This window comes from Canis aureus, chromosome 17 (genome assembly GCF_053574225.1).
Source record: "Canis aureus isolate CA01 chromosome 17, VMU_Caureus_v.1.0, whole genome shotgun sequence".
Taxonomy (NCBI): domain Eukaryota; kingdom Metazoa; phylum Chordata; class Mammalia; order Carnivora; family Canidae; genus Canis; species Canis aureus.
Window position 1 is genome coordinate 33,991,054 of NC_135627.1, and position 144,179 is coordinate 34,135,232.

The 144,179-nt window shown below is 38.1% G+C and overlaps 2 long non-coding RNA genes across 3 annotated transcripts; one reads left to right on the forward strand and one right to left on the reverse strand.

Moving 5' to 3' along the window:
* Window positions 1–20,895: 20,895 nt before the first annotated feature.
* LOC144287907 (uncharacterized) lies at window positions 20,896–48,888 on the reverse strand. Its single transcript, XR_013355733.1, has 6 exons — window positions 47,992–48,888; window positions 44,509–44,604; window positions 44,134–44,300; window positions 38,182–41,217; window positions 26,967–27,042; window positions 20,896–26,319 (listed from the first exon to the last, which is right to left on the reverse strand). It is a non-coding gene; the product is annotated as an uncharacterized LOC144287907 (long non-coding RNA).
* Window positions 48,889–52,650: 3,762 nt separating this feature from the next.
* LOC144287908 (uncharacterized) lies at window positions 52,651–94,045 on the forward strand. 2 transcript variants are annotated; one of them, XR_013355735.1, is made up of 4 exons: window positions 52,651–52,781; window positions 78,272–78,382; window positions 90,174–90,392; window positions 92,196–94,045. It is a non-coding gene; the product is annotated as an uncharacterized LOC144287908 (long non-coding RNA). The 2 variants fall into 2 exon arrangements; XR_013355734.1 differs by lacking the exon at window positions 92,196–94,045 and having other exon boundaries at window positions 90,174–91,147.
* Window positions 94,046–144,179: the final 50,134 nt, after the last annotated feature.

Consider the following 144,179-nt stretch of genomic DNA (forward strand, 5'->3'; position numbering starts at 1 on the left):
AGAAGACCCTAATGAAGCTGGAGACATTGAGTCCTCAAATTCTGTTGAGTTTTCTTTGAGGGGATTAACCCTGTATTGTCTGAGAGAACTGTAATGATCTCCCCCGAGGCAGGTGCTATAAAAGACAATCCTGTCTCTCCTCAGAACCCACCCTTACCACTCCTTGTTGTTTCTAGACTTATAACCAGACTCAACTCTCAGCAGGCCCCTGGATGTTAGATAAAAAGTGTGACCCATGAGGAGGTATGCTATACTCCAAAAGAAGTACTTGAGTATTCTCATTTATACAGATAGAAGGCTGAGGGACATATGTGGGAATAGATGCTGATGATATGGAATAATCGTGGAGACTGAGCCAAATTTAGTGATACAGACTCCCTAAGCTAAGATTCTGCAATTAATGTTGCAGCTCACGGAGTCAGGAAGGGTTCTGACAACTTGGTTGGTTGGCTGAAACATGGACCAAGAAGTGGCCCACAGTGAATGATTTAGAAATGCCAGATCTCCCCTGGCTTAATGTAGAGGAAGGGCTTCAAAGACATGGGGAGGTTGGAACATTAGAGTGGATTGATCATTTAAGGCCTACTCTCCCAGACTGGAGAGCCTGGAAAGCATATCTTTTTATCACAACTATGAAAAATACATATGTGAGGCGAGACCCAGCATTCTTGATCACCCTTTTGTAGGCCAGATCTTAATAGGAACTAAGTCACTGAATTGGGAAACCTAAATGCAATGGAAGTAATTGGATCCCAGACTGGCAGGGCCAAATGGCAGCATTCAACCTCTAGAGGCAAGGTGAGTGTGGTAACCATAATGGTCAGCAGAAGAAAAGCAGCAATCAGGATAGTCTGACCTGTGCGTAACTATGGTATTGACTATTTGATCATTGCATTTCTGGAAGTGAAATAGATTGGAAACCTACCAAATTCTTCCTTGATCTGTATAAGCAGAAATGTTCCCAGATCACGTGAACAAAAGTCTAACCTAAATCATAAAAACAGAGTCATGGCCTTTCAATCAATTCCCAGATTGAGCCAGTTTACAGATCCAAACACATACTGTTAATCTTTCTTCCAGGCTTCCCTAAAGGAAAGAATAGATTTGATTTGCTAAAATTTTATTTAGAATTTTTGTATCTATCTTCATGAGAGATTGTGGTCTGTAGTTTTCTTTTTATAAAATGTGTGGTTTTTAGAATCAGAATAGCTTGGCCTTATGAAATGGATTGGAAAATATTCACTCCTCTGCAATTCTCTGAAAAATTTGTGTTGAATTGGCATTCTTTCATAAATATTTGGTGGGATACACTAAATGAAGCTGTTCAGATCTGTAGTTTTCTTTGCAGGGAGGTTTTTAACTACTAAATCAGTGTTTAAATTGATTTTTAAGTTATTCAGTTTAACTATTTGAGTATTGTTTCTGTCTTTATTTTTTTGTTGTTGTTTCTGTCTTTAAAAAAATTAGTATATTTGATCAAATTGTCAAATTTATTGGCATAAAGTGATTGTATTGTTACTAATATCTGTGAAGGGGCAGCCCCGGTGGCTCAGCGGTTTAGCGTCTGCCTTTGGCCCAGGGCCTGATCCTGGAGACCCAAGATCGAGTCCCACGTCAGGCTTCCTGCATGGAGCCTTCTTCTCCTTCTGCTTGTGTCTCTGCCTCTCTCACTGTGTCTCTCATGAATAAATAAATAAAATATTAAAAAAAAAAACTAAAAACTAATATCTATGAAGTCTGTATTGATGTTACCTTTCTCATTCTTTTTTTTTTTAATTTTTATTTATTTATGATAGTCACACAGAGAGAGAGAGAGAGAGAGAGAGGCAGAGACATAGGCAGAGGGAGAAGCAGGCTCCATGCACCGGGAGCCCGACGTGGGATTTGATCCTGGGTCTCCAGGATTGCACCCTGGGCCAAAGGCAGGCGCCAAATCGCTGGGCCACCCAGGGATCCCCCTTTCTCATTCTTGATATTGGTGATGTGTGCCATCTATGACCAGCATAGTTAAAAATTTATAAATTATTTTATTTATTTTTATTTTTATTTTTTTGTAAATTTTTTTAATCTCAAAAAAACCTCTTGGTTTAATTGACTCTCTCTGTTGTTTTTCTGTTTTCTAGATCATTTATTTCCACTCTGATCTTTAGTATGTTCTCTCTTCTCCTTATTTTAGGTATAATTCGCTCTTGTTTGTCTAGGCTCTTAAGGTGGAAGCTGAGGTCACTGACTTAAGATCAATCTTTTTATCTCAAATAGGCATTTAGCACTATAATTTCCCTCTAAATTCTGTTTTAATGTCATCCCCTGAATTTCGATATGCTGGGTTTGCATTTTCACTCAGCTCAAAACACTTTGTAATTTCCTCTTTGATTTCTTCTTAGACCCATATTTACAAGCATGTTATTTAGTTTCTGAATATTTGAGTGTTTTCTGGATAGCTTTCTAATTGTTGTTGGCAGATATTGTTAGTTATACCGGGCTTGACATTTTCGTTTTTCCATAAATATTCCTGATTTTTTTCTGGGACAGTTTGCTCCTATCAGATTTTCTTTTAAGATTTGGTATGTAGGCTTGAAGCAATGCTCAGGCTAGGGCTAATTACTCCTCAATATTATTCCCATGTACTCTACTTAATCTTGCATGAATCATGAGGTTTTTCCAGTCTGGCTAGTGGGAATAGTCTCTATTCTCAGTCTCATGGAAGCTCCATACACTGTCACCTCTAATCCTTTCAGGTGGTTCTTTCCCCAGCTTCAAGTCATTTCCTGGTCAGTACACAGTTGCATTCTTAAGTTTGATTTAATGCACTTATAAAGGTCTTTGTGTCCATTAAGTTGATAATACATTACCTTCAAACACATATGGAATATTTCCAAAAACTGACCATAAAGTAAATCTCATTGAATTTCAAAGAACTAGTAAAACAAAAGAAAAAAAATATTTAAGAATTTAAAACCAATTTTTCAAATAAGTCATGCAATTCCTTTGAAAATATCAACAACATTTTGCTTAGGACTAGAACAAATAATAGTAAAATTTGTATGGAACCCCAAAAGACTAACACAATCTTGAGAAAAAAAAACAAAGCTTGAGTTATCATACTTCCAAATTTCAAGATATGCTACAAAACTGTAGTAATCAAGAGTATGGTGCTGGCACAAAAATAGACACATAGATAAAATAGAACAGATAGAGAGCCCAGAAATGAACCCATGCTTGTAACGTCAATTAATCTATAACAAAGGCAAGAATATGCAATGAGGAAAAGACAGTCTCTTCTACAAATGGTGCTGGGAAAGCTGGACAGCTATATACAAAAGAATGAAACTGGGCCACTTTCTTACAGCCTACATAAAAACAAACTCAACGTGGATTAAAGGTCTAAATGTGAAACCTGAAACCATAAAACTCCTAGAAGAAAACATAGGCAGACATTTCTTTGATATCAGCCATAGAAACATTTTTCTAGATATATCTCTTTAGATAAGAGAAACAAAAGCCAAATTAAATTATTAGGATTATACCAAAATAAAAAGCTTTTGCATAGTGTAGGCAGCAATCAACAAAATAGGAAGCCAGCCTACTAACTGGGAAAAGATATTTGCAAATGATATATCCAAAGGAGTTACTATCCAAAATACATAAAGAATTTATACAATTGACACCAAAAAACCCCCATAAATAATCCAATTAAAAAGATGAGCAGAAGGCATGAATAGACATTTCTCCAAAGAAGTCATACAGGTGGCCAACAAACACATGAAAAGATGTTCAACATCACTTACCATCAGGGAAATGCAAGTCAAAAACACAATGAAATCTCACCCCACACCTGTCAGAATGACTAAAATCAAAAACAAAAAACAACGAGCATTGGCAAGGATGTGGAGAAAAAGGAACCCTCATGCACTGTCTGTGAAAATGCAAACTGGTGCTGCCACTGTGGAGAACAGTATGAAGATCCCATTAAAAATTAAAAGAGAATTACCAGATGATCCAGTAATCCCACTACTGCATATTTACCCAAAGAATATGAAAACACTAATTCAAAGAGATATATGCACCCCCATGTTTATTGCAGCATTATTTACAACAGCCAAATTATAGAACCCCCAAGTGCTCACTGATAGATGAATGGATAAATATGAGGTAGCATATATTATATATATATATCTGATGGAATATTATGTATATAATATATATTATGCATATAATATATATGTGATGGAACATTATTTATAATATAATAATTATATATAACATTTTATAATAAATAAAATAATTAATAATAAAATTATTTTATTATAGAATATATAATATAAAATGAATAATAAAATAATATATTATTAATGTATTAATTAATATAGGCATTCTATAAAACTATTATTAATATATGATTATATAATTACTATATTTATGTTATATAAATGATATATTATAATAAAATAATATATTAATTATTGATGTATTTTATTAGTATATTTATTTTGTATGATTATATAATTAATATATAGTGTAAGATTGTATATCATACAATTGTATGATTAATATATTTATGATAAATAAAATAATAGTAAATGATAAAATAATATATTATGTTATATAATATGTTAATTATATAATATACAATATATTAATAATATAATGTATCATATTATATATTATAATATATGAAATATTATATCATATATGTGGAATATTAACATATTCAATATATTATATATAATGGAATATTATTCAACTATAAAAAAATGAAATTTTGCCACTTGTAACAACATGGATTAAGCTAGAGAATATAATGCTAAATTCAGGAAGTCAGTCAGAGAAAGACAAATACCATATGGTTTCATATGTGGAATTTAAGAAACAAATACATGAAGGAGAAAAAGAAATAAAGAAAAAACCAGACTCTTACCTATAGAGAACAAATTGATGGCTACTAGAGGAGGTAGGTGTATAGATGGGTGACATAGATGATGGAGATTAAGGAGTACACTTGTCCTGATGAGCACTGAGTAATGTATAGAATTGTTGAATCAGGGACGGCTGGGCGGCTCAGTGATTTAGCGCCTGCCATCAGCCCAGGGTGTGATCCTGGGGAGCTGGGATGGAGTCCCATGTCGGGCTCCCTGCATGGAGCCTGCTTCTCCCTCTGCTTGTGACTCTGTGTCTCTCATTAATAAATAAATAAAATCTTAAAAAAAAAAAAAAAAGAATTGCTGAGTCAGTACATTGTAGCCCTGAAACTAAAGTAATATACTGTATGTTAACTATACTTCAATTTTTTAAAATGGCATGGGATCGCTTCTCAGCCTTTTGGCTAAGATCAAGTTTTAAAATGGCATGGGTTTAAAAACAATATGGGAATTAGAAAACATTTAGAACTGAATGATCTAAAAACACTTTCTATGAAATCCTATTCGATATAGCTAAAATAATACTCTAACCTTAAATGCTTATATTAGAAAACATGAGCTAAATGTTTTCTTTCTTATATTAAATGTTTATATGAATTAACATGAGTTAAAAATTAAAGGGCTAAGTATACAACAAAAGAAATGATAAAAATAGCAATAAAATAAACCTAAAGGAAGTAAAATTTAGGAAGTAAGAAATTAATGATAATAATAAAGTAGTAGGTTTAAAATAATTTAAAAGTTAATAGGAAGGATCAACAAATCCAAAATTCTTCGAACAAAATAAGTAAAATTAACAATCTCAGATTGAGCTTGAAAAATGAAAGTATAAATAAACAATATGAGAAATGGAGGAGGAATATTATTAAAGATGAAGTAGAAAGTTTTAATATAGAATATGAGACAATTTTATGATCATTTTAACCCTAAAGGATCCCAAAAGCAACTGGGAAGCAAAAGAGTTTGAGATACTACATCTCCGTTCAAATGCCCATGACAAGATGACGTAGCTTATTTTCATAGCTTATTTAACCAGAGAACCAAAAGCCAGATCATCAGATTTCTCTGCAAGCAAATTTGAGCAGAATTCCTATAGATCACAGCAATGGTCAGTGGGCACCCTCCAACAGCTAGTACTTTTTTCTCAAGAGCAAACTCAACCTTTTCCTATTCTTATTGATGGCATAACTGCCAAAAAGAAAACCAAGGGGAAAAAATGCCCTTCTCTTAAGAGTTAGCAGATTGTGTGAGGTGGCAACATTATATGATGGCCATTATTCTACTTACAGACATACAAGATAGAAATAGAGCTGGAGATTGGTAATGAGTGGGATTTATTTTGTTCACTATGTCCATTTTTTATGTCTTTTTTTTTCCTCATTTGACAACTATACTTTTAAGCCAAAATGAATTTATAATTAACATGATTCTTTTCTAATGGAAATGGTTAACATTACAGCTCAGTTTACATCTACTCTTGGCTGGAAAAATAGGTCACTATTTAAACTGTACTTCCTTCCAAACAAAGTATTGTGAGGCTGCTTGGTTAACTTTTTATTAGGTTAAAAACACATTATTCATTTGAAAAAAAATACATGATTAAGTCTTTTGTAAAAACTCTAATAAGCCTTAAATATTGAAAATTGAAGAAGAAAAAAAAAGACAGTGAGTTTACACAGAGCCTTTCACTTAATGAACTTATTTTACAAGTTTATACACATTCATTTTGGCAAACATTTAATCTTCCTTTCAGATGAAATGCTGCCACTTGTAACCATGGGGGCTTTGTGGGCGGTTTCTGGGGTGTTTGATATAAACAAGACCACATTTGGGTCGGTTCATAGATTAAGGTGAACACAGCATGGAGGCAAGTGGGGTTAAAGAGGTCACAGCACAGCTGTGCCTGGAGACACAGAGTCCTATAAGAACATGTCCTGGACTCAGTGTTCAATGACCAGCTCTGCTTCTTATTAGATGCTTAACCATGGACAAACTCCTTAACCTTACTTTGCCTCAGTTTCCACATCTATAAAATGAGAACAAAACAGTACCTATTGCACAAATTTGGAGGACCCAACTGAGGTGGACGTGTAAATCTTTTAGCATAATGTGTAATATGGTGAACACAATAAATATCTGCCATTATTATTATTAATTTTATCAGAACCACCTTGTAAAGCAGTCTGAACCTGGCAGATGGTCACATGGTGAATACTACAGAAATGGGTCATATCTGATTAGCTGTGTCTCTCATATTCTATACAACACATGCCCAGTATCACTGGCTATATTTGATTAAAATGGCCACATAGATGTACCTTAAGCACTATGTGTCCAAACAGTGTATTTTTCATGACATTCTTTCTGTAAAAACTTTTCATTGTGAAGAGTTACAATTTCTTTTAGTATAAGCTGGTCTAGAAGATGGTTTTCTGAGGGAAAGCCTGTTATTTGACACCTGCTGTGCCCAAAACAGTATCCTTCTGCTGAGGGCACCCCCTGGTTCACAACTGCGAGGGTCAGCTGGGACTTTTACATGGGCACCCAAGTATAAACAGTAAAGTGCATCTTGCCTGATAGCCTTGACTAGATACAGTACAGAACTGCAAAGAATTCCAAAATAAAGTTTCAGCAAGAGCAAAATCTGTATGAGGAAATGCAGATGATAAAGCTAATCAACTATAGAGGCAACAGTAATCCACGATGGAAAAGTCCTTCCTCCCTACAATAGAGAAAGCACCTCTTCCCCCCACCCCCACCACCACAATACACACTTCTCCATAAGAACAGCTAACCCCTGCAGGCGGAGGGGGCAGAGGGGGTGGAGGGGGCTGGAACACCCTGGCAGAGAACTCTTCCTAAACACAGGACTTCGATCTGCAAGTACGTGATGGAGCTAGAGTGTATTATGCTAAGCAAAATAAATCAGTCAGAGGAAGACAAATACCATATAATTTCACTCACATGTGGAATTTAAGAAACAAAAACAGATGAATGGGGGGGAGAGAAAGAGGCAAGCCATAAAACAGACTCTTAACTATAGACAAACAGGGTTGCTGGAGGAGGAGTGAGTGGGAGGGATGGGATAATTGGGTGATGGGCATTAAGGAGGGCACTTGTTACGATGAGCACTGGGTGTTGTATGTAAGTGATGAATCACTAGGTTCTACTCCTGAAGCTAATATTATACTATATGTTCATGAACTGGAATTTAAATAAAAAATTGAAATAAAAAATAAATAAGCATGTGAATTCAGTCTGGTCCTGACCCCACTGGGAGTAAGAAGTCAAGAGAGTTGAGGAAAGGAGACAGATTATGAATATAAATGTAAATATAAATCTATATATGAATATATACACACATATGTAATATATATACACAGAGAGAAGACACCCAAAATGTCTGAAGTTTTCAAAGATTTTTCAAGAATCAAACTTTTACCTATCGATAGACCCTCTTCCTGATATAAATACTAAACTGTAATTTGAAACATATGCGTTCTAACACATGACTTCCTGATTTTCTATCTGTGCATTCCCATCACTTGAGAGATGTGTTGTGCTTTTTAAAAATATTCCACACCAACCAAAGGCAATGGGTTCAGTGTCTGTGATGAAATGCTTATGGCTAGCCACAATCTTCAATATGGCGGGTCCATAATGACCAATCTATCCTTATATGTCTTTAACATATACACCTACCTCAAAATCAATCAGTCTAGCCACCGAGCAGAGATTACTGAGAAGGGGTGTCTTAGAATGCTCTGGAGGAGAGACATCATGACTTCAAGAGGTTATCTTTGCTCTGCCAGGTCTTTCATCCAGAGGACAGTAGGCTGAGTGTTGTGACAGGGAACATACAGGTATGACAGACGAGCAAGGGGTGGAGCACATATATCAGGCTAGAAGAAATTTGGGTAGTGGGATGGGTCCTAAGAAAATTTATGAGGAAAAAAAAAATCCATGCTAAGTTACCAACTCTAATCCTGACCCACAGATTGCTTCACTTAATACCCTCCCTTCTGCCTAGACTCTGGGGATTTCTCCATTCCCAGAACCCCCCAGATGCTGCCCTCTAACTATCATGACAGCCTGGAAAATATTGTTTCCCCTCCTAAACTTCTAGGCCTGAATTAAGAAGTTTCTCTGTACCATGTGCACGATGATCACATGCCAGGCTCTGGGTTAGCGGGGATTATGATAAAATCCTAGCAAGGACTTACCTGATGTCGATGTACAATGACCAGAAAAATCAATATTTAAATTTCAATTATTGGAGAAAGCAAATACATATCTTACAATTTAAAGTTCTGTCTCTATTGCAGATTTCTTGCTAAGGTGGCAAAAGCAGTACTTCAGAAAATTCAAAATCATCATAAATCATAAAAGATTAGAAATTTCCTAAAAGAAAACAACCTTGGCCCAACATCTATTAACATGTGGCCATCCACTTAAGAATCCAAGCAAACTCCAAGTCTTAGCTTTAGTATCTTCTTACAAGTAAGTCAAACAAGAACTTATTTTCACTCCAACTTTTGATGCTTTTAAAGAAGTGTTTTTCAATTCAATTTAGATGAATAAGATAAAAGGCCAGAAACATCTTTTGCAGAAAACTCCATTTTCTCATAACTATGATGAAAACAATGTCATTGTAGTTAGGCCTCAGAACATTTTTCTCAGCAACTTTTTTTCTTTTCCTAAAACCCAGGTATAATGAGAAAGAAGTATTATTCATTAGATTTTCTTTGGACATTTTACCAAAAGCCTTGTTTTCTTTTCCCCATTCACAGTTTACATGGGAGGCAGGGCAGCGGGTGAGGGGGAGTAGAGTAACAATTCCTTAAGCACTTATCTGATTTCATGCCTGCCACTGGGTGAGGATGGATGACAATCTTCACATTTGTGCATAATTATAAAGGCTGTTGCTAATTTTTCTTATGATCTCACATATCTACTTGGTTTTTTTAGCACAAGGACAGGAAGATTTGGTTCACCTGGAAGAATCAAGAGTGTACATGTCTTTGATGTACCCCAGAATTTTACACTGCAAAAGCTACTGCTGTTTTGAGTCCCAGAATGTGTTCTAATAGCGTGCATAGTTTATGCCTAATACCCAGACAAAGATTACATTGTCATAAGCTGCATATATTAATTTCAGGAGGTTCAGGGTTGTATTTGATTAAGAGTCCTATTGGATAGGCTTGGCACTTCAAAACATGGACACCCTTCCCACTGAAAATCCTCCCAACAATAAGCCCTTACCATATACTCAGAAATAAAAGATGCAAATAGAGAGAGTGCATTATTTAAAATAAATAAGTCTGAAAATCTATGGGCATATTCAATTATAATTCATGGAAAATCTTTTATTAAAAAATTTAAAGATACACTCATTAGAAAGGCTATTATTTTTTAAAGGAAGAAAGAAAGAAAAGAAGTATTGGCGAGGATGTGGAGAAATTAGAACACTTGTCCATTGTTGGCAGGAATGTAAAATGGTGCAGCTGCTATGGAAAACAGTTTGGAGACTCCTCAGAAAGTTAAATATAGAATTACCATATGATCCAGCAATTCCACTTCTGGGTATATACTCAAAAGAATTGAAAGCAGGAACTCAGATGAACACTACTGTTCATAGCAGCATTATTCATGAACCATAATCAGAAGGTGGAAACAACCCAAAAGTTCATCAATAAATGAACGAATAAACAAATTATGGCATCTATACACAGTGAAATATTATTCAGCCTGAAAAAGTAATAGAATTCTGGTATATTCCTCCCATGGAGATAAATCCTAAAAACATTAAGAGAAGTGAAACAAATCAGCCACGAAAAGGCAATTATTATATGATTCTGTTTATGTGAGATATCCATAAGTTAAATTCATAGAGTCATAAAATAGATTGCAGGTTACCAGAAGCTAGGGCCAGGGAGGAATGAGGAGTTACTCTTTAATGAATACAGAGTTTCTGAGAGGAGAAAAGGTTCTGGAACTGAATAGTGGCAAGAGAGTTGCACAGCATTGAGAACATATTTAATGCCATCGGATTGCACACTTAAAGGTGGTTCCGGTGGTAAATTTTAAGTCATGTATATTTTACACAATCAAAAAAATTAAATGTCTTTTATTCAAAATTAAGTAAAATGCCACACACATAGCTAATCTCTTCCTCTGCTGCATAGAAAAAGGACACAAAGAAGGCTGGAGAATCCCACCGTTTGAGACAGGCAAGCCTATGCCATGGGCTCCATAAGGCCAATACACTTCCTCAGGTCAGTCAAAACCACAGCAAGGTCATGTAGGAAAAACATTTTTTGATTAACCAATATTTCACTTTCCAGGCAATTGTTGCATCATCCTGAATATACAACCCAAGAATTAAGAAACGTATGCTGTTGCTCTAGGACATAAATTATTTCACCTTATCTTTTTCTCTCACAGTGATTCAGTTAGGGAACATTATAATCCATTTACTAAACTCTTTTCTTTTCATCCCATAAACATGCAACCATCCACACTGATAAACAAATGCATTTTGCAGAAAATTAACAGATCATAGAGCCATATGTACTAGCTACATAGTCTTGGATAAATCCACCTCCCTAAAACCTTGGTATCTAATCTGTACGATGGAAATAAGTACGTTGACACCACAGAATCAGCCTAAGGATGAAATGAGAAAATGTGAAAACGTCACCTTTGGCACATTAAAAGGATCTCAATGACTTTTGATTCCGTGAATGAGTGAATATAAGTGAAGCAACTGGAAAAAAAATAGGGAAAGAGGAACATTAGGACTTTCTTCAAGTAACCATATCCATGCAAGTCATCAACACATGATTTATCTGATCTGTGGGAGCTTTTATGCAAAATGGGTGTGGAGATTTACAAGATTGGGCCTGAAGTGAACTGATGCACTCAGACATACTATATGTTGTACTAATTCTAAAATAATCAAAGCAAAAATAAACAAAATGACACCCATAAAATACACAGACAAGATGATACAGGAGAAACCACATATAATTGGATAATCACCACCACAATTGCGAATAGCATGCAATTGTGAATCACAAAACATTTGTTTGCTATGGTTTCTTTTTTCTTTCTTTTTTCTTTTCTTTCTTTCTTTTTTTTCCCTTTGCCTGGACAAAAAAAAAAAAAAAAGGTTGGTTTTTCTTCAAAATACAAACACTGGTCTGTGGTTTTGCAGTGATTTTTTTTTTCCACTCTTTGTGTAAAAAGGTCAGAGTAACTATCAACTCCAAGTATGAAAGGGTAATAGTTTTCCGGCTCTGGAAGTTTGATTGTTAAACAAAAGAGAAAAAGAGACCACCTTGTTTCACTGAAGACAAAATAAAGAAAACATTACATGTTTCCAACTTGTATTGTCATAAGGAATTTTGATCACTTTGGCACTAGTGTTGGATAAAACGTTGTTAATGGTTTTTTGTTTTCCTGGTACTTTAAAAGTTAGTTCTTATATCCAAATAAGACCAGAGCAATTCTCTCCTGAAAAGAATTATTAAATCAAAGATAAACAATCTGTTGGATTGTTTTACAGTGACTCGACTAAACTCTGATGGCTCTATAACTTAAGCTATATGAAAATGAAGGTTGCATAATGGCAACAGCAATCTGAGCAGTACTGAGGAAACAATATTTTTCTAGGATCCATGGCAATGTCACAGTCGTCACACGTATGGAACTAGCCTCTGGAACATTAGGTCATATTTACCTCATCAGGTAAAAGTCAGAGAGGATAAGTGCAGGTCATTACAGCATGGGAGTAAATGAATTTATTTTTAACTCATTTGTCACTCCTCTAAATATTTCATGTAGTTCTGACTACTAAATTACATTTTCTCAATAATCTGTGTGTGGGTGTTTTTTTTTTTTTTTCAAATATATTTGCAGGATAGATCATGTCAGTTCATTCTGAAGTAATGAAATGGCTTCATTTTCTCTGTGGAAATGTTATCTACCTTAGATTAGACTGTGGAGGAAATACATATTTCTTGCCTGATTTCTACAAGATTTTTTCACAAAACCAATTCACCCATAGCTGCTCAAGATAAATACTAAAAAGTAATATCTACTTTGATCAGAAAGTACACATACCATCAGGTTCAACAATATTGTTTAAATGGCTAAAATTATAACCCTGCTTACCTATCAAAAACTAAAGACAAAGACTTGTTTTTTAGATGGCAGCTTTTAAAAGAAAATTCTTAAAGAAAAGTAGTCTCTGCTACACAACTCTTTTATTTTAACAAAAAGATGGAAGAAACATTCAGGATTTTATATATATGTGTAGACTTTGTTATTAAGTGAAGATAAGATGTGAAAAGAAAAATACTTGTAATATAGTTATATTCTTAAGACAATACATAAAGAAGAGTAGAATCCGTTAACTGAAGCGTTTAGAAAGGGAAGCAGATTCACACTCTCAGAATGTGATGCTCTGATTGGGATACTCATTATAAATCTTTCTCATTCCCTAAATTTCTTTTTTTTTAAGATCTTATTTATTTATTCATGATAGACAGAGAGAGAGAGAGAGAGAGAGAGAGAGAGAGAGACAGGCAGAGGGAGAAGCAGGCTCCATGCCGGGAGCCTGACTCGATTCCGGGTCCCCAGGATCACACGCTGGGCCAAAGGTGGTGCTAAACCGCTGAGCCACCCAGGCTGCCCTCATTCCCTAAATTTCTTAATGGAGATAGTTCTACACACTGACCTCAAGCTACATATCAGAGAAGAAACTAATAATAAAATTAGTCATAGTGATAATATCTTGCATTTACATAACTACTATTTTCCTATAGTAGAAAATAAAAATTCTTTCATTTATTTGGACTTGATGTGACTGTAGCACCTAATAATAATACTAATGAGGACACAGTATATAGAGTTGTCAAATTACTGTGTCATACACCTGACACTGATGTAATATTGTATGTCAACTATACTTCAAAGAAAGGAAGAAGGAAGGAAGGAAGGAAGGAAGGAAGGAAGGAAGGAAGGAAGGAAGGAAGGAAGGAAGGAAGGAAGGAAGGACCAATAATAATAATAATGAGGGAAGTGGTGACTTCTTAACAAGTGCAATATTTTTTAAGGTATTTTCAGTTAAGAGGCAGAGATTACTAGTATTCTACTTCTTTTAAAGACTCAAAGGGTGTGTGGCTCAGTCAGTTGTGTCCAATTCTTGATTTCAGCTCAGGTCATGATCTCAGGGTCTTAAGATTGAGCTCTGCATTGGGAGGGAGCAGAGAGTCTGCTTGATATTCTCTCCCTCTGCGCCTCTCCCCACCCGTGTGTGCACTCTCTAAACAAATTAATTAATTAAATCTTTTAAAAAAATATGAAAAGAGAGACAAACAGATACAAGAGCAGAATAGATCTCTTCTTGAAAAGGATGCTCTAGTGGAAAACTTCATAATGGAAGAGATCCTTAAGTCACAGAGACGGAATGGACTCTCTCCTGTAGCCAAGAAGAGAGAATCTATCTAGCCAGAATACTGGTTCTCAATCAGGACATTTGGAAATATCTGGAGGCCTTTGTGACTGTCACCACAGGGACAGGGTGGTCTGGGTCTCCTTGTCTCTATCTAGTGGGGAGAAGACAGTGATGCTGCTAAACACCCTACAATGCACAAGAAAGGGTATCCAGTCTCAAATATCAAAGCACTGAGGTTGAGAGGCTTTTCCTTAGGCTGTTATAGGAATAGGACAGGAGTGAGGGAACTTTTCTGTAAAGGACCAGATAATACAGATTTCAGGTTTTGCTGCCTTCATAGTCTCTGTCACATCTATCCAACTGCTCCTACAGCACAAAAGCAGCTACAGGCAAGAACAAATGGGTGCTAATAAAATTTTATTTATAAAAACAAGGTGGTAGGATAGATCCATTTTACCCTCCTATCTTAGTTTGCTGACTCCTGCTATAAATCCTTTCTCCCTCATAGAATCCTCTAAATTTTATTTCTGGAATTGGAAAGAATTCCAATCATCAGGATGAGTTTTCGATAGCAGGAGTTTAGGAATCACTTTCAATATGAGATGAAATCTCTAATTCTAGCAGCAAAATTAAATCTGCACCCTGGCAGTTACAATTTTTTAAAAATTGGCTCTCTACTTTGAAAGAAAATAACTTTTCCACTGATTTCATAAAACAGATTTAAAGATTAGATGACCTGGGCCCCACTCCCACCACCCTTCCCCCATTCCCTAAAATTGGCAAATGAACACACAAGAGTAGATCTGTGCACTGGTTCTCTAAATCAGAGATTCTTATTCTGTAGGTCATGGTGCCGTGGAAAGTTCCTCAAATAGATTCAGGGTCTAAGTTGGCTGAAACTCTGTGTAAATTATTGTGAGTATGGATATATGTGCATTCTCATGACGTCCTAGACCTTTTGAAAATTTAAGATCCACAGCTAAATCATGCAAGGTAATGCAGAAAGAATGTTTTCAAGAATGGACTACTTCTCTGAGGCTGCCAGCGTAATTGCAAATCACTGCACAATAGCAGAATGGGTTGTGCGTCTTTGACAGACTGAACTGGTTGCTACAGATCACCACATAGTTTCTGATCAACTATGTGAAACTGGGCCTCTGATTTGTGTCACACTCAATTTGGTCAGATGGCAAAGGCACATTTCTGAATCTACGGTCTTGATACCTGTTTAGTACTTCTTTTTTACTGCCTTGTTCCAAAAAACTGCCTCAGAAGACTTTCAAAGGTAAGTTTGTACAGTGACATAATGTAAATTTTTAAGAGATGAGAAAGATAGGGGCAAAGGGAAAACATGCCAGGACATAAAATGCAGCCAATAATAGAAATGTTTCTATGACAAACTCCTTCACATATCATGTCAGACATGTCATTTGATTTCTTGGTGCTCCTATTTCCTGATCTTTTGAACTGAAATCGATGATTTCTCCACGACGTTTCCTTTACAGTCAGGATTTATCAGTGGTATAACAATCAGTCAACAAACATTTACTAAATCTCCATTGTGAATATAGCATCTTATTAGGTGGCACGATGAGTCAGAAATAAGAGTTTCACCCACTGAATCATTAACCTCACTTCCTGTATTAAGTGTGCTCTTTTGGGAGGTTCTTCTGTCATTTGGTTCCACAGTATTTGGCTTATGAAATCAGACTTAAATTAGACCCTAACTAAAGATAGTTCATACAAGGCTCCTCAGGATGAGAAGGCAAAAAAAAAAAACAAAACAAAACAAAACAAAAAAACGAGGAAATAGTGATAAATGGGAGAAAGAATGGAAGAAACAGTGAACACTCTGATTTAAAAAAAAAGAAAAAGAAAACAATGACTTGCAAACCCTGTTTCTTTTGGATATCACAGAACATTAGATTTGAAAAATAACATGAGAAATAGGTCTAAAGTGGGAATGTCATTCTACAAACTTTCAACACAGGTTATTGGAGTCATCAACATGAGGGGAAAATAAACAATATCCTTCTCCTAGGGGAAAGAGTTTAAGGGAAATCAGGCGTCAGGCGAGAAGAAAGAGTGAAGAATTTCCCTTTTAAGGTTTGCACTGTTGAGAGAATATAGTACCTAATCGTGCCGAAACACATATTTCCGATATCATGCAGTTCTTTCTTAAGGTATCCTATTGAGTTTAAAGCTTGAGCTTGCTTCGCTGGGGAGTCCTCCAACCACACCGTATTAAGTCAGAATCTGAATATTCTACTTTTCTGCTTTTTGCTTTCGTTGCATAAAGTTGAATTGCTGAATCATCGTGATGTTCATGGTGTATACAGGCAATCTTTAAATCATGGAACAGAGCTACATCTTACTGCAGCACAACAGAAAAGTAGAACTGCTCCAAGCAATGAACACTTAGTCTCTATTTTTATGGTTGTTACCATGTAGTCACAAACAAAAATTGATGATGAAAGAATTAAGTTAATCTATCTCATGCAAGATCATTAGTCACTTCCTAGGTTCAGGAGCTCCCCAAAGCAAAGACAGAATAAAATTTCAAAATATTACATTGCTAGTCGGTTTTATAGATATCAAGTTGGTACAGGCACATAAATCAGAATCTATTCAAAGTAAGGAGCAGATGTTTGAATTATTCCAACAAAGTAAAATCATCTTCTCTCTTACATGCTACAAATCGACAGCCTTTTCATAAGTAAGAAAGCTGTCGAAAGGATTAGGACTCTTCATTTAGGTGATTTATATTCCCTTTGAGTTTTTCACCCAAAAGTGGTAGGATCTGAGGACACCATGTTATTTCTATAACCATGCCTGTTTGTGGCAAGCAACACTGCTGCATACTGAGGCAGAAGTAGGCAAAAACCAACCCCACTGAATTTTTTAAACTATGATCATCTTCCTTCTTAGCGTTTTATTCGAAGTTATGCTTCCAACCAAAATTATGAACATGGGAGAGAGAGAAAAAATTAATAACATGAAGGAATTCAAGGAGGCCCCAGAAGAGGCCTTCATCTGAGATTATTTCCCAGCAGACCTTTTTTTTTTTTTTTTTTAGTTTTGTATTCAGCTTCCTTACAAGAGCTGACTCGTAGACATTCACACAGTTCAAGCACATGAAGACAAATGGCTGTTAAGATTAAACTGAGTCTGTCAGAAAGATACACGGTGAATAAGTAATGTTATTGCTAAAGAGTTGTTTCCCAATACTTCTCAGGGCTGGAATGTGTATCTATTTCATATATACCTTGAACAAGAGATCAGAGAGAGCAGAGCTTGTTTCTGATGGACCACAACTCCCAACAGCAGAGCTTCAACAATTAGTAATACACCTGGACTCTCCTACCATGTAGTCTACAGGTACATGTCATAGGAGCAGCACATCAATCAATAAGGCTCTCTTATTTTGAGTTACTTTCAAACATAAGGAAATGACCACCTTTTGATAGAACACAAGATGAATCCTTAACTGAATCACTATGAAAACGACCTTGACCAAAAAATCTCCAACATCAAAAAAACAATAACATAAGCTGTCTCAACTTTTGTGTTCTAATGAAATGTTAGAATTACACTCCAGTTGAATCTCCAATCTCTAAATGCATATATAGTAATGCAGATTCAACATTCAACAAGGATCTTGTGGAAGCGAACTTGCATAATTATTTCAGATATTACCAAAATAATAGAGCAACAAATGTTTGAGCAGCAAAATAGATATTTCATAAATTATTATTTCAGAAAAACTTAAAATTATGGAGGAGAGGGTAACATTAACATTATTCTATCTAAAATGTCAAGAATAGGATTCTGAACTACGTTTTAGAAATATAAGAAAATGACCATGTATCAAAGTACAGTAGTCCCCTCTTCTCCATGGTTTCGGTTACCTGTGGGAAACCACAGCCTGGAAACAGATGATCTTTCTTCTGACATATATTCAGAATGTCAGTAGTAGCCTAATGCTATGTCACAGTGCCTACGTGATTCCCCTCACCTCGTCTCATCACGCAGGCATCTTATCATCTCACATTACCATCATCATCAGAATGAATATAGTAGAAGATATTTTGACAGACAGACCACATGCACATAACTTTTACTACAGTGTATTATTATCATTGTTTATTACTAGTTATTGTTGTTAACCTCTCATGTGCCTAATTTATAAATTACACTTTATCATAGAAGTGTACATACAGGAAAAAAAATAGGTATATAGGGCTCGGGACTATTCACAGTTTCAGGCAATGTATCCCTGGGGGTATTGGAATGTATCCCCCATACGTATGGGGTGACTACAGTACTTATCAACTGGAATAGCTCATAGATAAACATGATCTTTCCCACTAGCTGTATGCACCATAAAAGTTGGAATTCTCTTTTTAAATCTTTGTATCCCTAGTGCCAGCTCATCTCAGACACATATTAGCTCTTCAGAAATTATTTAATAATGAAGTATTAAATGAATAAATGATTTAGGGGGCAACTAAAATAATATCCTTCATTTATGAAAATGCTGCAGTAGCATATAAACTATACACTCTGATGTTCTCTTTCAACCTCAGGTATAGTAGCTGATTTAGCCAGTTCCAGCTATACTCTTCTACCAAGGCTGTGCTTGTCAAGTTGACCAGATAAGACTGGGCTGCAATTTGTGGCCAATGCTAACCAGGCTAGACCTTACAAACTTTGTCTCCTCTGGAAATTTTGGGGTATTGGCTTTGTTAGGGCAGATCTAGAGTTGGTCTTCATCTGGGTGCTGCCTTCTCTGGCTTCCAGGGTTGGTGTTGTGATCTCTCTTTTCTGACAGGGCTGGAACTCCAAGCTCTTCCCTGCACACCTTCCCTCAGCCTGCTTCATCCTAGTCCAGTCTGCTCCTAATCCTTTAGCAGCTGCACTCAAGCGTCAGGTGATACTACATGCTGAACAGCTCATCGTGATGAATAGCTCAGCCCTCAGCCATGGACTCCTGGGTGATGCCACCATGGACTCCTGGGATCCCCTTGCTCTCTCATCTCTGTTAGCCTGACATGGATTCCAGCCATTTCAGGTTTTCTAAACTCTGATCTCTGTGTCTTTAGCTCAATGGAATCACCATGCTCAGCTCAGACACCAACTCTCTGCAACACAGAAAGGAAATTATCCCCAGCAGAATGGGTGACTGTGAGGTCTATCTCTTAAGTTTTCTTCCCTATGAGTTGACTGCCTAAAATAAATCATCTCATATGTTTAACCCAATTTTCCAGTTGTTTCTAGCGGGAAGGCTAGTTCAGTACCAGGTACTCTGTCTTGACTAGAAATAGCACTGATTTTAATGGAATGGAATGAAAGGAAATGGAATATTACAGAATGGAATGGACTGAAAGTAAGAGAATACAATACAATAGAAGATGATACAGCAGCATGTCTCTAGTAAAGGCAAATAATGTTTTGTGAAACTGTTTTCAGTTAAATATATATCTATGTCTATAAACATATAGGTATACTTTAACATTCAGTCAAAAATTTTTTTAAAAAGTATTTCTTATTGTGGTTCATAGTCAAAAAAATTTTGAAAGTCGTTGAACTGGATCGAAGTCCACGACCTTGATGTCTTTCATGTCGAGTTGAATTCATTTCAGACACACTGTCAATTCAGGAAAATGAAATATTTATCCATACTCTCAACAGAAATATTACAAAATACTTAGATAAATTGACTTATTTAAAAGAAAGGACTTTTACGTGGGAGAATAAACCTACCACTCTCTTTTTTAAAAAATATATTTTAAAGATTATCATTCTACACTTGTGCCTCTTACATTTTAACAAGCATATGAATCTCTTGGGAATCCTGTTGAAATGAAGATTCTGATTCAATAAGTCCACAGTAAAGCTTGAGGTTCTGCATTTCTGACAAGCTCCTGGGTGATGCTAATGCTTCTGTTCCACAGAAAATCAAGTGGCAAGAATCTGGAGCAGAAGCCAGTAAACTCTTTTTGTAGAGAGCCAAATTGCAAATACTTGAGGCCTTTACGACACATGCAGTTTTTGTCTCTCTTCCTCTTTTTCCTCTTCCTTCTTCTAAAGTAATTTCTTTTAAATGTAGCTCCTTGGGGGCACTTGGGTGGCTCAGTCAGTTAAGCGACTGCCTTCCTACCTTCGGCTTAGGTCATGATCCCAGGGCCCTGTGATCTAGCCCCACACCTGGCTCCCTGCTCAGTGGGAAGTCTACTTCTCTCTCTGCCCCTCGCCCCGCTTGTGCATGTTCTCTCTCTCTCTCTCTGAAATAAATAAAATCCTTTAAAAATAAATAAATGTAAAAATCTTTCTTACCTCATTGGCCCTGCAAAACTGGATAGTGACCTACAGGTTATAGTTTGATGATGCTGATCTAGAGCAGCCCTGGCCAATAGGAATATGATGCAAGCCACTTACATAATTTTAAATTTTCAAGTACCCACATTTTTTTAAAAAAAGGAAAAAGTGAAAAAAGTAAAAAGGAACAGGTGAAACTAATTTTAATGGTGTTTTATTTAATCCAAAATACCAAAAATTATATTTTTCAACATGCAATGAATATAAACATTATTTATTCAGTGTTTTACTTTTTTTCAGACTAAGTCTTTGAAAATCAATATGTATTTTACATTTAGAACATAGTTTGACTGGGACTAACCACATTTCCAACACTTAATAGCCACATATGGCTACTCACTACGGTACAGGACAGTGCAGATCTAGAAGAAAAAGTTCAAAATTATTTCTTCAGCATATGATGTGATGTATGATCTTCCCCTGCTAACCTTCCCTCCTACCTATTAACTATGTACACTTGATGCTCTTGTCACACTACACTAGTGTCGTTTCTTGAATATATTGTCCTCTCTAATTAGAATGTCCTCATCTTATCTGTCTCCATCCTCAACACTTGATTCACCCTTTCTTTAAATTGGCTCAATTACAATAGCATTACATGCATTAAGAAGACACTAGAAACTTATGAAAAAAACACATAATGCCACCTGAGTGCCAATGTTATTTCAGATTCCTAATTTTAAATATTGAAGAATTCATCAGTTAATGATTACAATTTTTTATCCTGAATGGGCAAGAAAATTAAAAATAACCCAGACCCCAATTTCCTCATCTGTAAGAAAGATCATAACAATAATATTGACCTTTCAAGATCATAGTAGTAACCAAATAACGTAAATCACGTTATCCAAAATTTTCCTCTTAGGGCAGCCCGGGTGGCTCAGTGGTTTAGCGCCACCTTCGGCCTAGGGCGTGATCCTGGAGACCCAGGATCAAGTCCCACATCCGGCTCCCTGCATGGAGCCTGCTTCTCCCTCTGCCTGTGTCTCTGCCCCTCTCTCTCTCTGTCTCTCATAAATAAATAAATAAAATATTTTTAAAAATTCCCCCTTAAATTTTGTTTCTATGACCTGAGGACATTTTTAATGAAGTCAGATTTTCATTCAACAATCTTACCTTGGAGGTTTGGGCTGGAGTGATGAATTGGTCGAAGGAGGCTCGGAATAGGTCGAAGGAGGTCCATTGTGAGTGCTCCTTTAGGAATCATTTTAATACTATTAACCTGGGCTAACATCAGTGATGCTGACCCCTTGTTGCATATCAACATTTCCATGGCATTTATAAAGGTATCAGTGCCTGACCAATGACACTGGAAATTTTGGGGGTGTGGGCCAGGCACAGATAATTTTTCAAAGTTCCCTCCTCTCCCCCCAGGTGATTCTAATATGCTGTCAGGTTGAGAATTACTGGGTCTATCAGTCTAGGGTTCTTTATTTGTGAAATAGGACTAATTCTTTGCTATAAATTGTTGTAAGGATTAAAAGAAAAAATGTATATAAAGTACCTGGCACATTTTAGAAATTTGATAAGAATTCTTTCTTATCATTATACTTCTTTAATTCCCTTACTTTCTACTAATCGCTTGGATGCTAGAACTGTTTTCTTCTCAAACAGTGTTTTTTTCAGTAGGTTTCTTATTTGTTGCTTTTAGTTGAATGGAACCATTAGCCTCTGGAAATGATTCAACCTCAACCCACATGAGGAATACTATACATTCCCCTAGCTCCAACACTAGTACCCAAGTTTTCCTAAGCAGAGGTAGACGACTACAACATACCCCTTGCTCCCACTAGCTGGATAACTCCCAACATCTCCCAGGAAAACATCCCCTCTCTCTTGAGGATACTGTAACTTTTAGTGATTACTGGATTAGAATGTCCTGGAATGTCTTTAAAATGCGGATTCATGGGCTTTTCCCTCGATCTACTGAACCAATTTCTCGAGATACAACTATGTTTTTAACAGCTTCTCTGGTGATTTTTTTTATAAATATTTTATTTATTTGGGGTACCTGGGAAGCTCAATGGTTGAGCATCTGCCTTTGGCTAAGGTCATGATCTGAGGTCTTGGGATTGAGTCCCACATCAGGTTCCCCATGGGGACTCTGCTTCTCTCTCTGCCTATGTCTGCCTCTCTCTGTGTGTCTCTCATAAGAGAGAGAGAGAGAGAGAGAGCGCACAAGGTGTGGGTAGAGGCAGAGGGAGAGCGAGAAGCAGAGTCTCCACCAAACAGGGAGCTTGACATGGGGCTCTCAGGATCCTGAGATCATGACCAGAACAGAAGGCAGATGCTTAGGCTTAGTCCACTGAGCCACCCAGGGGCCCCATCTCAGGTGATTCTTATGCTAATACTTGAGAAACATTGGTCTAGAGAAAGCAACAACCATAGATACAGCATCAAGTAACTCAGATTAATTTACCTACTACAATCCACTCAGACGTAGAACAGGGAGGAAAGTAAAGCTGCTCAAGCCTATTGTTGTTTTTTTAACATCTAAGGAGCTTTCTACTTTTCTCTAAAAGATTTTCTTGACCTCAAAAATGTTATTTTGCTCCCACTGCGTCTTAGGGCTGGAAATGCTCTTAAAGATCATCTAATTCAATCCTTTGTCTTACAAGAAAGACTGGGACTTTCCCAAACCCGCTAACCTAGTGGTACCATGTACTTAAGGTAAAGAGCTGCCAACTTTCCTTTCAAAAGGCAAAAATGGCTCCGTGAATATCTGGCTCTGCACTGGCCAGAATTTGTGCATTCACAGCTTTGACTCCTCCCCTTCATCCACCCCTTTATAAAAACAGTTTCTTTTTCTCTTTAAGGTTTGGAAGCATATCCCACTTCACAAATTAAGGGAATGGTAGGTAGTAAAGGACAGCTTCACATGGACAGCAGATTTTAAGTACATAACTGAGCAAAAAGCAATTTCTACACAGGCTGTAACAGACTTGGAAATGATTTACTTTGAAAAACCTGAGCCTGTTAGAGTTTGGGGACTCATGTACAGGTAAATGATTGTCAGTGCCGTGGGCTGCTACATCACAGTCCTAAGTGAGTGACACATCGTCCCAGCTAACTGATTCCCAGGAAGGTGAAGAAATTCAACACAGAACATTATCTGTTCACAAATTCAAAAGAACCAATTCAACAATGGAAGTAGACAGTGCCAGTGTCATGAGATTAATCCTTTCCACAGTCATCACTTTGGAATTTGTAAATGTACATCTACAAATACAAGGAGCGTTGTACTTGTTTACTTCACTTGGTTTCCTACTATTACTGCTTTCATTTTTATTATGAAGCATTTTTACATTGCTGAAGCTTGATTCATTAAGTAATTACCATCCTCCTATCTGGGTCATTGGTCATATTTATTGCAAAAGAAAAATACAAATCACTATTCAAGAGCAAATTCCACATATTTTCCACGTCCTAAACTTTTCAACCTCTCTTATTTTGTGCAGGGCTGACTCGTTCCAAGGAACAGCACATTCCCCAGAGGTAATCAGACTGAAGCAGGAGAGAAACAGGGTTGGTCTTCAACAGAGAGGTCTGCAGAGTTTTTGCCATTTGCTGTCCTCAGTATTAGGCTCCATTTCTAAACATTATTAAGAGGTTTTAAAAAATAAACCTGTGGTAGAATTGGTTTAAATCATCCTGAGTCCTAAATCACGGGGAGAAACACAGACACACACACACACACACACACACACACACATACATGCATACACACACACACACACACACACTTCCCTTTCCTCTTCTTGTTCACAGAATAAGCAGGGCATTGTTTCTGACTATTCATTTCACTGTTGAAGAAAACATAAATAAAACATGGCAGGATGAATGGATCACATCATTAACTTAAACTGCCCCATACTTGAGAAGAATATATAGTTTACAAAATAATGAGGAGCCTGGAATTTGTGCGTAGAAAGTGTTCCTGTTTGTAAATAATGTATACGCCACTCTCCTTGTTTCTTTCTCTTTTGTTTTTCATTTCATTCTTTTTTCCACTACAATCATTGTTGAGTCTAGATTATCCTTTTGTAATTGTGTTTCCTGAATTGCTAACTAAGCTATTTTTAAAAGCTCATACAAAATAAACAATTCAAGATTCTTAAAAGACAAAGGCTATTTGATGCCTCTAAATGAATGGGAAGAAAGGGTCCTTTCACCTTCTAAAACAACCTTTGCCTAGAGAAGCCAGTAGACCCAGGAGGGAGGGGGAGAAAGAGAAGCCAGGGATGTCTACCAAGGGTTCACTGCCATACCTTGAGTTAGGTGCATGTCTGCACAGATTTCCTTTTTCCTCATAACAACCTTATAAGGTCAAAATTATTATCCCCTCTTAACAAATAAAGAACAAAGACTCAAAGAGGTTAAGTGACTTACCCAAGGTTATAAAACAATAAAGGGAAAATACAGATTCAAACATAGGCTGGCCATGTGTTCTCTCTGTACTGTTCAAAAATAAATACTTTTTTTTTTTTTTTTTGCAATATCATGGGTTGTTTCCATGGTCAATGGGTTCTTTTGTTTGTGCATTTGTTGACTGGGTTTATTTGTTTGCATCCTGCATTATCTGTTTGCCAACACAAAGGAGAGAGAATTAGAACCGTGGAACTGTGGCACCCTCAAGTCCAGTATTCTTGCCAGCGAAAAGTTGGGTTATGATAATCAGTCATCTACTGAGGCCAATCACTCCCATTCATGAGGCAGAAAACAGAGCAATCCCAACTAACACACATGCAGGATTGATGAGGCATTTGGACATATATAGACAAAGAAGGCATGGGTCAAGCTCATTAGAGAAGTACAAGATGGTGCTGCCTGGATTAGTGTCTGAAGGTATATGGTCCCTTCATATTCCACAGAATCCCACTTACCCACAGACATTTCAATGCACTTTGACTATTTCCTGACTCTGGTTGCTGCTCAGAAAGCCAGTGACACTAGAAACTGAGATATCACCGTCGGAACATATGGGAGCCTCGTTAGATCATAGGCCACGAGAGGACACGTAGGAACAGCTTCCAGGTGAGGAGAGAGGAAGTCCTTAGACACAGGCTGGTCTTGCTTTTTGTTTTAACCATGTGATAAACTATGTCATCAAAGAGGATAACACAGTAATGGAAAGATATATCCCTCCACACCACTGTGCTTTCCCAGAATCTTTCCAGCACCCAGGGCAAGTTCAATGAAAAGAGTATAAATGCTGGAATGAGACTGACCTAGTTCTGCATTTCAGATAAACAACTCACCAGTTAAATGAACCTCTCTGAGTGTCCATGACCTCATTTGTAACACAGGGATAATAACACCAACCTTACCACATTGTTTAGAGGATTAGAGATAAAAGAAGTGAAATACCTGGAAGATACTCAGGCAAGAGTCTTGGTTGGTTATTTTAGCCCTAAACAGTACCCAGGACTAAAATCTTAGAATCTGATGGTTCTTGGAAGTCTACTGCAACAGCTTTCCCCAGGTAGAAATATCTTAACATACTTGATAGAATCAGTTTGACTACTTTCTGCTTTGAGAGGGCATCTCGGCCCAGTAATGGATCTGTAAAGAAAAAATAATGAATTAATTAAAATTTATCTATTTGGAGAATTTAAAAAACTATCAACTGAGGTTATTCAAATAGATTCGTATGGTAAGAAATGTAGTACAGCTGAGTTTTGAGCAAGGTAGAACAAATGAGTTAGTAAAGGGTTAAGGGTGACCACTTTGGGCCTGAAGTGCATTAAATTTCTTGAAAGAAAAATCCTTTTCCACTCATAAAGTTGTACATTAATGCCACAATTCAATTCACATGTGTTTAGCTGTCCTGCAAATATTTTGTTCACAATTTGAGGTGATAAACTTATAGGTTTTCTTTTTATACTTACTGGATAAATGAGTCCTAAATATGGGGGGAAATGGTTAAATATTTAAAGATTGTTTTTGTTACTTAATTTTTAAGAAATTAGGGGCAGCTTGGGTGGCTCAGTGGTTTAGTGCCACCTTCAGCCCAGGGCCTGATCCTGGAGATCCCGGGATAGAGTCTCACGTCGGGCTCCCTGCGTGGAGCCTGCTTCTCCCTCTGCCTGTGTCTCTGCCTCTTTCTCTCTCTCATGAATAAATAATAAAATCTTAAAAAAGAAATTATTTCGTGCTATTCCTGTCCTCCTGCTCTACCCAACATACCATTCAAAGGTTAGAAAATTTACCTTTCAGTGGGATCACATCCATAGTTAAAAAACAATCTCAGCAGACGTTCTGTGCTGGTACAACTCAATCAGGCCCCTGTATTCAAATGAAAACACCATACCAAAAGGCTGAGTCAAGGCCACAGACAGTTACACACATCTCCCACTCAAAATGCTTGTCAATTTCTAAGACTTGATAAATGTGACCTTTGAAACCCAACTTGACTATGGGAAAAATGCTTCTGAGATTACACGAATGTCAACAAATGGTAACTGGACCTCACTTGCTAGAAATAGGTGAAAAATCTGAGCCATCTGAAATTGTGAATTTGTTACATCATTTTCAGAATATGGATTTCTTTTCTTTCTTTTTTTTTTTAAGTAAGCTCCATGCCTGACATGGGGCTCGCACGCACCACCCCTCAATCGAGAGACATGCTCCACCGACTGAGCCAGCCAGGGGCCCCAGAGAAAATGAACTTAAGTTTAGGTGTACACTCAATTGAGAAAGGGACTAAAGTGGCCATCTCTAGAGAAAAACTTATCACCCTGTTCAAATCACTTGAACAGCCTTCATTTGTGCTCTTTATACTTTACTCACGGCTGTGACTCAAGAAGATAGCTAGCATTAAGCAAATTATAAAAGTTTAAATAAAACAAAGTGTCTAGAAAATTGATTAGATAAGTCTTCCATTTTCAACACATATCTTGATAGTATGTGTTGTATAGAAAATAATTTGTAAAGTTGAAAAAGTGAGCATGGTCTTAAATATTTACCCTGCACTTACTGTCAGAACTGCCAGCAGTAACAGTTATGTACTATTTGGAAATAGACAACTGTATTAACAAATTTCACAAAGGTACTCTGTATTCCACACCAAAACTGAATCAAATTTAAGTGGTTTGCTTAACAGGAGAAAAGAAACAAGCAGCAAGAATTGGTCAAACGTTCCAAAGAATAAGCTCTTTTAATCTGTTTGGTTTTAGTTTTGGCTTTTGAGGTATAATTTATATACAGTAAAAGGTACAAACGTTTAGTGGGCAGATCAAGAAATTTTTACTTATGTATATAATCTATAACCACCAGCCAGATAAAAATATGGAAAATTGTTATCATCTCAGAAAGATCACTCCTTCCCAAGGAACTTTTTCCTAGTTCTTTATGTAACTAGACTATTCTCCATACTTTTCATTTATTCCTTCGTTTAAGGAATAATAAATGTAGATACACTAAAGATGCTTCATTCAACAATTAATTATAGCACAGATTCAGAGTGCTAATCACCAGGAATATAAACGTAAAAACTCTTGTCTACAAGTCTTCTCAGTTTTCTTGATTTTAGAATTTCAATATTTTTTTTTTAAGATTTTATTTATTTATTCATGAGATACACAGAGAGAGAGGCAGAGACACAAGCAGAGGGAGAAGCAGGCTCCATGCAGGGAGACCAAGCAGGACTGGATCTCAGGACCCCGGGATGACGATCTGAGCCAAAGGCCGATGCTCAACTGCTGAGCCACCCAGACGTCCCAAGATACCAACTTTTAATTATAAGATAAGAAAATTCTAAGGACTGAATGTACAGCATGGTGACTTGGTGAACAATACCGTATTGTATACTTGAAATTTGCTAAGAGAGTAAATCCTAAGCATTCTTACTACAAAAAAAATAAATAAATAAGAGAGAGAAAGATAAATAACAATGTGTGGTGATGGATGTATTAACTTGATAATGATGTATATTTTTCAATGTATACATATCAAATCATCATGGTGTACACACTAAATGTATACAATTTTGTCAACTATATCTCAATAAAGCTGGGGGCAGGGGGAAGCACACCTTTCAGCAATGAACAGATTTCCTGTATCAGGTATTCTACTAGCCACCAGAAATGATATTATCTACCCCACAAATGGCTCCATCTACCTCTGAAAGGAAATTGCCTCTTTTTTTTTTCTTTTAAATGTGCAGGGTTTGTCATTTGCAAATACTTTTTTTTAAAGGTTTTATTTGTTTATTCATGAGAGACACAGAGAGAGAGAGAGTCAGAGACACAGGCAGAGGGAGAAGCAGGCTCCATGCAGGGAGGCCGACGTGGGACTCAACCCAGGTCTCCAGGATCAGGCCCTGGGCTGAAGGCGGCACTAAACCGCTGAGCCACCTGGGCTGTCCACAAATACTTTTTTTTAAGACATCAAGAAAACCTAAACAACTCTCTTATCCAGAATTGGAATTGGCCTGCCCACATTTACTACTTTGCATGTTTTCTCATTTGCCCTTTCTCCAATTGCTCTGGAACCCATCTTGTAAGTAAACACTCGTAGAGTGCACCCAACAGCATCTTATAAAATAGGAGTAGAATTAAGAGGAATAGTAAATAAAATTGCTGGTTGATCCCACTGAGTTGTAGACGTAATTATTTTTAGTAACTAGATATGTTCAGTGTCAAAATTATAATCTTCTCTAGAGTATTTAGACTTTGTTTCTTTAGTTTTAGTTCATAGTTCTTTTTCTCCTGCCTTGAGTTGAATGCTTAATATAGTTCCCTTTATTCTTGCATGTAATGTAGGACTATGGATTTGTGCCAGAGTAGGAATTTGGCACCATCCAATTTTCCCCAAAAGGTTCATATGGATTATTTTTAACTCAATAATTTGAATGAGCGGTGATTTGAGAGACATTTTTCAATATTTGGAACAGATTTGATTTTGTTTTAAACTCTTTTATTTATTTCTGGTGTTTTATCTTGCAGTCAGAGAATGTGGTTCATTTCTTAGGGCATTTTCTGTATGCATATCTGATCAAATTCTGGAAATATCCCATCAACACTTGAAAAGATTTATAGTTTAGTTTAGTTACTATTTAATTATCAATTCATCCTCATTAATTCATTATTCATATCCTGTATGCCTTACCTGAGACTAGGGGCAGGAAGAAGGTTCTGGAGAGATTGAGAGATTGTTATTGTTTCTGTCAATTTTTCCTCTTATTTGTCAAGTTTCTTTTCATATAACTTTCTCTGTTGTTATTCAGCAATATAAATTTAATCTTAAGAATGTATTTGTTATGTAAAATATTGTTATCCTTGCTTCCTTTTTTGTTATACTTGTTGATCAGCTTTTGACCGTTATTATTTTATGATTTAATTAACTGAATATCTTGGACACCTAATGGAGTCTTTATGTTGTTTTTATTTACTGTTAAAACAAGTATGTTTAATCTTTTAAAATCTTATTTGTAAAAACTTTTATGCTTCCGTGCTTCATCTTGGATGTTTTGTTTTTATTCTATAATATATGAACTGTGTTTTGTTTACTTTTATCTTCTCTAGAGTTTTTTTTAGAAGGTATATGTCCAATGTTCTAATGCTTATAATGATTACATTTTGGTTTTAAGAAATACATATATTTTATAATATATAATATGTAATATATAACATATAATATTTCCCTGGTTTTCAAAGTCAAGAATGATGTTAACTTTGAGTGTACCCATACAAGATGAGAAATTTATCCCTGAATGTCTAGTCTTGTTAATATAATTTGGAGTTTCAGAGTTACATTATTATTATGAAATTATTATTTTTTTTTTTTACATTTTATGGATTTTCTTTTCAAATTTATTTCTTTAAGTTTGTGTTGAGGAAAGGCTTTCCCCCACTCCACTCCTAATGTTTCCTTACAGGAAACTCTCCTGTCACTCACCACCCTTTTTTTTTTTTTTTTTTTTTTAGACAGGGAGAGGGGTGGGGATGGGGTAGAAGGAGAGAGAATTTTAAGCAGACTCCACAACTCTGACATCATGACCTGAGCCAAAATCAAGAGTTGGGTGCTTAGCCAACTGAATCACCCAGACACACTTGTCACTCTTCTCTCTTTACTAACATCTCCCTGGAAAGGAAGAGTGGCTTAAGCTAATCTATTACGAAAAAACTGGGCATGCTTAGCTCTGCTTTTTCTTCTTGAGAGTTAACTTACTGCAGGGAGTGAGAGCTCCTCTCTGCTCTCCATGCCATAAGTTTTACTTGAGTGGAAAGTCCCATCCTAAAATAGAGCACCATGTCTATAAAAGTGAGTCTGTTATATTTTAAGTTTCAGTAGCTGGTCCATTTGGCTCTCATCCTAACATTATTATGGATTGAATTTTGTATCCCCAAAAGATATTTTGAAGTCCTAACCCTCAGGTTCCATTAATATGACCTTATAAGAGTCATTTGCATGATACTGAACCCAGGATAACTGATGACCTTATAAGAGATGAAGAAAGACACACAGGGAGAGATGGCCATGTGACAATGCAGACAGAGAGTGGAGTAATGCATCTATAAGCCTAGGAATGCCAAAGACTATCAACAAACACCAGAAACTAGAAGAGGTGAGGAAGGATTCTTAGTGTGGCCTTGCTTAACAACTTGATTTCAGACTTCCAGCCTCTAGAACTGTGAGATCATAAATTTCTGTTATTTTAGGTCGCTCAATTTGTGATACTATGTTACATCAGCCTAGGGAAATCAATACAGTTATGTTCTTCAGGTTAGACTTTTTCAGTAATGAAGATAATTTTGCTATTCCCCCTGCCCTCTGTTGCCTTATTTCTCAGTTGGTTCATAATTCAGGCAATGCTCCTAAAAATCTTGTTATGGACCTATTTTCACCCATTGATAGAAACTCTTGATTGGGGAAACAGAATTGTAGGAAATTTTCTTGAATCATATCATTAATGATCTCATCTTTTCTGGGTTTTCTGTTTTCTATTTCTGTAACTTTTACTATTCAGATATTGGTTTTTCTGAGATGGTGCTATATCATTTTTTTCTTATTTTTGTTTCTCTGTTTTCCAAATCTTTGTCTTTTGTTCTAGACTATAAGCTCGAGTTTATTTTCCAATACTTAGAGAGATTTTCATTTCTACTAACATATTTATAATATCTAATAACCCCTTTTGTTCTCTGAATGTTCCATTTCTATGTCACGCAGTTATTGTTTCATGGATGCACACTTCCTTTATCTTCCTAAGGTTATAAATGTTATATATTTTTGAAAGTTTTCTTCTTGATGAATAATCTCATTTTCTCAAAGTTGCTTTTTTCTATTGCTCTATTTGTCTGATCTCTTTCTCTCATGTCAGGGGCGCCAGGTGACTCAGTCAGTGGAGCTACCCACTGTTGGTTCGAGTTCAGGCAGGTCATGATCTCATGGGTCATGGGCTCAAGCTTTGCATCAGGCTCCGCATTCATTAGGGAGTCTACGTAAAGATTCTATCCCTCTGTCGCTCCACCCCCTCTCTCTAAAATAGATAAATAAATAAATCTTTTTTAAAAATATGTAGTAATCCTTGATTGTCCACTTACAATTAAGAGGGACTAAAAGTTCTGAACACATGGATTAGGGTTATTGACTTTGAGCTGGCAGTACTATTTTTCAGGAAAGATAAAAGCCCATTTTATAGTAATTGGAAAAAAGAAGAAAAAGAAGGGAAAAGTTCATTAATTAGAAGATATAGAACAGTCTTTTGTATATACCATTAAATAAAAGAAAAACATAAAGGCACAGAAAAAATTATGTATAGAATGACACCATTTATATAAAAAAGACAAGAGACAGAGATGGGATACAGACTTTCCTCCATAAACAATTCTGTATATTTTGCATTTTGATTACATAATGATTTTACTTAGTTTAAAAATGATTATTTTAAATGTTACAAGAGTTTTTAGGTTATCACCTCTTTTGCATCATCTGTATAGAATGCTGTAAAAGATTTTAATTTCTATACTCATATTTATTTTTAGCTGAAAAACTTTTCTTTATTGCATCTTTAGTTACTGGTTTTTGCTCAAATTATTCCAACCCCCCCCCAAAGTAACTACGATGTAACTTAAGTATTAATCATATTTTCTGCCATCACTTCATCTGTCCTCTTCCTCTCCAAGTTTGTTCTCCCTTATCTTTACACATGATGTTTTCATTTTCACCCACAGTTTTTTGTTTGTTTGTTTGTTTGTTTGTTTCAGTCAATTCTTTGAATCTTTACACCCAACACAGAACTGTACATGGGAAGGAAAATAGCTGAGCTTATCAGCAAGAGTCAAGGCAGCTCTAACCTGTCCACCAAGAATGGGACATCACTCTGAACTTTGGACAGTATGGAGCCAGCACAGGGCAGGACAGCCAAGGCATACATGTTGATCTGACTGTCAGGACTTGGGTTCAACAGTAAAATGAGACAGCAGCCAAAACATAGCAAAGAGCCAAAACAGTGGCTCCTGTTCACTCCATCTCCTATTCCTTGACCCCCCTAGGGTAACTCTTGGGGAACTTTGACAGCTAAGGAGGGACAGGAGAGGACTCAAGAGGAAAACATAGGGCTTTCTGCCACACAGACAGGTGGGGACTCTCGCCATATTTGTCTTCCAAGCTGATACATAAATAATATACTTTGGAAGTATTTGGGAAATTTTCCCTCTCATTTCATCTAAATTCTTTCTGCTGATATATAAACATATTCAAGAGCTAATTATTTTTCTTTTATTATAGGAGTTAAGTTATGCTACACCTCCCTATAAATATGCCCCTTACATTTGTATTCACTTTTTGAGTTAGATTACAAACAGTGATACTCAAACTGCTTTGTTTGATTGATACATTTTACAAAATAAATAATTACAGTTGAATGGCTTTAGCCATGGGTCATAGTCTCCAGCCCAACCATACACCACAGAGCCCTTATTATTACATGGAGTCTGATTCACACATTTGTGTTGTCTGCTGGCTCCTGTAGACTCTTGAGTTTGCTTTCAAGTTTTCAACGTCATTTCACATACATTGTGTCCCTTGTTTTCATAACAACCCCAGAGGAGGGATATGTTAGCTACTATGTTCTCTGTTTTTTAGAACAGAAAATGTGGGCTGTAAGGGGTTAACTGGCATGCTGAAAGTTACCATGCAATTAATAAATGGTGTATCTTAAAAAAAAAAAGTGGATCTAGAGTCAATTCTTTTTTTTTATCGCAAAATACTACCTTTCTAAACAGATGCAGTGTAAATGAATTCCAGTTACCTTGTTGCTTTAAGTTTTCATACATACTTGTTAGAATATTAAAAGTTATAATAATAGATAATCAAGGAATTGTGAGAGCAAAAGAGCATTATTATGATTGTTCCCTTAATGTTTTTGATGAAGTGAAATCACATGCTGTGAATAATTTGTGGTGATGTCCTAGGTAAACACATTACGAGAACTATAAAAATGATGTATTGATATCTTAATTACTCAAGCATGTATTCTTTGTGGACAGTTTCTCAATTCTAGCCAGCTCCCCTTGCTTATCTTTAATTGCCAGGTACAGTTGCCCACATTTACAGTAAGGCAGATAGAAGAGAAGATCATGGCAGGGAATAAGAAAGACACCAAAAAAGTTCTTTTAGAATACGTAGGGCTAGATGAGGTTTTGAGAGGTCGCCCACTTGTCTACTCCCCCCACTTCCCACCCTGCCTCTAGCCAAAGAAAAACTCAATTTTTTGAGCCCAGAGTCCTAGTCAATGACTGCTTTATCATGACCAAATGAAAACAAAATTGCTCCTTGCCTGGAGATGACTGAATTCTTTGAAAATATATATTACTCAAGGGTCTGAAAAAATCTTTTTATAAAATATTAGAGTTTTGAAATAACTAAACTTTATGAAATAATGAGCAACTTAACTTGAAAAAATTGTGGTCCAAAGCATTGGCATACTGAGAGGACAAGAGAGAAAGGCTTTGAAACCGTGCAACCTGATGGAGAGGAGTCGTGATCACTGGCATTGTTTAGTAACGCAATGCGTGGTCCTAATAAGAGCATACTGACATTTAGTTGGCTTGAAGTTATTTTTCAGCTCTCCACAAACATTGCAACTGCCCATTGCCTGCATCCAAGGTGAGCCACCTGCACCTACCCACTCCCATGCACACCATTGATTAAATTCTACACTCTATGAGCAGCAGCACCTCAGGTTCTCTATAATAATGATGACACTATCAATGAAAATAGAAGTTTTATCAAATGTTGGAGAGGATGTAGAGAAAGGGGAACCCTCCTGCACTGTTGGTGGGAATGTGAACTGGTACAGCCACTCTGGAAAACTGTGTGGAGGTTCCTCAAAGAGTTAAAAATAGATCTGCCCTACGACCCAGCAATTGCACTGCTGGGGATTTACCCCAAAGATACGGATGCAGTGAAACGCTGGGACACCTGCACCCCGATGTTTATAGCAGCAATGTCCACAATAGCCACATTGCGGAAGGAGCCTCCACGTCCATCGAAAGATGAATGGATAAAGAAGATGTGGCTATGTATACAATGGAATATTCCTCAGCTATTAGAAACAACAAATACCCACCATTTGCTTCGACGTGGATGGAACTGGAGGGTATTATGTTGAGTGAAATAAGTCAGTTGGAGAAGGACAAACATTATATGGTCTCATTCATTTCGGGAATATAAAAAATAGTGAAAGGGAATAAAGGGGAAAGGAGAAAAAATGAGTGGGAAATATCAGAAAGGGAGACAGAACATGAAAGACTCCTAACTCTGGGAAATGAACTAGGGGTGGTGGAAGGGGAGGTGGGTGGGGGGATGGGGTGACTGGGTGACAGGCACTGAGGTGGGCACTTGACGGGATGAGCACTGGGTGTTATTCTATATGTCGGCAAATTGAACACTAATAGAAAATAAATTTATAAAAATAAAAAAATATAAAAATAAAAGAAAATAGAAGTGTTATGAGATTTAAGATAATAAAAGTTCAATTTTTTTATCCCAGCTTTGTGAGATAGAATGCACAACAGTTTAATTTCAAAATTAGCAAATTCCATGTCACCTATATGAGCTTCATGAGAAAAAAAAAGTGAAATAATTTAATGAAAACTATATTTATGAAAGTGTTTGAAATTTCTATATTAGAGTCTATGAAACAGATAAGTTGAAAAACATGCAGTCCCTGTCTTTAGAGGGCTTTATAATACCTTTCTGATGAAAGAGATAGTTATTATATTTAGGCTTACTATACCACAAAAGATAGATGATTTAAACATTTGAGAAAATCTGAAAGTTTTCTGAAAAGATACGAGTATGAAAATCTCTTAATACATATATAATTTACCACTTACACAGTTAGGTTTAAATCATTTCCACTCTGTAACGTGGACTAGGTATGTATATATGTGGAAGGAAATAAAAAGAGATAAAAAGGCAGTGTGTATATAAAATTTCTCTGATTAATTAGAATTTGGATATGATGAAACACAAAAGGCTTCTTGAAGAAAGTAGTAGTTGAATCTATTGAATAACACTGCAAATATATAAAAATGGACATTTTCTCCTGAATCAAATTCCTCATCACAGACATACCTGTAATCAAAACTGTACATAAAAGTTGAATTTGAAAGTAAAGCAAAATATGTTTCTATATAAACTTACCTTTGTAACTGCAAATTCTTTCCAAAAGCATTTATAAAAATGTGACTATTTAAACAGTATGGGAAATACATACATGAATACCTTAACAGAGTTTACACTTTACCCCAGGTTAGAAATTCTTGTCATACTTAGAGTTGTGGAAATACCTAGCTTTAAAAACTTGAATTTGTGCTCCATGAATGAATGAAACAATGACCAGCAAGCAAAATCAGTAGAGGATATGCAACATTTGGAGATAAACACATATACCTAAACAGGAAAACAATCTTTACCTAGATCAAAAGAGAATTTGGCCAACCCTAGGAAATCTGAGGACCTTTCTCAGCATTGCTAATCGCAGGGTTTGCTGCAGTTCAACGTAAATGTTTTTAGTTCTTTATGAGACCCATAGCTGCCTATTGCAATGACTTTTAGGGTGGGGTGGGCATAGTGTACTTTTATAGCAATAAAGGACTATCTTGTTGAAATCTGCTCATTCCTTGTTTTTTACTGCTCTCCAACACTGACTCAACTTTACAAGCATTCACTGAGACCTCTCTTAAGCCTGTTCAAGAAAAGATTAACTTCAAAAACAGACATTGTAATATATGTGTAACACACACATCCACAGAGAGTTACTTTTGTGTGTTTCTTACAGAGTTGAGAGCATCACATTTTTATCATGATGAAGAAAATACATTTAATTGTCCTAAAAATTCCTCAGGTATTTATCAAATAAACTCAGAAGAAGGCTCTAGTATATGACTTCTAAATAGTAAAGGATGGAGCACCTGGGTGACTTAGTCCGTTAAGTGTCCAACTCTTGATTTTTGGCTCAGCTCATGATCTCATGGTCATGAGTTCAAGCACTGGATCAGCCTCCACACCCAGTACAGAGCCTGCTTAAGATTCTTTCTCCCCTCTATGTCTGCCCCTCACCCACTCACCCACCTCTCTATCTCTCTCCCTTTCTAAAAAAAATAATAAAAATAAATAAATAAATAGTACTGGGACATGTGTTAGAATTATGATTATATGTTTTCCAAAAATAGCATTCACCATTTGTGAAGGAAAAAATAGAAATAAAATGTGTCACAGATCAATTCAATAATTACTTCTCTATGATCATTATATAGAAAAGCCAAAAAATATATTCTCTTAACTTCAAAAAAGATCACAAGTTAAACCTTCAAGATTTTTTTTTTAAGATTTTATTTATCTTTTGGAGACAGAGAGAGAGAGATCAAGCACAAGCAGGGGTAAGGGCAGAGGGAGAAGCAGACTCCCTGCTGAGCATCTAGTATACATAAGGCATTAGGCTAGATGCCATAAAGCAGTACATTTCAAACTGCACCTGAATTTCTAACAGTAGAAAAGTAAGAAAAATTACCCCTGTGGAGTTGGAGCAGACAGGACTTACTGCCTCAGGCAGGACAAACAGGCTATGTTGTGCGGTAGTCACAAATATCCCTAACATTCATTTAAAACAGGAAGGTTGGGATGAGCACTGGGTGTTATTCTATATGTTGGCAAATTGAACACCAATAAGAAATAAATAAATAAATAAATAAATAAACAAACAAACAAACAAACAAACAGGAAGGTTTGCTTCTTACTCCCACTTCACGTATATCACAAGCTGACTGAAGAATCTTCTTAACATCATTCTGACATCAAGATATAAGTGGATGAAGAAGCTACTATCTGAAATATTACAAATCATTTTGTCAAAAGGAAAGAGAGGTCTAGAAGGCCTCCCATCAGCAATTAAATAATCTACTCACAAATTCTTACCTAGAATTAGACATCCAACCTTGAAGGGCCAAGAAGGGTAATCCAATTGCATACCTGGAGAGGAGAGCCAGATTTCACCAGTGCTGCACATCTACCCTAAGTATTTCATCTTCAAATTATTTGAATTTTGCATTCTGCTTCATGCTAAGTCCATTATTATAAAAAGAAAGTCTTTAATGACCAGCAAGCAAAATTGACCCCCAAAATACATTTTTATTCTATGGCACTGGTATTCACAATGGTCCAATCATGACAGACCTTTTCAATCCTGCCAAGAGTTTTGTGTTTATCCTGAGGGCAATGAAAGCTATTGAAGTAATTTAAACTGGGCTCTAAAATTATCAGAATTCGACATTATAAGGTCACTCTGTGTTGCCACTGAGAAATGTGTTTAGACTGTAGAGTATTCCTTTAGAGTGAAAGCACAGAGACCAGTCAGGGAGCTTACAGAAGAAATCCAGAGATAATGGATTATAGAATCAGATTGGATAGAAGTCGACAGGTTTGAGAAATATTACCTTCAAAATGAAGAGATGCAGTGATTGGTTACAGGGCTTCAAAGAAAGGGAAAGTCTAGGATGTTTCTGAGTTTTCTGGTGTAGCCAACTTGGTAAAACACAGTGCCATCATTCTCTGAGACTAGACTAAAGATGGAGGAGCTGATTTAGGAAAAAGAGGTAAAGAATTATGTTTGGAACAGGCTGAATTATAGGTTTATAGTACACAGATACATGTTTAGATACCTAAGAATTCTTGGGAAATCACCCTGCCCCATCTTAAATCCACACAGTTTGAGTGGGAGAGGCTGTACCCCTCAGTTTCAGGAGTAGACATGGGATCCAAGCTGGCCCAATCAGCGCTCTTGTTGAGATTTTTTTTTTTTTTACCCCAAAATTCTTTGAGGAAAGAGGCTTCAGGAGCACCTGGGTGGCTCAGTGGTTGATCATCTGCCTTTGGCTCAGGTCATGATCCCAGGGTCCTGGGATTAAGTCCTGCATCAGGCTTCCTCCAGGGAGCCTGCTTCTTCTCCCTCTGCCCTATGTCTCTGCCTCTCTCTCTCTCTCTCTGTGTGTGTGTGTCTCTCATGAATAAATAAATAAAACATCTTTAAAAAAAAAAAAAAAAAAAGGAAAGGAAAGAAAGAAAGAGGCTTGGGCTTTTCACTATAATCCCTAGGTAAAAGGATAATATAAGTTGATCGCTGCTAGTAGCTATCATTGCCACAACATGAGAAGAGGATGCCTGATATTGAACCCACACAGAGAAAGGAGACAAGATCATTAATGACAGCCCACAAATTCCTGGGTTCAGCTATGTCTACCCACTTACCTAGAGCAAAAGATTCCTATTTTTGCATCAGCTACACTGAATCAGCTTTCTGTCACCTGCAACAGAGAAAACTCTGACTAATCCTTGTGAGTGGGACACACAAAGGAGTCATCTCGAAGTCATCTGAAGCACGTGAAGCCTTTGGAACTACTTGAGCAAGTCAGAGATTGGAAAACCGGAACTTTCTGCTGGAGGAATATTCAACTCAATCTCTGAGAGGCTTCCTGAGCCTAAGATTCTATGAAAATGTATTTAGCATTCCCCTAGAACGTTCTTCCCTTCTCCTTCACAGTGAAAAGACTTTAACACCATCCTTTCATTTTTTTTTTCTTCCCCTGGGTAATGGTTATTTTTAAAGAGCTACTCAGTAGTTTTATGATTGGGGTAGGGACGAACAGGAAAGGCAAAAGTTAGGAAAGTGTTGCTCAGAACAGAAAGCACATTAAGTTAGCACTAAAGCTAGAAAATAAAAGAGATTTAAATTGTTTGGAGAATGTTTCCCCCTCTTCTTCATATTTTCTATTACTTCCAGTTAACTTGGATATTATTAATCCAGCATGGGCTGATTAATGAAGTGTGATGTTTGCATGAATATTTGAAATCAAAAGATCTGAAAGGCCATTGCTAGAACCAGATGTATTAGCAGCAGTAATTCCAACTTTAAGGTCCCGGTTTGGAAACTGGAGATCTCACATCACATAGTCAACAAAAGAGGCCAATCATTTTCCCGGCTGTCCGGTGTGTATATGCGATGCCTCCTCCTCCAGATAATAAGCCCTTCTGAGGGCTGAGTCTGTTGCGGCTTTCTGGATGTCTCATTCCTCTCTCCTTCCAATAACCTCCCTCCCCAGTGTCTAGTACAGAGCTGTGCACACAATAAGCATAAATAAATATTTCCCAAGAGTATTAAAATGTGAAAAGCAGAATTTTCTGGAATACCCTCAATCAAATGTACTTATCAGAAAAAGAAATCACACAGATGTTTTTGTAACAAGCAGAGCCCAAATTAGTCATTCATGATTTCTGCTGATCATATTAGAATCACCTCGACTTAAAAAATAATGCACACACACTCAAAATATCACTGGCTTTTTTCCATATAAGCAATATTTAAACGTGAAAACAAGCTTGGAAGGGGAATAAAAGCCTTTAGCTGCAGATGATTCTTTATCACAAACCATTTCCTCTGAATAAGAAGTCCTGCTGGCATCCCTAGGAGTTAACCTTTGCTGCTGCTGGTTACCTGATGCGTTGCATGAATAAAAAGTACGTATGACAGAGCTTCATGTAGACAGTCAACCCAAAGGAAATGCGAATATACAGCACCCTCTGATTCAACAAAGAGAGATGCTGGGTCACCATTCCACTGCAGAGGGATACACTTGCTGATTCAGAAAATTCATGCTCAACACAGGAAAAAGAAGCAAGTCAGCACCAAGTAAGCAAGGCTTCCTCTAAATTAATCATTCTCTTTTTAAATTTAAATTTGAATTTGCATATATTTGAGTCACAGCCCTATGACAATAACATGAGTTTCAGAGCCTTTAGATCTTCAGAAGAAAGATGCATTGTAAATACGAATGCTAAGCAAAGCAGGAGGACAACAGGGGAACTGAGAGCATCTCTGGGTTCAGAAGTTATTCCTTTCCATGTGGTCAGGTCAATCTCTGCAACCAGGGTGATAGTCAGTCTTCATGCTTCTCTAGTCTTTTGTGGAGAAGGAGGAGGAGGAATTAGAAGAGGAGGCATAAAGAGGAGGAGGGAAATGAGAACAAGGAAGAGAAGTTAATGTCCTTTGCATTCACAAAAATAAAGGATTTTGGGGTACTGTATGTTTGTTTATATTCCATATATAGATACACACTTACGCCCATTTTTAAGATTTGTATTGGATAAAAGATGACTCCAAGTGTAGCCCGTCTGCAAACCAACTACAGAAGCTGTCCAAATGCAGAACGAATACCAAGACCATGGGAGCTGCTCAATGCGGTGGTTTAGAAGCCTGGCGTTAAAAATAGGACTCCTAAGTGGCTTCAGATAGAACCTCTACCTACTTCCTAGACATGTGAATTTAGACATGTTATTTAAAGCTTACAATTTTCTATTTCCTCATTTGTCTATCAGAAATAATAATATCTATCATTTTGGATTTCATTAAAGGTCAGATGAGATAATGTTTATGAAAAGATTAGCAGGGATCCCGACACTTGGGAAGTATCAATAAATGGTAGTCATTCTTACTGCTATTTAAACTGTAGGAGTATTGACTTGGACTTCAGATAAACAAGATTAGCAAAATTCTATATACTCAGAAACAGATTATTCTGTCTTTCTTTCCTTTTGTTTTACTAACTCATCAAAGTCAACTTCTGGAAACCTGAATGGCCTGCAAAGTACCAGTTAGTGGATGTAATTACTTTCTTTATTGTAATTATTTACAGTACTGGCAGCTTCACATTTGCATGGCTAATAGAGCTTTCAAAGTATAGTGACATTTGGATTGGTTTTGAATGCTTAAAGCCTTGCAAGTTTCTATAATGAGCCCAAGATATTCAGAAACTATAAAGCATAAAGAGTATCTGCGAGGAGGGTGAGGAGGGCGCCTGGGTGGCTCAGTGGTTGAGCATCTGCCCTTGGGTCAGCTATTGATCCTGAGGTCTGGGGATCAAGTCCCCAATCAGGCTCCCCACAGGGAGCCTGCTTCTCCCTCTGCCTGTCTCTGCCTCTCTGTGTCTCTCATGAATGAATAAATAAAATCTTTTTTTTAAAAAAAAAAGGAGTATCTGTGAGGGATGTGGCCAAGACCCCCCACCCACCACCACCACCACTGCTGTGGAGACCTTGGAGTAATACTATCTGAGTCCTAACTAACTCTACACCCTCCCTAGTCTAAGAGCTGCCATCTGTTAACTCATTTTATTCTCAAAGCCACCTCATGAGGTATTATTTTTATTCCCATTTTGTATGTAAGAAAACTAAGGTACAGAGAAACTAATTTGTTTCCTCAAGGTCACACAGTTAGCAGTGGACCAGTCAGTATTCAATTATAGATAGCATTAAACACTATGTCCCCAGATGTGCTTTTGTCTACAAGTACTGGTGAAAGTTATAAATGTTAAGCATAACTTGAATTTACTATACTGCATTGTTAAAAACCCACGGCTAGACTGTGAATTGCAGGACACCTGGGTGGCTCAGTGGTTGAGGGTCTGCCTTTGGCTCAGGTCCTAATCCCGGGGTCCTGGGATGAGTTCTGCGTCCAGCTCCCCGCAGGTAATCTACTTCTCCCTCTGCCTATGTCTCTGTCTCTCTGTGTGTATCTTTCTTGAATAAATAAATAATATCTTTAAAAAATAAATAAATAAAATAAACTGTGAATTGCTAGGCGATAATATGCTAATGTTGGGAGGGAAAACTGTTTTTCTACCAAAAGGTCTAGTGATCAGGGGCATTCAGCAGCTCCCATGGTCTTAGTGAAATAAACTTCTAAGTACATATTGTAATTTTTGGTCATCAGTTCAAAAACAGCCCCTCTTCATCTGCTCCTGTCATCCTTTCTGGTTGATAAGAACCAGACGGGGTTCCTATGGGGCCTTCCTCTATTAACATCTTTCCTTTTCCTCGAACCCGACCAATTCTACTTAATCCCTTCCCGAAACATAAACACACACCATGACACCATCTGGGATCACGTGCCCCTTTCTGATGGAAGCTTTCTTTTCTCCTTGTGTTTTGCTCTTCTGTCTCAGACAGTGTCCTGTCCACTGCAGGTAACAACATTGCCAGCCGGCAATGACCTCCATCACTGCTGCTGCTGCCTCTACCCTGCCTCTCTGAAAGTTGCCAGGTGACCTCTCAATGATCAAATCTAACGTTACTGGTCTTCTTTTGCACTTGATTCTGTGGGACATTCACTCACATTCAAAATTCTTCCTTTGGCTTTAATGACCCTGTGCTCTTCTGACTTTGACCTTTCTCTGTCTAGCTGCTTTTTCTCATCCTATCTCTTCATTTCTTAGGATTCTTTCCTTGATTCATTTCTCTATTCCTTTATATATATTCTCCTAAGAAATCTGCTTCTAGGGATCCCTGGGTGGCGCAGCGGTTTGGCGCCTGCCTTTGGCCCGGGGCGCGATCCTGGAGACCCGGGATCCAATCCCACGTCGGGCTCCCGGTGCATGGAGCCTGCTTCTCCCTCTGCCTGTGTCTCTGCCTCTCTGTCTCTCTCTGTGTGACTATCATGAATAAATAAATAAAATCTTAAAAAAAAAAAAAAGAAATTTGCTTCTATTCTTAGAGTTTCACTTTATTTAACCTGTCTTTATTATGCTGGTCCCTCCATCATGATGAGCCATCCCCAAACCTTTCTCCTCAATACTAGTCTAGTCAAAACTAGCTCAAGGATGGTCTCTTCCAGAAAAGTTCCTTTTGAAGGTTCCAGTTTACATTATAAGCCTTTTAACCCATACCCTATAACATTCAGAGCATTTCTTAGTTTCTTCTATCTTAAAAACAAGTGACAAACACATCCCTTTGACCTTATATCTCCCTCTGTCTATAGCCCCATTTCTTTGCTCCTTATAACTAAGGTGACCCATTAGTACTTGTTTCCCTAGGACATACCTTTTTTACACCTGCTGTCCTGGTGTATTGTCTGGTTACCATTTGTTCCAGATTTTTTTCATTTTTTAAAACGAGGCAATATTACTGATCTTTGCTTCAAAATAAGTTGGAAGGGGTGTGATAGAGTTCTTGCTTTGTACTTCAAGTATCTACCTCTGTTGCAGCTCCTGTATTTAAGCCACAGGCACAAACAACAATTGTACTTTAACACTTGGTTAAGTCTGAAAGGCAGCAGTGGTAACCCTTCCCTTTTGGCCTCACCTTTTTGTGATACAGTCTAACTACCACCTTGCTACAGGGTAACATGGCATTTACTGGCTGACAGGAGCAGATGGGGATAATTAATTCCTTCTGGGCCCAGGAGACCAACCTTACCAGGTCTGATGCACCAGCCAGTCGATCTATTGCCCATGCCATGAACTACAAGTAGCACAAGGTTGCCAAGTCCCCAAATGGTGTCGGTGAGAAATCCTGAGTTAGATAACAAGAAATATATAAAAGAATGTACCCTGAATAGTCCTACCTTAAAGCATATAAATCATTTTTAAATTATTTATTGTTTGTTTGATAAAGCATTTTTATTTTTCAATGACCTGGTAACAATGAACTCAAAAGTAAAAATGCACGTTCAAAATTAAGTTCAAAATTTCTCAGAAAACAGTTGGTGACATGTGTTTGTTAACATTAACACAGAATTTTAATTGCACAAAATGTTTGTTGACATTAGTATCTGCCATAAGGGCCAAAACCAGAAGACTCCTGTATGTTGAAAGCACATCAACATCTATTGAAAATTTAATAGTGAATTTAAAAGGACCACGCCCAAAGATGGTCATTTCACATGTGCAGCTACAAACGTATGTGCATTTCATTCTATGAGGCATGACTTTTCATTTAGATCAAATGGCTGTTCTTGTAAATTAATTTTCTCCATTTTTATTCTAGATTTTCTTTTACATGTACAAAAAGTGAAGTGATGACTGCTAATGTGATGATTTCATTAACAAAAGATTTTTGCAAACATTAATGCCTGTTTTTTTGTCAGTAGTATTCAATATTCCAAATAAAAAAGCAATTAAGTTAATTCCAATAATTGGTTATTTATTTCATGGAATATAATAAAGTTTTTAGTGGTTCATTCTGGAAATACTGAAATATGTCACTTCATAGTGCACACTATTGCGAATCCACCAAAATTCAACACAGAAGGTAAAATTTTTGTGTATGTGGTACTAATATGAAAACAACTGTGGTAGAACACAGTGTCATGATTCAACATAGTGTTGCTACTAAACAAAGGAACTTTGGAGCAGATATATTCTAGGGATTGATTCTGGTGTGCCCATAGTTCACAACTGCATGCAAAAGCTTGTGGTACCATACTGACCATAATAGAAATATCTTTTTATATTTACACAAAGCAACTGGACTATTAAATATTGAATATAAAAATTATTTCAGTGTAACAGTGAATTCTTTCTTACATTAATGCCTGACATCAGAGTTTAGAAGTGTCTTTTTGAGGGACATCTCGGGGGCTCAGTCAGTTGAGCACCCAACTCTTGGTTTCGACTCAGGTCATTATCTCAAGGTGATGAGATGGAGCTCAGCATCGGGTGCTCAACCGGTAGTCTGATTGAGATTCTCTCTCCCTCTCCCTCAGTCCCTTCTGCCATGTGTGCATGCTCTCTCTCTCTCTCTCTCCAAAATAAATAAATAAGTGAATCTTTTAAAAAAAAAAAATTCTCTTTTTGAACTATTACTTTGTAAATCAACCAAAGAATCCTGCAATGGTAATGTGCTTTCTGTAAACAAGTCCTCTAAATTTTGGTTGCATTTTGTTTAGAATCAGCTGTAAGTCTGTAATCAAAGCAACTGATAGATGGAGCATTAAAAAATTTTTCAAATTTTGAATTCTCACAAATTGCAATGATTAGAAATAAAGCTTACAGATATGAAGGCATTGAAATTGATCCTTACAAAAGCAAAAAGTAACTAAATATATTAAGTGATAAGAGCTCACTCTTTATCCAAGATTTGATTGTGAGATTCCATAATCATATGTATGAATGTATGGTATTTTATTAAATTTTTTTTAAGTATGCTCCGTGCTGGAGAATAGCTCCAACACAGGGCTTGAACTCATGACATGACCTGAGCTGAGATCAAGAATCAGACACTTAACCAACTGAGCTATCCAGGTGTCTCCAAAACCATATTTTAGAATCTCTTCTTCACTCATGGGAAACATATTTTGATAGAGCTTTTGTTATTGAAAAAAATCATATTTTATACAGAAATAAAAGGAAGTTGAGAAAGAGTATTATTTTATAGCATCAAAATTTGTATAATAATCAAAAGAATTATAAATGGAGATGAGTGTATTAGAGAGCTTTGTCTTACAAAAATATTTGAGAAGATAATTTGAATGAAGGAAAAAAGACAGTAAGTGTACCAAAAAATGAGCTCAAATATTTAAACAGTCTATTATCTCTTGCCAAAAAGAAAAAATGAAAATTGAGGATGTCCTCAATTAACAGGATTTGCTCTGAGCTTACCACATATCCCAGCGCTAGTTAAGATATTCTTCATTTTAAATATTGTGTTTTACAAAGAATAAATAAGGTGTCACAATTTCAGATTTTAAATCATAAAATCAACACTAAAAGATTGCAGACAGTTTTATGAAAAAATTCCTGATAATAAGACCACACTGGAAAAAGTACATTCTTTAGAAAAAAAATGGAGAAAAATATAATGAAGGACTACAAATTTGTGAACAATATGACAAGAATAATTATTGTGCTTATGTTGTTTTTATTGTTCAGAAAATCAATATAGTGAGGATACATTTTTTCCTTATTACACATAGTGAATACATTTATTTTTAGAGAGAATTTTCTTTTTGAAAATGGCTTTTGAAAAAACTTTTACAAATCCACCAGGTTTATTAAAACCAATTTGCTAACAAATAATCTTTTTCAAAGTAATGAAATTTATTCATCAAACTGTATACCTGAAAGGATAAATTATGTAGAATATAAATTATGCTCTGAAAACCTGATTTTTTAAATTATGTGGTTTTATTTATTCTTAACATGCCTCCCTCCTCACGCTTAACCCTCAAAATTGTCCTGGTTTGAATAATAAATTATTTGTCTACATATTCATAACAAAAATTTTAACAGAGATTTTACCTAAACTTACTGCCTTCATTTCCCCATGTCCCATTTTCTCTTTAATTCACTTCAATTGGACTTTCAACTCCATAACTTTACTATAGCCACTTTTTTCAAGACACTACTGATGTGTATTTTGCCAAGTTGGTGGTGTAGTCATTTTATTTAACCTTTCTCCAGTATTCAACATAGTTGACCAAATCCTCCCTCCAACCTCTGTTAGCTTCCACAATACAACAGGACTCTGGTTTACCTCTCATCTACAAACCACTCTTTCCTATTCTCTTTTGCTCAATCTTCTTCCTGGACTCTAAATATTGAGATGACCCAAACTCTGTCTTTTTTTTTTTTTTTTTTTTTTTTTTGCCATTCTTTCCTTAGGTGACCACATCCTGTCCCATTGCATAAAATACCATCTATATTTGGATGGCTAGCGAACGTGTATCTGATCTAGATCTTTCCCCTGAGCACCAGAATTGCATATCTGCCTACTGTACCTCTCCAATAAAGCCTTTCTAGTGCAATAATAATAAAACCAAGCACAAAATTATTGACGATAAGACCCTATATGATTTGGCCCCTCTCTTACCTCTCTGATCTCATCCCATATCTTTACCTGTGTTCCCTTTACCCTGACTGCTCCATCCATACTGGCCTTCCTTCCTTTACTTGAGCTTACCGTGTTCATTTCTAGCACAGGACCTTCACACATGAACTCTTCAAATGGCTTGTTCTTTCTCATGATCCAAATCTGGGCTCAGTGTCTCCTCCTTAAAAGGCCTTCTCCAATCATTCTAAAGTAGCCAGCCCACCTCTCATTCAGTAACAATCCTTCTTGTGGTGGGTTGAGTCATGACATCCTCAAAATTATGTTCAAGTCTATGAAGTTGACCTTATTTAGGAGAAAAAAAAAAAGTGCCTTGCAAATGTAATTAAGTTAAGGATCCTGAGATGAGATCACCCTAGATTTAGAATGGTCCTGAAATTCAATGGCAGGTGTACTTATAAGAAGAGAAGACACAAAGAGAAAAGGTTTTGAGAAACAGAGGCAGAGTGGTAACAATGTTCCTACAATCCATGGAATACTAAGGATTGCCAGCGACCATCAGAAGCTAGAAAAGAAGCATGAATCAAATTTCCCTTAGCAACTCCAGAATGAATCAACCCTGCCAACACCTTGATTGAGATTTCTGGCCTATAGAACTGTGAAGGAATAAATTTGTGTTGTTTTTAAGCCTCCCAGTCCATGGTAATTTGTCACAGCAGCCCTACAAAACTAAACTACCTCTCCAGCATAACCCTGCTTTTCTCCTTTCATAACACTTGGATGTCATCCATTTAATTATTTGTGCACTCGTTTTTATTCTGTCCTCCACCCCACACATGTAGGCTCCACGAGGAAGTTTATTTGTCATATCTATGCCTAGCTATGTTACCTATGCCTAACTTGGACGAGTATCTACATGTAGTAAACATTGAATTAAAACTTGTCAAATGAATGAATGTTTTTTTAACACTTACATCCTATGGAAACAATTTATAGGACTTTCTCATTGATTTCACTTAGGGTCTTTGCTAGATGGAAGCTATGTCTTTATTCATCACTTTACTTCCCACCATGACCAATTAATATAAGGCCCTGAGTGGTTTGTATGCATTGAATATGTTTGGGGCAGCTAATGTATCATAGGCAAGCTTCTAAACACAGCCATCTGATTAGAATAATATATATATATATATATATATATATATATATATATATGTATTTTGTTGTTGTTGTTATAATTGTCTCCATTCTATAAATGAGAAAAGTGAAGCTAAGAGCAATTAAGGAAATTGGTTAAATCACCTAGTTAATAAGGAATGGAGTCAGGATTCAAACCCAACATCCTCTGATTTCTAACACCAAGCCTGTTCAACTGCCCTAGCCTCCTTAAAAATAAAAAATCGCTGTGCAAGATAAAATCAAATATTAAAAATAAATTAAGATTTTAAAGACTTTAAAAACCACTTGCCTCGCTCAATTCCAAATGCACAGTATTCCACAAAGAGGTTGTTCTTTCTCTGTCCTAAAACAAAGAAAAGCATTTCCAAGATCATTGGTGAACACTCACATTAAATCATATCTGTCACTTACAGTTCAGAAGAGCAGGTTTGTCAATAAAAGAACATAAACCTCTGGCAGTCGGGAGAGGTTATTAGCTCAGTAGGTTTCAAAGCCCAGTGTGCAGAAGATCATGGGGCTGGTACTGGAGGCCTGTGGTAAAAATGCAGATTCCTGGACTCCACTTACAGGCATTCTGATTCAGTAGATCAGCTGAAGCCAGAATTCTGTTTTCTTAACGATCAAGGACAAGTGCACTATTGCAGGTGGTCATTAAACCTTTGAGGAGCCACCTTTCAGGAACTGTGGGAGCAGCACCAAAAAGAAAAGGGGGTACTGCAAGAGAAGAAGCCAAAGTCCACCTCTGCCCGACTTCCTGGCTGTACCACAGGTTGGTCCTGGCAAGGAGGCATAATTAGTGTGGGTAAAGGGATTTCATATCTTTGGGTGGAAATTCATCTGAGCCTGCCAAATATCAATATTGTGTTTCATCTAAGATTCTCTGTTCACTTTCTCCTGCCACACCTTTCAAACTGTGGTGATGGGAACAATAACAAGTCTGTGTTATTTGGTTCCATCCAAGCTACTTTTTATATATCTTCTAAAAATCTTGTATTCATTGTCATACCAATTTAAATTTATCAGCATGATGTGACTGGAAAAACAATGGTAGATATTTACTCTTTGGCCTTTTTCCATGGCTGTCCTTTTTTAAGAAATTTAAACCTAAAAAATACTCCTATAGACCTTTTGTGTCAAGTTTCTGCCAGGTGGCTTACAGTGCCTCGCATTCTGATCTAATTTTCAACAGTAAATTCCATAAGAGTTACAGGTGGAAATTGCAAACATTTTCATTATTGTGATCTCTGCATTTCATTAGTAAGCAAGGTAAATCAGAAAAGGAAAAGATTAAGAATCTGGGTCAATCCCTTTATTTATCAAAGAGAAGTAGTGAAACAAAGTGGAAGGGGAACTAGATGAAGAATCTCATCCTGGGATGCCTGGGTGGCTTAACTGGTTGAGCATCTGCCCTCAGCTCAGAGCGTGATTCTGGAGTCTGGGATCGAGTCCCGCATTCGGCTCCCTGCAGGGAGCCTGCTTCTCCCTCTGCCTATGTCTCTGCCTCTCTCTCTGTACCTCTCATGAATAAATAAAATTAAATTTAAAAAAAAATGAATCTCATACTGATCATGCCCCTGACTGCTGTTTGGCCTTATTAACCACTTGCACTCTCTGGGCCTCTCTTGAATCAAATGGCAGACTTGAATCAGATGAACAATAATGCCCTCTCCCAAACTAATACATTGATAAATCTGTGTGATCCTCATCGCTCCTTAAAGAGGGAGTTCAACAAAACAGTGAAATAGAAACGCAGCCAATTCTTGATTATCCCTTCTAAGAGAAGGAAGCTTCTCTCCAAATCATCCAACAGCTGTGTTTGTCTGCCTACAATCGGCAGATCTAATACCAAAGGTTCTGAGAACTTGCTCCATCTTTCCAGCATTCAGAGCATAAAGATGAAGTGAGCTCTATCGCCTTGGTTTACCTTTTACAGCTCATACCTAATCAGGAGGGAAGGGGTGCACTGTGAGGGCAGAGAAATAATTGGGTATTTTGCTTTGGAAATTCTTTCCTGTTAGCTGAATTGCACACAAGGAGAGAACTTCGAGCCTCTTTCTAATTTTCTACTGGATTAGAGATTGACAAACAGATAATCAACCAATAAATGGATAAGAACAGTATTTATGGATGCAGCTGCAAAGAACTGGGCTAAGCACTGTAGAGAACTCCAGTATTATACAGGGTCCCCCAGCTTCACAGAATTTATCATCTATTTGCTAAGGGAAAACACTAACACCCCTAAGACAGACTAAGAAAAATTGTGAACAAATATGCCTCAGTACAAATATTTCTAGATAGAGAAAAGGAACTAGTCCCCATAAAAAAGAATCCACCTCTACAATCTACATGGTAAACTGAGATTTTTAAAAATGGGAATAAATCCTCCAAAGGGGTACACTGTGTGGCCAGCTCCCATCTCCATGCTCACACTGCCTGAAAGCTAGATCGAGCGAACCATTGCTAGGAAGACAATATAATGCTATTCAAGATTAAATTTCAGAGGCAGCTAAGAAGAACGGTTCGAAAATCTGATTTCCAAGTTCCCAAGGGGAGTCAACTTTTTAAGAAGAGTCCTTTAACATGTTTTTGAAATCTTTTGTAATCTCTAAAGAAATATTTTTAAATCGGACTGGACAAAGAACAGAGATTCTTAATGGCAGCTTTGCATTGTGCCTGAAAATTAGTTAGGAAAATGGATAAATCCTATGGGTTTTGTCTTATTAGAGTTTTCAATTTTTTTTCATAAACAAAAGAGAAGGTCCTTATAATGGAAAACTAGTTCCAAGATATACAACTTAAGAGAAATATGGGAAAGGAATTATTTTTTTCCAAAATACTTTCCCTTCTTCTCATTCTAAATGGTTATTGCAGTGAGGTGGGTTTTTTCTTTTTCCTGATAGAACAATAGATTCTTATTTCCACAAAATAAATGGAGTAAGCAATCAAAAAATACTTCTTTAATGGAAGACAGCTAAAAACGAGAGAAAACCTGCTGCCTAACAAAAACAAAGAATATCTCCAGCATTATCATTGATATTTAAATGGAAGAAAATAAGATGAGCTTTTAACATAATGATTTTGCTGTTTAGAGAGCACCATCCCATTTTCACATGTGCCAAACAACTCAGAGGTATTGGAGGATGTGTGAGGAAAGTCAGAGTACAAGTACTTCTTGGCATCCCTCTCCAGCTGTGCCACAGGCACAGAAGATTATGAAACAAAAAATCATTCCTCAAGTGGGAAGGTGTGTCTGTTTTTCCCTTGAATACCAAGACTTCTATTTGTTTTCCACTGGGTGATTGAAATGTCTAGTACCAGATCTAGCTTTGGGTAAAATTATGAAGTAATAGGTAATAGTCATATTTAGTGAGCACCTACTGTATACCAGGGACTTTACATGAGACACTGTTGAATCTTCACAGTGGTTCTCTAAGGAGAGATACTACAATCTTACATATTTGGAAACTGAGGCTCACAATATTTTGATTAATTAATTAATTGCTCATGGTCACACAACTTCTCAACTTCTCAATGGAGCCAAGATTTGAATTTAGTTATTGCCAGCTTGTTTACCTTCATCTAAGCACCCCTTCCTTGTCATCACCATCTCTCGGTGAAGGAGTCCAGAACCTGCCTCTGGAAAATATGCCACTTTGATGTCTTGATCTTATGAGCTGAAGGCACTTGAGAAACAGCAGATATGGGAAGCACTTTCTGACCTCTCCCTTTCTACCTAAAAGCAGGTAAGGAGACTTCCCATGAGAAAGGTGCCCTTCCTGTGCCAGGAAAAGAACATTCTTATCCCTGAAGACTGGGAGTCAATGCCAACACAGCCCTGTCCAAACAGACCTACTGAAACAAGCCCCATCTTCCATTTACTTCCCTCATGTATTTCTTAGTCTCTGTCCCATAATCTACTGCCCTGAGTACAAGCCCCTTTGTCTTGTCACATCTACACAGTGTATCATTCTTGGTTTAAAAACAAACGTAAGGGGCACCTAGTTGGCTCAGTCAGTTACATGGCTGTTGGTTTTGGCTCAGGTCATGATCTCAAGGTCATGAGATTGAGCCCCATGTCCGGCTTTGTGCTCAGTGCAGAGTCTGCTTCAGAGTCTCTCTCCCCCTCCCTCTCCCTCCAGCTCACACACTCTCTCTCTCAAATAAATAAATAAAATATTTTTTTAAAAAAAGGTATTAAGCTTCAAGGCCTAATGGCTCCTTTGGGTCTTCATTTTCCTTTTAAAGACTCTTATGTGTACACAAAATACTAAATAAAAAGTGTATGTTTATCCCCTGTTAATCTGTTTTATGTCAGGTTAATTCTCAGACCACAGAACATAAAAGGTAAAAGGAAGTTTTTCCTCCCCTACACCATCTACCCAGAGTTCTCATACTTCTTCAGGGTCTTCCTGTCATGGAGGAAACAAAAACAATTCACATAACTTGTTAATGATTTAATGTGTTATCTGTCCAAGAATCATACTGGAGAGAATAATATTTAAACTTGGGTCTCTAGTGGCAACATTTCAAAGCATCTGGAACGAACAGATTTTTTAAGGCTGAGGTGAAACTTGGTCGCACCTTTCAAACCACCCCACATGGGGCCACTGTGTTGCACAACTCCAGAGTCAGGTGCATGGGCATCTAAGAGGATGGAGGCTTTTGGAGTTGCCTAGGGCACTGCTGGCATGGCCATGGGGGACCAGACCCCATGTAATTATCAACTGCTAGCAACTAAAGGTAACATCATTTTAGCCAACATCTGCTTATTTTACAGAATAGAAAACTGAACTCTAAGAGGCTAGGTAACTGCTCTATTTATATCAGGACTGGAATTATAGATATGGGGGAAGGAAGATGGCGGGCGGAGGGGCGGGGGACCAGGGCATGAAAGAGACAAGTTTGTTAGACTTTCATTTGGATCTTACAGGTCACAATGCTTGAAAAAAATTAACCCCATCTACTCCCCTACCTCCACTTTGCAACTAATTTGGCAACTCAAAAGGTTAAGGATTGACCCCTATAGGTCAAATTAAGTTTACCTTGAAGACTAGGGCAGAATGGCAATCCAGTTACAAGTTTTCTGTCTCAGAAATGGTCACGGATATTACAACTCTAAGATAATCTTCCAAGCTTCATGGGTTCAATTATTCCTTTAGATTAAAAGTAATTTGTACCTTTTAGAAGGAAAGTAAACAGTTTGGAAATTCTGCTCAGTCTTCTAATTGCAAAGTTCTGGCTAAAATTTTGCTGTAGTGGCTTTCAAACTGTGACTGCTTGGCTTGCAAGGAAGAGATTCAAGAGTTCCAAAAAACATTTGATTTGCTGATTACCAGATGACAGAGCTCAGGACAGGAGAGGCTAAATCACCAGGGGAGCCAACATGATTGAAAAGGAGTTGGAGACTAGTTATCTGACTTGCTTATTGTCAACTTCTTGGGCTCCTCCACCCAAACTATGACCCAGCTCTGAGGTTTACCTTCAAAATAGGGTTCCACTGTTTTAGAAAAGAGTCTTTTGAATATCAAGTTACATGAAGAGTTCTGTAGCTCCCAAAAGCTACAGAAATCTCCCTGAGAGATGTTTCAGCATTGGAGATTTAGCAGACTGCTCAGGATAGTAATCACTGTCATAATTGCTTTGAATACCCACCTACAAACTGCTGGCAAAACACGGACGATTGAGACACTAGAACTTCATCAAAACAATAGTATTTTGTTAAAAGAATGAAATAGATGCTGATATGAGCTCTACTAAGTGAAAAGCTTAAGAGATGAAGCTGAGGAACTTAGATTTATTAAGATTTTTTTTTTTTTTTAGATTTTATTTATTTACTCATGAGAGATACAAACAGAGGCAGAGACACAGGCAGAGGGAGAAGCAGGCCTCCTGCAGGGAGCCCAATGCAGGACACAATCCTGGGACCCTGGGATCATGACCCGAGCCAAAGGCAGATGCTCAACCACTGAGCCACCCAGGCACCCCAAGAATTTTTTTTTTAAACAGAATTTGGATTTTGCTTTTAAAGCATTATTTTTCTGGGAGGCTATTGGCTAAGATTCTGTCCTCTACAGCACAGAGTTTGGAACGTACACATTACTAATTAGAGTCTAGAATCACTTTTAATCCTCTTTGCTACGCTCCTTCTATGGGATGTCAATACCAACCTTCTTGAAAGACAAAAAGGCAAGTATGAACAAGATTTTAGAAAGATATAAAGATGTTTTATCTCCCAATCTCAAAAAGTGGCATATAGAAGCCTGTATGTTCTACTCAGGCACTTTTCAATAATGGGTCACAATTACCTAGGGGTTGGAAAAAGTTTTTGAGAGTATGTTCAAACCGAGGAGGTTTCCAGAAAGCTTCTGTCTTTGTCCTAGGTGCCAGCACTGCCTGGAGTGCCATTAAGAAGGGGGTATCTGAGGGTGCATGGGTGTTTCAGGTGGTTAAGCGTTCAACTCTTGATTTCAGTTAGGTCATGATCTCATGATCCTGAGATCCTAAGATTCTCTATCTCCCTCTTCCTCTGGTGTTTCCCCTCCTCTTCACACTGTCTCTTTCCAAAAAAAATTAAAAATGAAAATAAAAAGAGAAGGGGGCACCTGGTTGGCTCAGTCAGAGGAGCATGCAACTCTTGATCTCAGGGTCAGGAGTTCAAGTTCCGTATTGGATATACAGGTTACTAAACAACAAAAATAATTTTAAAAAGAGTGGGAAGAAGGGGTGCCAGTGGAAAGCCTATGTGTGCTCAAGCAGGAAGTGGAACTACACGATAGAGAAATGTTCCACCCTTCTACTCATCTCCACACCCCACCGCCACAAACCTTTGTGTTGAGAAAAGGCAGATGTTTGCTCACCACTGTAGCCTGACTCTAGCTTGCTGATTTCAGTCTATGTCAATGAGGTAGGCACAGCTGACAGAATCTATGAGGTCAGAAATGTTTGCCTAAACTAGGAAGAAACCTGAGAATAAATCCCATGAAGCCTCACTCCAACACACTTTCCAGCACCATAGATAATGGAGCTTTATTGGCTCCAATGGCCACTCCACCCAGATGGACACTCATACAAAATAAGACTCCATCCTAGCAGGTAGAAAATGCCAAAATCAACTGTGACATTTCTCATCTCTTAAAAAAATAAAAAATAAAAAATAAATAAAACAATTTCCAGAGACCATACAGTTAGTTGAATTATTGGAAGATTTCAAACTCTTCACAGAAGGATCACTGATAACAGCTGATGCCCAATTTGAATACAGTGCCAACTATCAGACAGTCCCTCTCTATAATTTTGAAATGGAATCTATCCTTCTTTCGATTTTTCTACAGAAAAGATTTTGCTAGTTAACTTTTTCAACTCAATAGTCAATTCAACTGACCATATTTGTCAGGTACATAGGGACATATGGTCCCTGCCACAAAAGGGAAACTAAAACTGTAAATAAATGTATTACAAACTGTGTGAAAAGTATTATGAGAGGGGCACCTGGATGGCTCAGTGGTTGAGTGTCTGCCTCTGGCTCAGGTCGTGATCCCAGGGTCCTGGGATCAAGTCCCACATCAGGCTCCACACAGGGAGCCTGCTTCTCCCTCTGCCTATGTCTCTGCTTCTCTCTCTGTCTCTCATGAATAAATAAATAAATTTTTTTAAAGTATTATGAGAAAAAGAAACATAGGATGACAGAGGTGAGTTGGGGACAGAACTATTGAGTAAACTTTTTCAACCAGTTTTCTAAGTAAAATTCCTTTCCTAAAAGAATTCTCTTTCAGCTATTTGATACCAGTTACTAGTGGAATTTCTGACTGGAATCCTAATTTCCTACATAAACCCTTCCTCTAAACATTCAGATTCAGTATATCAGTCAGTCAACAATCATTTGAGCACTATGAATGCAGTTAGTTCATCTTTTGATTTCTAGAACATGAGCCAATGATGGTTTAATGAGTCTCACACTACCCAGAAAAATCCCAGTCCTTGAGTAGAAATATCTGAGTCTTTTGCTTGTTATTCTTTGCTCAGCTCTCTGAAAAGATTTGACAAGAGTCAGGGTGAGACATCTAAAATAAAAATAAAAACCACGTTACCGATCCAGGGAAATTTTTACATCAGCATATCAAATTATATCCAAATAGCCAATATGAAAATCACTATCCAGATTTCATAGCATAATCAAACAATAACAAGAAAAAGACGTTCCTTCAAAATATGATCTAGGTAAGATAACCAACAATGTTTATCTTCCTCTGAGCTATTATGATGATTAATAAGATAATGTTCACAAAGGACTTTGAAGGAAAAATGTGATGTACTTTGAAGCATTATCATTTTTTTTATTAATGAGTTTTGATTCTGACAGCTGCCAGTTGTGGTGCAGCCACAGTAAACCTTTGCTCAACCCCACAAAGGAAAATATGGTACAAGGGAGCAGATAGTGTATGGTGGTGGATAATACCCGCTCCAGAAGAAAGCCAAATCCTGCGAGAGACAGAAGCTGTACGCAAAGGAACTAGAAAACAATCGGGAAGGACAGGTACTGTTAGAATGGGACCAGAGCTAGTATAGAAAGAAACACTCCAGGGACGCCTGGGTGGCTCAGTGGTTGAGCGTCTGCCTTTGGCTCAGGGCCTGATCCTGGAGTCCCAGGATCGAGTCTCACCTGGGGCTTCCTGCATGGGGCCTGCTTCTCCTCCCTCTTCCTGTCTCTGCCTCTCTCTGTGTCTCCCATGAATGAATAAATAAAATCCTAAAAAAAAAAAAAAAAAAAAAAAAAAAGAAAAGAAACACTCCAAATGCACTCAGAAAAAAATTTAAAGAGATAACTCAGAGGTGCCCACATCAACCTGAAATTAATCGTATTGTGTTCATTTGTTTGCTCGTATGCTTATTCCAAATATTAAGCACCTCCATATGCCAGGCAAAGTGTTTAGTGCTGGGAAATAGATGAACCTCTGTTTTCAAGAAGCTTACTCCTAACCTGGGGTAGAGAAGAGAAGGAGGTAGAAAAGCATGTACACTAATACTTAATATTATGAGTTGTAGGGAATATAAAATACATGGTAGAGAGAGGACTAAAGAGGCTAAAGGGCTCTATTTTCAGGGAAGGGGAGTACTTGGAGAAATCCAAGAAAGATGTGTCTTACAAGAAGAATAAGGCAGGGAAAGCCATTTCTGGCAGAGGGAACGTCATTGTTAACACCGACTACCCATGAATAGCATCCCCTTAGAGTTGGATCAGTGACCACTGCAGATGCAGTGACCCTGGATATGAGCAAAAGTTTAAGGCACCCATAACAAAAGGTAAATTAATGATAAGGACCAGCTCTAGGATTTAAGATTTATCCTAGAGGCATTGAGAACCCTTTAAAGTGTTGTGGTCTTTTTGTCTTTGTTTTTGTTTTTTAAGCTTGTAAGTAACATGGTCATATCTATGGTTCTGAGATGATCATGAAATCTGGATTAGAAAGAAGTCAGGGGTAGAAGGCCAGTTAGGAACCTGCCATCATTATTCTTCTGAGGGATTCCAAGGGATAGGGGAGAAAGAACATAGGAGGACACATCAGACTTAGATACTGCTAAGAGTAGAGACGGAGAAAAGGAAGTATCATGAAAGTCATTCAGGTTCATGACTTGGGGGGGGGGCAGAGTCAGTAGCCTCGAGAGAGGTGAGAGAAGAAGAAAAGCAAGCGGGGCAAATTTTCCATTTTTCTTCTCGTGGATTCCTGATCTTGGTGACTGGCCTCACCACTCACTCATCCTCTCCCCAAGATACCCGTGCATCTCAATGACATCTCTTGCAGGAAGAGAAGAAGCACCAGACATGAACAGGAGGCTCCAGAAATCATTCTGTCTCCTAATTCTCTCCTGGGTTTATTGCTTGCTAATGCTACCCTGGAATATGCATTCAAAAGGTTAAGGTCATTTCAGAGGCAAATTTCAAACAATGTTTCTGTCACTCCCCTTTTCAGATTCCTTAATGGTGCCTAAATGAAAATAAAGGTCCAAATTAAGTTCAAAAAACTTAAAAGCACTCCTTAATGGTGAAACTTTGGCACTAACGGTTTATTTCTTGTTTCATGTGTTAAATATTAACTTGAATTTTGAAAGAATTAAAAGTTTTAACAAGAAGTATTTATGATGGCCCATTAAAAATGTGTCTACAGTAACAAACATCTCAAACATCCTCAAAATGACAAATATATTTCCATGACATAGATTTTAGGACATGAAGAAATATCCCAATAGAATTAGTGTGCCGTAATTATATGGGTATTCTACTTTTAAACAAATCAAATGTCCAATTTTTTTTTAAAATGTTAAACCAGAAATTTGGGGTGCCATTATATAAGAATTCACCATGTCAAACTTCCATTGAAAAAAATTAATATTTGTCAGGGAGCTCAAAATGCAATTTGCTAAAATTTGATTTAGTATCCTCTAAAGTAAAAAAAGAAGATGTGAGGAAATCATAGTAAACTTAAAAATGCCAAGTTCTATTGTGTCAAAATATGATTTTAAATGTTTAGGAAAAAATTTAAAGTTGTGTAAGAAGTGTGAGGAAAGTTGCAAAATACTGAAAGAGGTTAGCCAAGAAACTCCAAATAAAATAGAGCATGTAGCACAGATACTCCATGAATGAAGAATACCCTAAGCCCTCTGTAAGTAATAGCTTCTTACCCACTTCTCCCTACCCAGCCAGATATGCAAATATATTTACTAGTCAGGTGAGATAGAAGAATAGCTAAAAGCCAAGCCCTGTTGCCATGGTAGCCAAGAGTCTTAGACTAAGCCCACCATACACAACTAGAATAATTGGAGCTTCTCCTTCATTTTGCCTCATATACAGTTTTGCAATAAGAGCAAAAGGATATAAGGATGTCAAGGTCTGGAAAATAAAACATTTTTTTTATTTTTGCCAAAAGAGAGAAAAAACAAGCAAGAAGGAGAAAGGTACAGAAAAAACGGAGTTAAAGATACCCTCTTTCAGATAATATTAAGAGGGAGAAGCTATTAAAGCCTTCTCTCTGATAAGCTCTGTGGTCCCAAGAAACATGCTTAAGAACCAAAGCAAAAACATCATGCATTTTCCAAGCATGAACAGATTGACAAGTTTCCGTGTTGGGAAAAAATTCAAGGCTCCTGAAGAATGTTTTTTATTTAGCCTGGGCAAGGAGGACAGCATTAAAGTTAAGTAGTCCTTGAAAATAGTATCGTGGCAAAGGTGTTGATCCACACCAAAGTGTCTTACTGGTTTCGTGAAGTCTCTTGTGAATAGGGGTCAACATATGAAACAATTTTTTCTCCTACTCTAAAGACTGTTGTCTTCGTTGCTGAGGGCTGCTATCGTATCACAAAGTATCACAAAATGGGTGGCTTAAGACAACAGACATTTGTTCTCTCACAGTTCTGGAGGATTGAAGTCCAAAATCATGGTGTCCGCAGGGCTATGTTGTCTCGAGATTGGGTAGAGACCTTCCTCGCCTCTTACTAGCTGGTGATGGTGGTTGTCAACCCTTTGGCTTTCCTTTGCTTGCAGCAGTCCCTCCAACCTCTGCTGCTGTCTTCACATGGGATTATTCCTCTGTCTCTGGGTCCTATTTTTCATCTTTATATTGAATTAGGGCCCACCTTAATTCAGTATGACTTCATTTAATTTGATTGCAAAGACCTTGTTTCCAAATAAGGTCACATTCACAGGACCTAAGGCTTACGATTTCAACAGATATTTTGGGAGGACACAATTCAATCCATATGGTTGATGTTACTGTAGTCCATCAAATTCTGCTTTCCAGGATGCCTAGGTGGCTCAGTGGTTGAGCCTCTGCCTTTGGCTCAGGTCATGATCCTGGGGGCCTGGGATCGAGTCCCACATCGGGCTCCTTGCAGGGAGCCTGCTTCTCCCTCTGCCTATGTCTCTATCTCTGTCTTTCTCTGTGTGTCTCTCATAAATAAACAAATAAAATCCTTTAAAAAAGAAAAAGAAAACAAATCCTCCTTTCCTACTGGATAGCAGCTCCCTCACAACATTTCAGTCTGATCCTGGTATTATCAAGCACTCATGTTTATCAATCCCCTTCCATTTAGGATTGGAAGATCCAGACCAGCTCATGTCGTTGTCTGTCACCTAAGGCTCACTCTCCCACCCCAAACCAGAGTCTATTCTGCAGCTTCCACCGTCTAGGGCAGAAGAGCAATCTCTTTTCTCTTACACCCTCTCCTTTCCCTAGAGCTTATCCCTCCAATGTTGGGTTAAAATGGAGGGAGAGGTAAATCTCTGTTGCCCTCTTATATGACTGCACATGATGAAATGGGGTGGTCTCCTTGAATGATCAAGCCTATGAACAGGCTTTCTCACAGGAGCCCCACATGGGCTCAAGGTAGACATGAGGTGGCCATTCTTCTAGACAGTGGTGGCCTCCATCTTCAGGGTGACCCTCTGCTGACCCACAATACACACTGTTTTGCTGCCATGTTTCAGTGCCCAGTGTTGAGGGGGTCCTCAGCAAGCCTGGAGTCCCATCTCATCCATGTTCTACAGCCTCCACCTCTGGAGCAGCAAGCAGGCAAAGGAAAGATTTATTCTGTATATATTTTGGAAATAAGGAGCTTGAAGTGGATAAACTGTCCCCCATGGCAGACAAAATGAACTGTCTGCATGTACATGAGGCCTATGTCCCACTTCTTCCATGATAACAGAACTCCAAGTTTGTGTGATGTAGCAATGTGACCAACTAATCACTCTTCTCCCCAGCCTCCTCAACAGCTTGGGGTGGCCATCTGACACAGTTTTGGCCAATGAAAAATAAGCAGAGGTGGGAATTCTGAGATAGCTTTTGATTTCTGATAAAAGGAAGCACTTTGAGCTGGTGCCTTACCCTTCCTATTTTTCCACCTCAGAAGGAGCCATTGTGTCTGAGCAATAGCAGCCATCTTGCTAGGATAAAGTGAAGGCATCTAGAATCACAGAGTGCCAGCCCTGGTATCATCCATTCATTGAATGGAAGCCAGTAACAGCTTGCCTCCAGAAGTCTTAGCAGGTGAGGAAATTAAACTCCTACTTGTTTAATCTACTATAGTCGGGCTCTCTGTGACTCGACGTTAAAGCCTTTCTGGTTTGACCCTACCATGGCTGGCTTAGCAGATGTTCTTCCCCTCACTGGGGTGGCTCTGCTAGACCAGGAAGAGATGTATCTGAGCATCTGTGCCACAAGGAAGCAAATGATCAGTCTTCCTTCTTGCAAGTTGAAAAACTGTCACATATTATAAACCAAAAACCCTTCTGATCCCTGAACTTAATGTTTGTATCCATACCCCGGTCAGTCCAACCCTCCAACCTACTTTCAATAATCTGTTACCATATTTTCCAGATGAGTTTTATGACTGTTTTGGTGGGCTGTAGCTATTTAATCATAATAATAATCCAGGTCTCCTTACATCTTTATTATAGCACAGGGTCCTGAAGAGTACTCCCCTGGCCTGTCTGAACAGGAAATAAAATTGTATATACAGTATGATGACATCCATATAAAAGCTCAAATTAAATGAGTGAACAAATGAGAAACCACGGAAGAAAAATTTACCAGAATATTAAGGTTACTTCTCTTTTGGACGATGGAAATTTTACTTCCTTTCTATTTTTCTCGAGCTATCTATATCATTCATGCTTTTTCACAAAGGACAAAAATAAAATAAAATAATTTTTTTTAAGAGGAGAGGGTAGGAGGGGCAGAGGGAGAAAGAGAATCCTAAGCAGGCTCCACATCCAGTGTGGACCCTAATGTGGGCCTTGATCTCACAACCCTGAGATTGCAATCTGAGCCAAAATCAAAAGTCCAATGCCACCCAGGCATGTCTAAAATAATCTTTTAAAGCTAAGAAAATAATAATAAATAATTAAAACAGGAATTTTCCTCCCATCTCAAGTACAAAAATGTACAAAATTTGTACACTGGTGCTACAAATCTGGGAGAAACTGTACATTTTATGTTAGAAATTTCCTGAAAGAAAGAAAGAAAGAAAGAAAGAAAGAAAGAAAGAAAGAAAGAAAGAAAGAAATTTCCTGCCTACAAAGATGGGGGTCCAAGTGTTTCTGTGAGAGCTGGTCAAAAAACTGCAAAATTCCCTGCTCCACCCATGAAAACCAAGTCTTAGCAACCATTCTAAGACAGTTAGATGTTCCATGCACCCAATTCCCAACCACCGTAAGCCCTTCTGAAATTAACTTCTTCTCTTTATTTTTCTTGATGATATCTTCTCAGAAGAAATCTTTGAATTCATTGTATGAAATTCATCTATTTCAAAATCTTTTGGTTTGGAAAGCAAGGAAACTGAAAGTGCTCTTCCTTGCCCCAAATCATTACCACTGTCTTCTAAGAGTGAAAATACTTTGAAAAATGTTTTTCAAATTTTATTTCACAAAAACTGTAGTGCTTCTGTAAATATTTTATTTTAATTTACATTTTGAAATATGTATTTGTGATTATAAAGAAAATTCATTAACTACAAGAAAAATTTTACGTGTAAGTCTGCCTTCCACCTCAGATCCACCAACCCACCTCCCAGAAGTCAATTCTGCCAATAGTTTGCTGCGACATTTTTCATACAGATGAATGCATAAAGATATATACCTTTTTTCATCTCTCACATAAAAAAAGAGGGTTTTATACATAACTATTCTCTACCTTGTCCTGTTCACTTAATGGAATATCTTAGGAATCTTTCCAATCAACACATACAGATATATTCATTCTTTTAATCGTCTACATATTAATATAAACCATATGCATATTGTAAATTATTTAAATAACCCCACCCATAGTTTTGGACACTTAAAGAGTTTCTAATTTTTGTGAGTACATGCAGTGCTATAATTAAAATCATTTTACATATGTATTTTTATGTGTATCTGGGGAAAGTCCCAACACATGTAATTGACAGATCAAAGGATATGCATATTTAAACTTTTTTATTAAAAGTGCCAGGGGATCCCTGAGTGGCTCAGCGGTTTAGTGCCTGCCTTCTGCCCAGGGCATGATCTTGGAGTCCTGGGATTGAGTCCCATATTGGGGTCCCTGCATGGAGCCTGCTTCTCCCTCTGCCTGTGTCTCTGCCTCTCTCTCTCTCTCTCTCTCCCTGTGTCTCTCATGAATAAATAAATAAAATCTTTAAAAAAAAAAGTGTCAAATTTCTCTTCAAAATTTCTACAAGAGTATGTTCTCAAAAACAATGCATGTCAGTGCCAATTTCCCACATCGTTGCCAAACCTTGAGTTATCAACTTTTATCATAATGCCAATCTCAGAAATGAGAAATGAGATTTGGTTTTAAAGTTACATTCTTTTAAATATTTTTAAATTATAGTAGAACCAATACACAGCAAAAAAAAAAAAAAAGCTAGGGATCCCTGGGTGGCGCAGCGGTTTAGCGCCGGCCTTTGGCCCAGGGCGCGATCCTGGAGACCCGGGATCGAGTCCCACATCGGGCTCCCGGTGCATGGAGCCTGCTTCTCCCTCTGCCTATGTCTCTGCCTCTCTCTCTCTCTCTCTCTGTGACTATCATAAAAAATAATAAAATAAAATAAAATAAAATCTTAAAAAAAAAAAAAGCTAAATACCAAATTTTAACACATTAGACATCTCAAATATGTTAATTTATTCTGCACAAACCTACAAATGAAGCTTTCCCTGACATTTTGTGCATGTATTTGAACTTATAAATGTATCCACAAATTGTTCATTTTTATAATCCATCCTTTCAGATACCTCTTCATGTACAAACATGGCACCATAGCTGTTGTGTTCCTGAGTCAACCATCCTTGAACAGGTGTCATGGGTGTCACCCATCAGCTTCTGTGCTGATCTTGGCACCAGTATTCAGTGATGTCCCATGTCACATAAATACTTTATGATAGAAGGTTTTTGCTCCTATGGTGGGTTTGAATGGTTTTAATTTATCTGCCTTATATCTATGATAGCCTTACACACTATCTCTATTACCTGCTTTATACATTGGGGTTGTACATGAGATTTCAGGTTTTTTTAAATAGCAGTCTTAGAGTTTGTGATAGGGAAATACGAAGACAACTTTGGTATCCATCATAGAGAACTAATTAAATTAATTCAGGCTGTCTACTAAGTCTATTATGACATTAAAAATAATGAGATCAATCCAAATATGAGATAATAAATACATCTCCAAGATCTATCGTTTAATGAAAAAAAATGAAATGCAGAATAGGTTTATAGAATTCTGCCATTCGTGTGTTTTTTTAAGTTATGCATCCCTAGAAGTTTATATGTGATTGTCAAAACAATGTTTGGTTCATATAAGTGGAATCATGCTATATTTGTCTTTTTGTGACTGGCTTATCTCACTTAACATCATATCTTCAAGGTCATGTCCTCACAAGGTCCATGTTGTATGTAGCACAGGCCAGAATTTCCCTCTTTTTTTATAGTTGAATAATATTTCATTGTGTGTGTGTGTGTGTGTTTCCATTCATCCACTGATGGACATTTAGGTCACTTCCACGTCTTGGCTACTGAGAATAATGCTGCAAAGAGCATGGCTGCAAATCTCTCTTCACGATCCTGCTTCCCTTGGTCTTGTTTGTCTTTATGCCAGGAGCACACAGTTTTGTTTACTGTAAGCTTTGTCTGTCATGTGTTTTGAAATCAAGAAACGTGAAACCTTCAGCTCAGTTCTCTCTCAAGATTATTTTGGATATTCCTAGTCTTTTGAGATTACAGATTTCAGATTATTTTCTATTTCTGCAAAAAATTTCATTGATATTTTAATAGGGATTTCTTTGGATCTGTAGATTACCTTGAGCAGTATGGACATGTCAGCGATATTAATTGTTCAAATTCATACACATGGGATGTCTTTCTACTTATTTGTGTCTTCTTTCATTTCTTTCGGTAATGTTTTGTAGTTTTCAATGTACAAATCTTTGCCTCTTGAGTAAGTTTGTCCCTAATATTTCATTCTTTTTGATACTACCATAAAAGAAATTGTTTTCCTAATTTCCTTTTTGAAGGGATTTTGAATTGTTTACTATTTGTATACAAAAACATGACTGCTTCTTGGCATTGATTTTGTATAATGCAATTTTGGTGATTCATCTTTCGTTCTAACAGTTTTCTTGTAGAACCTTTAGTTTCCTATATGTAAGAAATGTGATCTGTAAACACAGATCATTTTACTTCTTCCTTTCCAACTTGGATGCTGTTTTTATTTTTCTTTTTTCTTACCTAACTGCAATGACTAGATTTCCAAAACAATATTGAATAGAAGTGGAGAGAGTAATAATCCTTGTCTTGTTCCTCATTTTGGAAAAGCTTTCAGTTACTCACCATTGAGTATAATGTTAGCATCATATTATGCTAATCTTAACATAATATGTTGAGGTAATTTTCTCCCTTAGTTTGTTGAGCATTTTAATCTTGAAAAAGCATTGAATTTTGTCAAATTTTTTTTTCTGCATCAATTGAGATAATCATGTTATTTTTGTCCTTCATTCTGTTCATGTGGTTTATCACATTGATTAGTTTTTGCATGTTGAACCAGCCTTTCATCCCAGGGATAAATCCTAGTTGGTCATGGTATATAATCCTTTAAATGTGCTGTCAAACTTGGCTTTTAAACGTTTTGTTGAAAATTTTTGTGCTGGGGTGCCTGGATGGCACAGTTGGTTAAGCATCTGACTCTTGGTTTCTGCTTGGGTCCTGATCTCCAGGTCGTGAGATCAAGTGCCAAGTTGGGGTCCCCACTCAGCACGGAGTCTGTTTAACACCCTCCCTCTCCTCCTCCCCGTCTTACCTCCCCCACCCTCCACACTCACATGCATGTACTCTCTCTTTCTAAAAGAAATACATTTTTTTTTAATAAAGTGTTTTTAAAAAGAAAATTTTTGTACCAATAATGTTCTGTAGTTTCTTTTTTCATAGCATTTTTGTCTGGAGAACCAAATGTATTTTGTTGTAAGGGAAAACATACTTCAGCCCATGATAGTATTATGTTACTATACCAGTAATAAATGAAGTTTATAGTATTGATCCTGAATTATTAAAAGAGAGAGAGAGAGAAACCATGTTTAAGTGCCTCTTTAAGAAGGCAGAAAAATGTATTATTGCTTCTAACAATAGTGGTTAATTTTTTTTAAGGTTTATTATTAAAAGGAATATTTGTCACCTACCTGAAAAGGTCTTCTTAATGTTAGATTAATAAGCTATAACCACCTGTGCTTCTCAACCCCATAGTAGTTTTCCTCTGCAAGTCTAGAAACCAAAGAATGCCACAGAAACCAAGCGTATAGTATGTGGTTTTAAGCCTAATTCATGTAAGATTAAGAGAGCTACAAACCATAACACATCATCTTTCACTGTGGAAACATAGCTCCTAACACAGTGAAGAGCAGCGGCAAAGCTGTTCAAGGAAATCTACCTGTTTTGATCCTTGTCCCTTTGGAGCAGGGAGTGATTTTGTGCACTTGTTCAGAAAGCATTAAATAGAAATTACCCATTAGTCCTTTCATCTAAAACTGCAAAATCAATTTTGGAATACAAAGAAAAGAAATTTTTTTGGCTTTTGAAATGAATTCTTTTTTCCCTCTTCATTTAATATTTGTTTTGCTAATTCTTCTGTGTCTCTGTTGATGGTATTTACTGTTCAGTTGCTAATGTAGTTTTTGGTCTTTAAAGCTTTTAACCTTTCATCTTCGGTAATTCAAGTGGGTTTAAGAAATCTCTTTCACTTTCCCATGTCCAAAAATTGATTTTCAATCAAAATCTCTTTCAGATGATCTAAACACTTTGTTACCTGTGGTGTACTCAGAATCATAGAGGCCTTTATGAACTGTCTGCTTAGTGACCTTTTTTAAAGTGCTGGTTATTGTTATGGTTTTTCTTTTTTCTTTGTCTGGTTAGTATTTTCTGCCTTTCTTTCCTCCCTTCGTTCCTCCCTTCGTTCCTTCTTTCCTTCCTTCCTTCCTTCCTTCCTTCCTTCCTTCCTTCCTGTTCTCTTTCTTTTTGAGATGGTATTAAGGGTAAGAGGAATAGGGGCTGTTGAATTTAGATACTGTATTATAGTCACAGGAAAAAGGCAGATTTTGAGAAGTTACAGTTCTTTGGGTTTTTTCTTTAGTTGGTTGGTTTATTGTTTTTTAAAGAATTTCACCATTCAAGTCTAATTTTGAACACTTGAGATGTCTGGGTTTTTCAAATGGCTATTCACATTTCTGAATCACCAAGGTAATCTTTGCTACAAATTATAGTAAAAGTTTTAACTGTTATTTCCCATCATGGCAAACAGCTTAATTGAGAAGCTTGATTATCCCTTCAGCCTTCAGAAAATCCCAGTGTCCCAAGATTGAATCCAATTTAAATTCCTTTGCATGATAAATTCTTCAGTGATGTAATAATATTATCTTACTTCCAATGATGTAGAAGGTGTGGAAATCCTTTTTCACTACATCTCTCCTTTAAAAAAAAGAAAAGAAAAGAAAGTCTTCTTTCTAAAATTTTGCAACACATTTGTTCAAATATAGCATCCTTGGTTGTTTCTTTGGGGTTTTAATTATATCAATCTTTTTATAAAAGGATTTTGAGGTAGAGCCTAGCACATTCCATTCACGCACTGCAGTGATTAATTCCTATTGCTGCTCAGTCACTTGTTACTTTATTTTTAGGGGCAAATTTATAGCAAGTCCTGGATCACATGTACAATGGTATTTGAAGTATCTGCAGCTGCTTACATAGCAGAAGTTCCAAGCTACATTCCTGTTGTGAATCATAGGTTTGTGAGGACGGTACCACAGCGGCAAGAAAAAGAATTAGCCTCGTGGAAGTGTGCATGCACTCATGGGTACATATACAAGTCTCCAAAAGGTTTCCAAATGCAAAACTGAGAGCACCCTTTAAGTGTCTTATCAGGAAGATGGCACCTTCGAAGAATGCTATTCATGTATAGTAAAGTATATTCTTGAATCACGAGTCTTCGCCACTCCTGCATACATACATATGTACAGGTACATCTGTCTATATGACACAGAGAAATACATGTATGGCATATAGATTACCCAATCATTTTTTCCAATTTTAAAATCCTACAATATTTTCTACCATAATCATCATGGGGCTACCATTGTTTAATTAGAATTGAAGACGTCCCAGTGAAGTGCAGCTGCCTGTTGTACGGTAATTTATCAAGGCCTTTTTAGTTCAATCACTGGACCTACTTTGCTTTCATATGGACCTCACACAGAAATCATTGCAAGTCACAGTGTTCATAATGGACCCTAAGCATTCAGACCCTGCAGTTAGAGTGCCTGGGCTTGAATCTCAGTCCTATTTCTCAACTGGGTGACCTTGGGCAAGTGCCTCCATTTCTCTAGCCTCAATTTTGTCTATCTCCCAGGACTGCTTTATGCATGAAATGAGACAATGCACATAAAAATGCTTAGGACAGTGTGGGCACTTGATAAGCCCTTAGTACATACAAGCTATTTTTGTTATTCTGAAGAAGCCAGAGAGAGGACCAGTGCTTAGGTAGTGCTCTTAACTGAGTTGAGTGGAGAAGAAGGCCACCGTAGGAACAGGTGCATTGGGGAAATGAGCATGTGTCTCTTCAAGTAGTATCCAACAGAACACTTAAAATTCCTTAGTGATGGTACAATCTTTGAGGATGAAGGCCTCTTGAGCAAAAATGGGCTCTCTCTCAAGGAGAAAAGGATAATTGTCTCAAATGGAAGCTGACTAAAATAGGGAAGAAAGTACTTAACCTAGGCTTACTTGGGACTGAGTCTATGCTTCCTGTAGTCACAAGTTATGTAAGGAAATGTATACGTCCCCCAACAAAAATGACCATGTGTCTCAAAATATAAAAACACTACAGTGATAAGTTCATCCTAATAAATACTGTATCAGTCAACTATAACATTAAGACCATAAGGATAGAGAAAGTTGTCAGTTTTGTTCAGAGATATTTGTAGAGACTAGTACATAGTAGGCACTCGGTAAAGTTTTGCTGAATGAACTAATTATGTATGGGCTTAGGGAAGTATTCAGGATCTGGTAAATTCCATCATAAGAGACCTTCTGGCATATCTGATTTTGAGGATCGGGATCATGTAGATGGAGATATGGAGAGGATTGTTTTGCAGGAATAAGGAATGGCACAAGATTAAAATGAGTAACTTCCATAAGGAGGAATTTTGCAGTTGGGTTAGCATGGCCCTACTTTAATGCTGTGAGCCATTCCCCTTGCAACTTCTGCTTTGTGACTCTTCCCTCTTGCTAGATGGCATTAGGGCAGCCATAGACATTTGGAGGAATCCGTCCAGGACAGTGGGTCTCAAAGGCAAGCGGAGTGGGAGTGACTTTGTTCTCCAAGGCATGTTTGGCAATGTCTGGAGATCTTTTTGGTTGTCACCCCTGGGCATACAGTATTGGAATCTACAGAGTAAAGGCCACAGATGCTGCAAAACACCCTGCAATGCACAGGACAGGCCCCACAACACAGAATTACCCAGTCCAAAATGTCTGTATGTCACATTTGGACAGTCTGGGCTAAGGGGAGCTGGAGTAGAGAATATGTTTAGTTTGGATTTGGTGGGTACGTATCCCTTCCCTCCTTGTGTAGAAAAAATGCTCGTTACATCCACTGTACCTACCAAACCCTGTGTCGTGATACAGAGGAACAAGACCAAAGGTTGTTTTGCTCTATAAAAGTGAAAGTGCGCCCTAAGATGTTCTAAGTGTAGGAGCCAAGGGCAGGCTGCTCCAAGACGGGCCACTGTGGCATAAGATTATTTCAAGTTAAAAGTAATCAAAACACAGCAGATGCAGGAAAGCTCAGCCTCCCCCTCAACTGCCTAAATTTACATCGGAAAGGAGACCCTGTAACAGGAAGAGAGCTATTAACAGAGAACCCCCACTTAACCCTTTATGCTGTGCAAAAGCTTTAGATCCCACAAAATCACCCTGGGCTGTATAGTTTGTGTTTGAAAAGAATTTATTTTGGTGAGAAAATCCGGCCTTGGTGTCTGCAAAATGTATGTAACTAACCTCTTTTCTTTTCCTCTCCTCTCCCCTCCATTCCTTTCTTTTCTTTTTTTCTTTTCTTTTCCTTTTTCTTTTCTTTTTTCTTTTCCTTTCCTTTTCTCTTCTCTTTTTCTTTTTTCTCTTCTTTTTCCTTTCTTTTCTTTCCTTTTCCTTTTCCCTTTCCTTTTTCTTTCTTTCTTTCTTTCTTTCTTTCTTTCTTTCTTTCTTTCTTCTTTCTTTTCTTTTCTTTTCTTTTCTTTTCTTTTCTTTTCTTTTCTTTTCTTTCTTTTCTTTTCTTTTCTTTCTTTTCTTTTCTTTTCTTTTCTTTTCTTTTTTCTTTTCTTTCTTTTCCATCAAACTCACTGACCAAGTCCTTGTCACCCTCACTCTTGTAGTAGCCTCAGGCTGGCAGTCCTGACCCCAGAATCCATGCCCTCAGGCACTTCCATCCTAACAGTCCCGGTGCGCTGAACCTTCACAAAGTGCTGCTGTGAGCACACCACACCACCACGGACAGAGAAAGGGTCCTGGACAGGGTGCTCCCTTGACAGGTGCGCATCCACTCCCCCCCCCCCCCACAGCCCCCGGCCTTAGTGCTAGGCTTGGCGACTGCCCTCCCTCCCAGTCTGTGGAGTCCCGGACCCACAGGAGACCCCTGTCTTATGCACCCACCGCGGCACCTGTCTCGGAGCTCTGGCAACAGCTGGGGTGGGGGGGTGGGGGTCCTACTTCATGCATTTGGGAGACCTGGAAAATCATAAGCGCGTACTGCACGTTAGCCCTCGAATCTCGCTGTCCTGCCAGTCCTGCAGCTTCCCGGCCGCTCCCCGAAGCGGCTGCGGCGTTTTTGCAAGTCAGCCTTTTACGGGCACCGGTGGCTCAAGGCTGGTATCTGGTCAAAGAGAATGGAAACACAGGGCCTCCTACCGACTGGCTGTCGGGGGACACGGTTTCTCGGTCCCCAGCAGGACATCCCTAACGCAGCCCGGTCCTCCCTGCCAGGGAGCACCCACCGCTGCTCCTCGGGCAGCAGCTGCCGGGCGGCGGCGGGGCCCAGACTCTGCCCCGTGGGATGCGCAGGCCCCGCCGGGAGACGGGGAAACGCCCGGGCATGCAAGGTCAGGCTCCAGGGAAGGGGAGATGACCGAGAAGGAAGAAGCAAGAAGACTTTCAAGTAAGGGTGGGAAAGGACCCGTGTCCATGCGCCAATTACACATAAAATTGTTAACATAGAATTTTTTCAGAATTAAGACTGAATTCCCTGGAGGCAATATCTACAAGTGTGCCTGTGTGCACTTGCACGTCCCCCCCACACACACACGCGCGCACACACACGCAGGAGTTTCTCTTCATTGCTGGGGTCCAAATTTGAGCTAACAGCTGTAACATGAAAGAGCAATCAGTGTATTCATAGATTCTTATATTTACCTTTCAGTTCCAAAGGCTGCTTATTTGTTTTGCTAATAGATTTGGGCTTTGATGACAGCCTATTGATGGGCATCAATAGACGCCTAGATTTTACAAGTATGTTTAAATTTCACAAGTCTTGAGTATTAGTTGAGGACATTCAAGCCACCAGGGCTTTCAAATTCGAACACTTCCAATAAAGGCCTGAAGCTTTACTTAGATTAACCAATTAGCAATTATAATTCAAGGGTAAGCGGAAACTGAGTTCATTAATTTGTTAATTGTGCAGCTGAACTACAGACATTAGCCTTTCACACATACTTTTAACTACATTATTTTAAATGTTCGGAAATTGTCAAAGATCTGTGTGAAAACGCAAGCCCAGGATTTTTTTTCAGAAGGAGCCAGCTCTTGACCTTGCAGCAAAATCCTCTTTTTAGTGATACATTTATTCATAAAATTGATCGTCTTAACATCTTCTTGAGTTTCAGAAACTTACAGCAATGTGCATTTATTATCCAGGATCAATGAGACTGATAAAAAATTGCAATAACTGGAGAGAATATAGTTTACTCTCTTTGAACTTTATTGTTACTTTGCTTGACCCTCTTTCAATCTGACATTTTAACAACTTGGAGAAATATAGATTATAGAGGCTTGACCGAAACAGCAAATGTTTTCTCAACTAATCCCCTAAGAATTAAACCATTTAATTTTAGTGTACAGAAAAAGTGATAAATTACTTGGGATTATACCTCAAAGGTGTAAAACCTGTGCAGATGGGTTGCAAAACGATTGTGAGAGAGTAAATCTGAACTGCAAATATGAAAGATTATTTGGGCACTGACCTTCCTTATATGTTAGGAAAGCCACGTACGCTTAAATGCCTATTTCAAAACTTTAGTTGGAAGCAGTGAATCAATTCACGTCAAAGCAGACTGAAATCTGATTTTAAAAATCGAATTATTTCAGTTATTTGGTCAAAGGTTACAAGTTAGATACGTTGAATAGCTATGTTAAATATTATTCATCTCATGATAGGAAATAACTTTAATCTCTTTTTATTATGTATGAACTACTGTAACCAAGGACCAAAGGTATAAAAATCCCAAGGCCAAAAGCATGTCTAGTGAACTGGCAAAGTAAGCTATTTCTTCAATAGACTTGGTAGCCAAATACAATAAAACTCGAATTCCCATTTACATTCAACTTACTCCATGCAACTCTCAGGATCAGCAGGGAAATTCTGTGGATGGAACAGTGTCCAGTGTTTCGTAATCCTTGACAAAATGTACAGCATGCATTACTGCCTTTAGTAAATCCACTCCAAAGCCCAACCCTACATCATCTTATTATTGCAATATATGGATTTTTTTTTTAAAGAGATGCACCTAATTTCAGGTGCTCAGGGCTGAGTTGGGGCACAGGTTTCGAGGTTCCACTCGTGGGAAAAGTCACATCACAATCACACAAGTCCCCATGTATGTATTTTATCAGCTCTGTCATATCTAGTGCCATGCCAGACTGTAACATTTGTTGTTTCTTTAAAAGATTATTCTTATGGAATGCAAAATATAATTCACTTAAAGCTAATGATCTGCATAATCAAAGTCATTTTATAGCTCTCTCCATCTTAAAAAATGCTGAGAAGTCTGACTATAGGTTTAACAATCGCAGACTGTGACATTAAGCTACACACTCTCCTTTTTATCTCCCTCATAGTACGTAGTCTGACAAATGTTTGAATTCGTTAAGCTACCATGCTTTCATTTTCCTACAATTAAGTTGTAAAATAATTGCCATGATCATTAAGCGTCCATATAATACTTTACACATTCAAAGTGTTTTGCAATCATTTATTTTGCAAAGTACATTGTTCTGTAAATCAAATTTTATCATGTCCTATGTTAGTCTGAGAACCATGTTCTATATGATCAGATTAATAGGCGATATATCGATTTTAGAAGCAAACGTTGCTGCTCTTCATTCAATATGCATACCCGTTATTTATTTGTGTCCTTTGACCTTTCTGCAGCCTAAACATGTTGCCTTTATCTGGAGGCAAAAGGATCCTAAAGTAGATCAAGAGAGGTGCCTTTTCAAGGTACCACAGAGACAACTTTGTGGAGCCCCGTGAATAGGTATAAGACCTTTTACCATTCAGAGCACTCGAGCATCAGTATTTGCCACTCTGGCTCTTCTCTGTTAGAAACCCCCACAATTGGGCAGCCCAGGTGGCTTAGTGGTTTAGTGCCGCCTTTAGCCCAGGGTGTGATCCTGGAGACCAGGGATCAAGTCCCACGTCAGGCTCCCTGCATGGAGCCTGCTTATCTCTCTGCCTATGTCTCTGCCTCTCTCTCTCTCTCTCTCTCTCTCTCTCTCTGTGTCTCATGAATAAATAAATAAAATCCTTAAAAAAAAAAAGAAGCCCCCCAATTATCATAAAAGCATGAAATAAACCCAAGTTCAAGTCAAGTATCTACAAGGAGATCTACTGAGTTTCTGAGTGGCAGAGATTATCTGTATGGAAATGTCAGAACCTCTCTTTTATTGGTCCCAAGACATATCTCACTAATCATTTCAGCAGAAAAGGGGTGCAGATCAAGGAATTCATTCTTCTCTTATTGTCTCTCCAACCTAGGAAGTCTTCTCAGCCATCGCTGCCACATGGGTCTCTAAACTTCCTTTCTCTTATGACTGACATCCCTTCTCCATCAGATCCCCCAGATCTGGCCCAGACCCTGCCTAGTCAGGTAAGAATGGAGCTACTGTAGGATCAGGTCCACCTTAAAATCATAGAAAAGTACAGGAGGAACAAAAGCAGAATGCTACCTAATGTCATTGTTCCCTTGTACCAAAACAGAGGCTTTGCTAGACTTAGGTCTTTGCAACAAGAGTGCCCCCTGGAAATTCTCTCTTCCTCCTGAATAGTTTCTTCTGATTTCCCCCTCCCCAACTCTAGCCCATTCTTCAAGTCTATCAGCCCTATGCCCCCACCCAATCCCAATTCCTCCCGTGGAAAGAAGCAATGCTCCACCTTACATCAGAAAGAAGAGGTTCTGCCTCTAAATCCCTTTCTGCATCCAGCAAAATTGAGCAGCACCACTTACCCTGTCTAAAACCTGGGGCTCAGGTCTCTTATGTCAGATGAGGTTGGGGTGGTGTAAGATGGGCCCTCATACTATGGTCAGAAGTGAATGAGGAGCCTGAATGTCCAGTTTGGTCTCCCAACCAGAAGGAGCCACAACTGATTCCCTTACCAGAAATGTCAATGAAGAAGAGATAAGCACCTCAACAAAGGGGATAAAATTTTTCTTGGACAAAGCAGTCTAATGTTACATTGAAGTAAGGCTATCTCTTCTATTAACTTGGTTTTGGTCTTGCCCCTTTTAATAAAATGAGTCTGTATTGTTAAATTAAGAAGTGTTAGGCACTTTCTATTTCTCTCATTCCTCCCTACAGTAGTTTATTACAATTAAAAAAAGTAGGTTCGTAAGTAGGTAGACAAGCCATAGACAGACATGTTTTTTTCTGCTTCTTTGTCTGTGGGAAAATGTTCTTTTCCTGTTCTCAGCCCATGGGTTTTGTTGGGTCAACCAATTAGATTCATCTTTCTTGACACAATGATTGATCCAGTCTCTCCCTCTTTCTCTCTCTCTCCCCAACTGAAATTTCACGTACTAAAGATCATATAAGCCTGAACTGTCAGGGTCTGTCTTTCCAGGATAAGCAGAAAGTCTGCCTGAGAATGAAGAGAGAGGGATGGACAGATAGACAGTTGATAATTGCTTGACTCTCCGAATCCAGTGATTGAAAATCCATGAACTCCCTTTCTGCTATGCCTAATCTGAGTTTGAGTTCTGACACTTTACAGCCTTATTACTGGAAAGGATTATATCCAAATGGTAACAGGAGCAATCAGGAACTTTGTGTTTTTGCTTTATCTTTACTTCCTTGTTCTTTTTTCTTTCTCTCTCTCTCTTTTTTGCAATGACTATCTTTTATCTATGTGATAAAAACAAGTAATACATAAAGATGTTTGAGTAGAGCTAAGGCAATTATAGAAATAGGTGATTCGATGGAATCCCTGAGCTAGCTTCTACCACAGCACTGCTTGAATTTGATTCTAGCACGTATGTACTTTCCTATCCAATATCCAGACAGCAAGTTCTTAGGGCAGTGGCCAGCTCTTATTCAATGTTGCAATCCCAGAACCCAGCACCATACTTAACATTACGGTTTTGTTGAGTTTATGAGTTAAAGCCACCCAAGATACTTACAATCTAATTGGAAAAACAAGAAATGTGGAGAAGGGTATGTACTCCTTTTAAGATGACACAGCATCTTTGCCAAAACTGGACAATTTTAGTACTTAGAGAAAATAGAGTAAAGGAGAAAGTCTGGTGAGAAGAATTATTCCCATTGCTTTCCAATGCTACGTCTAAAGTAGCATCCAATAGAAATATAATTTGAGCCACGTATGTATTTTTTTAAAGATTTATTTTATTTTTTAAAAGATTTATTTTTAAAAAATTTTTTAAAAAAAGATTTATTTATTTGAGAGATAGAGAGAGAGAGCATGAGTGCATGAGCACAAGAGGCAGAGGGAGAGGGAGAGGAAGACAGGTTCTCAAGCAGAGTCCATGCTGAGCGCAGAGTATAACATGGGGCTCAATCTTATGACCCTGAGATCAGGGCCTAAGCCAAAACAAAGAGTCTGATCTTTAACCCACTGTGTCACCCAAGTGTCCTAAGCTGCATACATATTTTTAAATGTTCTAGTAGCCATATTAAGAAAACTAAAAAGCAACAGGCAAAATTAAGTTTAGTAGTATATTTTATTTGATCCAGTATATCCAAAGTACAATCATTTCATTGTTATAATCAATGAAGCATATCATTGAGCTTTTTTACATCCTTTATTTGTATTGAGCCTTTGGAATTGTGGTGTGTATTTTACACTCACAGGCCATCTCAGTTGAGACTATCCCCACTTCAAATGTTCAGTAGCCATATGGAGCTAGTGACACCATACTGGAGAGCAGAGGTCAATACAATTAACTTCCAGAATATGTTTATTGAATATCTCATCTTTCTATGACCCAAAATGACTACCCCAAGTAGCTTACCAAAATCTGGAGGCCCACCTCTAAAAAACCTGCTGCTTTTTCACCAGTGGAGACCTGGAGCTAACAGATAAGCAATGAGATGCAGGTGCTATTCCTAGCTTCTAATAACCCAGAGTAAGGGCTCAATACCAATGTTGAACTACTACTCTCCCCTTTCCTGAAAAACCTGGTCTCATCAAACCACCAGCAGTTCTCTACCATTTACTTTCATTTTTCAAAAGGAAATTCCAAGAAATAGAAGCAAACAAGGAATCTCTAGAGCCCAAGTGAAATGAGAAATCAAAAATAGAAAGATGCATTCTCAGTGGTCCTTGAACATCTAATTCCAAAACTGCTTGAAAATTAGACTTAGGAGGTAGAGTTCCTTTCAGGTAGAGTAACATGATTTCACTGTCAAATGGAAGAATGCAGTTCTCTTCTCAGAAATCCCTTTATTCTCACTTAGTGCCACAGGTGAGAAACAGGAGAAGGGAAAAGCTCTCCTGGCCGCCATATATGATCACTGGCATGCAGGGCTACATCCAAGGCCAATCAGAGAGATCTTAGATGCTTTCAAAAAAGTCTGCATGCCAACGTTCGAGACCCCATATGGAAGGTTTCCAGAAGACGACCTATCCAAAAAACATTCAAATTACTAACAACCTCCATTCCTTTCAGGCCAGATGAGGGAAGCAGCCCCGCCATCTGATTGCCTCTTACACGCACAGTCATTACAGTAGGCAGAAAGAGACCTGCCACGGCCTCAGATAAGAGCTGGACCTTGTTCAGGTGAGTCATCCCAAGCCCAGATCTCTCTTTTAGGTAAGAGGAAACTTCCATGAAGGGATAAGACACACAAATTCTATCAATCATTTATCACTCTCAAGTGGTTGACCAGGAAGTTGGAGAAGAGAGAATGAAGGAGAGAAAAGAAGAAGCTGTTGTTTCCCATCACAGAATCAGAGCTCTGAGCTCTGGAAGGAATCCTGAGAGCTCAGCTGCTCTCTCCCTCTGGCCATATGCAAGACCATATTTAAATCATTTCAAATGGATGAGACTATGTTGTTTTTTTTTTTTTTAAGACCTCTAGAGAAGCAGATAACATTCCCTCAGCAAAGTATTCCCTGACTCAACAGCTCTCATGAAAATGGTCCTTAAGTTGATGTGATTTAAATCCCTACCACTGCTGTTTCCAGCCCTTCTGTGCCTTTAACACACTGGATTCCTAGTAGGTGGGAGGCCCGCACCAAGGGGATCCAAAGGCAAAAGAGGCAGGCTCTGGGCTCCACACGCTTGCAGTTCAGTAGGGAAGATAAGCTTTGTACATAAATAACTGCGATCCAAGGTAGAAAGTGCTAAGTGCAATAAGATAATGCCCTGGGACAGATCAGAGGACGGAACTCTTTGTCCTTGGGAAGAATGGAGAACAGCTGGCCTCCATCCTTCTTGTTTGTCCTGGGTAATCGCTCTCTTCCTCACTTTTTATTTGCTCTTCTACATCATTTCTTAAGGCTGTCAATATTTTGAGACATATGGAAGACACTGTATGAGGTGGAACATATCCTATCTGATAGTAGAATGTTCTATGTGGGGATGAGTGCGGCTACTAGACACTGGCCAGCTGCCCAGGCGGCCACCCCACCTGTCCCAGAACTTTCCTTTCTCTCTCTTGCCAATTTTGTGCCCCACCTGCTGTATTAAAACTGAGATCAGAGATCAAAACAAGCACTAAACAGTGTATTCTTTAGTTCAGTTGATGTTAAATAACATCTCTCTCCTCTCCCACTATCTTGTGTCTCTTCTGACTTCACAGGAGTGCCATAGAGGATCATTTGTCACACAGGACACCAATGTTTTTACATTATCTTATGTTCTTGTCCTGACTCCCTAATGGGTCATGGCCCTTGAGAGCAATTTTCTTATCCTTTTCTGTTTTTCTTGCTGTCAAACTATGTGGCTCTTAATGAAAAGATCTGTTTTTGTCAGAAGAAATCAGAAATAAAGGCTCTGAGAAATTAAGTGACTTACTCAACCCCACACAACTACTAGTGATGGAATGGGGATTTGAACTCAGCTTTTCCACATCTTTTCTTCTTTCCCTCAGATCTCCCTGACAAAACTATGAGCTCCTGGAGGGCAGAGACCATGGCTGATTTAGCACAGGAAATAAGAAATACAGTTCTTGTTAAGTAGTTGCTTTGACTGTTCTGATATAGATTTCTGGATACTAGTCTTTATATTATTTTATTTACCACACTATGTCCTTTCCCTTTTGGGAAATGTACAAACCTCGAGCTACTGGATTCCTACACACATCAATGTTACTTTCTACTTCTCCTGAAATAATACAATAAAAAACTAGGGTTTCACAATGTGCACAAGAAACAGCACAGGTGATGACAAGTGTTAGCATACCAACCAACCAGTGGAGGAGAAGTCTACCAGGTATGCCTTCCCCTAAGACCCTGCCCTGGACCCTCTAGATCAGAACAGACTGATAGACAAGGACAGGCCACAAAAATCAATGAAACAAATTCAGGAACTGTTTCAGCTTCAGACCAGTGTCAAAGTTCATGAGGACCAGGGAAGGTTTTGCATCATTTATGGTTTGTGATTTCTGGGTGTAGAGAAGAGGGCTGGCAAAGGCCGAAGAAGCTAACTTAGGTGCTTTGGACGTCCAGGGAAGACATAGAATGGAGGGCTTCTTCCCTTCAAACAGGGAATCCAAAGAAAGGAAAAGATGCTCTATAAGAGTAGTAACTAATAGATTTGGTAAAATAGCTAAGTCTAAACAATTGTTCATGAAATGGTGAGACTTAAAACATTTGTTTGAAAAGATAAAGGGGCTTCTTGAAATTGAAAGTGCAGAATACATAATAAAATAATCTGGATTGAAAACTTCAGATTATTTCAACAGTTTCTAGTAATTCCAAAGATGTGTTAAATTTCTCATTTAGCCCAAGGACAATCCATACTTTTTCATTCTCGATGATGATCAAGAACTAGGTATATATATGTATATATATATATATATATATATATATATATATATATATATATATATTCCCCTTAAATTGACACTAACCATAAAAAATAGAATAGAATGTATAACTTTGAGTCACTAGAGAGGAGAAAAAAGAACAAAGTTTAATGCAACATTGGGGTAAAGCCTTCTGAAAAAGTGCATGTTCAATTTATAACTTTCACTTATATTCACTTGTATTAAATTTGACAACACTGTAGCTTTCATAATTTCCTCATGAGAATTTTCAATGTAAGATAAATTAGAACACTAAAAATATTTTTAAATAAAATGAGATAAGATGTTTAAAATAACAAGAATACCAAAAGGTTTATTGCAAAAAAGGTACAGCTTTCTCTGGTGTAAACTCATCTGATTTGGAAGGAGGGACAAGGGATGTGCTGCCAGGGAAGATTGACGACAGGTGCCAGAGTTCTTTATAGGAAAAAAAAAAAGTCCCAGTTGGAAGAGACCTGACTGAAACATTCGGTGTAAGCTGAGATCCTGAAGAGATGCCCTGGTGAAAGGCAGGACTTACTGAGATAATTAAACTCTCAAGACTTGGGATGGAGTTATGACCAGAGGGAAGATGCAGAGTAGAGAAAGGAGGATCACAAGCCAGGCAGAGAATAAAATAGGTAAAGGTAGAGAGTAAAAAGTTCCCAAAGACCAAAGATTTTTGAGCACTGCAATATTACATATTAAATTTTAATGGTTCTATTATTTAAATTTCTTTTAATTAATGAAACAACTCCTTGACCCTGAACTTCAGTGAACATCTGCTAAACTCAGAGCCTTGGAATGTAGAGAAGAAAGACCCAGACAGTGCCCTTTGTGGGGTACAGAGTATGCAATGGCAAAAGTATACAGAAGTGGGTTAGCCATGAGCTGAGCTAGTCAAGGGAAGCAGGAATCCAGGGCCAGGAGAGGCCAGGAGAAATGGAAATGCCCTGTCTCAGGATTACCTAAGACATTCAGAAGGACAAAGGATTTGAGCCAAACCTCAAAGGACAAGTTTACCTGGAGTGACATTTCATTTTATTTTTTAAAGATGTATTTATTTTTTTTAATGTTGGAGGGGAGATAGAGAAAGAGAATGCATGAGTAGGGGGAGGTGCAGAGGGAGAGAATCTTCAAGCAGATTCCTTGCTGAGAAGAGAGCTGCATGAGGAGCTCTATCTATCCCACAACCCAACCTGTGATTTCACTACCTGAGAGAGACCCACTCTCAGTGGCTCAACCCACTGAGCCACCCAGGATCTGTGAAGTGACATTTTAGACACAGAATGTACATTCCCTCATCAGGAAAACTGGAGGTCAAAGCTTAAAAGTCCAAAATTGGGACTTTAGAGATTGTTCTGTAATAATAGCAAAATTAATGTTACTCTATGAAACATAAAGATCCCAACGACTATTTAAGTGAAAAAAGAAAGTATCAGAAATGGTTGTATGAGTTTATGTAACAAAATAAGTGTATAAAAAAAGAATTATAGATTTCTGGATAACCATAAGGTACTGAGTCCTCAATCCAGAAAAACAAAAAGGATATTAGGCCTACAAAGTTAAAGTTAGGATATAGAATGAAAGGTCTTACTAATTAATAAGTAAAATATCATTTTCTGTTAGAAATAGTTTTAAAACAAGCATTGTAAATTGAAAACATAGTTGAGACCAACTTAAAGGTTAGATGAAAAGAAAACAGAAAATCATGTAAGGTTTAGACATGATAACACAGAGGTTCATTTCCATATTTCCTGGTAAAGAAAATGAATGAGTCAAAAGAATAGGAATTTCTGGTTGGTGAGAGATCAAAGATGAATGTGATTCAACCAGTCAAAAGAGAAAAACAAATATTGAGAAAGATTGTATACGGGTTCTGAAATCAGAGCAGATCTCCTAAAAAGCCTTGAGCCACAGCGTGATGAAGAAAAAAACAAAAAAGGAAGAAGGAAAAGAGAATAGTAAGAGTCCTTCCTGATGATTCAGGTAATGATTAGAAACCACTTCAAGATTCCAACTCCCACTAAGCAATAGGCCCTCTGGAATGGCTGAAGGGAGAAATGCTCCCACCTCCACAAACCGAAAAATCTCAAGGATTCCTTCCATCGGAATGTGACAGGCCAAACCGTCATCACGGGCAAAGCCTTGACATGATTCCTCTGAGAATTCCATCCAACCTGTTAGTCCCAGAGGCCTGGAGAGAAAGTTCCTTTTCTTTCTCTGAATGGTGAACTCTCACCTTCATAGTGTGGCCATCTGTGTTCATCCGGCTTATAATACCACTGCATATCTACTTTGTATGCATCAAATTTGTCAGTGAAATGTGTTAAGTCATCCTTTTCTCTTCCCCATTACATCAGGCTCAATATGGAATGTACCCTACATACTCAGTAAATACTAAGAGACAGCTATTTACATATATTTTTTTAAGATTTTATTTATTTATTCATGAGAGACACAGAGAAAGAGGCAGAGACATAGGCAGAGGGAGAAGCAGGCTTCCCGATGCAGAGCCCGATGCAGGACTCGATCCCTGAGCCCCCAAGATCACAACCTGAGCCAAAGGCAGATGTTCAACCACTGAGCCACCCAGGTATCCCTGTTCAGAATGTTTTTAATAATTATTTCCTCTTACTCTAGACCCAAAAACCAGCCAAAGATGTTGGTTTGTTCTGGCTCATGCTTAGAGATTTCCACTCGTCCCTTCACCTTTCTGAGCCATGATCCCTCGTCTTATGAGAAGGGAGTTTGACCAGTGACCTCCAGTGTCACCTTCCACCTTCGGCATTCTGGGACTGCCTCGCCTTAAGCATGCAACAGCATTTGCCCCAAGACCTATTTCGTCAGCTCCCAACCTCCAGTCAGAAGCAAAAGAAGAGGCATGAGGTGTGGAGGTGCAGCACATCAGAGAAATTGAATCTTGAAGATCAGGTCCAGCCCTAGTGCTGCCTTTTTGCTTCTCTCTTTCTTCCCTCTTGCTTTTCTTTTCTCTCTGAACTGGCACTTTCTACATCTGATTTCCTCCGGGTCCTGTTCCTTTCTGTCTTTTGATTTGTAGCTTCAAGAGAGGCCAAGGAAAAGTTTGTTGGGAGAGAAATGGATTCTCTTAGTTGTAAACCAAGGAATGATTGTCTTCTGGGCATCCCAGCCCAGTCTGGTGATCTACCTGGAAGAGAACCACTTCTACACTTGACCGGACCCCCTGTCAGTGTGCATGAGCATTCCAAAGGTCTGTTATTTAAAAAACTAAAAACATTTTTAAAATTTTTCCTCCTAGCCCTGCTCTGGGTAAATAGCCAGTGTCACTTGCTATGCACAGAGAAAAAGAGAGGATGGGTCAAAGCTCAAGCCAGCCTACTATTATTTCCAGTAGCAGAGCAGTGATTTCAAGGCAAAGTTTCACTTCATGAAATGCTCGTGTACCTGTAGAACTCCGTATTCATGTTCACTCCTGTCTTCCCTTGTTAAAGCATCTATTAGAGGGCCATTTGTGCTTAATCAAGAGTTAGAAACTCAAAACTAACTAGAAATATTCTAAACTAGCTTTGTGAATCACACACTCATGAAACCTGAGGCTTGAAAATGACAACACTGTAGGTGATACTTTAAGCAATATTGGTTTTTAAACCCTTCAAGTCAATATTGTACATATTACCATGCCGCCCTACTGAGTTGCAAGGAAACCATTCTCAGAGGCTGTTAATTGATCCCAGTGGACACCCATTAGCCTTTTAAAATAGAAGACTGTACTGAAATGCAGAAAGGAGCATTGCTAACTACATAGCTATCTTATACAAGGTGAGGTCTTTGGATTTGGGCCTACTGATTCTGATTCCTTCATTGCCATCTCTACTAAAAAGGCCTTAAGAAGTAGGCCTCCATTACACATCATGAATTGACTTGAGGTTGATACTTGGGAACATTTTATCATTTATCTCAGGCATTGGTATGCATTTGGTGTTCTCGTTTTATGAACACTCAATAAAATGGTACATAAAGACACAGGAATGTCAGCACAACAGATAAGCTTGTTTCTAGAACATATCAGATATTCTATAAGTGTGATCATTTCCTTTTAAAATGGAACACAATAATTGCTCCAAAGAATGCTAAAGCCAGATGTCCTTTTTTTAATGTCAATCTGCCATGCAACATCACCCTGTCTAGCGAAACTTCACCTCCAACAGGAGAGAATTTTAAGGTTTGCTGTGACAGCTAAACAAAAAACCCAAACTACTCCAGGAGCTCCAGAGCTTTCTTCCCAAAAGTAATCAAAGCATATTGTATGCTTAATGATTTCTGTTATACCTTTAGACTAAAGAACTAGATCAGAGAATTTTGTTTTGTTTTTGCCGATTTACGTTAGGATTTTGATGTATGGTCTTCTGTTCCCTTTAATAAAATCATGCTACTCCATTTAAGAAATATTTGCCATGAAATAAGTGTTTCATCATGTTCTTGTTTTCTAAAATCTTAAGGGTCTGCTCCATGATTCCCATTATTCATACCCTTGGAATAAATTACTACAATCAGACCACATAGGGAGAAAAGTTAGCTCCTGATTACAAAAGGAATCAGTCCAAGAGGTAAAGTATTAATCAACGTTACTTCTTAACAATCCCATTTTCATTGTTAGAACGCATACTTTTGTCAGGCCACGTTAAAACATTTTCATCAGTCATTTGCTCCGTTACTATTTGGTTTCTGCTGAAATCTAGGGTCCCCCACGGTTAATGTGAATGGCTGACCTTACACCCATCTCCAGTGTCCCTTTGATAGCTTTATCTGGCTGTTATAATTTGTCATTGTCAAGCCATTAGGCCTTTGGCTTTGGTCTTATTTTTCCTGCAGGTGTCAAATATGCAAAACCACAATTTATAGAATCCCATTTGCACTGGTTTTGAAATGCCAGAAGGTAACTTTATTTAAAATATCACAACCTTCTCTCCAAACTAGTTGCCTGAGTTCCAGGGTGGTCTGAAGAGTTGATTCAAAAAATAAATGCCACCACAGCAACTTACAATTCCTAAGGCCAAACATCCAGATGTGTCAATAATCTGTATAAATTAGAAACAGATGTAAGCCCTTGTTGAAAAATAATTATAATAGAATTATTTCCTTTTGCCTCTTTATGCTTTCACACACTTGAATTTATTCCTTCCACATTTTTTTTTTTTTTTGAGTTGGTTCAGTTGGTTCCAATTTAAAAACAAAAATCATTTCTATTTTTCACACGGGGGTGTAGCTACGTATGAAATTCTCTAGAAAAAGAAAAGAACAGCCCATTTTGTGCCTTGTTTCATGCCCAGTGGAGCTAATCCAAGCACAGAGGCTCTCTGGAGTCAGTTGGTGATCCACAATCCAGCCGAATGTTCTGGGATGTAGTCTAGATTACTTTTGCCATATATAGTAATTGCCATCATGAAACCCTCTCTTTGTTTCCATGAGGTTGCCCCAGTTATAAAACAAAATAATCATTTCAAATATGGTAGAACCTACATTACCAACAACTTCTACTTACCTTCATTTGATGCAATTATAAAATTGTTGTTAGGGCAGCCCGGGTGGCTCACCAATTTAGCACCGCCTTCAGCCCAGGGCCTGATCCTGGAGTCCCAGGATCGAGTCCCACGTCAGGCTCTATGCCTGGAGCCTGCTTCTTCCTCTGCCTGCGTCTCTGCCTCTCTCTATATATATGTCTCTCATTAATAAATAAATAAAATCTTTAAAAAAATTGTTAGAGTTAAATAAAGTTTTTTTGTGTTTTAACCCTTTCTTTTCAGAAGTGAACTTGTTACTGAGATCCTATTAGTATATGCTGGGTGGGGGTGAGGGCCACGTTGACCACCAGGGATTTTGTAAGAAGAGTCATACGGCTGTTGATGGACCGAGGGTTGCAAGATAGATATCAGTGGTTTGCATGTCCTTAGAGTATAAATACCAAACCAATGGCAAAACTGTTTATTACACCATTGACATCATTAGAAAAGTTCTAATGACTAGAGTTTTATTCTGAAACCCCTGGGGCCATTCCATCTCTATCATATGGGATCCAAGAAGGCGGAGTCAGCTACTTAGAAGCCCTTGGAAAAACAGCTTTAAATAAAATGAACCAGCTCCACATTCACCTCCTCAAATGCCATTCCAAATAATAATAATAATAGTAACCTTCTTGCAGGAAGTATGGTCCTATAGAATTATGTGATCAGTTGGTATCAGTACTCAATTCTCGGTGCCAGGTTTTCTATAATTGCTGGTCCCAATTGCTCAGCCATACCTGGATGTAGTGAAATGTCATAGTAGTGACTACATGATATTCGGCGGTAAACTGTATTAACAAAAAGGCAACATCTGCATTTCAGCTTCTGAAAACTTTGACCTAGCTAAAATAATAAAATAAGCATGGTTTGCCCTCAATGCTGTTAAGCTATTGTTTGGACACTATCCAGGGCCCGGTTATGGCAATGATTACCAGAATCTACCCAATAATCAGTCTCCCCCACTTCCTTATTAGCAGAATGACCCGGGGAGGAAAGCTACCTTCCTTAGGTCTTTCAAAGATAGGCATGTTAGTAGGTAGGGCTTCAGGCAAAGCTCTTTAAAAGGGACCATCTCAATAAGCAGAGCTCCCTTGCTCATGGATGTGATTGCTGGAACTCTAACAACCATTTTATTTTATTTTTTTTTTAAATATTTTTTATTTTTTTTATTTTTTTATTTTTTTATTTTATGATAGTCATCACAGAGAGAGAGAGAGAGAGAGAGAGAGGCAGAGACACAGGGAGAGGGAGAAGCAGGCTCCATGCACCGGGAGCCCGACATGGGATTCGATACTGGGTCTCCAGGATCACGCCCTGGGCCAAAGGCAGGCGCCAAACCACTGCGCCACCCAGGGATCCCCAACAACCATTTTATAAGCCCAAGATTGAGTACAGAGAGCCCAGGCCTGATGACATCAGGGAGCTGCCATGTAACAGATTAGCTTGCCTGCCTCTGGACTTGTCATTAAATGAGACAACCATAAGTCTTCCTCCTGTGGAGGACACCACTTCACAGTCCCTGCTAGCAGCTGCAGAATATAATTTCTGATACATTCTCTGAAAAGTTTCAGCCTGAGCCTTGCCTGGGTTCCACCCATGCAGGCACCCAGCAGACAAGACAGCTCATTACCTACTTCTACCTTTCAGAGAATTATTATACTTTCCCCCTGAGTCTCAGATCATATCTTTGCCAAACTTTTCTCTAGCAAAGAAATTGTTTTTATCCTCTTGGAGATGACTTTGGTACTTTCGCTATTTTGTATTTATCTTGGATGTATTTATAAGCCACCTCCTTTTCAAAAGATTTACATAAGGCAGTTTATCACCTAACTGATCTGATTACTTAATATGGGTTGTTGGGCTGATAGAGAAGTTATGGTACAAAATAAATATAAAGTAAAAATACAGAGATGGTTGCATTATGCCAGTGATAGCCAAAGAGATATAAATAGAATTCTTTCCTATCCAAATACCCTTCCTGAAACAAATACGCCATGTGTTTTGTTTTTGGGGGGTTATTTTTGGAGTTAAAAAAAAATAACAAAAACACTTGGTGAGGATGGTTTAACTAGAGTGGGATTAAATAACCACAACCAATTAAAGAAACCAGCCATTTCTTCAGAAGCCAAAACACAGCAAATCAAAAGTTTAGAATCCTTCTCCAAAGCACAGCTCTCTTCTCTTGGAAACCCATTCCTTGCCGAAGTGGCTTCTCCATTTGCTCTGTTTATTGTCAGGAAGAGTGGGACCAAAGGCATTTACAAACACGTGCTTTTGTTTGGGTTAAGCTGCAGCTGCTTACACTGTTCACACTGACTGTTCACACTGACCCCATCTGGAGGGCCGGCTCCCCAAGCAGCGCTCTTTGCTGGGCTACTCTACTGTCTTCTTTTCAAAGGCAAATTACACCTATGTGCACCCGAGCCTGCTGAGGACCCGGAGACACTGCTTTCCTGCAACCCTCCTCATCAGCACTGATTTCTGTTGATCATTTTGGTCTGGATAAGGTTTAGACCAACCTGAGGAGTGGGCTCCAAATCTTTCTTTTCCATTTCCCGTGCAATTCCATAAAACCAAGTCGCTGTTGTTTGCAACCTTACGTTCACCCTTCGGCTTCCCGCTTTTGGGAGCTGATAATCCAAGGAGGAAATGGAAGACAGAAGACAAGAGTGGGAGAAAAGAAGGGGGAAAAAAAACTGTGCCTGCAAAACAAATTTGCTCCTACTGAGTCAGAAGGATCGCATCCAAAAAGTGACTCACTGCATGCGCCAAGTGACATTGTCTTCCTAATAAGTAAAGGCAAATGGCCAAGTACACACCTGCCCACAGGTAAGAAATTTAATTATTCCCAGGATTGTTAGATAACGTGCAAATCCACAGCCTTGATTTTGCACACTTGCCTGGCAATCATCTCAGGTTGGTTTCCGTCCTCCTCTTCCTCTTGGCTGTCGTCGCCCGGAACATGTGAGGAAATGGCAGTGTGCACAGGGAAGTTCAGAGCTGACAGGTCAAGAAAATCAACTGCTCCATTGCCTCCCTTCTGAAAACTTCCAATTTTTCTTTGGGTGATTCTGATACGCAACTGCTCTAATACTGCATCTTTTGTTTCTCTTGTAGGACGTTTGCCTAAAATAGGTGTACTCTGATGTTCTAAGAAGAGTTAATGTAGCAAAAAAAGCATTGGTTGTAATTATCGATGTTATTTCCATTTTAATTTAAATTTTTTTATCACAAATTCATGAATCCTGTATCATACACCCCATCCCCACCTTGGCCATATGAGAGTTTTTTACGGATAACGCTCAGAACTCAATCTCCATCCCCGCTCCTCTTTCCTGAAAGCCACATGTACCAAGCAGTGACATAGCTCAGTGAGTAAATGAACAGTTTCTGAAGCCAGACTGTTTACCATCGGATCCCACTCCTCTATGAACCTAACTATATTACTTTACATAAATAACTTAATCTCTCTGCCTCAGTGTCTTCATCCATAAAATGGGGATAATATCATATTTTTATCAATTCTAGAAAGGACATTTAACATCTTTGATATCAGGATGTGTTTTATAATTGATGACATGTTAGATTTGATGAAATATACTAGCCATAGCTACTTGGGCTGTTGTGAGAATTATATTAGTTAAAATATACATTTTACAACAATATCTGGCATATACTGGGTTTTCGATAAATGTTAGTCAGTACTATTGCATTCACGGCTATATCCTTTTCAATTTTTAGGCATCTCAAACTCATGTTCCCTCCAAAAATGCTCATTTTTTGTATTTCTTTTCTTGTTTCATGCCAGTAACACAAGCCAGAAATATGGAAGTCATCACTGATTCTTTCTTCTCCATAACCCTCTGCATCCCATCACTTCACAAGTTTTCTTACTTTTGTGGTTTGAATTTCCCTCAGCGTCCCTCCTCTTCTTGCCATGCCCGCTGCCACTCCGGCCATCACCTCAGGCCTGCAACCCAGCGCCCTCTCATTAAAACTTTGCTTTCTTTGCCTTTAGAGTCATCTTTCCAACATGGAAGTCAGATCATCGCCCTCTCTGTTTCCAATTGCTCAGTGGCTCCCACCACCTACACGATGAAGCCCAAAATCCATAATATGGCACCAAGGTCCTGAGTCATGAGGCAGCTTCCAGAGGTTGATCATTCTTCTTTCTGCCACATCCCTCCTCACCTGAAGCACTACCTTGACAGGATGCTTGCCACTTCAGCTGATTAAGGTCTCTGGGCTCTTCCCTCTGCCTGGGCCAGTCATCCCCCTTTGAGCTACTCATCCCTATCCTTCACACTCAGAAAGCTGTGAGGATTCTTCTCCCTTTGCGCCTTCCCCAGAGATACTTATACTGGCCCTTCTTGCTGGCCCTATATATCACCTTGTTTCTATTTCTACTCTAGTTCTATAATTCCTAATCTAGTTATCTCCCCCTAGTTAACAGTGAATGTTTTAAAATCATATTTCCTTATCCCCAATACCAGCTTTTTCTTGTCACATAGTAGATCATCAATACATGATTGTTAGATGAAGGAAAGAATAGAGGTGACCACACGCACGGCATTGTATACAACAATATATTGGGGGGAAGGTCATGAGGGAGAATAATATAGAAGAAAAAAATCCAATTACAAAATAAAATTAAAAATCCGTGTACATCTTTCTCATTAGCTGCAAAGATCAACTCTTTTTCCCTGCAATATGCCTTTCTTCTGTTTCCTTTTCCTAAAAGGGGCTACAACTCTAGTAAAGAATGGATGTTCTAATGCCCTCGGGCCAGGGGACTGATGCTCCTTTTAAAAATATTGACACCAATATCCTGTATGGGTACCCGATAAATGGATATTATTCTTGTTCATTTGCAAGACAACATCTTTTAATGTACTGCCCTGTTTTTGCTGAAAAGGCGACAAACTATGGAAATGTGGTTAGGAATAAAAATTGCATATGTGGTAATAATAAAATAATGGAAAATGTGGACAAGTGGCAAACCTCAAGTGCGTTCTCTGATTCAGATTGCTGCTTAAATGGCTGGCACTTACTGTGAAAGGCACATTGTAGAAGCACTTTCACGGACTTTCAACACAGTGTCTGCCCCACCCTGAGTCCCATGTGTGCTCCCCAGGCAAATCCTGTGTTAAGAGGACAAAGACAGTGTACCAGAGCAGTTCATTTATTAGCTACACTTAAGGATTCTTCTGTGGCATGGGAGAAATACACAGGGCAATACATGTTTGACATCTTTTTATTCACAGTTGACCATGATACATTTCAGTTAAAAAGTTAGTCCAAGGGGCACCTGGGTGGCTCAGTCAGTTAGGCCTCTGACTTTTGATAACGGCTCAGATCACAATCTTGGGGTTGGGAGATCGAGCCCCCAGTCGGCCTCTGTGTTCAGCAAGGATTCTGCTTAAGATTCTCTCTCTCCCTCGCCCTCTGTCCTTCCCCCTGCTCATTCTCTCTCTCTCTTTCTCTCAAATAAAAATATAAATCTTAAAAAAAAAAAAAAAAAAAAGTAGGTCTAGAAGTGGACTACCAACATGCTGGAACAAAGTTTTCTCAGTTCATAATGGCCAAAGGTCATTAAAGAAAGTGACAATGGGTTCAAATTATTGACACTTTCCTTGCACAAACTAGGAATCTATATGCAGCAATAAAAAATCATGACAGAAAATCCTATCTAGCCTTAAAAGCAGCAAATGGATAATATACCCTGGTTGGTTTAGAGGGGGAAAAAAAAGATCACAGCTAACGCATCTTGCCTACTGCATCTTATCAGACCTTCACTATGTGTATATATTCTTTTCGTTAACAACAGGTCAGGTCAGTAACTAGTAGGGGATACAAGTGGTGTCACACTGATTCATAGAAAAAAAGGTGGATATTTAAATCCATCTAGTAACTATCTGAAATGTAATGATATTCTACTATAGTAGCTTGTGATTACTTTTCCAACTGTGTGTCTTATCTCAGGGCCGCACACCAGAGGGAGATAATTAAATGAGAGCCTCACTATGGTATCATCTTCCAGGTCCAGTCTCAGAACTGCTTTCTCAACAAGGCAATATTGTAACCAAGTCCCTCTGGCACTTAAGAACTAAGTACCCACACCCCTTGGAAGGAATCCAAGACAGAACCTTGTCCTACCAAATTCCACTGCAGTAAATTATGCCATACTTTGTTGTACTTTAGCTTGTACTGATTAAATTACAGAAGAAAGATTCCATTTATATTCAATGCAATGATCATCAGATGGAGAAGTAAAAAGGATTCTGCCTAAAAAAAAAAAAAAAAGGTGTTGGACCAGATTCTTACAACCACTACATCACTTCCTGGAGTATTCCTGGAACTCACCAATGTTTCCCATTATGTTACTGTCTCTGGTCGTATAGGAGAATGACTCTTTCCCACACAGTGAAATTGAACATGACCATTTGACTTGTCATGGTCAATGAATTGTGAAATGGAAGCGACATGCATCTCTTCTGAGTAAAAGAATCCTGCGTCAGGATGAGATTCCCTGTGCTCTTTTCCCCAGCGATAGAGATGGTGGACACAAATACTGAGATTGCAAGTACCCTGAGATTAAAGGACCTATAAGGTTGGGCCACCATCTGGTGAATCACCGGAACCTAAAGTGGTCTTGGTATAACAAAAAAATGTCTATTGTTTGTCACCATAGCATAACCTAACCTATATTAGAATAACACAGTAGGGGGATCCCTGGGTGGCGCAGCGGTTTGGCGCCTGCCTTTGGCCCAGGGCACGATCCTGGAGACCCGGGATCGAATCCCACGTCGGGCTCCCTGTGCATGGAGCCTGCTTCTCCCTCTGCCTCTGTCTCTGCCTCTCTCTCTCTCTCTCTCTCTGTATGACTATCATAAATAAATAAAAAAATTAAAAAAAAAAAAGAATAACACAGTAACTTTAGATCCCAAAGAACAGAATTTGCTTTTGTAGCTTCTATACTAGTCATCAATAAAATGCTAAAGTTTTCAAGGTTATCTAACTCCCAGATAGAAGCTTATATTCTGTTTCATTTAACAAAAATCAGAAGCTAGTGTTCCCATTAAAATTTAATTGTGAGATGAAACTGGAATCACTTTCTTATACCATATATGAAAATTAATTCAAAAAGGATGAAAGACCTACATGTGGGACAGGAAACCATCAAAATCCTAGAGGAGAACACAGACAGTAACCTCTCTGACATTGGCCAGAACAACTTCTTACTAGATGTGTCTCCTAAGGCAAGTGAAACAACAATAAAAATAAGTTATTGGGACTTCATCAAAATAAAAAACTTCTGCACTGTGAGGGAAAATTTAAAAAACTAAAAGGTAACCTACAGAATGAAAGAAGATTATTTGCAAATGACATATCTGATAAATGGTTACTATCCAAAATATGTAAAGAATTTATAAGACTCAATACCTTAAAAACAAATAATCCAGTTAAAAGTGGGCTGAAGACATGAATAATTGCATTACTGTTTACTGAAATGGCATGAAAACACTGATTTGCAGGGATACACGCACCAATGTTTATAGCAGCATTATCAACAATAGCCCAATTATAGAAAGAGCCCAAATGTCCATTGACCATTGAATGGATAACGAAATTGTGGTACACACACACACACACACACACATCAGAATATTACTCAGCCATAAAAAGAAAAAAAAGAAATCTTGTTATTTGCAACAACATGGATGGAACTAGAGAGCATTATGCTAAGTGAAATAACTCAAGGATGTTTTAAATGGGTGATGGGTTAAGGGTGGGGGCATTTGTTGTGATGAGCACTGGGTATTGTATGTAATCGATGAATCACTGAATTTTATATCTGAAATTAATATTATACTGTATGTAAACTAACTGGAATTTTTTTTTTTTTTTTTTTTTTTTTTTTTTTTACTAACTGGAATTTAAATAAAAACTTGAAGAGAAAAAAATTGAGTTATGAGACTATAGTGAAATCCCTTGCTATATAGTTCATTATTTTCACTCTAATTAACTCTATGTTGTTTCAAGAAAATCAAGCCTTTGCCTAGTCTGATTGCAATTATGAAGTAAGTTTAAGGTTATAATTAATTTAAATCACAGAACTGCCTCAACATGATCAGTTTGGCCTCTGAATCATTAAAGCTAAAACTGTAAGAATTTATGCAAAAAATGCATTAAGCTACATACTTAACAAATTGTTTAATACCCATCATAATATTCCAAGAATATGGAGAAAATATTTTGTATCTACAAATATGAAAAGTGGATTATCTTAGTATTTTATGTGCTTCTAATGGCCCTACGTAAGATAAGACATAAAAGAATAGTTGTAATAGATATTAAAATTTTGGCCTCTGAGTAAATATTTTTTCAGAAAATTCCTTTTTGACCATTCTGAAAATAAGCAGATGATGAAGTAATTCTATCTTTTGTGTAATCCAAAAGCTACACAAATAGGATTTTATGGAGATTCATACAAACAGTATGTATTATTTTCTATGTGTTCAATCTATTTGCTCTGGTGATATACAATGATGAAAAAGAGAGAGATGGTCTCTGCCTTCCTCACACTTATGATCTAGCAACAACTGCTTCAGGGTACATATTCTGCTGTTTTCTCTCCAAGTTTTGAGTTATGAAAATAACATTGACAATCTTAATACCAATATAGTGAACCTAATTTATCTGGAAAGCTCAATTGCTTGGATTCCAGCTGAGAATCAGAAAACACTAACAGGAATCTTTGAGAATTTAAACATTTCACACACACATACACACACATACAATCCTAAAAGTCACAGTATTTATTCTGTGCTATTCACTTTGCTAAATGCTTTATATCAAATACCTCATTATCATAAAACTCCATGGTGGGATTCTAGTATTGTCCCCTTTTTATAAATGAGGAAATTAGAGCTCAAAGAGGATAAGAATTGTACCTTTCCCAGGTACAATTATTACAGCTCATAGAGTCAAGATTTGAATCCAGACCTGTCCAACTCCAGAGTCCAGCATCTTAATGACTTAGTGTTTTTGCAAAGATTGGGTACTTACTTTCTTAATCTCCACTTATGCAAGAACCCCTGGGGCTTTGTTCTAGTTACTACTGCTGTATAACAAACCACTCTAGATTCTGTAGTTCAGGAATTTGGAAAAGGCACAGCAGGAACTCTTTGTCTCTGTTTACTCCTTGGTGCTTCAGGCCTCAGCTAGGAAGACTCAACAGCTAGGGCAAGAGGGATTCAGAAGGATGCAGCTGGTGAAGGCTGGAATCATTTGGAGGTGTGCATTACAATCTCTCATGTGCCTGGAGGTTGACGCCTGTCATGGGGACCTTGGCTGGAGCTGACAACTGCACGACCTTCACATAGCCTCTTTATGTGACTTAGGCTTCTTCATAGCATAGAAGTCAGATCTCTTATATGATGACTCGAGACTCCAAAAGTGAGTGATAAAACCAAAAAATGCACTATTTTCTATGATTTTTGTCATAGAAGACAATAATTTCACTTCTGCCATATTCAGCACAAACCTACTCAAATATGAAGAGGTAGGATATATCAAGCCCATCTCTTAATTGAGGTCAAGGTCACAGTGTAGAAGCAGATGTGGTATGGAAGATTGTTGGCAGCCATCTTTGGGAGGTGCAACCTGCCACCAGCCCTCACCTGAAGTTTGATTTCTCCTTTGTCCTATCCAATCCACTTTGGGACTATTCAAACATTTCCCAAGTAGAGAGAATATAGTAAGCATTGTGTAGACATTGCACACTTTCAGTAATAACCAACAATCTGTCAATCCAAACAATAAATGTCAACAATGGCTAACAGGGCAGGAATTAACAATAGGAACGTCAGTTTTACCATAAGACAGAAACAGAAAAAGAATGGAGAGCAGATAAGAAAAACTAAAAAACTATAGGCTGAGGGACCCACATCTCTATTTAACTCAATAACCCCACAGGTATCCTGTATTCTTGCACTGAAAAATAACAGTTTTCTAATAATGACCTTACCCATCTAGATGAGTTTATTCCACGATGGAAGGTTGCAAGATGTGTGATATAGTTTTAAAAAGATTTGTATTTGAAAGAGGCACTTGAGAGAAGTTAACACATTTATCTCACATGAAACTATTCATTTCTCCATGCTCATTTCTGATTTTTGCTCACACAGAAAACATACAGTTTTGGATGCTTTTGTTTGGCTGAGAAAAATAAAAACATTACAGGTTGTTTTCCAGAACTGATGCCCAAATTCCACTCACAATTACCAAGCTAGCAAACACTGCACGTTCACATAGCTATGTGCCAATGCAGGCACACATTTGCAGACAAGCACCTGTTATGGATATTTAATTGCGATCCCTATCTCCTCAAACTATTTTTTAAAAATAAAATAAAAGATCTCCAATGGACTTGAGTTCCAAAACCAGCAAAACCAATGGAGTAATTGGAGATGGTTCCGAAGTCCATATACTGTTCACCATAAGGAAGATCAGTAGTCATCCCCATTGTATTTTTCCTCAACAAACTTACTTCCCTTATAATAATCTGTGTAGATGCATACAAAATGTCAGTTTACATTTCTTGAGCACACACCAGCTGACAGATGAGAAAAGCCAATGACAGGTAAAAAGTCTGGACAGATAGATCGCGTGAAGCGCTGGCACTAAAATTTACCAAGAAAGGACAATATCATCTTATGAAGTAATTAATTTAAAAAGAAACCCTTGATGGTATTTTAAGCTCTGGTGCCATTCTTTTTAGACCTCTGAATACCATAAGGAATATCTAAAAAGAAGCCTCTTTTCCCATGCCTCCTCTCCATCCACAACTTCAATTTTTAATTCTCATAGTGACTTTTCAAAAATGTTTCTCTTGAGCAATGGAAAGTGTGAGCTATCTTATAACATCACTGAACAGAATGAGCTCTTGAATAAGCTGCAACACAGAATTCTTTAGGCCAGGGATAACTGATGGGATGTGAAAATCAGGTAAATAAACAGGGAATCAAAAAGTACAGGGACATGTGGCAAAACAGACAAATAAAACAGTATTGATATTGGCCTCTTTGATTGTTTAAGAAAAGTTCTGTGAACTGAAAAATGTCCCTGTCTCTCTGACCTTCCACCTCCAACTAAGTCTGAGCTTTCTTTCTTTTTGTTTATTAAATGTTTATAACATAGAAGTGCACTTGTTTCTTCATGTTAATTGCTAGAGTCTGTGAGTTGTGAGTGGCTGCGAGCTGCCACGTCACTGCTGGCAAGAGGATGAGCAATGGTTAAGGTAGAGAACTGAAGAAAGGGCTGCAGTCTTGGGGTGCATGGCCCCCGAGCTCTAGGAACCAAATGGCCAGAGACAAAGTCAGACAAGGTGAGAGTGCGCAAACAGGAAAAAGAATAGAGAAGAAAGGGAAATTGTTATTAAATCAATTGGTGATGAGAAGTTATATGTTTTCACTACTTACCAAGCATATCTCAAGGCAAAGACATATAAAAGCAAAGTTTAGGAGTTCTTTCAACCATGAGATAATTATTCCCAACAAATGATCGATATATTTTGGCAATGTTGGGAGTCAGGATTCTAGCTTTTTCATATTTTTGTTGTTGTTAGATTCACAAATGAGCTTTGGCTATATGAACAGAGTGGCACATTGTGCCTTATTAATGGCTAAAGATTATATCTTCTGAAAAGACAGAAAAATTTCAAGTATTATCACTAAAGAATAAGAATGGAACAAACAATTCTAAAATTTGTATGCAACCACAATAGATCTCGAATAGCCAAAGCAATCTTGACCAAGAAAAACAAAACAGGAGCTATCACAATTTCAGATTTCAAGTTATATTACAAAGCATTGGTAATTAAAAGTGTGGTACTGGCATAAAAATAGATAGACACATAGATCAATGAAATAGAATGGAAAACTCAAAAATAATGGTCAATTAATGGTCAATTAATCTTTGACAAAGGAGAAATGAATATCCAATGGGAAAAAGAGCCTCTTCAACAAATGATGTTGGAAAACTGGATAGCCACTTGCAAAAGAATGAAACTAAACCACTTTCTTAAACTATCAAAAGTAAACTCAAATTGGATTAAAGACCTAAAAGTGAGACCTGACACCCTAAAAATCTTTGAAGAGAGAAGAGGCAATAATCTCTGATATCAGGTTTAGCAACATTCCTCTAGATATGTCTCCTGACACAAGGGAAATAAAAGCAAAAATAAAGTATTGGGACTACATCAAAATAACAAGTTTCTGCACAATGAAGGAAACAATCAACAAAACTAAAAGTGAACCCATGAATGGGAGAAGATATTTGCAAATGACATATCCAATAAAGGGCTAATATCAAAAATATAAAGAACTGATACAACTTAATACCCTAAAAGCAAATAATCCAATTAAAAATGGGAAGAAGACATGAACAGACATCATAGAGATGATCAACAGATACATGAAAAGATGCTCAACATCACTTATCATCAGGGAAATGCAAATCAAAACTACAATGAAATATCACCTCACACCTGTCAAAATGGCTAAAATCCAAACACAAGAAAGAAGTGTTGGGGAGGATATGGAGCAAAAGGAACCCTTGAGCACCGTTGGTGGGAATGCAAACTGGTGCAGCTATAGTGGAAAACAATATGGAGGTTCCTTAAAAAAATAAAAATAAAACTACCCTAATGAGTTAGGAATCACACTACTGGGTATTTAGCTAAAAACCACAAGAATACTAATTAAAAGGGACACAGGCATCTTTATGTTTACAGCAGCATTATTTACAATAACCAAACTATGGGAACAGTCAAAGTGTCCAAAGACAGATGAATGGATAAAAGAGATGTAGTATACATACACAATGGGATATTACTCAGGCATAAGAAAAGAGTGAAATCTTGCCATTTGCACCAACATGGATAGAGCTAAAGAGTATAATGTTAAACAAAATAAGTCAGTCAAATCCATATGCTCTCACTCATATGTGGAATTTAAGCAAACAGGCAAAGTAGTAAAATAGAGGGAGAGAGAGACAAACCAAGAAACAGACTCTTAACAATAGAAAATAAGCTGATGTTTACTAGAGAGGAGGAGGGTGGAAACATGGGAGCAAAAGTGATGGGGATTAAAGAGTACATTTATCATGATTAAAAAAATGATTTTTTTAAAGAATAGAAATGAAATGACAAATGACACAAATTGTAAGTTAAAATAAGATGGTAGAAACAAGTCAAAATATATCCCAAATCACAATTAATGTAAGTGAACTGAACTATCCAGTAGAAAGACAAACATTGATTGCTATTTCTTTAAAGATATGTGTTCTTCACAAGAGATTCATCTGTAAATACATACACATGGGCAGGTCAAAGGCAGAGAAAGAAAAGCTATACAGACAAAAACTAACAAAATAACAACAACTGAGACAAAATAACAGACGTTAAAGCAGGAAGCAGGGGGCACCCTGGGTGGCTCAGCGGTTTAGCACCTGCCTTCTGCCCAGAGCGTGATCCTGGAGTCCCAGTTTCGAGTCCCACATCGGGCTCCTTGCATGGAACTTGCTTCTCCCTCTGCCTGTGTCTCTGCCTCTTTCTCTGTGTGTGTCTCTCATGAATGAATAAATAAAATCTTTAAAAAAAAAAAAAAAGCAGGAAGCTGTATTGAAGATAAAAAGGGTCTTATTACATAATAATTTTTAATACATTATTACGAAATATTTTTTAAAACATTAAATGAACCAGTATGGCATTATAAGTATGTATTTGTTGTGTACAAAATAAGGTAAAAATAAATTGCAAAACGTTTCTATCATTGCAGTTAGAGCTTTCAACATACCTAACTCATTTATTGACAAATCAAACAGAAATTAAAAAAAAAAAAAGATTTCAACAACAAAATCAATAAGATTGAATTAAGAGGCAGATATAGAACTCTGTACCAAACTGTTAATGAATACATATTTTTCTGAAACTCATGTGAGAAGTTGACCAAAAACTATGTCATAAAACTTGTTTCAATGTACTTCAGAGGATCGGCACCTACAGGCCTTCTTCTCAGACCATACTATAATCAGTTAAACACAAAAATAAACAAGTTAAAAATCCATGTGATTGGAAATTCATGCCCCTTCAAATAATTCATAGGACAAAGAAGAAATTATATCAGAATTTTTAAAAATACTTGGAAGAAGAAAAAGATATTGTTAACAAAGCAAAAACTCATGAGGAAATACAAGGTCTGAGAATATTTTCAATACACAGGAAGAAAGGCAGAAAATAAATGAGCTTTAAGAAGTTCTGTATCAACTTGATAGAATACTACTATTAGCTTCATCCATGCTCTAGGCTCCCTCTCCCTGATTCCAACTTCCAGTAAGAATGCCCCAATCACCAAAGGAGACTCAGAAATAGCAGTTGCTGACGTGTGATGTCATGTGACGCTGACAGAGCCTGGCCCTGAAGTTACACTCCAAAGGTTTCTTGGCTTGCGCTTAATCTGGGAGAGAAGAAAGAGGGAAAACTAGGAAGGATTTTTTTAAAAAACAATATGAATAGGTAGAGAACTAGGAAAATGATTTTTCTTTGATCCTTAACTGAACTATCATTAATCTCCACCACAGTCAACCATGCATAACCATCCAGTTTATAATTTTGGAGCTAGTAAGAACATAATGAATTGTATGTCACATCAGCCATAACTAAACTCCTAACATTGCCTCAATTTCCTTGTTAATGTAAAGTCGCTAAGCAATGAGTCTTGGAAAAAATCACTTCAAATATTTCAGTTTCTTCATTTAATTCCTTCAAAATTAAAATTGCATTCATTTCTCAAATGTTTTCTGGTGAGGATGAGCTGATAAAAAAAATATAGCATAAAATCTGTGGCTACTGCTAACAGTTCCAGTTATACCTATTCCTCAGCCAATGTCTGCCTCGGAGAGATGCCTTGTAAAGGAAATATCTAGAAAACATTGACATCAACCTGGATTAAGGTTTTTGTGTATCAGAAAGAGACATCAGCTGAAATGTTGGATCAGCCTTGAAATCAGTGGTTAAAAATGAAAGTCATCAGGGCAAAGATCAACAGTGCCCATAAGAACACTGTACAGGACTTCTCTTGTCCTAGTAGTAATAGCTACAGAACTCTACCGTGGATGAATCAGGCTAACCAACCACAGGCTTCCCCATTTGGGTGGCATTTTTGGTAGAGCATCGAAAGACTCCACCCTCCCCTCAACAATTGTCAGAGTGTGGGAAAAATCTAGCAATAACAACTGGGCCTTGCTTTCAGGCATTGTGTCCAAGAAGACCCTGCTAAGATAGAAATGCTATTTGTGAAATAGGTTCAAGTTAAATAGTTGTGCCCAAATTTTGTGTAATGTTCAGTAGGTTAATTGCTACTAATCTGAAAGAATGTGAAAGGTAAAATTAAATTTTAAGGTGAGAAGCGAGAGAAATGTCATCTAATATATGAGTTTAGGCTTTGGACCTGAGTGAGAATTTCTACTGGTTGCATGACCTTGGGCAAGTTATTACGTCTTTCGAGGCTGTTCCCTTATGTACAAAGTAAGGATAAAAAATAGGTACCTTGCACAGGTGAGATGAGGTTTAATGAACACTTATGTCATGTGGCACACACTAAGCATTGGGTGAGTGGTAGTCATTACTCATGAAAGGAAAAAGAGTGGGTGTGGAGGCGGGTTTGGCTGGTAGGATAGGCCTGAATAGGGAACCATTGTGGGAGAAATGGTGCATGTTAAATACATCATAAGAGTTTGGGCTATCTATTGAGAAGTAGCAAGAAGCAGGGGTACACTGAGACAAGAGTGGGACACAGATGACTTATTTCACCTCCTTCCCAGTGGAGTTTCAGACCAGGTCCAGGTGGGAGAGAATGATCTCTCCTCAGAGTAAAGGCAGTTCAGACATGGGACCATCTAACCATGTAGGGTTACTGGTAAAGCTCCTGGTCAAAGAGCCCAGGCCCACATTAGTACTTGGATGCCCATGAAAAGCAAATTGCTTCCCATTGCATACCTCATATTTCCCAGGCAGGACCTACCTACTGAACATTACACATAAATTCCAGATGAAAGCAGGGCATCTGTTTCACAGTAATGTAACTTTCCCAAACACTGCACACACAGATTTATAGTAACATTGGGCAGCCATGCAAAAGGTTGCATTGTGTTCAGTAGTATTGCTTCTAATTTTGGGAGGATTTCGGTTGAGGACCTTTGAAGTGGGAGCTTGAATCATGCATCTGTAAATTCCTCATTTTCCACAGTTATTAAAACACCCATCAGTGCCAGGGTATCCCATTGTTCATTCACTCCTTTGGCATGCCAGTGTGGGGGTGGATGCCAACCACACAGCAGCCACAGAGTCACAGACAAATAGTAGGTGAGGCGGGCAGGCGTCGTAGAGACTAGAGACTACATGCCAAAAGGACACATGCTTGGGACCAGCCATACTGTCACCACTCAGATGTCCCTTAATTCCTGTGTGTGTTGAAAAATCCTCCTGGGCTACTTGACACAACACAGAAACAAGCTGAGTTCATCAAGAGACGAACTTCTGCATCCAGTAAGTTCTTAATTTTAAATAATAATAAAAGCACTCATGCATACTAAGATCCACAAACATTTTCTTATTGTTTCTCATCCACTATTTTTGGCCTGGCCATGCTCCATGGGTCAGGGAGAGAGTACCCAGTAGGGTATCCCAAGGTCATAGACAGAAGGCATATTTATAGTTCAGGAGATCAACCCCAGCCACAGAAATATGAGTTAAAACCAGAGCAACGTGTTTGCCTTAATTAGTTCTTTTCTTTGGAGTACAACACACTATATATAAAACACTTTGTTCCCCCATCCCCCAGATCACCACCACTAATTATCATCATAATGCTTTAATAGTAATTTTCCCATACAGAGAGTTCAAAACTTCTCACCTACATTATCTCCTTTTTCTTCCAAATATGCTTATGAAATAGCTGGAGAAAGCTATTATTATCTCATTCTAATATATACATAAATGGAAGCAAAAACCTAGATTCAAACAGAGCATAGCCAGAAACTAATAAAACTAATTTTTAGGCGTAGTTTGTGGGATCAGTTTCATTATGCCCATAGTGACACCTGCTAACTCACCCACAATCATCTGTCTAATACAGGGTTACTCAACATCAGCACTATTGACATTTGGGGTAATTCTTAATTCTTTGGTGTGGGGGCTGTCCAGTGTATCTTAGGATATTCAGCAGCATCCCTGGCTTCTACCCACTGGATGCCAGTAGCACCTTCCCCAGTTGGGACAACCAAAAATGTCCCCGGACATTGCTGAATGTTCCCTGGAGAGAGAAGGAGGTGGACAAAACCATCGTAAAGAGAAGTGTTGGTTTTAATCAATCAAAAGCAGGTAACAGTTGAGCACTACTCCCAGTCTGGCACTGTATTAACCAGATGCTAGAGGATAATAAATAACGTGGTTTTGCCTTCCCAGGATGGAGGTAAAGATGGAGTTTACGTTCACTGGAAATCACTAGAGGCTGGATATGAAGAGTCAAACTGGGCAAAGGTAATTTGAGATAGGAGAATCACAGTGGGTCAGAGCAGACTTCATGCAGGGGGTGGGGGGTGGGGGGTTTGAAATAGACCTTGGGAAGAGTGTAGACCTTGAAGCATTCAGTGATGAAAGACTTTCTGGCATTGCTGAAGGGAAACCATTATAAATATGGATCTGCATACAAAAAGGAGCACAGGAAGAATGGATTGCCTGAGTAGGGGGTGCTGGGGGGCAGTTTCCTAGTGCTGGATCGATGTCAGCCAGAGGGCAGTGCCAATAACCAGTCAGATCTCTGCCCTGCTCTCTTAGAAGACACAGAAGGCAGGCTTTCAAGTCAGTTGATGAAATGAAGCTAGAAATAATAGTGAGTACAATGGATGGCAAGATCAACCTTCGAAAAGATCTAAAGCACCTGGAGCAGTGGACTGAACTTAATAAAATGTTATTTCACCATGACAAATGTAAAGTTTGTGTTTGCATATAATAAAACCAACTGCAGAAACAGAGTACAGAGGTAACAAGGTGTAGCAAAAGTAAATATTAAAAAAAAAGAATTCTGGATTTTGTCGTAAGTGTGTTTAATGGAAATCAACTATAAGATATTAGTGTCCCCTCCCTGACATCCTCAAAATGTAATAAAATCCTAGCTTCTATTAATAGAAGTATATTATCTAGAATGGGGGAGGTGACAGTTCCCTTTTGCATATGCATTTAGAAATCCACAGGTGGATTAGTGTGTTCAGTTCTTTAAAGCTTATAGATAAACTGGAACATATTCAAAGAACAGCAAGCCCAGTGAGAAAGAAGTTTGAAATCAGATCATATAAGGAATTTGAATTTTTAATCAGGAGACAAGAAAATCCTGCAAACATGATAGCTATTTTTGCATATTTTAAGGCCCTTAGTGGTAGGGATAGAATTAGGACCAGTAAGTAGAAGTTATAAGGAACTAACTTTTGGATCAAACATAAAAAATAATTTTCCTTCTCTCAAAGTTATCTGAAGATGTTACTTTTAAGAGGAAGTGAGTTACCCTCTGTGAGAACATTTTCCAACGTAAGCAAGATGACAACTGAACAGGAAAATTAACATCTCTATAAACTTCCACTTCTTCTATCTATAATTAGAGGTAAGAACAAAGAGCTTTATGAGATAATATATGGCAAGAGGTTGGCATTTAGAAAGTATGTCAAAAAATTACATCCATTACTTTTCATTTTTCTGTAATCAGCCCCCCTCTACCAGAAAGCTGCAGGTGGATCAACTAACATATGGAGTTTCCAATATCTTTAACTGTTATTGGAAGGAGAATCAGGACCTAAAATGTGTGATTACAGGAATTCAAAGCCTAGAACTCCAATTTCTCAATTACAGGGGTTAGGAAAGAGGTGACGTGGCATTTACTGCTTTCACGATATTGTAACCACGCAGCATAACCAACTTCTCACATTTCTCAACTTACCTTTTTTATTAAAGGCTTTTGTAATCACTTGTTTTCCTACCTAATGCAAGTGAGCCAAGCTACTCTCAGACTAGAGTAATTCAGAACGCAGCACTCGCCCTGCGTCCTCCCTGCCTGGTTAGATGGGAAAATGAAGCATCACTCCTGCTAACTGGTGTGAGGGTGTGATCCACAGCTCCACACAGGGAAAATTCTGGGTCCTTCCCACAATTCTCATGGTGTGTGGCTCTACAGCCAGTGTTGGTTATATTAACGTCATAGCAAGTGTCTTAAAGGCTTGTCTTGTCAGAATCTGATAAGGATCTAATCACAAAATGGCTAAAACTCTACTCAGAATCTCAGAATGATCATGCCAAATGAATGTAATTTGTTTTTGGTGTGTGGTTCCTAAGAAATAATTCTGCTAGTTAACAACAATAAAACTCCTCCTTTGGTTGAAGGATTGCCAGATTGTCATGTGGAACTGGCCTACGATGCTTTCTTCCTGGCATGTGTGGGAGCAGCCTTCTGTTTCTTTACGTGAAATTAGTAAGCCCAACATCCCACCCCTGCTTACTACCAGTCTCCTTACCACAACTTTTATGCTAGTCTAGGGCTGAGACTAGGATTAAGCAAACAAGGTGCTAGAGCACAAAATTTCTGCACTCATCCCACATTTGCCAGATCCTGAAACTGAGTGCCTCGGGCTCTCCGGCATGAACTTCCCACTTGTCTCCTACTCAAAGAATGAGCTCAAGTACTATCTTCTTTCAAAAGCCTTCCACTGCCTCTGTAGCTGGAGGCCACCGCTCCCCACTGAATGCACATTGAAATCTACCTGAAGCTCCCTTAAGGCACGTGAAACACTGTTTACACTGTTTTATAATTACTCGCACACTTTTTTTTCTTTAAAAGATTTTTATTTATTTATTCATGAGAAACACAGAGAGAGAGAGAGCACAGCAGAGACATAGGCAGAAGAAGCAGGCTCCATCATGCAGAGAGCTCGACGTGGGACTCAACCCTGGGCCAAAGGCAGGCGCTCAACGGATGAGCCACCCAGGCTTCCCCCAATTACTCACACACTTACTAGTGACAGAGGATGGCTAGTCTCCTACTCAAACCAATATCCAGTCTCCCCTCTACTTAAAGAACAGAACCTTGGTAAATGCCCTGATACATCTTACCCAGCTGGAAGGTCATATTTCCCAGCCTCTCTTGAAGCTAAATCTCTAAATGGTCAAGATTTAGAGATCTAGCTAAAACATAGTATAGAGAGTCTCAGTGAAAGAGAAAAGGTACCCATATCTTCTCCCCTTTCCTATATCTTGGTGTATGAAAAATGGATGTGGCGGCTGGAATTCCAGCAGTAGTCTTGAATCCCTGCAGTCAATTCCCTCCTCATTCCAGGCAAGTGAAGAGGAAAGCTAGAAGATCCTAAAACACTAATGACACTGCAGAGCTTCTGTACCAGCTCTAGACTGCCTCCCTCAAACTCTTTTACAGGAAGAGAAGTAAATTGATGCATCATTTGAGTCACTGACACATGCACCCAAATGAGATTGTAACAAATAAAGATGTTGACACCAAAAGGGGGCTGCTGCATTAGCTAAAATGTAGGATGAAAGGAGATGATTGAGTGGCATCAGCCAGGACAAAACTACGGCAGGCTGGAGAGCTGGCAATCCTGGTAAAACAGTGACTAGAAAAGCATTGGAAGGTACAAAGAGTTGTGGCATTAATGAAAATTGTGGGAGATTTTTAGAATGTGATGTGTGTCGGCTGACTCCTGACACTGTCAACAATATCCTACAAAAGAAGTGGACCCAGGCTAGATCTGGCCTCTCTGCCAGCAGGGTGGGAAGGGATATAGCTTTGTTAAGAGTCAGTAGCTCACTAAGTTAACAGTGAACCTAATTTAGAGCCTTTTCAGGCTGGAAAATCTTACTACTTCCTATTTCAAAGTGAAGTTATTGTAAGCAGTGGCCAGAAGCAGGAGCAAAAGCAGCCCTCATAGGAATAAGACTATGTCCTGTGCCTTTTTCAAATACTTCCTTTAGGAGTTTTTTTCTGTCAAATGTGGAAGCAGTTAATTATAAAGGCCACTAGCCTACTTTATCAAATAGTATCAAGTTAATTTAGGGGAGGGAAGGTTGGTAAAGCACAGAGGCCTATAGGTAATAAATCTTTAGGCTCAGGAACCTTATCAAGACAAGATCTCTGATTCTGGTTACTCACACGTGGAATGGAATAGCAGCAAGTAAATTGGAAGCCCTCTTGGGTTTTTGGGGAATTGTATTGCTAATAAAACTCCAAGCCTAGCCAGTAACATCACAATCCAATCTCCCAAACAATTTGAGTCCTCAAACTTAACCCTCAAAAAAAGGTGGGATAGGAATGCAGCCCCCAAGAAAAGTCTACCTCTAATGTCTACCTTGGAAAGACTATTGAAGAGAATGAACCAGGAAAAGCATCCCAGAGCACAAGGCCATCAGGCATTACAGACAATAACCATGGATATCACTCCACGGCCTAGGCTAGAGTTGTCACTATTCTGGCCCAACATGATTTAAAAGTTGTTGCAACCTACTGTCTGATTTTCTCCTTTTCTGTATAGAAGCTATATTGCAGTCATTATGTTCCTACTGCACTGTTAAATATTGGGTATCATGAGCAGAAACTTTTTGTCAGACCATAACGATCCACCTTGGGTTCTGAGGGAGCTGATTACACACAGGCAGAGATCCCTAACCTTGAGCTGGAGGTTATAACTGTGTCGCTTTTGGGGGTGTCTCTGCTGAGGAAGAGGTCTACATATGAGAGGGAAGAGACATATATGCATATTTGGGAAGCAGAGCAGATTGATAGAGGGTGCTAGCTTTACCTCCCCCTTCCTTTTTGTAACAGAACCCTGAATTTTATTTAGCTAGCCATGTTGTTTATCGAACAGGCAGTGGGAAACACTTGATGTTTTTTGTTGGAATTATGCTTTTAGGAAGATTACTCTAAAACAGTAGATAGTATTCATTAAAGGAAAAAGAGATTAAAAGAAGGGATTCTGGCTAAAAGGCTACTGCCATAATCAAGGAAGAATTAATGAAACCTAAATAAAGCTGGAAGCTGGGAAAATGAGAGAAGATAGGGACAGACAAATGCACAGGTAAATGCTGCTCAATTTAATGATGAGGCATGAGAAGTAGAGCAAAAGACATGACTCCGTGGTCCATTTAGAGTATATGGCATAGAGAGTGGTCACACCAGGAACAGAAACAGGGGAAGCAGGAGGAAGAGCACAACTGTAACAACTAAGATACACTCTGGTCTAGGTCTGAATATATAAGCACATTGCTGGCAAGACAGCCAGGGTGGTGTCTGACACAGACTTGAAGTCATTAAGAACAGAGAGAAGTAGACTGCAGACTGGAAAATTATCCGCCAACAATTAAAACAGAGACATAAAAAAGATTGTCAAGAGAAAGTCTGTAGAAGGAGTAGAAAGCCAAGAACTGTCTAACAAGATTGGGAAATGTTTACACAGAGGGCATTTCCCGGTCTTGCCAGTCAAGTCCAGTGGTCAAGCCTGAGCATTATATGGTGCTATGGACTGAGCTGTGTACCCATCAGAATTCATATGTTGCAGCCCTAGCTGCCAGCCTCTCAGAATGTGACTATATTTGGAGATACGGCCTTTAAAGAGATAATTAAACTGAGTCCATTAAGGCCTTACTCCAACCTTTCCTCTTATAAGAGGACATTTTTTTTAAATTTTTTATTTATTTATTCATGAGAGACACACAGAGAGAGGCAGAGATATAGGTAGAGGAAGAAGCAAGCTCCCTGTTGGGAACCCAATGTGGCACTCGATCCCCAGACCCCAGGATCATGACTTGAACCAAAGGCAGATACTCAACCACTGAGCCCCTCAGGCAACCCAAGAAGAGAAATTTGAACACACAGAGACACCAAAGATACATGCACATGGAGAAAAAGCCCCATGAAGAGGCAGCAAGAGGGTAGCCATCTGAGGCCCAGCAATCTGTCTTTTAACAAAATCTCTGGATGATTCGATGTACTGCTTAGTTTGGGAACTGCTGGTCTAGAATATTCTAGCTCAAGAACAGAGGAGGCCACTAAGTGACATTTTCTCTTTTATCCAGTGATGTCATATTCCTTTTTTTTTTTTTTTTTTTTTAGATTTTATTCATTTATTTGAGAGAAAAAGAGTGAGAACATGAGTGGCAGGGGGGCAGCAGAGGGAGAGAAAGAGGCAGGTTCCTCGATGAGCAGGGAGAGCACGATGCGGGGCTCCATCCCAGGACCCTGCGATCATGACCTGAGCTGAAGGTAAACACTTGACCGACTGAACTACCCAGGTGCCCCATTTGTCGTATTCTTAAAAAGAATTCTCTAAAGAGGTAGAAACAGACAGTAACAATATCTTAAATGATCAACTTTAGTTCCTATTTAAACTAATTCAGGTAATAACATCAGTATCAACTAAAGCATCATTATATTGGTTCCTATATTATTGGATCCTATACTCGAGACCAGTGGTTCCCAAATTTTAGGATGCCAAAAAAATCACATGGGGAATGTGTTAAAAACACAGTCTCTAAGACTTAGAATCTATTGGTCAGGATAGAGTCCAGGACTTCTCTCTTTAGCAAACATCAAATAATCTTGATGCAGGCACCAGTGAGACACAAATGGTGTTTCTCTTATTCAGTCAAAGAGTAGAAAGATGAGAACCACTGCCCAAATGTGTTGAGGTAGCTATAGAAATCAAACAAAGAACTTCACATGGCTTAGAAGCAATCCTCAAAATGCCATTTCAAGAACTTCTTGGTTCTTCTCAGACAACCTTTTTCTCAGTCCATTCCAGGTAATCATAATTGCAGATATTCTGTAAGACCATTCATTCACCCTGGGAATAGTGACTTCAGAGGCTGAAATTCAGGTAACAGGTGCTGACTAATGTTTTTCAAACTCTCCCACTCCTTCTGGATGTCACAATTTTTAGTTCTAGTTGCATCTGAAGTAGCCACATCAAGGCCGGTCACTACTAGTAACATCAAACAAAATTTGATTTTTTTGGATCTCAATCCTAGACCACTTCCTGTTCTCCAAATAAGGAGAGTTAGTCATCTTTCTTTGTCCTCTATTAAAACATAATACCAAATTTCACTTTTTTGCCCAACTGCCACCGTGTAAAATCACACTAGGGAGAAACGTTCTGTTTTACTACAAACCAAGTTTTAAACATATGTTCAAACATGGAAATAAGGGATGCAATACCCTTGGCTAAATAAAAGTCACTTATATCAAAGATACAGTTGACCCTTGAACAACACAGTTTTGAATACATGGGTCCATTTTATATGCAGATTTTTTTCAAAAAATACAATACAGTACAATACAAATACAAATGTATTTTCTCCTCCTTATGATCTTCTTAATAGCACTTTATTTTTTCCAGCTTACATTATTGTAGCAAGACAGTATATAATGCATACACAAAATATGTGTTAATCGACTGTTTAAATTATTCATAAGGCCTTTGGTCAATGGTAGGCTAGGAGTAGTTAAGTTTGGGGGGAGTAAAAATTCTATGTGGATTTTGACTGCACAGGTCAGTCCCCCTAGCCCCTGCATTGTTCAAGGGTAACCGTATTTTAAAATAATCATCTACTTCCCACAGAGAAAGTAAGTAAAGTAAGTAAATAGGTAATAGATAAGTGATAAGTGGATTAAGAGCCTTTTGTTGGTAATGGTTTTATCCTATTTTTCCTCTTAACAGTGAACTCCAATTAGCTTTTCTTTCTTCAGTTTTTCAGGTCCTACAATAAACACACTTAGGTTGAAACATTTAATCATTTTAAGGTTTTCTTACTATATCACCTTCTCGTAGACAAAGTTTCTATTTAAAAGTTCAAGTGTCACAATGAGGAAGCCCCTAAAATAGAAGAATTACCCACTGATCTCCAGGGACCCTGCCCCACATGCCTTCCTTCCTGAGAAAGAGCAGCTTTAGATGGCTCACACCATTGGCCATGTTGTTGCTGTTGTTTGCAACATACCTGAATCAAATGAAATGGTATTTCATTTCATACCCGACATGAAACATTGAATATTAACAAAACTAATTTGAAATTTTTGAGGGGTTTGGGTTAATTTGGACAAATAGCTAAAAATGATAAAATTAGCTCAGAAACAAACAAGAGGATTAAAATTACACAGGGGAAGAAAAGAGAAGCTGAGGAGGGCTGATTCATCCTATTTATGGCTTTGTCAAAAGCTCTTCACTAAAAACCAGCTGGCCCTTTCTGCCATGCAAGTTTCATGTGTAACCTTGTTCTGAGGGTAAAGAGAAAATCACATGAAACTTTATTAGGAGCCATCCCCTGCTGGGTGGGGTAGTTGTGTAGCCAAGTCTCTCAAGTGATGGCTGAGCCTTGTGTAACTAACTCAACTAATCCACAGGAGCCTATCTCCTTTTCCAACCTCTCTGTGGCCCCCTACAATCCTCTCTAGTAGGACATATTTGATAGCCCCCTGCTGAGGGACACGTCACCTCTCTTCATCGTCCTGGTCTCATTCGGCTAGCCAGTTCTTTTACCTCAGCTGGATGCCAATGGAGTTCCTGGTGACTCCTCAGAAAAGGACCTTGCAGGTCAAGGTCCCACTAAGGGGAAAGGCTGGTGGTGCTTCAATATCCATTCACCAAAGCTCCTGAAGCTAGAGCCACTCCTAATCTAGTTTCTGTGAGGACTACTTACTCCTCCTATTAAAATGACTTCCACTTTTCTCCTTGGAAAAAGGTAATCTGGCCTTGTCATGCTACACTGCACTCACCATTTTCCTGGCCTGGTTCTTTCATTAAAGAGAATCTCACACCATCTCTGCCTGAACCATCTCAGTGAGAGACACTAAGGTCACATAACATCTTCCCACCGTCGAGTTTCTCCCTTAACTGCAGGGATGGGGAAATTTTTGTTAAAAATCAAGAATGTCAGAGGGAGTCACTTTTTTTTTTTTTTTTTGCCATTGTAAAGTCATCAGTCTTTTCCAGAATAGGAGGCATGCAGTGTGTGGCAGAGGAAGTGGCTCAGACCCAGTGAATGAGCCTACTCCCAAGGCAGGGAGGAAGTTGAGATGATTGCACTGTCACCTCCTGTGAAGAGAGGTGATCCTGAGAATTCCTAACAGAGGATATTATGTTATTGTGAAAGACAATAGAAAAAGAGAGGCCGCTTGACCAAACAAGAAAAAGTATTATAAAACTGAAAATAAAGATGCTAAAAGAAAGGAGTAGAAAGAACAGGATCTAACGGGACTAATTATAAAAGTTGGTCCATTAGATCGACTGAAAGCCAAATCTAATTGCATTTTGTTTAAGCTATTCTATTTCATTCATGGTATCAATTAGTATATACACATTAAGCTCCAACAATCAATAATCGGCTTCTCTCCCGGACAGCAAATCAAACACAGTTTCCACCTTCAAGGAGATTATAGTCTTGAGAGAAAGAGACATTAGAAAATAATTATCCAAGTACCTATATAATATTAGCAAAGAAAAGCCCAAGATGCAATGACAGCATAAAACCAGAGTTAATGGGATGGGGAGTGCTCCAGGAAGATCTCTGAGAGGAAGTGACAAACCAGGAGTGGGAAGAAGCAGTAACCAGACATGGAAGGGGCAGGAGAGGAGCTCTCAGGGGTGTTCTCAAAAGCAAACAGCTTGGTGAGTTCCAGAATTACACCAAGGCCAATGTGGCTGTGGAAAAATGAGCAAAGAGACCGAGCTGGGGGTAAGAAGAGCAGGAGAAGCAGATAATCAGGGCTTGTAATATTCAAGAAGACTTAGTCTCTGTCTTAAAGTAATGGGAAGCTATTCAGGTTTTAGCAGAAAATAGGCTTCAGATTTGACCATTAGAGCTGTTGTGTGGGGAAAAGATTAGAAAGGAACTTGGTGGATGAGGAAAAACCCATAAAATGGAATTCAGGTAAGAGGTGAAGGTGGTTTGGATAAGGAATATAATTGAACAGATTCAAGCAATACTACATAGAAATGTAATTCAAATCATGTTTATAGAACCATTCAATGGTTCTGTAAAAATCGAAACTCCTTACCATGGGCTCCAAGGCCTCAGATAATTTGGCCACCACATACCCCTCCAACATTGCCAACTCTGCTCAACCCTCAGCTCACTATGATATAGCCGACCAATCTGTGTTTTGTTTCTTGAACTCTCCAAGCTCCTTTCTTTGTATCTGCTGCTTCTTCTGACTAAAGCACTTGTGTTCCATATCCCATGGCTAGTTCCTCATTATTCACATCTCAGCTTTGATTTCATGTCATCAAGGAAGCCATTGTTAACTTCCATCTCTCAAGTAAATCCCTAACGCTTTCAATATTCTCTTATTCAGTCAGTCATTTAATAAATTTGTAGCAAGCATCTACTGTGTGTGAAGCACTGAATGATTGGTGGAAAAAATGGAGGAAAAACCCTCTCTATCCTTAGAGGGCATTCTAGTGGAGGAGAATGGCAGATGATATCAAAATATGCAAACTTACACATAAGTCTTACGTAAATACAGAGTATGTTAGGTCAGAATATCATGTTAAAACATCAGAGGAGTAAAAAAAAAAATCAGAAGAGTTATGAAAAAAAGGAGGAGAAATGGGAAGTGAATGGGGCAGGAGGGAGTGGCAGGAGGGAGTAAATGACACTGGGCAAAGACAAAGAAAGTGAATTGTCCCATGGAGGCCTCCAAGTATGTTTCCCTTATAGCCTTTATTACAATTTTTAATTATATTTGCTTCTTTGCTTAGAATGTAAGTTCCATCAGAGCAAGGACTCTTGTCTGTCCTGTTCATTCTTGCATCCTTAGACCTTCGCACAGATATTTTGTGTGATGAGTCAACACATGAAAGGAAGCAAATGTTTAAAGGGCTCTCCTATCAACTTCCATACCAATCAAGTAAAGTTGGGATATCTGATCTTAGCCAATGTTGATGATTTTCCAAGATATCCAGCATTTTTTTGGCAGAGAACCATGATAGCTAAGGTTCTTGTCTACCCACTACACAGTCTCCTTCCCCATTTCTCTGGTAATAAACTCCTCTTTATTGTGGGAATCCTCACTCCTCCCAGGTGAGCACATCTGCAGATAGTCATTGCTGTGGCTACACAATAAACCCTGGGATGGATTTGTGACTCAAACAGTGCCAATCAGGGCCTTCAGGCATTGTTGATTTTGTTGCTCTGTACAAACAGTGTAAGCTTCCTGTGGCCAACTTTGTCCCTATGTTACAGAGATCCTGCCCAAGAATGAAGTCAATGCAAAGAAAGTAGTGATAAAAGAGGATAAGTAGAAATGGCTTTATAAGTGCATAATAGAAACTCTTAGATGCATTCATTTAAAGCCAAGTTCATGCATTGAGTTTCCAATTAAGTGAGGCACACACACATGCACACAAAAATTAATTTCAAGTGACTTTTTTCTGTCATTCACAACCTAAAGTCTTTACTTAATATATCTGCCCAGCAAAGTTTAAAGGAATGCAATCAGGAAACTAGCAGGGTTTTTTTCCTTTAAACTATCCATCTTCCAACCAAACAGATTTAGTGTTGCATTAATATGTAATGGCCTAATGATAATGGGACCATAATTAATTCTATACAAATGTTCATTCAATTAATAAAACATATAGTGAACATTTACCATACTCCAGATTCTGTGCTAAGAGCTAGTGATAGAATGTTGACATGACAATCAAATCTTTGTCCTTGTTTGGAGGATATAAACAGTAATAAATTCCCTGTAAGGTAATGCAAATGGAGAGGCTGGAGTGTAACAGAAGTTCAAAGTAGAAACCCCAATCAAGTCACCAGGAGGGGAGGCGTGGGATACTCCGGGCAGACCTCAAAGGAAAAGATGCTAAATCAAGACCCAAAATAATACTAGGATTTTGTCAGAGGAAGGCAGAAGAAAGGGAAGAAAAAGAATTGTGGTCAGAGAGAAGGGCAACTCAAAGACCTAGAGGCAGGAGGATGGTGGGTTGGGAATATTCATATGTGATAATATTAGCAGAATCTCAGGGAATGTCTCCATGGAATCACCTGTCACATGATTTTGTAAAGGTCATACATTCAACCTTCAGCATTTGCACTTTAATCACATTTTCCCTTTGTAAAGCATATGCTCACAACTTTATCCCACATTCTATGTCTTCCCATTTCTTTATTAAACAGATGCCATGAGGATGGTTCACTTATTAATATTATTTAGTAGTCTCTTTACAAAATAATACAAATGATCACATTTCTATCAAACGTTGCAGATAGGTTAACATTCAAACTGTGTTTATTACTTTATTGAAGTAATTTGTATTTAATCCTCCCGAAGATGAGGTTTCAGCTGCATGGCATGTAGCCTCAACTTGACAAAGGTTATGGCTTACATCCTCTGTAGAACATTATAATCATATATTTTAATAATAAGTTTCTGTAGAGATGAAGTGGTTGTTTTTTATAACAAGATCATATATCTTCCAGCTGGAATAAAATGAGACTTTGAAAACAAAGTTATTATATTGTTAAATGGGACATAGAAAAGACATTTCTCCTCCTCAGAACGTTTGTTATGAATTTAAACAGAAAATATTTTTATGGGAACAGCAATAATAACTTATGAACAATTCTATTTCACCAAGTTTTTTTTTTTTTAATGAATCAATATTTTTGGTTACAAAGAACATTCTTCTAACTTGATATGTTAATGTTCCATAAAATATCTTGGAGTTGAAATATTGCATCACTCATGACTTTCATTTTGCCTAGCGAAGGCCAAATCATGTTAATTTTGTGCAAACCACACATCTGTTTTATTATAGAAGATCACTATTTCTCACTTGCTAAAAATATATACAACAGGAAAAAAAAAAAAAAAGCCTTCCAAAGGCTATACTGGTACACATTTAGTCCTACTACAAGCAATCTATGGTCCTTGAATTGAGCAAATCACCAACCAAACTAGCAAATGTTAATATTGCTGTCTGCTTTTCATAGGGAAAAGTGTTTTGTTACTTTTGGACACATTTTCAGGAAGTGAGGTAATGCTCAATTTTCTCCTAGGAAAGTAAGCCTGGGGCATGCTCAGAACTGGCTTGATAGGGCCATTGTTTGAAGGTAGAGGCAGCTGGTGGGTGGTGTGATGAAACCAAGATAAGATTGAACTCAAAAGCAATGAGTATGAATGTTCAAAGTCATTGACGTCAATTAGACTTTTACAGAAGAAATTACTATAGTTGTGGCTTTAGGATTAATAAATCATTATTGATCACAGAGGTCTTCCTTCCTCTTCCCTTCATCTGACCTTTCTGGTAAAAGTTACCCTGAGTGACTTGAGTTGCCCTCTCCTCCAAAAAAAGGAAAAAGAAAAAGAAAAAAGAAAGTGCTTTCAAATACTTCTCTATATCAGTTATAAAATGTGAACTGAATGTCCTTTAATATCTACTGCTTCAAGGCAGTCAAAAAATATATTAAGTGAATTGACAGGATGTCTTCATTAATGTCCATATTTCATATGTCTATGGTAACAACAATTTTGCCTCAGACTGAAGTTCTTGTTTCCCTGAAGTTGTAGTTCCTAAAGTGTGAAAGGAATGATACTCTATCCCTTGAAGGTTCTAGCCCTTCCCCATTCATCAATGAAGAAACTTAGAAGTTACTAAAATCCTGGACCTCCAGAACTTTCTGAACTTTCCCCTAATACCTGAGAGAGAAAGTTGTCCCCAAAAGGATTGATTGACAAGTAGGAAGAATTTAATCCCTGGGAGAAACTTGGTTTAATGAAATCACTCCAGCATGCCAGAAAAACTTTGGAAAATATTTTATTATTTTTATCACTTATATAGCAGCCAATTATTTTGTAATTACTAATGAGTTTGTCCTCCTTCAGCTTCATCTCCTTGCTATGCCTTTACTGAGGTTCTGAGATGTATTTTATCCATTTTACATAGAAAATTGGATCTAGAAGACTTCACTGAAGTCCTCAGTGTGAGCTCTGTGATGCTGGGGAAGAACACAACCCTGATTCCAGAAGGTTGTGCTTTCCATCTGGAATCTCTCTGAAATAATAACAATAATACCTGAAATTTACAAAACACTCTTACTGTTTACCAAATGCTTTCACAGGTTTTGTCTTACTTAATCTTGACAATGGCCCCCTGAAAGAGATACCACAGACATGATTCATTCCCATATTCAGAGGAGAAAAATGAGACTTTAGAGAGATGCTGTGTAAGAACCCAGATCTTGTTTCAAGAGACTTGAGGCAGTATGTGATAAAGCAGGAGGACTAAAATGTCATTCTCCAGGACACTTGGGTGGCTCAGTGGTTGAGTATCTGCCTTCGGCTCAGGTCGTGATCCCAGGATCTGGGATCAAGTGCTGCATTGGGCTCCCTGAGAGGAGCCTGCTGCTCCCCTCGCCTGTGTCTCTGCTTCTCTCTCAGTCTGTGTCTCTCATGAATAAATAAATAAATCTTTTTAAAAACTTAAAAAATAAAAAATAAATAAAATATCATTCTCCAAAAGAAAACCCAAATGAATCCATTTATTTATCATCTCCATATGGCTGGCATTAATGGCCCATGTCACTGTCATCATTCACATCATTTTGCAGGTCTGATATGATGTGATCTCCCCATCCCACACCCCATTCTACCCTTCCAGCATGCACCTCCAGCTGAACTTTTCATATCATTTATCAGATCCTGTCACCCGCTGCTCGGAATCCTCAATGGCTTCCTTCTTGTTGCATGGAGAATGAATCTGTAAGTCCTTTCTGTGCTCTATGAAATCCTCCATGATTTATCTCCTCAGCACCTCCCCAACTGCAAGATGGTCCAGCCTCACGGGCCCTCTCTGGGAGCACACCAAACCCATTCCATCAAAAAGCGCTTGAATATGTTCTTCGGTTAGCCTAGAATATTGGTCTCCAGGTCCATTTCCCACATCACTTCCTGGGCCTTCTTTAATAGCCTGTCTAATCACTGTCTATTACCATAGCGGCTGGTTTTATTTCTTGGTACCATAACTATTTGAAGTAATCTTACTTGTTTCTCTTTTTTTTCTTTCCACACACTTGCTCTATAAGAACTGTTACCTTGGGTATCCTGATCCCTAATATCCTTTATCCCTATCATCTTAACTAGTACATAGTTGATAGCCAAGAAAATCTTGTGAATGAATTAATGAATAATACATGGTTGGCTTTTTTTTATATCTATACTATGGATCTATCCAATTTTATGGAAACAAATAATACATCTTATTAATTCCCTACTGAGGGACAATTGGGGCATTTGTGATATTTTTTGCTATTGTAAACCACACAGAAACAAACAGCTTTGTTCTGATACCCTTGTGTCATTGTGCAAATATTTCTATAGGGTCAGTAATAATGCAGGTTTTGCATTTTGATATTACTACCAAATAAGCAATATCGTTCTTCTTTTAATCTTCCTCCAGTATTATCAGGGCCAAATATATGGTTGGTTTGTTGTTGTTTTTCTAGATTTGTAGATCTTCCCCTCTACATTCCTTGTGTAAAATCTCCTACTAATAACTACAGTGAATAAAATAGAAGAACTCTCTCTACTATAAACATGAAAAATAAATCAACTTCCTATTTTATCATGTAAACAATATTCCACAGTAACAATAATTTACCAACATAATTTCATGTCATGCTCAGGAATAGCACATACTTATTAAATACTGTGCAAAACTTAACATGCTACTACTTTTTACAAAAAGTATGTAAGAGAATTTAGACATTTCAATGGACTCCTGAGTCTCTAAATCTTGGGGTTCATTATGCTGCCCAGTCATCACTTAAAAATCACTTGGTAAGACTTATAGCCTATAAATCCGATTTTTCTTGCTTTTATAATTACCTCCCAAACTGACTGAAAAAGAAAAGAAACTGTACTACTTGAAGAATTAACAAAATTGACTCCATTATCTTGCCCAATTAACTCTTCTTGTTTCTGCAGCTGAGAATGCCTCAAGGGCTTTGTCAATCAGATTTAAATCTCTCAGGTAAATCCGAATTCTCATTTAAAGTATTCAAAAGAAAATTAAGCCTCCATATGGCCTCATGCTTGTCCTGCTGGGAGAGCTGGCACTCTCGGATTTCAGTTTCTCAGTCTCTTTCCATGAAAAGTATTTTTAAATCTCAGAGTAACATAATCTTTTGTGATTAGATTGATCTCACTTTTAAAGAAAGTTCTCTATAACTTGGCTGAGGTTGCCCGCTAGCACCTTAACTCTTCTTCCCCTAAATACGGTCCACTTTCAATTGTGTGCTTAGCACACAGATAGATGGACAACAACCATACTGTGCTGGTATTTGTGATGTAGACATTATTGCTCATACTGCAAATAGGAAGTTAATCAAAGTTCCAATCAACTGATTGTTCCTTCATAAAGGGGATAGAGAGGAATAAAAACCAAAATTTCAGTGCTGGATATTTGCCCATCTGAGATAGATTTTTTATATTGAATTTTTAAAAATTTTCTCAAGAAACAATGTTTACTCATAAGTGACTTAGTTGCAAGACATACATTCATATTGTTAATAAGTAATCTATTCTTTTAATCTTCCTTTGGTATACCAGAGCCAAAAATGTGGTTGGTTTGTTCATATGTTGTTTTTTTAGACTTATATGTTGTATGCTAGAATTAGCCACCAAATTAAAATGGTTCTAAATCGTTTTGGCCTCACATGGTCATATGGCTTGAATTTTATTCTCTACTGTTGAGTGAAAACAAAAACAGAAGTAAATCACAGGTCACTCCAAAACTGCCCCATAGGCAGAGAAGTTCACACTGGAGCAATCCCAATAGACCAGAACTATTCAGTGTTTAAAGACTTCTTCATAGGATGTTGACAATTAGCCACAATCGGTAAAGATGTGAGCTTAATTTCCTCTTGTTATCTAGGATTAGCTGACCATTTCGGAGCAATACAAAAATTCAAAGAACAGGGAGGCCCGGGTGGCTCCGCGGTTGAGCATCTGCCTTCAGCTCAGGTCATGGTCCTGGGGTCCTGGATTTGGGTCCCACATCGGACTCCCTGCATGGAACCCGCTTCTCCCTCTGCCTGTGTCTCTGCCTCTCTCTCTCTCTCTCTCTCTCTCTCTCTCTCTCTCTGTGTGTGTGTCTCTCATTAATAAATAAATAAAAATCTTTTTTAAAAAATTCAAAGAACAAGGTCCTTGGAATACAAAAATACCATCCTCCATTTATGAGGAAAACCCAAAAATTGACCTTTCTCTGTCCTTCAAGTTCTGAGCTCAGGAAACGATTACTGCTCATGGTCTAGAGAAGTCCTAGTTAGTTTTTTAACAATATCTCTGAAACATGAACATTTTTCTCTTTCATTTGGAAACCTTCTAAGAATTGTTGTTTCATTCATCATGAAGGTGGACCTGATGCCTCTAAGATTCTTTCTTGCTCTAGTCTTCTATGATGTGAGTTCAAAAAAAAATTTATTCATGAGAGAGAGAGAGAGAGAGAGAGAGAGAAAGGCAGAGACACAGGCAGAGGGAGAAGCAGGTTCCATGCAGGGAGCCTGACATGGGACTCAATCCCGCATTTCCAGGATCATGCCCAGGGCTGAAGGCAGTGCTAAACTGCAGAGCCACCCAGGCTGCCCAAGAAGCTTCTCTTTATGTACAGTTTTACTCCTATATAGACAACCTATGTGCCTCCTAAATTACCCCAGCTTTATGACCTGTCCATACTTCACCTATAAGTTAGCAAATGTGTTTCCATTTTCCTTTGCCAAAAGCCGTGATATCACTGACTTGTAAGTCTTTACTGACTGCCAATATTATATCAGAATATGCTGATTTTTTCACTGTTCTTGAGACACTTTAGACTTTTTAGGTAGGAAAACTCCTGAGAATTTATCATCTGCTCCTCACAACAGCATGGTGATTCTGGAATTATGTATCTTCATTCATTCATACATTAATTCAAAATCATCAGGAGTGTTTTGTTTTGTTTTCCCTGAGCTTATAGTTTTCACAAGGTTGATAGTCTAATGGGAGAGACAGGCAGTTCTAACAAAGTAGGTACAATAGGAGCTATGGTGCCAGAGGAGGAATCTCTGTTTCACAGGAGAGTGTCATGAGCAGGAGAGGCTTTTGGTGGAAGTGGACCCAAGTAGAGGTGGGAATAAGGAGTGTACATGGATTGACAACACAGAGAAGGGTGAGAATAAAGAGTTGAAGGGCATTCCAGACAAAGGAAACAACAGTTTCCCAAAAAATACTTTGGTTAGACACTAGAAATTCAGTGGTGTCGATACAATGCATTAATTATATTTGTGTCCAGGGCTATGAAGACAAAGAACAGACTAAAGCATAGTGATGGCTATTTCTGAATTCCATTCTGTTGCCAGGTGATGTTCTAAGTGCTTTAAATATATTATAACTATAATAATATATATAACTATAATAATTCTCAGAACAACTTATGAGGAAGCAGACTCAGAGATGCCAAGTTGCTTGCTTATGATCACACAGCTAGTAAGAGATAGAGGCACATTCAAACCCAGGTTCTTAACCAAGAAAGAAGTCAGTAGCCTCTCCCCCCATACCAGACAGAAACCAGTAGTATATGTGTGAGGTGACAAGGGGAGGGGTGGAGAGAGCAGGAAAAATGTTTATGAAGTGGCTCCTGAATAATCAGTAGGACTTAGCCAGATAAGGATATGGGACAAGTATAGCTTTGGAGAAGCAAACCCCTTCCCTGACATTGGTACCCCTCTACTAAGTCTTTTATAGAAATGTTGACTCTGAACTCATAGCAATGATGCTGCAGAGCTTTTTGGACTTTTATTCTAAGAACACAGGGAACCCAGTGAAAAGTTTTAAGAAAAATATAGTTATATACTAAGAAATCACATTAGCTGCTAAGTAGAAAATACAGGGCAGCCCTGGTGGCTCACGGTTTGGCACTGCCTTCAGCCCAGGGTCTGATCCTGGAGACCCAGGATCGAGTCCACTGCATGGAGCCTGCTTCTCCCTCTGCCTGTGTCTCTGCCTTTCTCTCTCTTATGAGTAAATAAATAAAATCTTAAAAAAATAAATAAATAAATAAAAATAAATAAATAAATAAATAAATAGAAAATAATTGGATGGGGACAAGAGTAGGTATAAGGATACTATCTGAAAACCTATTTTAGTTATCCCAGTAAGATGTGATGGTGCCTTCCATCAGGGTGGGGGCATAAGAAGAAAGTAAATGAATTTGAAAAAAATATAGGGGGCAAAAACATTAAGAGGTCTCACACACTTGCTTACACACAAACACAGGAGGAGAGGCATGTTTGCAAGGATCTCATGTTATTATCATGTGGTCCCTTATGACTCCAGCGGAGGGTATATTATCATGTAGGCAGATTTATGGGAGATGGAGTTACAAAGAAGTTGTCAGGTCTCAATTCACGAAAGGCCTTCTCTTTTAAATTCCTCTTGAAAGCTAAGAGTTGTCACCAAATGTTTTCCTTTTCTGTGTAACTTGCTTTTTTGTATAATGTTTTTAAATTTTGGAGTAATTTTAGATTTACAGAAAAGTTACAAAGTAGGGCAGGGAGTTCCCATGTACCTTGACCCAGTCTTCCTTAATGTTAACGTCTTACATAATCATGATATATTTGTCAAAACTAAGAAACCAACATTGGTACATTTCTACACACTAAACTCCAGATTTTATTCAGGTTTCACCTGATTTTACACTAATGTCCTTCTTCTGTTCCAGGATCTCATCCAGGATAGCACATTATTATTTTTGTAATCTCATCTCCTTAGGCCCCTTTTGGCTGAGACAAGATTTCAGTCTTTTATTGTTCTTAATGACCTTGACAGTTTTGAGGAGTAGTCAGATGTTTTGTAGATTGTCTCTCGACTTGGGTTTGCCTGATGTTTTCCTCATGATTATACTGGGACATTAAAGGATGTTAAGAATGGGAATAAGACTGGTTCAGTCTTCATTTAGAAACATCACTCTATGTATCAAGACAAAACAAGAATGTTGCTTACTAATTTAGTGATGATAATTTCTGTGAAATGAGATTGGAGTTGATTTCTAAACTTTCATCTTCATAATTCTTTTATCTTGTTTCAATACTTTATATGGAATGCAGGTCATTTTACTTTTAGAAAACAAAAGAGTGATTTTTCTTTCAAAAGAAAAACTGGCAGCAAATAAATAATATGTCAACAGTGATTAATTCTGGGTGATTAGAATATAGATGACTGTTATTCTCTTCTCTTGGATTTTTCTCTATTTTTAAAAGTACTAAAAGTAAGAAAAAGTAAATTTAAAAAGAGAAGGGGAGGGAGGCCTGGATGGCTCAGTGGTTGAACATCTGCCTTCAGCTCCAGGTGTGGTTCCCGGGGCTTGGAGATCAAGTCCCCCATCGGGCTCCCTGCAGGAAGCCTGCTTCTCCTTTTGCCTCAGTCTCTGCCTCTTTCTTTCTGTGTCTCTCATGAATAAATAAATAAAATCTTTTAAAAAGAGAGAGAGAGAGAGAGAAGGGGGAAATAATGCTAGAGAATGGGAAGGAGGAGGACAAGAGGGGAAAGAAGGGTGCCAAGCAAGAGACTAGATCCATAAACAGTTCAAATAAGAGAGATGTGAGAGGCCTGAACTTGGCAACAAGGAAATGGAACAGACTCTAAGTGGAGTCCATGGGCTGTGGTAACTGACTGGATACAGGGCTCAGGAAGAGTGAAGAGTCTTTGGTTTCTAGCTTAGCAACTTGGGGGTGGTAACGCCATTCATTCATATCGCAAGGGAACCCCAAAGGCAAACAAGCATGGGAAACAAAGATGAGTTTAGCTAGATGCTTCCGAATGGGATATTGCATCTGACACTGCCACTTTTCTTCAGTTCTTTCTAACCTGGATGCTTTTAGGTGATATTATTTCTATTTTTTCCCCATAATTCTCTGACCACTTATTCAGTCTTTTTTTCTAAAATTCTTACTTATCGGGTGCCTGGGTGGGCCAATGGTTGAGCGTCTGCCTTTGGTTCAGGTCGTGATCCCGAGGTCTGCAGATTGAGTCCCACATCAAGCTCCCCACAGGAAGCCTGCTTCTCCCTCGGCCTGTGTCTCTGCCTCTCATGAATGAATGAATGAATGAATGAATGAATGAATAAATAAATAAATAAATAAATTTGTTACTTATACCTCCTGTACTACCCAGTTATTCCTAAAATAATAATTGCTATGATTGTCCCCCTTTGTCTCTGGCTTCATGACTGCAGTACACTTGTTAAAACTAAGAACCAATGTTGGTACATTACTACAGACTAAACTACAGATTTTATCCAGATTTCACCAGTTTTTAAACTAATTTTTTTTTCTCTATTCCAGGATCCCATAAACTTCTATACTTCCCAAGGGAAAAGCAGAGCACAGGGAACTCGCTCTACTTTGCCACTCCCCAGAAACCTGAATTTAGGACTAAATTGAACACTCTACAGATGTTTCTTCATTCATGAAATGAGAATGACCATAATATCAGCTATCCCTTGTTCAGAGAGTATTTGTGAGAATTGTAAATGTAGAGTATAGATACAGACTGTTAAAACAGAATACCACAGACTTATAAACAACAGAAATTTATTTCTCACAGTTTCAGAGGCTGGAAGTCCAAGATCAGGGTGCTAGCCAGCATGGTTGAGCCTTCTTCCAGGTCACAAATCTGTTGTATACTCCTACAGCAGAAGTAGGCAAGAGAGCTCTGCAGGGTCTCTTTTTTTTTTTTTTTTTTTTTTAAGATTTTATTTATTTATTCATGACAGACACAGAGAGAGAGAGAGGCAGAGACACAGGCAGAGGGAGAAGCAGGCTCCATGCTGAGAGTCCGACGCGGGACTCCAGGATCATGCCCTGGGCCAAAGGCAGGCGCTAAACTGCCGAGCCACCCAGGGATCTCCAGAGTCTCTTTTTTATAAGGGCACAAACCCATTAGTAAAGGCTCTGTCCTCATGACGTAATCCCCTCCCAAAGACCCCACCTCCTAGTACCATCACCTTAGGGGTTAGACTCTTTAGTATGTGAAGGTGCGGGGGGGACAAATTCAGCTCTATAGGGGTACTGGGAAACACTTTAAAATGTTTAAAGCTGCACTAATATAGGGCTTATTTTCTGCGAGGTAATGCCAACTACCATCCACTGCTGATGGGAACAGTGACGTGAATGACTGGCGAGATCAGATAATCAGGGACACCTAAGTGGCCCAGTGGTTGAGCATCTGCCTTTGACTCAGATTGTGATCTTGGGGTCCTGGGATCGAGTCCCACTCGATGAGCCTGCTTCTCCCTCTGCCTGTGTCTCTGCCTCTCTGTGTGTCTCATGAATAAATAAATAAAATTTTTTTAAAAGATCAGATAATCAAAACATTATATATAGTTAACTTAGAAATGTATTTGTGAAGCATATTTATATTAACTATGGGTAGTCTAATACCCTGGCAATTTCATTCAGACAAAATACTCCTGCCAATCTGGAGATCCAATCTCCAATCCTGAAGGGGCTAAGATGTCCAATCTCCTCTTTCTGACACCCCCCCCCCCAAAACTCCACTCTGCAACCAGTCCATCCAGGAGATGAACAACCCCACCTGCACTGTCTTTCACCAGCAAGCACACCTATCTTTTCTCCAGTGCTCCTTCAGACAACTTCAATAAGTAGGTTTCCAAAAACCACTTCATGAGATGTAAAGTAATAAGGAACAGCATGAAAGGTTCACAAAATCTTTACCTCCATGAGCAGGCTCCTGAAAAACAAATTAAGCAAAGTTTTACACAAGCCAGTAACAGATGTGACAGCAAGATGTGTTTGGGCAATAAAGTGGAAAATCCATCAGAAGGAAACCATTCGATGTCTGCAGTTAACTACCACAGCAGCCTCCTTGCCAGCATCTACCTCTTAGCCTCTGGCCGGCAGGATAGTTCATCTTAGATGCCTCTACATCAGACAAAACAACAATATCTAACATTTTAAACTAAATTTATAGCCAGCCTCTTGCAAGGATATAAAATTCATAGTACTCGATTTATGTTCTAACCCCACCTGATGCTTCTCCACTCCTATTGTCTGATTTTCCCTCTGCCTCATTTTTCTTTTTTTTTTTTTTTTAATTTTTATTTATTGTGATAGTCACAGAGAGAGAGAGAGAATGAGGCAGAGACACAGGCAGAGGGAGAAACAGGCTCCATGCACCGGGAGCCCGACGTGGGATTCGATCCCGGGTCTCCAGGATCGCGCCCTGGGCCAAAGGCAGGCGCCAAACCGCTGCGCCACCCAGGGATCCCTGCCTCATTTTTCTTAAACCTAAATTGTTACTTATTTTGATCTTGTAACATATGTGCCTTCAAAAAGTAGCCTTATACACACCACTTTCTCCTGATATGCATCTTTGCAAACTATCTTCATAAAGTCTTTCAGGAATAAGATGAAGAAAAAGAAATAAATGAATATAAATAAATAAATAAATAAATAAATAAATAAATAAATAAATAAATAGCTGTCTCTGAGTTCATTTTTCAAAATTCAGCCATTCACCTTCCCAAAACACAAGGTCTATCTAGACTTTTCTGTATCCTTCTCCACCTGCCCTGCCCCTCCAAGTACTTACATATGTAATTTCCTGCTCGAGTACTATGTACCTGCCACCTTCACAAATGGTATCTCATTTAATCATCTCCCTGCTCTGAGAAGTTAAAGTTTGTGACTAAGTACATTCAGGTAATAACTCAGAGCCCAAATCTAAACCCCAGTCTATCTGACTTAAGCTCTGATGGTCTTTCCAGCACCCTGCCAAACTTTCTGGTCTCTGCAGGTTTGGCATCTAGCAGGGTTTGAAACACCATGAGCTCCTCGCTATTGTGCAAGCAGTGCCACACTAGCTGGTGCAAGCCTGGGCAGCACTTCTTCAGTGGGCCTCCTCGGCTCCACAAATTCTCTGTCCAGCTCTAAGCTCTATCCCATTAGAGGGAGAACAAAACACTTGGCCAAAATAAACTGTACCCTTGATGGTCTGTGGACCATGCTATTCCTATTCCCAGGCTATTTCAAACTTGGCACTATCAGTTTAACCTTAAAAAATGATCAAACTTTTCACTGTAGACCCCAACTCTCAATTCTTTCCTGAATTTTCAGATCTTGGCGGGAGAGTTCTACTTACTAATTTCACTCTTATTCTAAACTCCAGGTCTCACTCTCTAAAATTCATCTCCCTTCAACTATTTTATTTCTATCAGTGAGATGATTTCTCCATTCTCCCAGGAAACATCTTAGATACTTCTTTTTTGTAGACACAAGGGAATTATAGAGCTTCAAAACATGTTTTAGATTAATCGTTTCAGCCACCTTCCTCCAACACTAGTCAGAAATAGACTTCCAGGATATTATTATAAAAAGGAATGAAGGACTGATACATACAATAAGATGGAAGAAAGAAGCCAGACACAAAACATCACAAGTGATGCGATTCCATCTTATGGAATATCTAAAGTCAGTAAATTCATAGACACAGGATGCAGACTGGTAGTCATCAGAGTCTAGAAAAAGGGGAGAAACTGCTTGTCTTAGGTAAGGAGTTTGCCTTTGGGATGATGGAAATGTCTTGGAACTAGACAGAGCTGGTGGTTGCACAACATTGTGAATGTACTAAATGCCACTGAATTGTTCACTTTAAAATAGTTAATTTTATGCTATGTGAAATTCATCATCTCGATTTTTTTTTAAAGATTTAAAGATTTCTATCAAGTCCATCAGCCTCCAATATCTTGCTATTCCATTTCATTCTATCCCCTGCTGACATTCATCTTCCTGGAACACCACGTTCACTAGAAGTCCACTATGGTTCCCCTTCCCATCAAAGTTAAACTCATCTGCCTTCAGTGATCAGGGTCTCCAAACTAATTTTCCATAAATATCACTAGGCATCAATGCTCGTCTCCTCAACATATTTCAAATGTGAGCACTCAAGTTCATCTCTTGGGCCAGGAGTGTCAGCACTCACCCAAAAGTCTTCAGTGACCGTCTTTAAGCTTTCTTCATCTTTTTCTAGTCTTTTCTACGCATCACTAATATCTCCCTTCTCTGAACGCTTTATGCATTTGCACAGACACTTCAAAAGAAAGTAGTCCTTTTATTCGATATGTCAAATATGTATTACCTAACCAGATCACAAGTTCCTATAAGGCAAAATATTATGTCAAAGATGTCATTGATTCTCATACTGCCTATTTCACTTTGGGGACTGTAGGAAAGACTCAATAAAGGTTTCATTGATTACTCATTAACAACTATTCAAGAAAGTTAATTATCTGTTTCTCCCATTCCTTCTGCTAACTTCTAGTGTACCCTTTGTTTGGAAAAATCCCAACCTGCTCTGTGACATATCCTCTTTCCACTCCATCATTTAGCAAAAAATAGTTTCTCTAATTTAGGGGAAATTGACTATATGCCATCTAACAAAGAAGCACCATTAATACACACAGTCCTGGGACCTATGAGATTGGATAAAAATAGCAATTTACATTAGCCATCTTTCTTTCATGGGGAATTCCTGAAGCCACATCCCTTATTCTTGTTATGCTCTATAGAAAGAACAGATAGAGATGGAAAGACTAATAGATATCTCCGGAATAAGGCTTAAAAAAAAATCCCAATTGAGACCCTCTCAACTAAAAAACAAAACCTAAAACAAGTCATTAATTGAAAACACTAAATCTTTTGCCCAACCAACTCATCTTTTATAGCCTTGTTCACCCTCCATTGTCCTACTTATTTATCATGTGGCATAAGAGAAAAGCATTATTATGCTGTAGCTTTTGCAAGAGCTTACTGGTGGGTAAAAGGAGGGGCAGAAGGAAATCAGTTACATTGGGAGTTCAAAGAGTGAAGCTGAAGAGGGAGAAATTTTGCCTCTAGATGTGGGACATTCCGATGCTTAAACAACAAGAATAAAGACAAGCCTAACAGGTCTTCCAGTTTTAAATAGCATTCCCTTCTAAGATGCAAGAGTGCTATGCTATATAACAAAAGTAGAGGTGGATGGGGATAGAAGCAAGATATAAACATATCAACACCCAACAGACATAGATCCAAACACAGCAGAAATCTGATAAGGGTTAAAATTAGCATAGCAAAGAGATTCCAATTATCTCTGATATTAGAGATTTGCCACTTCATAACATTGCAGTTATATCATTGTGTTTATATAATACATGCTGGTGAAGGCCATAAGCTTTGTTGTTTCATACATTTATGCATGTATTTTTTCCATGATCGAGGCTCTTTTTTTTTTTTTTTTTTTTTTTACATATTTTTTATGTTATATTTTCATGAGCAATTCCAGTTTGGCTTCAGAACAACATTTTTCCACCCACATGGGAAACCCTGCCAAACCTTCAAGGTTTTGCAATATTCTTTTGTAGTATTCCTTTTATCAGGGAATCAAGCAAATATTAATTTTTTTCTAAAGAGAGAAGTATGCTTTCTTGCCAAGCGCCCAAGTTACAGTGTGATATAATACAAACTATCAACACATTCTGAATGTTCTCCAAAGACTTCAATCGAGATACCACAGTAGCTGTTAGCTTCAATGAGAGGCATAGCGTGGAATTAAGGGACCAAATGTGGCTCAGAGCTCTGAGCCTTTTCATGAACAAATACATAATTTAAGACTCTTGCTATCTTTTTTCCTCACCAGTTCATATGATCAATCATTTCATTTTTCACAACCCCAGGACCCCTAAGGAGCAATGGTTCTTAGACATCATGTGGTGGGACCCTTTATTCAATACAGAATACCTTTACCATGGAAAACCATACAGGTTTTCAAGCAGAGATGACCTGGTCTCAGTTCACAGACAGGACATTAGCCCTAGGAACTACAAAGTGCCTTTATTTCTTGAGGTTTAAACACATTTGAAAGCCACCATGGCAGCAGTTTGAAGGGGAAGAAAGAGGAGAGAAGAAAGAGGACCATGGGAGAAATGGCAGAAAAAATCAGAGAAGGAAGGTTGCCAAGATATTTAGTCTCTAGGACATACTTGAGGCTTGAGCTATCACACCCAAGTTTTACAGACCTCTGAAACTTCTAGATGGAATTGCATCTGTGGGAATCCTAACTCAGATGTGCCCTTCTGGAAGTCAGTGTAGCTTAGGATCGTTTAAGTTTGAAATATGAGTAACATCAAACCAAAACCAACTAGAAACTAGAAAAAAGGAAATAAGATTCATTGGAGAAAACCACAACTGACACATGCAACACAACTCAGGGCTTACCAAGGAAACGATTATTCTCCCACAATTTAGACTAACAGATCCATATTCTAAAAGTTTCCCAGTCTCTTAATTAAAAGAAGCCCACTTGGAAGATAGAAGTATGCCTATGCATAATGAGTCATCCCATAGCATATAATTTTAAGCCTGTAACTCATTATCAATTTAAATCATATAGGATCTGGAATGCAATGATAGATACTAAGGCTGGCAAAGGAATAAAGCCTCACACTAGTAACTCTATCTGTGTATGTATGTGTGTGTGTGTGTGCATGTGTGTGTTCCACCCATGAATATAGTAGTATTGACAAGTGAGGCCATATGGAGCATTCGTTTTCTGAGATTCCATGTGATCAGATCACAATGGTTATTTGATCAAGCCATTAGAGGATCCCTATCTGACAATGAGGAAATGAAGATGAATAATGAAACTCTCTCAAGACCACACATAAAAACACACAGTTTCCCTGCAGAAACTGAGCTCAACCTTGGAAAAGAAAAAATCACCTAGCATTTGTCAGACTCATTTACCCATTCACAGCAAAATTCTTAGTATGTACATCCCACCAGAGTAGTAAATAAATATTGGTCATCCAGCCACCAAATAACCTGGCCCTATCTGCTCAGAAGGAAAACTTTCTCATAAATAGAAGAGCAGTTAGTTACTGGGTAAAGCTTCAATGCCTCTGACTGGTAACTCTAGCCATGAAACTCCTTATAAAAGAATCAATGGGTAAACTTGAAAGCAATGCAATTCCTTCTTTCATGGTGACCAATATGAATGACTGCTGACTGTCTAACCATTTCCTAAGAGTAACATATTCTTCAGGAAAGGACAGAGGATTGAGCACAACCAGAGGGCTGGCTGGCATCTTTCTCTAAATGAAAATGGGGTCCAATTTGATGCTATTTGAGATTATTTATTTAAACATAGGAAACTTGTTTATGTAATAATTCTCAGTAGTCAGTGAGTTCATGGCATAACACTCTGAAGAGATTATAAATACTACTTCATAGCTGAGGAAATGAAAGAGAAGTAACATGTCTTTGGTCATAAGGTAAACCAATAGCAAACTCATGCAAATATAAAAGTATTAGTAGAGTTTACGTTCCATTCTTTTAGATGTAAGAAAAAGTCTAAATCATGGTCATAATCTCTTAGATATCAGGGTCAAACATATTGCTATAAAAGTATTCTCTATATACAGCCCATTTTCCACGATTCACATTTTTATGAAGTACTCCATGGCTATCACATGAAGGTAAGCAAATAGACAATATGTAAAGAATCTAACCTCCACTTTCAGGGGCAGTTGGATAACCATTTAAACAAATATTTACTGATTTGAATTCAAGACAGAGGATTAACAATAGCCCAGTAGCATTTTGCTAAACAGATGTACAGCTTTAAACCGAAAACCAGGGGATCCCTGGGTGGCGCAGCGGTTTGGCGCCTGCCTTTGGCCCAGGGCGCGATCCTGGAGACCCGGAATCGAATCCCACATCGGGCTCCCGGTGCATGGAGCCTGCTTCTCCCTCGGCCTGTGTCTCTGCCTCTCTCTCTCTCTCTGTGACTATCATAAATAAATAAAAATTGAAAAAAAAATATATTTAAAAAAAAAATAAACCGAAAACCACAAAAAGAATTGGAGAGGGGAAGGGGAGAGTATCAACAAATAGAAGAGTCACAAATTTCTGGGAGATTGCAGACATAGCAATGGGAACTGATACAGCTAATTAATTTTTCAGAGAGCTTTAAGCATATATTAAAATCATAAAGTAACAGCAAGGTACTATGGAGAATGAAAACTAAGAAAACATGAGCAAAGTCTATGAAATTGAATATAACCATCAATCATATGATCCAATAGTTTCACTCATAGATATATATCCAAGAGAAATGAAAACTTATATTCCCACTAAAATTTGAACATGAAAGTTCATGACAAAGTTCATACTTAAAAAAAAAATAGTGGAAACAACCCAAATGTCTATCACTTGATGAATGGAAAAATAAAATGTGATATTTCCATATAATGGAATATTATTCAACCATTACAGAGATGAAGTACTTATACACGTTACAGTGCAGATATATCTTGAAGACACTATTGTAGGTGAAAGAAGCCAGAAACAAAAGGACACGTAGTGTATGATTCCACTGGCGTGAAATTTTGAGAACAGGCAAATCCATAGTGATAGAAAACAGATTAGTATGTTCCAGGAGCTGGGAAAGAGGGAAACGAAGAGTGACTGTTAATGGGTGCAGGGTTTCTTCTGGGGATGGTGAAAATATTCTAAAGTTCCAAAGTTGTGATAGTTGCACAATTCTGTAAATATACTAAAAGCCATTGAATTGTACACTTTGAGTGGCTGAATTGTAGGGTATGTGAATTACAGCTCAATAAAGATAGATATAGAGATAGAGATAAAGATACATCATCAAGAACATAATCCAGAGACTAGCTCAGAGCTAAAGACCAAAAACAATGCCCTCATCTAAATATGTCACTGGGAAATTTTCAAACCCCAAGGATAACGGGAAGATTCTAAAATCTTATAGATTCTCATCTACAAAAGAATGAGAATCATCCTGGTATGGGATGTCTCATTGGCAGTTCTGGATGCCAAAAGACTTTGCACACTGCTTTCAGGGCTAGGAGGGAAGATGATTTTCATACAGAATCTTTTACCCAATCAAACTATAAATCAAATAAATATCAAGGAAGACTAAGAAAATTTCCCTCCCATATGTCCTATATTAGGAAGTTTCCTAAAGATGCAGTCCCACAATATGTGAATAAAAACCCAAAAAGTAAGCAGATATGAGATCTAGAGAGCCAGAAATCCAACTAAGTAGAAAAAAAAAAGAAAGAGGTCCCAAAGCCAGCTGTGTGACAGCCTTATGAGGCAACAACATCAAGACTGCAGCAAGAATACAGAGTGTCCTGTAAGGTATCCAAAAATATTCCTGTGTTCCGGGACTAAAAAACCATCTTTGAGAAAGAAAAGCAATTTCAGGGACGCCTGGATGGCTCAGTGGTTGAGTTCTGCTTTTGGCTCTAGGTGTGATCCTGGGGCTCAGGAATCAAGTCCCATATCAGGCTCCCAGAGGAGAGCCTGTTTCTCCCTCTGCCTATGTCTCTGCCTCTCTCTCTCTCTCTCCCTGTGTCTATCATGAATAAATGGATAAAATGTTTAAAAAAAAAAAAAACAGAAAAGCAATTTCAGTATGCAATAAAGGTAGATAAAGATTTAAGTTTAAAATATCTTCATCTCCCATAACAGGCACTTCCTGTAACAGAAAATTAGCAGAAAATGTCTACAATTTAAAAAGAAGGCATCTGGATGGCTCAGTCGGTTACACACCTGCCTTCAGCTCAGGCTGTGATCTCAGGGTCCTGGGATAGAGTCCCTCTCTCATCATGCTCCCTGCTCAGTGGGGTGTCTGCTTCTCACTCTCCCTCTGCCCTTCCCCCTCCCCTGCTCATGCTCTCTCTCTCTCTCTCTCAAATAAATAAGTAAAATCTTTAAAAAAAAATAAAAGAGAAATAGGGAGCTATGAATATTATTTAGTGAAGTGAAGGTAATCCTCAGAAGAACTTAAAAACAGAAATTAAATGTGGTCTCCTCTGGTAAGCAAGTCTAGTGGTACAGGTGGGGAAGGGGCTATGGCTTCTTCATTATAATCCCTGTATAGGCTTTTAAAAATCATAATTATGTATTATTTTTATTAAAACTGTTTAATATTTTAAAATAGGGATCCCTGGGTGGCGCAGCGGTTTAGCGCCTGCCTTTGGCCCAGGGCGCGATCCTGGAGACCCGGGATCAAGTCCCACGTCGGGCTCCCGGTGCATGGAGCCTGCTTCTCCCTCTGCCTATGTCTCTGCCTCTCTCTCTCTCTGTGTGACTATCATAAATAAATAAGAAATAAATAAAATCTTTAAAAAAAAATAAATAAAATAAAATAAAATAAAATATTTTTACTTACTGATAACTTACCACTTGTAAACCACAATGTTAGGGTACAAAGAGAGATAGAAAGCTGAGTAATTTATAGTTTCTAGGAGGTGAAACCAAATATACACATCAACTATAGGACTTGGTAAACTGAAATAAAATTATTATGAGATGTTACCTTTCTTCCCCAAAAAGGTGCAATGGGTGTTTAATTCTGTCTAAAAATAAAGCAAAGTTGTGTAAAAAAGGTGGCATTTGAACCAAACCCTAAAGTATCAGTAGGATTTTGATAAATGGAGAGAGGAAAAGTATATTCTAGTTTGTCCTAAAATACATTCCACAAAAGGACAATCATTTTTAGACATTCCTAACCAAAAGCCAATTGCACCTTCCAGGAAGGAGCTGTTATTTTTGAAATACTCATCTGAAGAGGAGAAGAAATATTCAGAATATTTCATGCTAAGCTCAGACTTACCTGTACCAGAAAATATTTTCTGAGCTTATGAGTCACTTAGTTACTTAAAGAATAAAATCCTGAGAGAAACAAGATTATATTGTGTGTCAGTGACCATGAAGATTAAATTCATTTACCTAGAACAGTTTCTGTTGACTTAAATATGCTTTAGGTCGACTTCTCTAATTCTGCAATAAAAATAGCAAGCTTGTTTTATGGAAAATGTTCCCACTGAAACAGAGTTTGAGTGTTTTTTCCTTTTTATATTTTTATTATTGTATATTTTGGTCATTTAAACTTCCAAACTTGGATATTTATTGAATTCTTAGACATATAACTAAATATGTTACTATGCCAACAAATTTGATCTAAGTATTTTATTTATCCTTGATTGTTTTTTTAAGAAATGAGAATTGTTTCATACGAAGTCAGTTTGGAATCAAAATAGGTGATCTACACAAAAATACAGTGAGCTTTGCTATGAAGTCATTCATACTTTTTGATTAAAACGTGTTTTTGTTGCTGTGAAATGTGTTAAAAATAATTATTCTACTTTTTAGCCTCTGTGTGCCTTTTACTACTTAAATACATGCCAAATTGTTATGAGGATGTGAAGGGGGAAATCCGAATATTTTAAAAGCTTTAAAAAGAGATTTAATAGTGAGTGATGATTTTTCTTTAAGATCATAAAGTTTCATTAAAATCTCCTGTCTCCTGTTTATTCTTCCACTTTACCTGCTTAATCTCAACTGCTTTCACATATCAAATTCATTTACTCAGGCAGCGATAAGACTAGTGGGAAAGAAAAAAATGTACCTTAATATTTCAAGTCGACAAATACTTATTGAGTGCCTATTTTGTACAAAGAACTATGTTAGGTGCTCTGGAGAAAATACAAGTAGCATAATACCTGATCTCTGTTCCCAATCTTGTGCAGGGAGATTAAATGAACATGAAATTGCAAAACAATGCAATATGGAAATACGTGCCAATGGGAGACAGCTATCTGTAGATTTTCCTAGTAGGTCTCAGACTGAGCTGGAGTGGAGCACGTTGCTGATCTCCAGGAAGACGCGAACCTTCAGGGCTGAGTTTGAAGGGCTGGGGTAGACAGGTGAAGCAAGCTCAGGCCATGCTCAGGCAACATCATGACTACACTTGCAGAGATAGGAAGGAGCGCATGGGATTCGAAGTTCTAGTTTGACCAAACTGAGGCAAACGCTAAAGGAAAAGTGGGATAAGGTTGGAGTAGTTAGGAGACAATTTGTAGGCAATTTTGAAAGTATTCTGTTGGCAGTAAGAAGGCACTGAAATGCTGTGAGATGAAAGAGAACACAGCAAACCAGCTTCTGAGTAGGTTAATTATGTAACCCTATACAAAATGAATATTAGGAGTAGTATAGGATGATTAGGAGAACTTTCCAGATGTGAGGTGTTGGGAATTAAATTACGGGGTAGAAGAAAAAAAAACAGAAAAGAGTATACAGTTCTGGAAAAAAAGAGAAGAAGAAGAAGAAAAGAAAGAATCCACAGCATTCATTTGTTGACTAATTTGAAACAGCTCTTAGGTGTATATGTAAACAGAACTACAAACTTCCAAAGGCAACGTGTCCGAAACTGAGTGCAGAATCTCCCTCCACCCAAATTTGTTCTTCCTTCTGTTTGTCAGTAAATAGTATCTTCAGCCATCTAGTTTCCAAACCAGAAACTTAGAGGATGATTGCAATCCTTTGTTTTCCCTTCTTGCATCCCATCTCCAATTGATCTCCACGTCTTAATATTCCTCTATAATTTTCCAAATCTACTCACTTCTCTCTCACTTTCTGCTATTTTTTACCCTTGGTCCAGGCCACCATCAGCTCTTGCCTGGATTATCACAAGACTCCTAAATAGTGTCCTGACATTCATCCCACTGCTCCCCAAAGCATTCTTAAAATCATAGCCAGAATTATCTTTCTAAAATCTGATATTAGCAATATTGCCATTTAACCCATTCACATGCAAATAAAATGTAGCTTCTTTATTTTCTTTTATCTTCCTCATGGGTCCTCATCTCATGGAGTAATAGAAGAGAATGAATGGGAAGGACTTAAACTTGACAACTGAGAGCACTTTCATTTCTTCTATTTCTCTTTCAAGTAACTCAAACTTCCCTGGAATTTGGTCTAACTCACAGGATTCCTCTCTCTCATCTTTCCAAAAACACTATAGCCTCTGAGAATCTTTCTGCCAAACATCAAAAAAGATGAGATTTCCCCTAGGTTGTTGTTCCTTAGTGATTCCTTCTTCACTCCATCAATCCACTGAGTCCACTTATCATTTTCTTTGTGTAAAACCTAGCTTTTACACAAAGGTAGGGGGGTGCCTCGCTGGCTCAGTAGGTGGACTATGCCATTCTTGATCTAGAGGTTATAAGTTTGGGCCCCACACTGGGGCTTACTTAAAAACAAAATATTTTAAAAAGGGAAAAGAGAAAACTTGACTTGCTTGTAAATACCCAAATCAAGACTTCTCTCCATTCAGGTGCAAGTGTATGTAACTGATATCAATAACTTGTGACCTAGTGAACCCAGTCCATCAGTTTCTATGAAGGCTCTAAAATGATATGTGAGGATAGCAGTGAGGTACTCTCCAAGAATTCTGAATGAGAAGGGGCATCTGGGTAGCTCAGTCAGTTAAACAACTGGCTCTTGATTTCAGCTCGAGTCATGATCTCAGGGTCATAATCTCAGGTTCATGATCTCCAATTGAGCCCTGTATTTGGCTCTGAATCAGCAGAGAGTCTGCTTCTCTCCCTCTTCCTCTGCCCTTTCCCCCACTTGCACACATGTACACCCACACTCTCTCTCTCAAATAAATAAATCTTAAGAAATAATAATTTTGAAAAAAGAAATAATAATTTTGAACAAGAACATAAAGATTATCCTGTGACTACCCAGATATTTTTTGCCTTGCTGTTTTTCTCTTTTTCTTGATAAAAAGAAATAAATTTATTGTAAAACTGAATCCCAAAAAAATAAAAATAAAAAAAAAATAAATAAAACTGAATCCTATATTTAAAAATCAACACAAAATAAAATAAAATAAAATAAAATAAAAATCAACACAAAAGGAGGCATAATAACAATTCTTCTGTCTATCCATCCCTCTTTCCTTCTCTTCCTTATGTTAACAGGTACTACCAACATTACAAAGTGTTCTTACAGAACTCAGCTTAGAATCTTTTCTCTCCATGGACACAGCAACTGGTCCAGGGATGGATACATGAATGAAACAGAACTACTGATAGTCTTCCAGGATTTCTTTGCTGGGAAATACCAAATGAGGAATTGCTTGTTTCTCAAGTCACTACTCAGATGAGTATTTAATAAAAACTCTTAATAATTTAAAAAATTCATTTAGAGCTAAAGATATGCCTCCACTGTCTTGTAAACTCCACCAACAACAGTAAGGGGATTTGTTAAGATATAAACTAAAAAGGACAAAGAAAATGAGAGATATGATGACAGCTACTAACTTTTAGAAACTGAAGAGCGGAAAGATTAGTGGTAAATGACTAAGCAGATCTCAGGAAGCAAACAGTGGGGAAAGCCAAGGATTATGAGATTATACCACAGAACCCCCAAAACTTTGGAAATTGGCAACACTGAGTAATCTGGAACTAGAGATGAAAATAGCACTAAAAGCCAAGAGGATGGGTTGAAATTGTGATTAAGAAGCAATTACAAAAAAAAAAAAAAAAGAAGCAATTACAATGCCCATATTCCTACCCTATTCCAAGAGAAAACTAAAGGTTTACTCTCTGGAGAAGGTAAAGAGAAGGTCTATGGATCAGCAGACATTGAGCTAAGTCAAGGGCACTGGGATCGTTCTAAAAATAAAGAGATGAAATGAAAGTGTACAAACTGAATGCTGAAACCCTGAGCCTTCTCCTACCAGCTCCTAAAGTGCTGAAGCCAGAATTATTTTCCTTAGGCAAGAGATCAGAAGTGACTTCTCTGGAAGAATATAACCAGGCTTAGGGAAAAGAATTGAAGATGCTAACACTATGGATTCTCCAAGAAAACGTCCAGTGAAGCAGACAGTGGGCAAGGCCCACCTCCATGCCAAGAGACTCCAAATAGATTTTAGGGCTCCACTCTTAAATACGGACATACAACCAAGGATCACCACACATCTGAGAAGGTATCTAATGTAAAAGACAGATACATCCACCCATCCAACCATTCTTCCATCCATTCTTGTGGATGGAAGAGACAATGCAATAGAGGCCTTACCAAAAAGTACCATTAACATCCTCACAGAGATAAGTTAACAACAATAGCAATTCAGAGAATAAAGATAGAGGCTTTGGAAATTAAAAACTAAAATAGCAGAAATAAAAAACTCAACAGAAGATTGGAAGATCATCCTGAGAAAATATTCCTCCCCCAGAAAGCAAAAAAGCTGTCATGGAAAATCAGGAAATTAGATCCAAATCAGAGGATTTGTTCAACACATTCATTTTCCAAATGATAAAGTTCCAGAATGAAAGAACAGAGAGGATGGATGAAATTAAATCAGCAATAAAATCATTTAAGAAAACTATCCAGAACTAGAAGGTATGAGTTTCCTGATGGAATATTGGGGGGGGGGGGGGGGAGTGAATGTAAATATTTTTATGGACAAATAAATTAATTGATTACAATTAATATTTATTTTCATTAATATAATACCAAAGATAAGTAGATTAATTAGAGATTTATTCAATAAATGGATCAATTGAATTTATGGATAAATAATGAATCAGAAAAAGAATTTACAAAAAATACCATTAAGGCTCTTTTAACTTTCAACTTCTAGTTATTTGTTTATGTGTAAATTCTTATCATCAATTCAGTCACTAATCATTCCTGGCATAGAGTAGATATTAAGTAATGTTTGTTTTTTGAATGAACACAAGAATAAATGTCATAAAAGAACTTATTACCATCAGTCATCAAATTTTGAGTAAAAAGATATTTTCACTTTCCCATGAGGTCTCTCAATCATTTGTCATTATCTAGCCCCATACTACTTTCAATTTTTTTCTTATATTCTTATTCACAGGAGTCATATTTTTAAATTCCCTTACTACATTATCAGTGCCTTTCCATAAAAAATAACTTTAAGAAATGATTATCAATGTCTAATTCAACATACCAGTTTCTCCCATGCCCAGGGAAGAGATGAGATAAAAGTCTCAAAATGAGATTTAGATAAAAAGACAAGGCAGTTTGACTTCAGATAGCTCCATGCATCAGTCTGAGATGAGGCTGTCTGACCAGAGCAGAGCAAAATGGGTAGAACAGGTAGGCTGGGAATGATGAGGGATAAACTAGGTGCACTTGCGACAACCCCCACTCTGGGTCTCTTCTTGGATAGTTAATTCACTCAGATTGGAATGCCATAAATTTCCAGAACACCAGACACGCCCAGGTTCCAATGCAAGTACAAAAACATATTCTGTCGCCAAATCCAAATTATTTTTGTATCATTTACCATTTGAGATTATGTCCTGCATTTCCCTTTCCCCCAGAGCAGATAAGCAAGAATCAACTGTGTAGTCATTTACTAAGAAAAAGAAAATGGGATTAATGGATTGACCAGAAATACTCCAAGGTCTCAATGGACTGGTGAATAGAAGAATTGGATTTGGTATCACATCTCTGACTTAGTCACTTATGCAACAGAGTAACTGCTTACCTCAATTTCACTGTTAGGTGAGAACAACATGTCTTTCCTTCTTCCTAGCATGCTGTGAAAGCTAAGATAACATCTGAAAATACTGAAATACTTGGAAAAAAGCGATACCATAGAAACATGATCTTATCACCACACTCCAGTGTGGCATACATTTTCTTCATACACAGCACAAACAAAATTCTTCCGTAACAGACACAAAAATGTGAAAAGCAAAGAGCTGCAATCTGCTTTGTGAGTAAACCTTTTATCCGAAGCTTCAGAAAATATAAATTTCTATCCTCAGTCATATGCATCTGTTTGATTTCAATTATTGGCACACATATTCAAGTGAGAGGAAAACTTGCCCTGTGACTTTAACCAAGGTTTGGAATTCAGTCTTCACAAATGATGTATAAATATTCCCTGAGATTTGGAGGAACTAGAAAAGTATAATTTTAGGCTACTTTCCATTCCAATTTCATTCGGAAATTTCAAGCCACTGATACCTCTAAAAGATAATATTTTTTGAAAACTTACCTAGAGGGAAAATATGACAACATGGTCCTTATTACGTAAGATAAAGGACTTTACTGACTAGTAGAAGAGTATGCAGGAGATTTGACATTTTAACTTCCAAACTATGAGACTAGATCTGTGGATCCCAATGGCAAAATTCCAGGAAGAATTCCATTCATGTGTTGTAGATAGCTAAGTATGCATTAGGTCAGAATATAAAACGTGTTTCAAGTTATGTGCCAACTCCAACTAATTGTTCGTAGTTTCTAGAGTAACTTACTGAAAAAATTCTGAGGCCACGTTGGTGTCAGTGATAAAGTGCCATGATCACAGGAATGGAGAGTGGTGATATATGCAATATACGTGCCATCTCTGGGATAGAAAGAAAATGTCCCCTAACACAGTGACTTGCATTATTAGTTATTATTGTTTTACTTGGATGGTATTGATATTTTTTGTTACTGAGAGCCCACTAATTGTCAGAGCCCACGCTTTTGACATTTTCCAAACAGAATCATCTCATTCCTTCCCACAATAATCCTCTGATGAATGTATTATTATCCACTGTTCCCAGATAAGCAAATGGAGCACAAATGTTATGCAACTTTCCCAAGGCCAACAGCGAATAATTTGGGGGAAGTTGGGACAGGTGCAAATTCTAGCCTATTGACTCCTGAGTCCATCAGGCTTCACCTGACTCGAAGTGCAGGAATATAGAGCTGAAAAAAACTCCAAAGGACCTCATTCACTGGTACTTTTCTGTAGCAAGAGGACTTAAGCATGACTAAAAAAAAAAGAAAAAAAAAATATTGACTTGATGTTTTCCTAACCTCACTGCTTCAAATAGCTCTTCTCTACAGAGCATGTTCAAAACCTCCCTCTCTGATCACTTTTTCCCCTCTGTACTCAAATATGCACAGGTCTCCTCTATTCTATACTAGACTTAAACCACACAGGTATTTCTCTACTAAACCTCCCTGCTTCTTCCTGATTTCTTATGCTCTGGCTCTGTTCCCTCACCTCTCTCTCTCCTGATCCACTCTTCCCACAGGATTCAAAACTCACAAGCGATGGCAACAATGCAAAAGCCCATGTCTTCTGCTCATTTCTATACTCTCTCGGTACCACTCTATTTCTTGAGACACCGGCTCTTCCCTCCCTTGGCTTCCATGAGGCTCCTGTATATTGCCTCTTCCTTTGTGATCATTCATTTTCTATTACCTTCAAAGGAGTCATCCTCACTCTTTTCATTCCGTGTCCCCAGAACGTCTCCCCTCAATCATCTACACCAGATTTCAGCTAACTTTCCATAAAGGGCCAGAGAGTAAAATTTTCCATTTGCAGGCCATCAAGTCTCTGCCATAAGTACTCAACTAATTCCCTCGTAGCTCCAAAGCAGCACAGATAATATATAAAGGACAGGGTGTGTCTGTGTTCTAACACAATTTTATTTATGGACATTAGAATTTAAATTTCATATAATTTTTACGTATTACAAAATGCTATTCTTTTTCAGAAAAATTTTTTCCAACCATTTAAACACCATTCTTAGCTCATAGGTCCACATTGAAAGAGGCAGAGGGCTGGGCAGTAGATTGCCAACCCCTGATCTACACAACAAAATCCAACTCGTCTTTAAAAAGCAGTTCAGGGGGATCCCTGGGTGGCTCAGCAGTTTAGCGCCTGCCTTTGGCCCAGGGTCCGATCCTGGAGTCCCGGGATCAAGTCCCACATCCGGCTCTGGCATGGAGCCTGCTTCTCCCTCCTCCTGTGTCTCTGCCTCTTTCTTTCTCTCTGTCTCTATGTTTATCCCAGATTAAAGGGACATCTTCTTCCAAGTAAATACATCTAATAAATTCAGCTGGCAATTTTCACTATCTTACCTTGTCTCATTTTCTCTATTATTTCTCTATTTCTCTATTACTGCATGACCCCCTCACTTCCCTGCCCCCCCCAAAAAAAAGCTTTAGATATTTTGTTGGTTTTATACTTTACATAGATAGAAATCTTGTCTTCCTAAATAGACTACAAAATCTTTAAGGACAGAAGTAATGTCTTACAACTATTTGCCCTGCATGGTGCCTTGCAGAGTATAGATAGATGTTCTATAAATGCTCACTGTGATATAATATTAAAATTAGCAATATATCTTAAAAGATTATACTGTTACACAAATGAATGAATGGAGATCTAAGTGTCAGCTCAATAACAAGCACTGGCTAAAAGCTTTCATATGCATTAATACATTAATAATTCTTTCAATTATCCCTCATAACCGTGTAGTGATGTAGGTAGCATTATCCCCATCGTACTAAACAGGAAACTGAAACTCCAAGACAATTGACTTGCCCATGCGATCCAGATCTGCTAACTGCAAACCCCATACTTCTACATTTGCTTCTTTTCAGAGAGTCTTTTATTCTCTAATCATGATTATCATCATCCCTGTCATGGCTGAAAAGAATGGAACTGGGTGTAAAGTTTGCAAATGTTTGATGAGCTTATTCTATCCAGCTTCCTCTATCAGAAATCATGTCCATCCTTGACCTCCTCTCCATTCTTAACCCTCAAATTCAATATGTTGCTCACTATTGATTCGCTCTCTGTTCTGTTCACTGAGGTCTTCTTGCCGAATCACATCAAGGTTTCCTTCTAACTCACTTTTCACCCAGAGACCTTTCTAAAGCACAAATTTGTTCATGTTACCCTCCTCCTTAAGTCCTTCAAAGACGTCCTTTTGCCTTTGGGAGGAGGTCTACATCTCTTCAAATAGTATAGAAGGGCCTCCACCATGTGGAGCCTGCCTGACCCCTGACCTGCCTTGTGCTACGTGTGCCCTCCTGTTCTGTGCACCAACTTATTTCAATTGTTCCAGCAGGACACAGTCTCTGTACTCAGCTTTGCCCATTCGCCCCCTAGGGAGGTTTCTGTTGCTCACTTCAGCAAATAGAAAGAAAATGGAAGACCTG